General features: G+C 40.0%; 1 protein-coding gene across 2 annotated transcripts; it reads right to left on the minus strand.

Annotated features, from left to right (window-relative positions):
* Nucleotides 1–15,735: 15,735 nt before the first annotated feature.
* ANO6 (anoctamin 6) lies at nt 15,736–94,821 on the minus strand. 2 transcript variants are annotated; one of them, XM_033056872.2, is made up of 20 exons: nt 94,503–94,821; nt 60,296–60,372; nt 51,674–51,802; nt 43,794–43,859; nt 41,906–42,184; nt 41,434–41,547; nt 39,449–39,564; nt 38,867–39,001; nt 37,450–37,555; nt 36,191–36,251; nt 32,772–32,917; nt 31,250–31,327; nt 29,545–29,770; nt 28,506–28,675; nt 27,860–27,957; nt 27,124–27,254; nt 25,677–25,882; nt 21,388–21,587; nt 20,837–20,942; nt 15,736–19,904 (listed from the first exon to the last, which is right to left on the minus strand). In XM_033056872.2, the coding sequence occupies exons 3-20, from the start codon at nt 51,707–51,709 to the stop codon at nt 19,698–19,700; spliced, it is 2,481 nt and encodes an 826-aa protein (XP_032912763.1). In that variant the 5' UTR covers nt 51,710–51,802; nt 60,296–60,372; nt 94,503–94,821; the 3' UTR covers nt 15,736–19,697. The 2 variants fall into 2 exon arrangements, with proteins under 2 accessions (XP_032912763.1, XP_032912762.1); XM_033056871.2 differs by lacking the exon at nt 94,503–94,821 and adding an exon at nt 85,415–85,568.
* Nucleotides 94,822–128,232: the final 33,411 nt, after the last annotated feature.

Genomic DNA, 128,232 nt, shown 5'->3' on the forward strand with positions numbered 1-128,232 from the left:
TTTTTTCTGCATTCCCATAAACTGTTGGATGAAAAAGGCCTTAGGAGCTGAGAATGTCTGGAAGAACTACTGTCAGCTGCCACAGATTAGGCTACAAAGCTCTGCAAGGGCTATAGGGTGGTAAGGAAGATGGTACCAACCAAGATACTGGTCTGAATTTTTTGCTTGATTGAAAGTCACTAAAGCCTAAGAACATACACAAAGATAACTCATTATTGTACTTAATGGGCAGTTACTTGTATTGCATCAGGTTTCCTTTATGTTACAGAGTAATTGGACAAAGCAAAGTCTTTGACCAACAGGCATCATCTAAAAGCCAGTAAATATTTCTGTATAGAGAGATGGAGGGACCACAGCTGCTTGATTCAGAAAGAGAATAAAAAAAGTATGAATGTATGAATAGAGTCAATATTGAGTGGAAAATGAACAAAATAATAAATGTTATAGAAAATCAAGGTCTCCTATTTATTTTTGAGCATAATGGCAAAACAAGGCAATTTGAAATGGAAGTGAAAAGCAGCGTATCCTGAGTGGTATATTATTAATTTACGGTATTGATTGGCACATCAAAATGAAGGATTTAGTAAAAATAAAAGCAAGGAAAGGTCTGTGTATGGATAATGAGAAGATCTAAAACCTGTCAGACAGCACTGGATGGCACAAGCCACGGGAACAAAAGGCAGGGCCTTAATTAATTGGCAGTAGATTTCTTGTCCCTTCATTTTGGCAGTAATCTGATCAGGAGTTTCAGACAGCCAGATCATTTCTCTAGTCATGTGTTGCAATGCTGTACAGACAAGCTTAGGCATGATTTTGCTAAAATGCTCAGAAAGGCTTCTGTGTATCCACATTTCCAGCTATAATATGTTTAATGTGACTTCAGTTGCATGTGCTGTTGTGTCAGCCACAGTTGTTTTTCACAGCCTAAGCAGTATTAAGGAACATGAATTTGACAAGGAACAACTGAAGAGGAGTACACTCATTCCTAAGGTAGCTCCACTGACCTTGCTAGAGCTGATCCAAAGTTCAGTTTAGCCTTGACCTGTTTTTCTGTAGTTCACAAGTTGTGTGTCTGGAGAGCTGCTTCTGCTTCTGCTGTTCTATCCATCTCTGTTCAAGGTGATAACAAAAGAAATAAAAAAGGGTTCAGGGAATGGTGACAATCATAACTGCAGCACAGCAAAACTCTCATATTAAGAGAAATTAATAAGGTTTGAGTTGTTTCTCAGAGATGAGACAAATAAAAAGGAGACAAAATAAAAAGAAATCTGGAAGGACTCATCCACATACCCCTTATGACCCAATAAAAGGCCTTTTGAGGGCTACAGCCCTGGAATTGAACTAAGCTGCTTCTACCTGCTGCTCTCTGCCAGCTGAGTGTGCAGTTGGGCCCTCTGCCCTGTGCCTTTTGGGGTGTAAAGGCTAAAAATCATTCCTAAAGGGGAGGAGCTGCTGTTGTCCCTTTTTCCCACCCAAGAGAAAATAGGAAGAGTCACAGATAATGAGAATATTCCAAGTAAAAGGAAACGGAGATACCTTGCCACATAATACCAAACACCCATGGAACTAGGCAATAAACAGTGTTTGTAGATATTATGGTTTGTAACAAGACTTTTCTAGGTTATAAGAGGTGCTTATCACTTGGTGCTTATCACAGTCATTTGGCTGTCATTTGGAAAATGAGAGGGATCAAGATCGTTCCTGGGACATTGCAGGAACCAAGCCCCGGAGATGACAGCAGATCCCTGCCTCCAAGCCTGGTCAGAGACCTGAGTCTCTGGGGCTTTATTTCTAACTTCTCTTTCCTCCTTAGAGAGTCTTTGAATTCCAGTTTATTCTTCACATAATATGAAGGGATTTACACTGATCACTCTTGTTAGTAGCTGATAGTGGAAATTTTATTCTTGAATCTCCTGTGTTTGGAAGTATCATTTTGTTTTCAGAGCCAATTTAAATTTGTGAGTGTTCATGGGAAGAAAAAGTTACCAGACCACCCTCTGCACTTCCTAGATGATGCTATACAGCCCACTCTGATTAGCTTTTAAAAACTATTTTTAGCTTAAATATGTAACATAGAGGCCTAGACACAAAGCTTGATGGTATTTATCACTTCAAATACACTATCAACAACCTCCTCCCAAAAGGAGCAGATTGTAGGTGTGTAAAGGACTCCCTTTTAACTCCTGCAGAGAGTCTTCGTTTTTGATATCAAAAGGCTTGGCAAGTCCCTCAGCTGCTTCAGCCTGGCTCCAGAGATGGCTGAGGCTGCAGGTGAGGTCCCTGCAAAAACTGGGGCAACTCCAAGTTCAAAGTGACGCAGCTGGAGCTGGACGGGATGCATTCCACAGACACTTCTCCTTTTAAAAAAAAAAATTCCCTTTGCTATATTATATAATTATCTTTCTCTTTTACTTCTCATTTTTTTTTCTGACCCAATTAATGTCTTTTCACTTGAAATGGTTTGCACAGTCGTTAGGATTTGGAGACACAGCAGCTGTAATGCTATAAAAGGTGGGAGACTTTACCCTGTAGCCCTCTGTGAGTGCCCCTCTGTGCTCTCAGAGGCCTTTGTACGTGGTAACCTTACTTAGGGGAGTTTATCTTAGGAATTTAGGCTGTTCTACAGGTCTTGTTTTATAGGGATGGTTAGGTGGACTTGGGATGCTTATGTGAAATTCAGTATATATATGAGGGTAAAAATAATAGCAGAATATGAAAAAAAGAATATGTAAAGTAATAGCCTTTCTAACACCCAGGGAAAAATAACAGGTTCATGTATCCTAAAGCACATAGGATGAGCTTTCTGATTATTAAATATAGGAATGCTTACTTATGTCCCAAATATCACACTGCCTTTTGCTTTTTCTTTTTTCTTTTAACGCATGTGAAAATCATTTGCAAAGTCAACTCTAAAAATAATAGTGTTGTGCCACAGCTGCAATATTTTTTCAGGTGAGCTTTGAAATTTAGTGTTTGTGTATATAGTTAAGAACATATAAGTTTTTCCATCCCAGCCTCTATCTCACATCTGTTGAGCTGATGTCTTGTATATTTGCTCTTTTCTGGAATGAAAGTCACTTGCTTTTAGCTGAGCAAAAGTTTCTCAAGGACCTTAAGTAGGAAAATGGTAGGAAATATGGTATAATCATCTTTGTTTCTTGTGAGATTTTCCCAATTTGAAGGTTCTTAAACCACTTTTCAGAATATGGATGCAAAGGTTAAGTTATAAAAGTATCTGGCAAATTATTTTTATGTTGGATTTTAAAAAACTGCCCTGCATTGCTGCAAGTGGGGAGGGATAGGTATTTACCATTTCTGCCATACCAGCCAGTCCCTGGAAAGGAGTCTGGCCATTTAATCTTCCCTATTCTGACAGAAGAAGGAAGACAAGTGTAACAATCTGTATTTTATTAACATTCAAAGTTGGTTGGGTTTTCATGTTAATAGGCTTTTAATGATTTTGCATGGAAGAATGTCCTATTTAAAGAAAGAGGAAACAGCTGTTAAGTTCAAATATAGGAAAAATAATTTAATATAACTCATGTAGCATGGCAGCATATTGAAATTTTTATTGTAACTTATGCTTCCTCAGTCATGAATTGCTCTCATCTTTACTCCATTCCATACAGTTTAATACTGAGCTGAAAGACTGTTTTTAGCGACTGTTTATCTTTAAACCCTTCATTAACAGCAGTATTTTGCAGCCCATTTTGAAACTAGGGTACATTTTAAAAATCGACCCTTTATTAGATCACATCATACTGATTTCTATTCCAGAGAGCAAAAATAAGGTGCTTAAATAACTTAATTGTTGCCTCTGTGGGTGCTTGTACAGGCCAGTGTGAGACTGGGTGTGGATGGTGTGGTGGGCAGGTGGTTGTGTCTGTTCCCTCTGAGCAGCCACTGCTGAGCTGTGCTGGGGAGGTGTGGGAAATGGATTTCTAGAGACTTGGAGGAATTGCTCACACACCCCTGCAGCCACCAGAAACAGTTGTCCTTAGCTCTGCATCACTTGGGAATGCACTGATGGATGACAGCACATTTTCTTCTGATCTAGAGACATTTCTGAGCCTTACTAAAGCTGCCTTTTGCTTCAGCTAAGGGGCAGCTAAATTCACTAAAAAGAAAGCACCTAATATCAGAAGTGCAATAGATAAATGAGTACAGAAAAAATAATTCAGGTGCTGCCTTGCTCTTGTTCACCCTGTCTTTTGAAATTGTAGTGAAACTCCACACTGCACTTTCAGGTGAAGAGCAGAGCAGAGCATCCTGTGACTTAGGGGCTTTACACAAGGAGGGATTGCTCTCCTAATCCATCAGACATGTGAAGTGCGTTGCATTTAGCCAGTAAAAGGTGGATATTGGAGGAAATAGCCCATTAAATTACCATTACCTAGTCCTAGAGAGATACTCCTGAAGAAACAGATCACAAAGGTGTGAAAGAGCAACCGAGTCCCTCCTCAGCTCCTAGTATTTTGCGTTTAGAAAACTGTCTGCAGCAGTGCCTGTCCCTGGGTGAGTCATGCAGCTTAGAGCAAGGACTTCTAAAATCTTCTTATCCATTAGAGAGAGACACGTGTGTTACACCTGCTGTGTTTTACATGTAAGTTGTAAATCAGACACTGTAGAGGACTTTTCCACAATTGAAATCCAAAATGCCTCATGTCAGACCCAGGGACAGAGGAGAGGCAGCCTCTGCCCTGGGACAGCAAGTGCATCTGCCCTCAGCCACCCCTTCCCCAGACCTGGAAGTGAAGTTGTCCCCTTTCTCCTCCTATTTTTGGTTTTGTGAAGTTCCCAGTCCCACCGCAGGCCAGGTGGGGCTGGTGCACGGCTCAGTGAAGGCTTTGGGTGGGAGAGCAGAGCCAGCATGGGGCTGCCTTCCAACCTCACGCATTTTTGGTTCTGGGATCACCTCAGACCAGCTCAGCCTCACCTGGGTCCCCTCAGGGACCTCTTACCTCAATATCCTAGCAGAAGATGAATAAAGAAGTTGCACTGCTTTCTTTTCTATCTGTAGGAAAAAAAAAACAACCCAAAACTAATTCGGTTTGGAGACTGGCTTTACGATGAAGAAAATAGGTTTTAATATAAATTCAACCTTTGCAAAGCTAACCAGTACCTCATTTTGTGCGGTATCTGTACATCTCATTTTATTTGTAAGCTAGACTATAATTCACAAATGTAAGCTACAGATCAGAAAATATTGCATACATTTCTAAGTGGCACAAATAACCAAGTCAATTGGTTTTTTCAATTTGCAAGATTCTTTGTGAATTGTGCTTTTTCCCAATTTAAAATCCTCAAAATTTGTTCAGCTAAATTTGGTACATTCCTAAGATCCAGATCCAAAAACACTCAAATTTCTCAACTGAAAATTCCTCTAACACTTAAGTTGACAATTGTGAATCTTAAAATCCAACTAGCATCTATGTAGCATTTTTTACTAAGCAGTTCAAGAGTGATAGAATTTAACCACCTTCTACAAGTATACTACCCATGTAAGGCACTGCTCAGGTTTTCACCAAACCTCTCAGGAAGGATAAAACACATTTCTTGACAGATAGAGATCACTGAAAATCAGCCTAAAAGTGAAATGGAAACAATAATCAAATCGACTTTTTTGACAACTAAAATCTTTAGTCCTAGCCAGGATCAGCTTTTGGATTGCAAATGGTATCAATGTCACTAAGTGGACAGGGTCACATAAAAACTGGATTTAAAAAAAAATTTCCATCAAATTTAGGTCTCAGCTGTTATCTGCTCTATATTATGGACTTAGATGTGTCTTAACAGCAATATTTCAGTCTTAGGGCTCTGTAGAATTATGTTGATATTCACACTGTGAGATCTATAGATTAGTATATTTTTTTCCTCATTGACACACTTTCTAAGGAGTTAATATCTTTCACTTCCTTTTTTTTTTTATTTTTTTTGGGTTTTTTTGTGTGTGTGTTTCTGATCCAAGCTAGGAGGAAGAGGGAGGAGGAGGGGAAAGAGGAGAGCTGCGGGGAACATTTCTCTTCTTCCTTTCACCATGGGGGAGTGTCCCAGGCCCCTCCCTGGGATTATGAAATCTTTGACTGAAGTCAAGCTTCCCTAGTTTCAAACTTGGCAGGAGTGTGCCCAGATGCTGGATGGTAGCTGGGATAAGAATTAACTGGGAAGGACTCACTGAGTTACTTCTAATGAAGTAATTTTGTACTGTCATTTTAGATAATTAGACATTGGCATAGAACCTCAGTCTGCTTTCCCCAAACTCCTGGTGGAAAAGCTTTTCTCCAGCCCTTTCCAGACTTTTAAATATGTTTGTGGAAAACTTCCCAAGGTCTTGGGTTTTCCACTGATTGCAAAATAAGTTTGGACTCTTATCTGGGGAGGGAAAGTATTTCCTATTAAGTTCTTGTAACAAAACAAAACTAAACGAAACACTTTTTTTTGTTTTTACTTAATATAAAGGTTGCTAAGAGATAATACTTCATTCCTTAAAATTGCTTTTTCATGGAACAGTACAAATGTTAGCAGATCTTGCTGTATTATAAGGTGCTACAGAGAACAGGCCAATAAATAGATTGAAAATAAAAAATGCTGGGAAATCCTTGCTATGAAATTAATTAGATATTTAAAGAGGAGGAGCTGATTTCTGTAAAAGCAAGAGGATTTCTGTAAAATCTTTTTAATCTTTCATAGTGGTTTAGAGATTCAGTCCTCTGGTGGAGAAATCCTAGAGGGCAGCTGTAATGTGCGGTAAGCAAAAAACATGGACCAGTGAATAAGAAGGCAATATCTGCTTTATAAATACACAGAGACAGCTTCACCTCTATAATGTGTTCATCATGAAGCATTAAAAGCACTTTGGCCCTATGATGTTCTTGAGGAACATTAAAGTGTTACTGCAGTGCATTGCCTGTCCTGCTTAGTGTTACTGCACGCTCAATATATCTTTTGGGCTTGTAGTTGTGGTATGTAGCAGGGAATTTCTTTATATTTAAATAATCATGGGCTTAATTTTCAGAGTGTCAACATGTCTAGCTGAAATTGAATCAATGGTACCAAACTCCTTTATACTAGCTAAGGAGCTGGTCCTGCGTGCTTAAAAATAGCCTAATGAGGGAAGGATGGGTGTATGTACTGAGAGATTTTGTGACCTACTTCTGCAGCTCTCCTGCTCTTTTGGGAAAGCTCAGCTGGGCTTCTCATTCTTCATCTCCTTGGTCTCCCCCAAGTCACTCACAAAAGCAAATTCCACCAGAGAGAGAGCGAGAGACAGCTGCTTCTGCATATATTAATAATACACAGCTCTATAAATGATTAATAAAAGACACCACTGACTTTGAATTATGGTGTAGTAATTCACACTTTGCTGTTTGGATGGCTCTCAGCCTTCATCCTGGCAGTGCACGAGGCACCCGGGATGAGTGATTATCCTGTCATGCAGACTGTTGTTTCTAGCTCCTTAAATTGAGCACTGCACATATCGGACAGGATCATGCAGCTGATTATGGCCCACCACATGGATGGTCATAATCAGACTGATCAACTTTTAAAATTTCTTAAAGATGCATCTGTGGGAATGGTGTCAGCCACAGACTGTGAGGGCTTCATCCTTTGACATGCTAGAACCTAGAGCTGGTCCAAAGAAGTCTCCTAACTTGTGATCATATTTAATTTAATCACATGTACAGATATTCTGGTGAATCCTATGGAGTGCCTAGTACAGAGCAAAGTCCTGCTGCTCCTCTGGTGGTGGATATGCTCATGATATCATTCTCCAGCTGTTCCCTCCATGGGAAGCCATTGCACTCTCTGCTGTGCCTCTCTGAGTTCTCCATGATGATTATGTTTGTGTGAGATCTAGCCCTAAAAAGGGAATATTAATTTTAAAAAAGCCGTGCAAAAATGAGATTGTATTGAAAACAAACAAACAAAAATACACACCCCAAACTGAGAAGCTGGGCATTAACTGAGTAGCTGGGAGCTGAGTAAAAGAAGCTGTCCATGGGAAATAGAGAACAGGAGCAGAAATACAGCCCTGTTTAGTCACCTGCAGACATCTCAGACAGTTCTCCTTTACTTCCAGGTGATTCACCACATCCTAATGTCAGTCAAAATGGATCAGAAGGATGACACCTGAAGAATGCCAGTTTTTCTCTGCTAATTTCAAAGGGATCCTGAAGTGACTTGCTCAGATACAGATATTTACCCTCCAGAGCCCTGAAACTTGGGGAGTTGAGGCTTGCCTTTCAAAGCCCTGTATTCCCTGTTCTCTGTAGCATTCTGTTAGGCTGCCAGTACTCAGAAGAGTGAAAGGCCAGAGCATCACTGACAGCCTGTTCATCAAATAAATGTGTTAAAATGCTGTAGTGGAGAAGTGACTACTCATAGAGCTTGCAGGGGTGTAAAATCCCACAGAAACCTTGTCTCTGACTATGGCCTACAGAGGAGAGGTGGAAAACCTGGTTGGGTTGGATAGAAGGAAAAACACCAAAGTATTCAGATCCACAAGTGAGGCCTCCCTCCTCTTCAGGGGAAAAAACGGGGCCCCAGAAGGAGTTTGGTGCCTTTGTGCTGATTTCTGAGTGAAGCAAACCTTTGAGGGGAAACAATGCTAATAGAGTCATCGCTTTGGCACATGAGCCCTGCTAGGAAGAAAGCCTGTTAATCCCCTCTATAGTCTCTCTATTTATACCCTTAGGCTGCACATAAACTGGCCAAGTACAAGAACAAAAGCTGACTAGAAAAATCACTCCTGTGATTGTTGTTCTCATGAGCTATTATCCCCTTTATTAAGGAGCAGGCTCAGAACAACCTCTTTTAAGGACAATGTTCTGTGAAGAAATGTGATTATCATGCTGATTTGGGTGAAACTTGGCCCTGTGGCTCCCCTCTCCCTCTACCCTCCCTGCCCATTTTCCTTACTGTGCTTTTAAGTGGTGGTGCCATCAGCCAAGCTGGGGAGGAGTGCCCCGACCCCAGCCCTGCCCATTGCTTCTTCGGGAGATCAGTAACCTACAAGTTATGTTTGTCTTCCCAGACATTACTGTACTGCAGCTTACATTCCTGCAATGAAAATTGTGAAAAAGATCAGTTAGACTACCTGTAAGAATTTTACAAATTTTGACAAACTGTAACATTTCCATTAATGTATTGCCAGTATGATTGAGGATAATTCACTAGGTAACACGGACTTAAGGGACCTATGAACTGAATAATGGAGATTCTTGAAGTAAAGTAGTAAATATCTTTTTCAGACTATGTGTTTACAGTTTTCTAACCCTTCTAGTGTTGGACAATCAAAAACTTTATCTACATTTTACCCTTACTTTTCAAGTCATAATCCTTTTTAAGGCCAGACAACAGGAATAAATGAAATCAATGTAAATAGCCACACATTAATTTGTGGGATTTTTTTTTTGTACTCTATAAACTATTTTGAAATTAAATTAAATTACTCTAATAATGGTTTAACTATAGGTAGGCCAGATGAGATAGGGGATGTGTATATTTGAAGAGATGAAACTCCTGTCACACTTGAAAGATAAAGCAAAAAAAGGATGATAAGATAGTGTGGTGTTTAGGCTTATGTCTGAGGCTGTCTGGAGCCAGGTGTTGGATTTAGATGTGGTGTTTGCTGGATTCTTATGAGCTTTCTGCTGCTGAGAGCACACTGGAGTGAGGCAGAGAAGAACTGCCCTGATGCCATTGTGGCCATAAGCTACAAAGTACAAGTATAGTCAGTCCTCCTTCTTTTGAAGACCAAGTAAAAACCAAAAGCAACAAGAGAAAGCAAAGGTTTGGGAATTTTTGCACAAATGAGATTCATTATGGGATATCTAAGTGGGCAAATTGAGTGTTTCTAATTTTTGCAAAAGCTAGACAAATAAGAGGATGTTTATTAGGTAATATGTACAAATCAGGCACCTCTGAAGCTGGAGGGAAGGAAAACCTTGCCAGTTCAGAATCGAGGTTTGGGCATGCTTATATCTTATTTCAGGGTGAAGAAGAGGAAATTTGGAGACCCTCTGGGCCACCATGCTGAATATAGTCTCTGAGTTTGGCTGCCTGAACCTACAGATCATCTCTTGCACATTTACTCAGGAATAATCTAGGAAGGTGTTGCACAAAGCTGCTAGCACCCATGTAAGGACCTATGGTAGAAAATATGAGAGAATAACCCCTGGGAATGTCCTGGCTCATTATTCTAAGAATTTCTTTGTCTGTTAAAATATCTATTTAAATATTTTGTAAGTTTTTATTTTCCTGAGAATTTGTCTTTAATTGAAGAGGGATATATGGAAAATGGAGATGGTGTACTTGAGCCAGATGTTTGCTAGCGTTATTAGTGGCTTTTTGAGAAACAAGTTGTGAGAACAAGCCTTGCTCTGTCACAGTTCCTTCAACATTCTCCTGGCCAAGCCTTGGTAGATGTTCAGCTTCCTCAGGGGGCTTGTTCCACTTCCACTTTCCTTCTGGCCTCACTGATGCATTTTGAAGATGCTTATTCACAAGTTAAGAAGACATCAGATATTGCTTTCTCCTGCTCTAGCACAAACAAGATTTAATATTAATCTTCGTTTACCCAACAGTGTGAGTTCTATTTAATCTAAGATCTGTTAGATTTAATACCGATAAATTGAGCACTTTTTTAATGTATGTTCACGTTCTGTCTTAGCCTATTATATATGTGCTGTATACATGTGATGCATTAACTTCATAAATAAAAAAAGAAAGACAACAATGAAAAAAGCATTTGCAAACCACGTAACTATTCTGTGAAGTAATGGAACTTTGAGAGATGCAGTTCATTCCATAGACTCAGTTGATCTAATACATCATAAACCCTGACAGGGCAGGTTTGGTCCTCCAACTTTTGACTGTGCTCTGGTTCTGGTGGTGTTTGGGTCTGTAATGAACAAGACTGACTCACCTACCCAGAATAAAATTGAATAGATAAAAATGGGGGAATTTTGTCTTGAGTTAATGAGTTGAATCATCTTTACAAAGGGCCTGAGGAATGTTGTGCAGAGTAAAGGTTCATGGAGAGGGAAAATTATGACTCTTAGGTAGTAGAGATCTGTAAGACTCACTTAGCTGCCTCTTCCACCTCCCCGGCCAAGACACCTGGACATGGATCTACAAGACTTTAAAGCACTCCAAGTGGGTCTTGCTGTCCTACCCTGCTGTGCCATGACATGGTGGCCTGCTCTTTCTGTGCACCAGCAGTTGTGGCCCTGTGATGTGCTGGTTGAAAAATACTCAGTATTTGTATGATTTTAGTTAGGTCTCTCCCAGTTTTGCATCTTGAGCTGATTCTTCAGGATGCCAAATAAACATAAGTGATAGGGGAAAAATGTACAGGAAAGCTTGGGGGGATAGGATGTGCTTGACCTCTGACAGGGGTAGTTTAGATTACTTGAAGCTGTAGGCTTCAGTCCTACAACAACTGGTTTTCTGCATTTTTCTTTCCCCTTTCCTTGGGTGAATTTGAGGGGCACAGTTACATTTTCTGCAACTGAACAATTTTTCATCTGTACAAAAGCATATGTATACAATGGACCTGGGTTGCAAAACTCTCTTTGTACCCACAAGATACTGAGAGCGGGCTACAAGAAGGAGAATCTACCTAAAGAACAAAGGTACATTAATAATTTTAATACAATCATACACATACATGACAACCAAAACCCAAATCAGCAACTCATGTTTGCTCATCAAAAAAATCTGCAGCTGATCTAAAAAATTTGATGAGGTACAGAAATCAGCAAATAATTTGTCATAGACTCTGACAAGACTAAATCAGATTGTAAGAAATTGATGGACCTGTATTTCCAGGCTAATCTATGTGTCAAGTACAGTGTTGTGGAAAAGTTCCAGCACTGTTCCCATATGTACCATAGATCATACTTTAACTGCTTGCTACTTTGGGCATACTTCTTGTAGTAAAGGTCTCTGTACTTGACTGAGTTTGTGGTGCAGGTGATACCTTGGTGAACTGTGCACACCTTCTGTGTGCCTGGGACTGCTAAAGGCCATTGGAGAGCTAGAGCAGACATTGTCTCAGATTTAGCAGTAAAACCTGTTTTGTTTTCATTACTAGGTCTCAGGTCCTGAAGACAGCCCAAATCCTCCAGCACTGGAGCTTTCAATAAGACATTGTTTGTTCTGCCTCACTGTCAATAAGATGTCATTACTTTAACAACGAGATAAGAAAGGATTTGTTAATGGCTGCTCTTGGGGGATGGTGACATTTTTTCCCCCTTATAGATCACTGGGGAAAAAATACAGGAGCAGGCTGACAAGAAAAGAAAATAATATGGGCCCTTTTTTTTTTTTTTTTAATTTATTTAGGCTTCTCAGTAAAAGCTTTCAGTCATGGAAAACACAAATTGAGCCTTTTTAAAATTTGTAGTCATGTGCAAAACCAGTGATATAATGTTCATGTGCATCTTGTTTTTCAAGAGAGAAAAAGAAATGCTTTAGTGTCTTTTAAAAGGAAAGCTACTGTGAGCAGTAACAGGTCTATAACCTATCATTAATCTGGAGGTACAGTACTGCAGGAGAGGCAGATCAGTTTTTGCCTTTCCCAGGTCTAAGTAAGTGGTTACTAATTAACAGCAGATATGGCACGAAGTTTTCAGTCCTGGCCTTGGCGTAGCTGTAACCCGGGGGCTGCCTGGCTCTGCATGGCTGCTGCCCTTGCCCTGCGACCTCTGTCTCTGGCAAAACCTCCTGCAAATACCCTTGTCTGGTGTCACCTCTGTCCCAGGCTGCACAGCTGGCTCCTGCAGGTTGCTATCATCAAACTACCACATTGTCCTGGGGCTTTCAGAGTCCAGATTACATTTTGGCAATCTCTGATAGAACAATGCTGTAGTTTTTGCAAAACCACGTTTAGGACAATGATAAAGGGCCTGATCCTGTGAGTTTTTAGCCATTTATGTAATCTTCTATATAGTTAAAGATATGAGCACACACAGACAGCATGTCTGAACTTGGAAAATTCACTTGGCTTCAGGTGAAGCCTGAGCTCAAAGCACAATAGCTACACCTGAATAGGGATATTCAGAGGACACAGAGCAGGTGCCAAGACCAGACCTGCTTGTTCACAGTCATGCAGGGGATTCTTAAAGGCACAGCCCTGCCCATTCATCTGTGTAACCAGCTTAGGCAGCAGGCAAGTTCCTCTTACAAACTCTTTAAAATAGCTATGGGATGAGGAGCCCGTTTGGCTGTGTTTTGGCACATTTTTTGGGCCAGACCTGGGCTACCTTTCCCATCTCATCTCAACTTCCCACCCTGCATGACCCTCTGTCAGGCTGCCCATGTGGCCACAGCCACGCATGCCAGCACAGCCACCCGTGCCAGCACATCCATCCGTGCGGCTGCATTCCCCTGCCCAGTGGACAGCTGCACAAACACGGGGCTTGGCAGGAGGCAGCTCCAGGGTGGCAGGGAGAAGGCAGAGCCCCTGCCTCCTTATGCTGGCAAGGCTGCCAAAATATTCCCACAGGACAAGTAATCTTAACCCCTGGCAGCCTGGGTGCTCTGAGCTCTATAAAACCCCAAGCACCCTCAATCCTCAGTGGAGGGGATGGATATTCAGGGCTGAATGCCAGCCTGGGGGTGTCAGTCGCATTTTCCATCAGCTTGCCTGGCTCCAGCAAGCAAAGATCCTGCAGTGCCCATCCAGAGAGGCTCACAAGTTCCTGCTCACTCTGAGCAGCCAGACCGGTTTAGAACATGACTGCATGAATGAGCACAGTACGGCTGTAACAGGAGACCAAGTGGGATCCCAGAGAATGGGAGGTAAGGCGATAGCTGCAGGTGGCTGTGGCTCCTAGCACGGCTTATTTAGGCACTTATGGACATCACAATTTCTCAAAAAGCTGAGAAATTATGTGAGAGGCTTACATGGTTACTATACAAATACATTGCCTGCCCTGATATTGCATTAATGCTATCAGAGTTGGTTGTAATTTCTATTGTGTTGCACAATTTAGGATGTGAGTTTCAGCCTCCACCTTGTCCTCCCCCCAACTCTCTCTTCATATGCTAGAGGTGGCTTTTTGGTGTCCTGGCCTGTGCATGCTACACTGTGGAATGCAATGGGATTTTCTCCTTGATTTTGTGTAGAGTACTTTTTCTACTTTTTCGCCCTCTTCAGCATTTAGGATATTACCATAGCCTAAATATTTTTAGAACATAGTATATCTTGATACAATTGATATAATTCCTGATTGATTAACTGTAACTTTAATCTCAGCAATTAGCATTGCTTTTACAGAATGTATCAAGAATGCAACAGAAATTGTAGAATGCAATTTTAAAAAACTCTTGTTTTGGGGCCCTTCCAGCTTGAAAATAAAAACCACTTCCTTCAACTTTCCTAAAAGTAATATTTTACTATTATCAGGCTATTAGAACACATTATTTTTTATGGGGAAAATATTTCTCCAAGCTATGTTGAGGTTATTTATGACAAACTACATCCGTATCTTTTTAGTGTTTTCCATACCTGCTACTGATCCATGCTTGAGGCCTACAAAAATACAAATAAAAATAAAACTTGCAGCCACCATCATTTGCTCCCCTGTCTTGGAAAAGCAGCCTTATGTAATAGACTGGAAATGACAGGCATACCAGAGAAAAATCTAGACTTGGTGTGAATTGCTCATACCTTTGCTGACATCTCTGGTGATGTGCAGGCAGAACACATTAACAGGTTGGGTGTTCCAGGTGGGGCAGAACACACTGTACTTTCATCTGGTATACACTGGCTATTCAAAATAAGTGCACTTCATCTGCTCTGTGACAGAAAGAATTACATTCTAGCATCGCCAGAAATAAAATGCTATGCTTTGACTATTTGTATATTAAGTAGAAAAATAACTAAAGCCTGTTGTTTGAACAGTTTTAAATGTATAAGTCAATTTAAAACTGCACAATCCTCATATGGATTTGGGCTGTGATGATATTGTGTCTTTCTGCTTGTAGGACAATAATCCTTATTATGCTTTATTCTAAATTTTCTTCTGTTCTTGCTCTGACAAAGCCAAATTGAAGCAAGAGTGGCAAGGCAATGTGGGTACTGACATTGGGGAGACACATAGCCCTTAGTCAGCAGAAAATAGGTGAGAAGTGGTAGTGCTTTTGCTTCTACAGCTGTCATAAAGCTGCTGAAAGCAGATCCTGAGAATCCCCATGTGAAATAAAACTAACACACCACAGTGCAAAGAAAGTCTCTATTTAAAACTACTCTCTAAATTTCTCTAAGTCTTAGGAAAGGATTTCCCTGCAGCAGAGAGCAGGACCCAGAGCAGAAGCAGAGGAGAACTGATGGTTGGATGGCAGGGAGAGACAGAGTGGACTGCCTGGAGGTGGGAGCATCCCAGACTCGATCCAGATGAAGAAATAAATGATGACTCTGAAACATAACAGAGGGTTTATCATGACAGGAGTGAAAGGTTATAAAGACCTAAACTGTTTATTTGTATGAGAACATAATGGTCCTTGTCATCAACATGATGTTGAAAGGAATGACTTCCATCTAGAGGATGCAGAAAAACACAGGAGATAAATTTCAGCACTAGTAACAGTTTAATGGAATAAGATTGAAAAAGAGGATGAATATGAAAATTAGACAGTGATGACATTGTAATAATTTAAGTGAAGCATTTGGCAGCAGCAGTATCAGTTCAAGGAAAAACAAACAACACTAATCCACAGCAGAGGTACTGATATTTTAAAATAGACTTTATTTACTGACAATAAATATAAAGAAATCTTAATATTCAGAAACCAATTGCAAACATTCGTAGAAAAAATACAAAAAATACACTCTTACATTCTGAATTTTGTTGACATACACAGAGTCTAGAACAGTGGTGCTAGTCTGTAATTTATGGTGCTTGTTAAGGCAATGAAACGTTCACCGGTCCAAATTCACCCTGACTTCAACAAATCTGTACAAAGTAAGAGTTTGGCCTACATATCAAGTGCAGAAAAAAGGTAAAATGGATTCAGAGTTTAAAACAAATGCTGATTTTCCCTTCATGCAGATCTTTAATTATAGTGACCAAGCCTTAAAAAAAAAAAAAAGTACAAATACTCATATCTTGGCAACTGGCCCCCCGCATTTTGTTCTTATGCTTCCGCAGAGCTTCCTGCATGCAAGCAGAGCACATTTCAGCAGCTGGAGGTAGAGGCTTCAGAAACTGCACAGCTTAAATCAAACTATTAAAATGCAATTATTAGGCACTGTGTTGGTTTCCATCTTCTTTCTCTGATTCAGAACTCTGCTGTGAATAACACTGAGCACATGGCAAACCTAATTGAATTCCTGGTGCAATGTCTTCTGAAATGAAATGTTGCAGCTACATTAGCAAGGGGCATGGCATTTCAGAACCAAATCACTGGAGCAAAAAGTTAATGTTGGCTAGGTGATGCCCATGCAGAGCTCACCACTCTCTTCAGCCCAGCTCTGGTTTCAGCTCTGCAGACTAAGTGCCTGAAGTGCTTATCTAAAAGCCTCCTTCTGGGTCAGTTTGAACCAAAAGGAACCCAGTCCATGTGTGCCCAGCCTAGTCTGTGGTGTCTCCCAGAAAACGGAGACAAGCGGAAGACAGACATTTGTCGTCTGAACAAAAAAGGTTACATAGAAACACACTCAGGGCTGATTGGGATTTTATTATGGGAGGAGTCCAAGCCATAGGCACATAGGCTTTGCTGATGTAGCAGGTTTCTTAATTGTTATTTTAAAGGCAGGAATATAAACTCTTTAGGACACTGAGGGCTAACTCCCCCTTCACGTAATTATGCCAACTGATGTAGGAAGAAACAACTTGGAGAGTCCCCAGGTATCAAACAGGGAGGAAAAGTCTAGGTACTCCTGAAAATCAGCCTTAAGCTCCGCCACTGCTCACAGTATGACAATTAGTTTGTTTCCTAGTCTATTTAACTCTCAAAGAGCTTCCTTAAGACCAAATAATTACCTGAAATGGTCGATTTTGTGCTGCATTTCCCCCCCTTTATCACAGGATGCCTCCTTACCTGCCCCAGCTCTCTAACACCACACCTGGAAAAGTATTTAAGGCACACTGTGCTGTGCTCACTGATGAGGGAATAAAAATTGCATCTCTCATCTGAACACAACTGCAAATGAGAAAGGGCCAGTTGAAAGCTAAAATCAAAAGCTCCAAGTATGAAAGGAGCTGGCTGTCCTTTCTAACCCAACTCATTTTGCACAGGGAAATCCTGAGTACTTCACTAAAATTGTTCCTTGAAACAGTTTTGTGTTAACTGAAAGTCTGGTATATCATTCAGTGACAGGACCAGAGGCAGTGGGCATGAACAGAAACACTTTTCACTTTCAGGATAACTGAGCAGTGGCACAGGTGGCTCAGAGAGGTTGCAGAGTCTCCATCCCTGGAAATATTCAAAAGAAGAGAAGACCAGCCTTGCTGAACAGAGAGCTTCGGCTGGAACTCAGGTAAAAAAGGAGAGCTGATGACTTTTGGAAGAAGTAGCAGACAGCTCAGGAAGACTAATGCCATGAGGCTATGCAGGGAGAAAATTAGAAGGGCCAAAGCCCAACTAGAACTTAATCTGGCTACAAAAGATAATAATAATGTTTCTATAAACATATTAGAGACAAAAGGAGGGCTAAGGAGACTCTCGATCCTTTACTGGATATGGTGGAAAACACAGTAACAAAAATGAGGAAAACACTGAGGTAATCAGTGTCTTCTTTGACTCAGTCTTAAGTAGTAAGACCAGTTGTTCTCTGAGTACCCAGCCCCCTGAGGTGGGAGACAGGGGCAGGGAGCAGAATGAGGCCCTCATAATCCAAGGGGAAATGGTCAGTGTCCTGCTACACCACTTAGGCAGACACAGCCCCTGGGGGAGAACAGGTGCCGATCTGCTCACAGCTTGGGCAGACCTACTGTTCACTAGATAAAAACTGGCTGGATGGCCAGGCTCAGAGAGTGGCATTTTAAAGACATGTAGATGTGGCACTCGGGGACATGGTTTAGTTGTGGACTTGGCAGTGTCAGGTTAATGGTGTGACTTGATGATCTTAAAGGTCTTTTCCAGTCTGAATGATCTTATGATTCTGTAGGGTTTGCTTCAAAAGACAGGCTTGAGTTACATGGCACTCAGCATTTGAGATTTTTCTGCAAAATTCATATGTTTAATTCCTTCTTATTATTGACTGGATAAAATACATCTTATAAATGTTAGTTTCTGTAAATGGACTGCATACGTAAAAAAGCTATATTAATAATCTGCCTAAAAATTCTGCATCTCTATTGCATTTAAGAAGAGTAAAAAAATTACAAACATAAAATAATCACCACGTTTATAGAGTACGGGTATATTTTGCTTTTTAAAAAAGGTTTTGGCATTCATGATTTATATAAATTGGTCCATTAAAACTTTTAAAAGAGAAAGCAAGTGAATAATCTGCAATATCATTGCTTCAGGCACAAAATAGCCCTCCACATACATGCCTAATCTGTAATTCCCTAATTCCCAGTTTGCAGGTGGAGCCAAAAGAAGCAAGCAGACCTACAGCCTGATTTGAAGAGGACTGGTGGCTGTAGCTCACACCTCCTCACCTCTGACATCCTTCCATATTATTTAAAGCTTCATAGCATGGTTAAGGCCTATTAAATGGTTTATTCCAATCTCTGGTCTCAATAGATTCACAATCTTGTCAGAATTCACTTTATCACACAATGTTGTATCAAAATGTTCAGCTGCACATTTGTCCTATGTCAAAACCTCAGGGAACAGCACATTCTGGTGTGAGAGAAATGCAAAAGACAGCCTTCCACTAATATTGATTTGGTATGAAAAAGACTTTTAACACTTATTGCTTTTACAGGTAAGAGACCTTCAAGGTATGAGCATTTAGCTCAGAATGGGTGAGTGAACTAAGGAAAGTACATTGACTGGGGAAAGATAAAATGCCTGAGTTTTCTACTCCCTTGGAGTGCTGTAAGGTCAGTTTGTATGCATTGATTTCAAAGGCAATTCTCCTGTTTACACAGAGATTGATGAACAGGATGGGCTTACAGTCCTGCTGCTTTTTGTGATCCAAGTCCATGATTAATTGAAATGGCTTGTTATCCATTTAAGTCTCAGTATGCATAGATAATTCAGAGTAGCAAGCAACCAAGCTTAGTATGTCAGTTCAATGACTTAACAGTGGGATTTTAAGTTGTGTTTTCTTTCTTTTTCCTTCATGTTTGGCATTTCCTCTTCATTTTATAGCTGAGGTTTGCATTAGCAAGCAATCAAAATTCCTTCATTCCATGCGATGATATTCTTATAGCAAATTATTCTTGCTCTTCAGGTTTTATTCAAGTCGGACTAGTTATCTAATAGCTGCTGCCTAAAAAAGTAGAAAGCAGCCTAGGTGTTTGGGAATTAATCTGCATCTTCTTAAGAGGATAAATAATTTTCACCTTCATCTTTTTATTTTTTTTTAATATGTCCTAAAAAGCTGTTTAAAAAAAAAAAAGATAACTCTTATCTGTGTTGCAGTGGTTGCATTTGTCCAAGGTAAGCTGGTAAATGAGAATGTAAGAGTTGCAAGAAACAATGTTTAGTAAATCCAAAGTGCTTGATAGCTATTGGTAATATCCGTATAGGTATTAGTTCTCCAAGTGCTGTTATACCACATGAAAAAGTACTTATTCATCTTTAGGTCGGAAAGTGCTGTCTGCTCCTCTGATGATTTTGTTGGCTATTTTGCCCATGTTTTTTGTCACACCTTTGAGATGATTCTCGTGTAATAGTTTCTGTGTGAGGTACTTCTCTCGTTTGACCTTGCTCTTGGTCTTTTGTGATACATCCGGAATTATATATGAAATAATAAACTTCACAAAGTATATGACATGCTGGGAAAGGTGAAAATGAAAAAATGTCAGTCAGGCTGAACAGGACATTATTACAATTATAAATGAAATGTCATTTTCTCTCTTAAGACTCTGAGCTGATTCAGTACCAGTATCTAACATGGTAGAAAAAGATTTTTAAAAGATATGACTAATAGGATGGAATAATTATCTGATAAACAAGAATTTCTGATTTTCCAGCCCTGATTTGAGCGAGGACTTCTCTGTCTGCTTTGGGGAAACCCACTGGTACACAGTGCTTCCCTCCCACATGGAAACACTGTTTATAGTTTCCTGTAAGATTTTTCAGGTTTCTTCAAATTACTCTGGGGCAATTACTTTTCTCTGATACAGAAAATCTGCTCTAACCAGTTCCTGATTACTTCAGTAGTCCCAGGATCAGGCCCTACATATATTTTATAATTAAATAATACCCAGTCTCTCTCTCTCTTCATCTTGGACTGATTCCCATCTTTCATAAGCCCAGGCTGTAGCTGCAGAGGAAGGAACAATTGCTTTTTGATGATCATCTAGAGACTCACTTCTTACAGTGACTGTCTTTACAGAGTTCACTCTGCCATGTATTGTACCTGTATTATGTACATGTATTATGTACAGGTATCATGTATATGCACTCAGGATGCTGTGCGCAAACTTCCTCCTAATTGCACATATTCTATTTCTGCTATTAAAAATTATTCTGCAGTTCTTGAGAAAAGAGGCTGCAGATATGTGGGGCAATCTTCAGCTGATGTCACGATTTGAGGGAAAGCTTTTCCTAATGTTGCTACTCTTAATTTACATCTCCCAAGTTCTTGCTTAGGCTAGCACACATCACCAGCTCTGATAGCTGTGCCTGGACCAAATGTCTCCGAAGGATTTTCTGCAGGGAGGGAAGAGACTAAACAACAATGCTCAAATCCCCATACACTGACCTCCATGACGATGATGAAAGCCAGCTTGGCTGCAATGACATGCCAGTAGTAAATGTTGTGCTCATATTGGTGCTGGTGACCAGGAGGGTAGCGGAGATCCCGGTATCTGAAAGCAATTCAGGAAAGTCAGGAGCTGCTCCCTGGCATCTCTGCAGTACGGCACTGTGGCCAGAGGATGGAGCACGACATGGCCCTGCTTAATGTGTCCCAGAACAGTTAGCTCGGGGAGCTGCTGTGATGGGTAAAATCATATCTGCAAGATAAGCCATATTTGGCTGAAATGTCGTATTTTTGCCATTTTAGCTGATAAAAATTTTAAGGTGCTTTTTTTGAAAACTACCAGCTAGGAGAAAGCCAAATTAAAATCAGAATTTTATGAGTAGCTCTAACTTATGGGTGAATATTTCCACTCCATTCTGCCATTCAAAATACGCTGGGTTTTCCTGTGTTTTAATATTTCTTATGGGACATTGTTAACTGAACTAGATGGCTTAGATATAAAACCCATTACTTTTGTAATTGCAAATGACAAATGCTTATTTGACACTTGCCTGCATGTTGTTTGGTTCCCAAACCGAGAGGAAAAAGGCTTGCTTGCATTCTTGAAGTCTGATATATTGAAGACAGAAAGTGTGCTGTTTATATAGCCCTTCATAGTGGGACTGCTGTGACTCCCGTAAGGAGGGACCGAAAAGGACCAGTAATAAACCAGACGAGGAATCATGTCAGATGTAAAAGCAATGATCATAGCCTGCATTTCAGGAAGAGAAGACAAAAAGGCAGAGCAGTGTTAAAGAAATAAGCTTTAATATGCATTCCTTTGCCATATACTTGTCATCTCAAAAGTTAGCATATGAGCAAAAAATAGAAAATATGTTCTTTTCTTGTCAGTGGTTGTTCATTCTGTAAATGAGCATGTAGTCTCTCATGGGCACAAAACAATCCCTTTCTGGCATGTAGACTGTACAGTTTCTAAATTATGCCAGCTCTGCTGAATGCCTTAAAACAATTATAGTATAAAATACTTTTTTTCATGTGCATGCAGAGGAGATCAGCAAATGTGCTTTTATGAGTACTTATGCGATGCTTAAGGAAATTCTGGCTGATGAAACTAATGGAAACAACAGAAGAGTTCTTCAGTAATAGAAAATTAAATGTCATCAGGTTCTCCGATGTCTGAGTAAAGGAATTAAATAAATTAGATATATAACTGATCCATCTCTGGTCCTAGAAACATCCCACCCTTTCTGAGGTGCTAGCCAGCTCAAGTTCATCTTGGTGCTTGCTGCCTCCTACTATAGCGTAGTACATGTGGAAACTGCTCTTGATGCCAAGATAATTTTTTTAGTAGCAGCTGCATAGTGCTGTTTTATATGACGTGACCATTTGTTTTTATCTTACTCCCAAGAGAGTCCCTGTCCTACTCAGTCTGCTAGTCACAAACTGAGTAGGAAATATGATCTGTGGGTTTGTTGTGGGAAGTCTTTTCTAAACTCATGAACTTCCCAAAACATCCTATTCTGGAGGACAGGTTAACTATGTTTAATCCAATTTCCTCCCCTGCTACTGCAAGTTCAAAAGGTTTCCCTGTGAGGAAGACTTTCCACTGGCAAGATCTGCAGCTGAGTATTTAGCAAGTGGCTGCCCAGCCAACTTACAACAACAGGCGTCTCTGGTGCCCAGCACCTGGGAAGGAGTGACCAGCTGCACTCCAGGACTGACAGAGGTGTTTTGTCCCATACTAGGATAAAAATACTCTCTTAACAACATAGACGGAAAGAACCAGGGCAGAAACATGCAGGAGAAAGGTGTGAAGTAGGGATATGATGAGATCAGGGGGAAGGAGGCAGAGATGTATAAAAGAGGCAGAAAAAACTACAGGAAAATCGTGGGACAGAGTTAGGGGCAAAGTCGAGCAGTAATGGATAACAGAGGAACATAAAAACTGGTTAATATCTGTATTTTATTCCCCATCATGCCAGTCTGCAATTCATGAGGTCTGGATTTCCTTATTTTGATGACATGGGACAAAAAATTTCCATTTTTGTGCATCATTCCCAGCCAGTCGGTCCTAGCCTGAGGAGGTATTTGTAGAAAAAGGGAAAGAGAGAGAGGAGAAAGGGTGAAAAAAAGAGAGGATACCTCTTCTACAGTTCCTTGAGCAATGCTTTGGTGGCAGTGCTAGCTAAAACAACCTCATGGCTCTGCCTCTAGCAGTTGACTCGTGCTCTGTGCTGGCATGGCCATTCCTGGCTCCATGCAGCAGATCAGATGACAATGCTGATCTGACTGGGAATCACCACTGGAGCCTTTCCCTGGTCTGATTCATCATGTGTTCATACAGTGCTGGTGCCAGACACACCAAGACATGCAAGAGACAGCACTGGGCAGGGGAAGACAGCAAAGGGAAAGAGCAGGGAGTTGAAAAGGGGGCAAGACCCACCCTACTTCAAGTGGCATCTCTGCCAAATAATGAATGATATCCTAGTGTCTTAACTTTTGAGTTGGCCTACTCTGAAGAAGAAGAACCTGAGAAGCTAAACTGTAGTTAAGATAAAAGTTGCAGAAACAATCCTTTTGAGACCGTGATCCAAGATCTGTGTTTAGTTCTCCTAAATATTGCTGCAAGTGAATTCAGCTGAGAGAAAGTTTGGCTGATGAGAAATAAAAGGGAGGCACCCTAGATCTAACTCTTTGAAAACTTTCAAGGATAAGGTGTTTTTCTTGTACTGCACTTTGGCTTAAATCAAATGTAGCTGGCATGGACTTTTAAATACTGTTTTTAAGCATTACATGCCAGTGTGAAATGAAGTGAAAATTATGTGTTGTTTATATTTACATGCTGAGTAGGTGTTCTTGACTGACAAGAAGTATATATTACTGTGTCTTGCAGTTGCAGGGAGACGACCTCACAGCTAAATTACTCTGTTTTTAACTCTGAAGTAGAGTTAAAAGTAGAGTACAAGCTCAGTATTTGTAGTCTGAATTACAAGCATAGAAAATTTCTGTTAAATAAACTTTCTTTCTGTTCATTAACTCATCTAGTCAGACCATAAATGAATTAATATCAACTTAACAGCAAGACAAAAAAATTGTTTCTCCCTTTGGACCAAATGAGTTTGATGCTGCTTCTTTGTATCAGAAAGATGCTGGAATATGGTATTTACAGAGCTTAATACTTGATCTTACAGAATCATTTTTGCAAGGTCCCAGGTCTCTCATCATCCTAAATCTGAACCCTGTCTCACTCTCCTCCCTCTCTCAGAATGATCTCCAGATGTGCTCCGGAGAACTTCAAGGACAGAAATACGAGAGCTAATCCTACGGCATCCTCTCAAAGGAAAGACTTTTTTTCCTCTTGAATTATGGGCTGCATTTCAGAGTATTGCACTGGAGAGCTACAAACAAACAGCACATTCTTCGCTTCCCAAGCTTTACTGAACACAGTTTTCCATTTATACCATAACTAATTAAAATCAGTCTTCAAATCAACAACAGATGCAATAGCAAGTCCAGCACCTCACGGCAACTCTCAAAACTGGTAGCTTTGTGCAAAAGTTGCTTACAAGTACTAGCAGCTGCTATGAAGGTAACATGCAGGAAGGAGAAGATGCATGAAGGAGAAGATGATATACTACCGAGGTATAATCAGCTGTAACAAATCATGTAGAAGAGAAAAAACACTTTCTGTGTACTAAGGTAAAAATCAAGGCAGGGTTGGTAAAGGAAAGACTGATGACTTGGATCAGTTCCTGGATGTCAAACAAGAAAAGAAACACACTTAAAGGAGGAAAACAACTTCTAGCATTTGCTGAAGCATATGGCTTTATGGCCCACACTTCATTAGCAATAAATACCAATCTCTTTGAGGTCATGTGCAGCAGGGCTGTTTGAACGTGACAGTCTCTGGAGCTGAGCCCCTGGCATGCCAACAGCCCCACGGAGGTGAGTGGCTGATGCCCTGTTTGCAATGACATCAAGTGCAGAAGGAAGGGGACAAACACATCTCTAACAGAAGGCTACACATGGCCAAGTAAACATAAGGTCACCAGAGCCACTTTAACTCTGCCCTGAATACCACGAGAACTGTGATAAAATACAGTATTTTAAAGTAATCTAAAAATACATGTTCAGCTTCTAGTTTCATACTGGTATTACAAGATCCAGCTAGATTGACTAGGAAATACAGATATCTTATCCAATAGCATAACATATTTGGATCTCTCTGATAACAAAAGAAAACCTTCTTGAAGTGACCTTGTTGAGAAAGGCTATTCCCCATGGATAATCTGTGGCATTATTGTCCCTGCAGAAGAAACCAGTGGTCATTGCTCCTTTTAAAAAAGGCCAGTAGCAAGAATTTTCTGTAAGTTAATACATAATAGCTACTGTTTAAGGATAAGCAATCAAATAGTCCACAATGATAAATAACAATGGCTTATTTTTCTTCCCACAATGCAGCCTACAAATAAAATATTGGTGAATTGATACAAAATGTGAAAGGTCTAAATTTCATTGTTAGAAGTATTATTAATCAGAATTGTTGCTTTATTTTCAGGAAAGTCTCTTAAAATTCAGTTTCTTTGTTGTGTACTTACAAAAATTAGGTACAACTGAAGAACAGATCAGCATCTAAATTCTTGGAAAATTAATTCTGATCTGCAATTTTGAGCACACATTGTATTTTTAAGTACACAAGAAAGAAGCTGAATTTCTGTTTTGAGAAGGTGTGCCTCGAGGATCATTTCAGTTGCATTGCCACACAAAGCATTCCCACATTTGTATGCAGCACCTGCAGTGAAGGCATTTTATCTTTTGCCACTGTTGGCACCGTACTTACATTGGTGACCACGGCCAAAATGGCAATGCCCTGCAGGATGGGCTGCCAGGCACCAATGTCTTGTGCCTTCTGTGGAACCACACGCCTGAATTGGGTTGTCAGCTTCCACGCATCCAACCGGATCTCCAACATGTTGTTAATAAGAGCCAGAAGAGGAGCCAGGGGGAACGACGCCACAAACAGGGTCACAAAGCCAAACTGTATCACTGTGAAAGGGAGAGGTTGCACTCATTGATGAACCTTCACTTACTGGAGATAAGCAAGTGTAGGTATGCATAGTTTATATACTCCAAATTCACATGGGAGAAACAAGAAAGAGTAGCTGGGTTCCTAGTGAATCTTCTGGATGAGAAAATAGTAGCACAACAGTACTGGAAAAACCTGCTAGGTGAAGGGGACAGGAAAACATTACAAAAATTACACAGCATGAGGAACTATTCTGGGTATTCAAATATCCATTTTTTTCTGACATCTTTATCATGAAGACCTGGAAATCTCATGATTATCTGTGTCCATAATGAAGATCCAAACCAACAATCATCTTATTGGGGTAATGCCTTAAGTACACCAGCAATGTTGTCACAGAATGGATGGTGGCATCAAACCAGCCACGGCCCACCAGCTCTCAAGTTACCAGCCATGAGTACTGGTGACTGCAGATCTCCAGCAGAGCAGTGTGACACAGAGCTCTGCTATGACACCTAAGGGACGGAAATGATGCCTTGGGTTTTAGCTTTTATATTTTTCAGATTCTCTGCTGCTTGGTGTGTAACTCTGAAACTTCATATTATGCATCAGTAAGTTCTCTTCACAGGGTAGTTAGACAAAACAATCCCTTCCCAGCTAGAGAATCAAGGACAGCAGGTACCCAAAAAGCATAAACAATGGCAAGGGAAAGGGGGCAAGCCAGGGGGCTGAGACTTCACAGCCTGGGGCTGTGGTTGGACAATTGACCCCAATATGTAGATGAATCAAAGCTTATAAAAGTGTAAAACTCGTGACTGGGATGCATCTTGGATTTGATTTGGGTATAGCCCTGGCCAGGCTCTTGAACTGCCCAAGCTGGATCCTTTCAATAAATATCTATTTTATTCCTTTTACTCTGTCTAGTCTCTGTTCCAGGTCAGCCTTTCCAGACATTGCCTATGCAACACCAGAACATGACAGGGGTCTGCCTTCGGAATGCATTTCTCACAGGATTAGGCAAGGAAGCAGTAGCACTCCTCCTTGAACAATCACATGCTGTCTCTTAGTTATAAAATGGATTAAGGCTTAGCTGCTTAATAAAAGCTTGTAAAACCATCTCCAATGGCTCAGTCAAAACTTGTCTCAGAAAACATGATTGTCTCCTCTGTCCACCATATTAAGCATTGCTTGTATGAAGATTTTCTTTAGAACTTGTCTGTATCTGACAACAGTAGTGAATCCAGACTAAACTGTTCCTTACCCATTTCAAGATACTCGTAAAATAGCCCAAGTTTTCCAATGGGTTGGAGCTGGTAGTCATGTTCCCAACGTGGAACAACTTTTTCTGATCTAGAAGCCGCAGAGTATCTTCTAATTAGATTCTTGACCAAACTATAAGACAGAGAGAAAACTAACATTGGTAAAAGAACCTAAAAAGTTCAGTAAATTAAAAAAAAAGGGCATTTCTGCTGTTGCAGAAATGGATTTATTTATTTATCTCTGAATTATCCAAAACTTCCTTCCTTCCTTTTGTTGCCTTATCCTAAAAATGTTTTTTTACAAACCATAAATAAGAGTGTAAAGGGGCAATATATCAGAATCATAGTGATTTATATTTACTAAATGAGTTAAAGTAGTAACTTATACATGCCTTTTAAAAGCCCAATGTATAACAACAAATCATTCCAATCAGTACTAAGTAAGTCTTCAGTTTAATATTCTCATAGCTTCACTACCTCAGTTTTGAATATTCGACCTGAAACACATTGAGTTTGACTTGCAGAGGAAGGAAGAATTTCTGATTAGAATTAAAATCAGTTAAAACAGCAGAGACAGGACACCAGACCACCAGACCAAAAAAGACTCTGAGGAAAAGTCTTATTTTTTCAGAATACAATATTCACTTAGCAAACTCAGTGACCAAGTACCTGACAGCTTCAAGCAAAGCAGTATTTTTCAAATATGAAAGAGCAGATTACTTAATAGTTTGAACTTACGGAAGAAGCACTTCTTGGATATTGTTCCAGATAGCTTTCCCTCCTACTATGATGGCAAGCTGGGTTGTGAGCTCGAGGAGACATCCACCTGGATCACACTGAAGGTCAGGAGAGACAGGAAAATTTTTTTAAGCTGGGTAACTTTTCCGGCATGAATAAAGCATTTAAGATGATGCATTCCTGGTTTATTATAATAACATTACTGAAAGCAATTGAAGAAGACTGTCTAGGCAAACCTCTCCAGTAAGGGATGCAAAAGCCAATTCCAGGCCACATGTGGTAGGTTGACAGAATACCAGCGAAAGAGTGAAACACCAGGTGAAGTCATGCAGCTCTGTGCTATCACCAGGTGAGGGTCACCCAGCAAAATAGGAATGTTTTTACTGATATTTTCTCCTTTCTGTGTGCACAGACACAGATTGCAGGACCATGGTAAAATACACTTTTTTGGGTATGTGTAATATATTTCTAAGCCCAGCTGGTCTTGTGCTGTGTTCTTTTATGCTGGGGTTTAATGAGGAGGCAATTAGCTTAGGGGGTGATCACTTTTTAAGCCCTAATGTTAAATGTGTACAACTCTGTTTTACTTTATACACTCCTAACTGCAGCACAATACCTGGACTAATTCCACATTCTACATTCTTACCTCTTCATTGCGATACTTTCCTAGCCAATAAACTGGACTTCCAGGGTGACCTACAAATTTACCCTTAAAGAAGGCTATGTAGAAGCATGAAGAATAGTAGTTTACAAACTGGAACAAGAACATCTTTGTGGTCAGACTGTTTTCATAATCAGTCTGTGTCCTTGGAAGTTCTGCAATGAAAGAAAAGTAAATAAATTTAAACCCCCCCAACCCAACCTACAAGTAACCTACAAGGTGTTCTAGAGCCTCAGCTGGAAAGTACCTTTATACCTCATATTCCTTTATAAACTGAGAGCATTATCATTTAGATTGTACATAATCCCCACATATACTGTAACCATCATATAATTCTAAAGCTGTATGGGTTGTAAAAATAAAAGAACTTGTTCCCTGACAATAAAGAATGAGAAGAAGCAAAAATTCTAATAACTCAGGGAAAGAAAAAGCACCTAAATCCAGCAGACTCAGGAAAGATGCAAATGTAACACTTTGAACTGATGAAATAGTATTAATGAAAACACCACACTACATCATGCATCTAAAGTAAAAGAGCTACTTTAATGTTGATGGCCTGGATATAGAGAATAATATTATTTGTGATTGTTTATCTGTTTAAACACATCATGTAGCTTTGGAATGTGACCTTAGTTCATTTATTTACAAGAAAATAGCTCTTTTCTCCATAAACAAAAGCTAATATAATTGAATGTGTTATGCCTTGCTGATCTGTTTTCATAAAGCTTGGTGTTGTAGTAATTTTCTTTGCTTTGTATGTTTCACAGGCACAAAACTGCAAACAATTGATCTTTCATGCTGCCTATGTAAGGACTTTTCAGGCAAGGAGCTGAATATCATATTTCTCTGATATTGAGAAAATCTATATTGGAAAATTTCTAGGTGGTATTGTGTGATTTTGTGGGAAAATTCTGAAAGATGTGGTACAGGTGCTCATTTACTGTAATACCTACAATACGTATAAATGCTAATTTTTCTAGCTATTTTACGCCACGTTTCCATCTGAGGTACAGCAGCAGCATACCGAAGTCAGTGATCACGATTGCCACTTTTTCATAGATGGTGTTGAGAATCATAATGACAACAAAGCTGATGATTGAAGCAGTTACTGACGTGGCTGTCTGTGGAGTCAGGTACTTGCGGATCGCCTCCGTTCCGCTGATGTGCTGTGACAGCTTTGCAGAGAACACCAGGAAAACTGAGAGCCTGTAGACAATGATTCCAACAACTGAAGCAATAATCAAAAGGATCTGCCAAGGGAATGCAAGAAAGATGTTCATGTTCAACCACTGGCATTTAGGAAAAAGTGAGTTCAAAGCACTTTTTATGATAGGCAAAAGGAAAGCAATTTTGTGCCTGTCATTCCATTGCAAGAGGATGATCAAATAAGATGCAAAGCAATAAATAGCAAATCCATAAAAGAAGCCTTTTTTCATGTAGCATAGTAAAACTGCAGGAAAAAAAAAGAGATGGTCTGTTTTACGACTAATAACAAGGTTTGTACTGATATAAGCCAATATAACAAGAAGTGTAATCCAATCTTGCACCTCAAGGCACGTGATGGGAGAAAACTCTTCATATTGGACAGTTGACAGGATGGAAAATGTAGTAGAGAGTCAACACTGATTATGGAGGGGGTTGCACCTTGTCTTCCACATGATACTATTACTGACTACAGACCCCTCAAAGGAATAGAAAAATTTTAAGCCAAGTCATGTAGTCTGCAGATGCAATAATGATCCAGGTACCCCATCTTGCTCGCCATCTCCTCTTTCTGTTTGTCTTCCTGCTTTTGTTTCTTGCTAGTTCTCTAGCTATTACTCAGCTTAAGGTCCACAGGCTGTGTATCTTATTTTCACTGTCTCAGCAAACTGCCATGAACTACCTTCCCTGACCCCCACACACAGTATCTGTGCAGTAACACAAGTGACAAACCCAGAACTCAGAAATCTCTTCCCTCCAACATGAAGTCTGACCTATTTAAATCCAACTACAAATCAGTATTCTTTCCTTTGTGTTTCAAATGTGTCAATGCTGAGGCTCTCCTGGGCTGCCAGATACCACTCTATCTCCTATCTGCATCCTATCACTGAGAGAACAAGGTCTTTTCCAGCTGCTTTTTGTGCTACAGATGAGCAGGACTTGCAGCATGCTAAAACACAGAGCTTTTCAAGGCAATCTCTCTGAGCCTGCTCATTGTGTTATATATTGTGTCATGGTTGACTGGACTGCTTTCAATGTTTAGTTTTAATTAAAGTAGCAGCTCTGGAAGATTAAAGAGCACCCAGCTTTGCTCTGTTAAGTGAAACACAAAACCTGAAAGAGGTCAGGGACTATGAGACACAATATGGAGGAACACAGCTGGAACAAATCAGACAGAAACTAGCAGGGAGGAAAGCATATAAACCAAAGTCTTCCCCTTACTGCCCCTCTAAAAGCAAAGACATTTGTCTTAAAATGAGAAATGAGGGGAAAACCAATGGACCACCTTCACAAGCACAACTCACAAGCTACAGCCACAGGATATTTTGATACTGTATGCTAATGAGTACTGGGTGACCACAGCTACCTTCTCCATGTGGGTCCATACCTTGTGGGCTTGATTTATGCATGAGATGGAAATCCAACTGAACCTGCTTCATTCTCAATTTTTGTTCAGGAGGATCATTTTTTAGACACTTACTAGAAAAGTGAATTTATGACGGGAAAGAATGAGAGAAGAACTTTACCCAGAAGAAGATGGCACTTGTACAGAAAGTCATCCGTACGCACTTCCCACATGCAGTGTATGGCATGTATTCTTCTTGCTGTAAAAGATTAAGAAACAGATCAAGGATGCACACAATCTTCTTCCATATTTTTTGTGTGCTCCAATTAAACTCTTTATTACACTGAGGTCAGAGAAAAAAGAAAAAAGTTACCTTGTTTTGTTTCCTGAAAACTCAACATTTATTCATGATTTCAGAAGTCTTGTCTGATTACAGGTGTCTTTTTTGCTGCCTCTTCTAAGATAAAAACGACTTCCATAGAGATAGAGGGTCCTCAGCTCTTATTGACTTCAGCCATGACAGGGTGCATAGTCCTTTTGAATGGACCCATCCTTCTTGGCTGATCATGGTATCCAAGGTCATTATCTTTCAAACTTCAATGGCTAAATTTAGCAGGCACTAAAATTTTCGTCCTTCATGTCTGTATTTCTCAATGTATTCCATATGGACTTGGGAAGGCTTCCCCAAGGAAAACGACTACCTCAATATGGTACTGTGAAAATTCACTGAGTCTTTAAAGAATCTCTGAGGATCAAAATAAATTTTTTTTAGCATATTCTTCATTCTTTGAACTGTCTGAAAGGAACTTTCTAGCTATAACTTTTTATATTCAAAGTGGCATAGGTTTATAAGCTTTTAAACAGGAGTAGTTTTTTTATAGTACAAGATATAAAAAGATCTACATAGGATAGTTTCAACTATGGCAGGTAATTTTGAAACCTTTCAAGTGCCCTCTAATAAACATTAGTATAATGTGGATGGAATGTGAAAGCAATGCAAATGATTAAATAAAAGACAGAGTAATCTATTGACAGAGAATAATAAAAAGTGAAACTGAACTTCAGTAAGCCGCTGAAGCTAAAGATACTCAAATGTATAATAAATAGAAATCTAAACTAAGATTCTCATAAATATGAATCCCTTGTCATTGAAATGAGGTTTATTCTTGTCTCTGCAAATTTGTTGTTATTAATCATATTTTCATCCATACACACTTAGCAACAATAGCAATTCATACGTTTCAAACAGAAACATGTTGTGTTAAAAAACCCATATATAATAATACAATGTTTCCCTTTATTCACCTTTTTTTTCCTGATGCCCTGATGCATTCCTAGGCATAGATAGCAAATGCTATGTGATCTTGGCGTCTGGCAGCAACAATTAATAATTTCTTGGGTGATTTAATAAAGTAGACTTAGTCTTCTAAGCTGGGGGCAATGCCTACTTCTATTTATTTAAGAAAAAGGAACCTCAGCAGTGCAAGGTCCTCAAACTTGCAACTACTTTAAAGTGCTTTTGGTTGGATATCAGTTCCCTCTCCCTGCATCTGTACTTTATCAAGTCACTGTTTCCAGGCCAGCTTATCAATTTGAGGCACTGCTGGTTTAAAAAGCTCCAGTCCCAATTCACCATTTCCATAGTGTCTGCTCACAGCATGTCTATAGCAGTAACCATCACCAGTTACCAAAATATTTCTCACCTGTGTGATCTCATTCATCACTACGTGAGTGCAGCGAGCTTCGTATTCTGGGCGAACTTGCTCTTCTTGCTCCAAGTACTCAACTGTGTCCCATTCATACTCCAGCTCAGCCTGCCGTCGCTTCCAGAACTCCAAGAAAAAAGTAACTATCCAAATGATAGACAAAATGAGCAATACTATGTGAGTACTGGATACGGCTTGACCCCTCTGGGCTATAATACATGGCTCAGTATTCCATACAGCTTTTCACAGACATGGAATAAAACCTTTATTGGCTAATGCAATGGATCTATTGCTTTATGCAATTATGCTTTTGGATGTATGTGTACTTTAGTATGAGAAACTTTAGGTAAATGGTGGTGTAACTATATGCTGAAGAATGTATATACTTCATCTATGTATTTTCTGTCTGCCTAAGGCCAAAATATAAACACTTTGGATTTCATATTGCAGACTGCTTTGAAAAAGTTTAACATGGGATGCTTAAGACACAAAGTTGTTTGGATAGGTGAAGACAAAATGCTGTAAAGTGCAGGACTTCTAGAAAAATTAAACTCAGTATGCTAGAAACTGTCAGAGGGAAGAGCTCGTGCTCATTCACACTGCAATTTTTGTGTAGACAAGTTATAATTTGCAGACTACAAAAAAACAGTTTGTTCAGGTAAAACTGCTAAAATACAGCTGCCTTTCCTGCTCTGCTAGCACAAACCTGAAGAGATTGCAGCTCTTTTGTATGGCATGAAGTTCAGAAACTCCCTGGGCTGGACCAGTTGTTTCCCTGGACTGTGCTCCTGCAGCTGGAAGCATTGAGGGATCAGGTACACAGATGCCTAAGTGGTTAAACATGAATCTAGCCAAACTCATTCCCTTGTCCCAAGACATTACACAAGCACATCTGGCAGCACAGGCAAAGGCAAACCCAGATGGGAAGGCTGGGAGGAACTCAGGATGCTGGATGTCATTACCATGCTCCCTGGCACACCTGGATACTTCATTCTTGAAAAGGGTGCAGTCTCAGATTAAATGAGTGGTGTGGCTCTGCAGCACTGTTTCCAAGAGGAGTAGTATCCGATCACTTATTCTCATTTCTCTCATTGTCTAGGAGTAATTAACTCTAACTTTTTTTTATTATTATTAGTTTGGCCTCTCATTCTGAATGATGGAACCTCAGCAGCATGCAGTTACAAGTCCAAGTATTAATGGTTATGTCTAAAATCAGGTGTGGTTGAAAAATCCCAAACTGAAACATTTCAAACCCAAGAAACTCCATGGGCTGGGCTGCAAGATGACCTTGGCATCTGAAAACAGGTAAAACTCCAGAAAACCCTGCTCCTCTGATTATTCAGGAGCCTCTTTCACACAGACTTCTCCACTTCTTCATGCTTAGAAGCAGCAAGGACCAGAGGGTCTCATCTGCTTTCTCCTGCAGAGCAAGGACATTAGTCTTGCATAAATCTCGGATTGCTGCCCAGCCCAAATAACAGGTACAGGCTATACTGATTTGTTCCAGCTTCAAATTCAGCTGCTGCTAGAGGCCAGAAGTGCAGGGACTCCTTCTGTGATGACAGCCTCACGTGCTAACTGTGACAGAAGAGCACATAACACAGGGACAGCTCTCCCAGTCCCCTTTCAGCCAAGTTGTGTCTTTCAGAGCAGGAAAGGAGCTCCTGCTGGATTTGCCATTTTCCTTTTATTTTGAAGTGAGATTGTTTCAACAGTGGAAACAAATGACATTTTAGAATCAGGAGATCAAAGCAGTCATTTCATGTCATATTGAATGGTGCCCTCTTCATGCGTCTCCCAACACTGCCCTTCAGGTTGGCCCAGGTATTCTGCCTCTGGAGCTGTCACCAAGGTCTGAGAAGTGCCCCCATTGAAGAACATTTCTTGGTTTAACTGATCTTACTCAGGGAAGGGATCCAGGAATGGCAGCAAGTGAAGTGGAAGCTGCCTCTTGTTCATGATCTTTGCCAATCTAGTCTTACCATCAGAGGAAGAATTGGCAGAGCATTAATCTATAAAAAAGGCTAACTCCTGAGACCAAATTCCCTGGTGTTTTATAGAGTTTTAAGATTTTTGAAGGGAATACACACAAGAAAATATGCACTTATTAGAATTGTATTGATGATAATGATGCAATAATGTAACTAAGAGTCTAACATTAATTTTAATTGTTTTGGACAAGGAGGTCTAAAAAAGTAATAGAGCAAGGTGAAAATTACAGCTGGAATTAAACCAGGACCATGGGTCATTTGGATTCAGTACAATTTTTGAATTTCTGTAATACAACTCACCTCTTTATATAGTGGAGTTACAAGAAAAATACTAATAGACCTTGCAGCCACCTCTGTAGCCATGAAGCTTAACTTTGTAAGTATTGCTCCTGGAACCATTCTTCAAAACAGGAAGCACAATTTTAATTCAAAACCAAATAGCCAATAAATTAACTCTTGACATGATGGTAGGAGATTACATTAGTATCAATCTTCTAATAACTTCTAATTTAGTGAATTCTCTGCTGGTATTTTGACTTCAGCACGTTTTGGAAGAAAACTTCTTTTTGAAATCATAAATTTCATCCTACATTTCTTCAAAGCAAGAGTTATTTTGAAGCACTTTTGGTCATCATAGGGAAATAAAAATACAATATATTTCGCAAAGAAAGCAAATTTTGCATTCTTATTAGCTTGTATATTAATTCAAAATATTACATGAGATACATTCTCTATAGCACCCTGCATACAGACCTAACATGGAACTTACTTCTGTAATTACTTGATAAGACAATGAAATAAAAGCCAGCTAACAAAACTGTTAATGTGAATAAAATAAATTATTTCTAGGAAAATAAACCTTGTATAATCTCTTAAATATAGCACCAAGTGTTTTCACCTATGGGAAACATCCTGGTTTCACATACATTTTCCTTGCTAAAATCTAGTGCTTGTAACCTACAACACTTTTTACAATCAGCTTCTTAAATAAAGACAGCAGGAAAAAACTCCTGGGAAATATGACAAATTACTGTTTTTCAATTGCATTGTGCAGTTACACAGCTGTTAATAGCACAAGCATCTCCACAAGACTTTGGGAAAAACCCCAGCTCCTCTGACAGATATACTTAAGCATGTGGCTGGCTACTGCTGGATGCACATGTGGCAGCCTTAACCACTTCCCTCAGACATTTCTTCAAGTCATCAAAACAGAACAGATCCTGAAGACTAATTTTTAAGACTACAATTTTTTGTTTGCTTATGATGAGTTTCTGTGAGTGTGCTTGTTTTCTATAGAACTACTTTCCAGTGAATTCCTAAGTGCTAGCAAATGAAGTCAGTGCAAATTTATCTGTGTTTTCTTGGCTAATGCTGGAGGTTTGGCCAAAATTAGATAACAAACCACAGTTGTTGAAATTAACTTACCCCATATTCCCATGAATACTGCAAACACCAGTGTTCCATAGCTATCAAATATACAGAGCTTCTGGAAAAGTGGAAAAGAAAAAAAGTCTTAAAATATAATCAACCACTTTTATTCTTCTTCACCAACCCAGAAGAGAACCCAGAATCTGCTTACTGAAAGTGCTGATTTACAGTTTTTATGTAGTTTTATAAACAACCCTTGTGGACAGTTGTTTCCTCAATTTCTGTCTATGCACACCCCTCTCCAGTAAATCAAGGAAATTAAATGAAAAGTTTAAAATTAAAAATAAAAGCCATACATGCATTATGAGGGGTAGTAAAATGGCGCGCTATCAAACTTCCATCTGTTACATACTAAGAGGAAAAACAGTGCTTCTGGTCTGGGAACTCAGTATAGAATTATGGATTTTTAGTACAGCCACTAAGGCCATGAATGCATCTGGTTCTCATAAGCAGGATAACAAATAAGTTAGTAAAACCACACTGATGAAATACCTCTGTGGTCACTATCTCCCTTTTTTTTCCACCATACCCTTTTCCCTGCATTCTCATTTCTTTTACCATGGAAGTGTGCTAATGCAACACATTCAAGTTGGGCAAAATATTTTTTGATGAATAGCTGAAAAAATCACAGTTTTGGGACTGAATCTACGGAGAGGAATGATGAAAGGTTAACATTAGCTTAATGAGACAAGGCAATGGGGAAAGAAAGTGAGGTTCCTTTTGACAGGAATAAAGAGCAGACAACAGGACACGGCTGTGTCACAGCTTCTGTCATGGCCAATGCCAGCCTCTCCTTCTCCTTGGCAACATGGATCAAATTCAAGGCATAGATCCAGATAACTTCTTCATGCAGGGAGGAGGCAAAAATTAGAAATGTCAAAACAAGCTTTAAATGTTTCCTTAGAAAAATTGATTTTGAGCTACTGAGTCAAGGCTTTAACTGAATCTTCTCTTCCCTCAAAATGAAGTCCCCCAAAATGAAACCAATTTTCAATTAAAATAACATTTTATTCTCACACCAAATATCAGCAGCTACATGAAATTAAAAAAATAAATTTTTCATCTTAGATCAAATTGGAGCAATTAATGCTGGTTTAACTTTTTGAAGTGGAGTCACTGTATCAAAAGAAACACATTTGCACATTTTTAGCAGTTCTGCAGGACATTAATGGAGGACCAACATTGTTTTATATGTAGTACTTGAGAAAGTGCAACTAAAGTTCAAAAGTGTGTCTACAAGCTCTAAATGTAGTTACCTTGGATGATTCACAAGTGATGGTGAGGTTCCAGTAGGTACATACTTTATCACACTGAGGGCACATTATGATATTACCTCCTATGTTGGGGTCACATACTTCTTGGCTAAAAACAAAACTAGTCAGTCACTCATCAACACTAAATTCTTTAGTCCTTTTTCACACATGAAGATAGTGTAATAATCTCAGAGAATTAAGGAATAATTTACCAGTGATCTGCACTCTAGAATTCCACCCCCACCCCTTGCTGTGGCAACATATCCCCGTTTCCACTCATAGTCCTCATCTCAAAAACAGATGACACATGATACAGTAATAAATAATTTCCATCCCTTGTACACGACGGTAATTCTCAAAACTGCCCACACTAAAAATAAAACATCTCTTAAAAGATCTCACAGTTTTCAGTAGGAAACCCACAGCTGCATGCTCGCACATGCTACGGTAGCAGGTCCGAAGAGAGAAGGAAGAGCAGCACTGCCTAGCAGAGCAAGGAATAGCTGCAGAGCCCAAAGGACTGCCTGGTCCCTGTGGTCTTCTAAACAGGATCAGACTGGAAATTGTGCAGAGAGGAGCTGCTGTTCATGACTCATGGGTTTGCAGGTCTATCTCCTAAGAGATGGCATTGGATCTGCCATCTCACAGGCACTAACCCAGTGTGGTGGAGGCTGAAAGGTGACAGAATTACTTTCTATGTGTACATCGGGGGGGAAACACCAGGGAGGGAGCTGAGCTGTTTAACTAAATTATAATACTGGCAAAAAAGCTAAATGAGTATAAAGTGGGCACAGGAGTGGAGCTGTGGAATGGATTCAGCATGGATTATGAACACCCTTCCAGGAGGGAGTATACAACTGCATGGCATTGACACAATGCCATAATATTTTTTTCCTTGGGTCATTTGGCCATGATTGAATTTTGTTGTGTTCTGATGAGAGAATCTGTGTCATGGCTATGCCTTGCCTTCCAATGAATCCTAAGCAGCTGAAGGCCCTTGTGCTGTTGTTTTTTCTATATTCTCCCAAAATATTCTAGAGGAAATATTTTTTTAACATCTTTGGATATCTAGTTTAAGAATTATCACGGTGAAAATTATGTCTTATGGCAGTTTGTATTGACTTCTGATTGTCATTCTTTTCTTTGTGTTTCTACACTAGGTATGTTGAACTTCATGGAAAATATAAATAAAGTTATGAAATAGCAAACTACCTGATGTCTATCACTGTAATGGTCCATGGATATCTATTATTTATCTAATATTTTATGCCTTTCCCTTCAAATCCACCATGGCAGTTGTTCTCAGGCCCTTTGATTTTGTCTCCTTCATCAAGCAGTGTCATGCAAATCCTGCACTGTCCCCCTGTGTCCAGACAAAATCAAAATTGCACGTGATATTAAACCAGGGCTGATCAGGTACCTCCACGTGCAGTTGTCCTTTGTCAGGCATCCGTACAGGAAACAGCCAACTCCTACAACAGCAGCCACAGTCAGCATATTTGTGTAAAAGCCCAGCCAAGCAAAGTAGATGCCAATTTTCTCTCCATAGTATTTCCTGTGGAGGAGAAAGGTGGGTTTTTTTTGTTGTTGTTGTTTGTTTGTTTGTTTTGGATTTTTGTTTTTTTTTTTGTTTTTTTTTTTCTGAAATGCAAGTAAATTTGCATTTCTGTTTCAAATGGCTCTTCACACATTTTATGCCAACCCATATTGTAATATTCCTCTGGTTTCAACTTTGGGATTGCAATAGTATTGCAAGCTTTGGTAAAAGGATAAAAATGGGTGAAAAAAAGGAAAAAGAGAAAAGATCATAACTCTCAAAGAAAAATTTTCAGTGGTTGGCTTTTCATAAATCATTAAACCAATCTCAAATTATGCTCCTGTGCATGAGCTGATCTGGGTGTATGCATCTTCCCTCAGAGTGTCTCTTTGACCTCCCCAAAACCAGACCTATTATGTGGATTTCTCATTCTCCCTGCATTAGTCCAGTGCCAGTTACACCAACCTGATGAAATCCAGGGGCTGCAGTTTGAAAATGTTTTTAGGATGAGCCCATTCTCTGTAGAGGAGATACCGTTCACTTGGGCTGTTGGGATCCATTGACAGGTGCCTAAAACTTGACTGCAAAACAGCAGGAGCATGAGAAGATACCACTAAAATGTAAGCAGTGCAGCTCATGTCTCATCTCTACAGATGATCTCTATGCCATGAAGCTCGAGTCTGGAGCAGCCTTTTAGACAGTCCTGCTGCGAGCCAGGAAAAGGAGCAGCAGCTCTGAGAGCACACCAGGATTCAGGACAGAAGATTGTCAGAAAGGCACTGAATGCTAAAGTAAATGTTGTACATATGTGAGCTGAAAATAACAGAGACTCACCATGAACTCAATCTAAGCACATGTCAGCATCTTGGCACTCAGGAATAGGAAATAAAAAAAGGATCCATTCTAATTAGAGAACACGACTGAACTAAAATGGATTTTAAGTAGCTTTAACACATTACACATGCTTTGCTTCAAAATAATACTGTACTAGAATACAGGCTGGAAAGACTGAAGAAAAAATCCAAGACCTCTAGCCTCTGTTTTAAATTTATAAGAGAGTTCATATGGAGATAATCTTTGTATTCCTTAGTAGGCTATTTTAAAAGCTATTTCAATAAAACCTGTTTTATTTGAGACATTTTTCCCATTCTATATCTGTGATGCAACAAGATAACTGGTGTTGGTAGAAATCTATCTGCTACTTTTCATTTTCAGCTGTGATGCATAATTTCAGCTGTATCAAAAGACAGTCATTCATTACTAGTCATACTGAGTCCAAATTCCCCATGCCACGATAGAAATAGCCTACTAGGCAGGTTTTAAATCTTTAAAAGGAAACTCTAAAAATGGCTAGTCACAAATTATATGAATTCTACTCTGTAAAGCTTTGATTACTTACAAGAAACATGGTTTGTCTTGATTCTGCCTTAAAAATTTCTTTGAAAACCTTGGAGGCCTCCTAAATATTTTAAGCCAAGTCCATGCAGCTGAAGCAGTTATCATTCCTGACCTCCCATGTTCTCAATGTCTCCTTGACAGAACACACCTTGGGCACAGAATGGTGGCTCTGAGGGGGACAAGTTGGGATGCTGTGGTTATGCAATAGACAGAATACAGAAAATCAGCCCTCAGTCTTTGCTCACTTTGCATTCACAGCCTCACATGGAGTTTTTTCTTTGTCAAATATTCTGAAATCTGATTTTTTTTGTCCATGATTTTATTTTTGTTTGTGCTATTGCTAGCTGTGGTATACAAAACAATTTTCAGTATAACTTTTTAATTCAAATTATATAATTTAAAGACTTTCAGAAGTGTAGCTGCAAAAGCTGGATTTGTTATTATTGGGAGGTGAAATTGGAACAAGTGATGCTTTTCTCTGCAAGATTCTGACAGCACCTGTGAAGCATTGGACTGGCTGGGCAGAGTCTTCCTGTAGAAACCTGAGTCTCAAGCCTGTATGCTGCAATGTCTGGAAACCAAGGGAATGTTTCTCACTCTGTAAGATTTTCACACATCCTAAAATGAAATTTATAGTCTAAGTCTTTATCAACAATGTTGATAGGAATTTTAATATTGGAAAGTTGCATACTAATGGAACATTGATTTAGGACTGATAATGCAGTGTGTCATGGGAACTATCTCTCAATCCAGGCACTTTACTGAAATACATCTAGAGAATACAAGTTAAAGAACTCTCAAGTGAAATATACTGTTCTCCATTTTTAACATTCTTAACCCACAGTGCTTTGGAAGAATATCTCTTTAGCAAATCCATGCCCTATTCTTCTATGTGGCTATAATACCAGTCCAGGTAATAAAGCAATGAATAGTGCTTGTATCCTTTGATATTTCTGGAAGATATATATACACCTAGATATAGTTCAGACCTCTAGATGTAGCATAGTTACCTCTATTTCAAAGTGTAGTTTAGTTACAAGCACTGGACTTACATCATGAAGCGGAAATGCTGCTTTGTAGATTCCAGTGTCCAGTAATTTGTTAATGCCAAACTTTTTCACATTATTTTTTGTTGCATATTCCACACGGGACAGGATAAAATGAACCTGAAATTTAAAAAAAAATATTTTTGTGTCTTTGCAACCTGAAAGAAATCATATATACTTATGCCTGTCTGAGCATAAAATCAATTTAGGAAAGAGTAAGTAGCGTAGACAAAATTAATTGCACAGGGTATACAAACCATTCAATCCCTCTTTTAAATTCAGGTGAAAAAGAAATAGGACAAATGTAAGTAAAGTTTTCCATCTGGATTGCCCAGGCTGTTTCATAAATTACACAGGACTATTGCATCCCAAACATTTTTAATTTCTTGGGATATTTTAGTGAAGGTAATTACACTGATTTGATAAAAGCAATAGTTTCTTTTTAAGAGTAAATGCTAGAAATACTCCGTGGACTTACAATTCGGCTTCTAGTTGCAGGATTGAAAAACGTGTCTTTGTCTTGGATATAGAAATTGGACAAATGTTCCTTTTGAAAAGGGGCAGTGAAAAACTCCTGCTCAGGTTTGATGATATTTTCATCCACCCTGAAGAGTCTACTGAACCAGTTGAAAGCTGAGTCTCGGGTTTTCAGGTCATTGTGTTGCAGAGGTAATTTGATGTGCATAACCTCGGCGTACGTGCACAGCACTTCCCAAGGTGCATGCACTTTCACAAAAATCAGTTTCTCATCCAAAACCTGAGATGAAAGAATATTGAAAATAAGTATGCAAGCAAAGAACTTCTCATTTATTTTAACAATTCTTGAACTATCTAGAATTTTCTTTCTCCTTACAGCTCAGAGATGACCTACTCAAAGTGGCATTCATTGTCCATCTCAGCAAATATACCATTGGCTTCTGTAAGAGGAAACACTCAGGCAGATGAAGGCATATAAAGGTATATAAAAGAAGACAGTTATATGTTCCCTTAATTCTTAATGTTTACATCTCTGCAAAGTATTTTACAAAGCCATTTAAGGGTAACACTTTCCCTATATGGGGTCATTAGGACTCTGTAGTTTGACAGGGCAAGCATGGCTCTGGAGCAGCTCAGTTACAGCCCCAGGCTGATGGGAGCAGGCTAGGCACTCATGGGTGCTCCTGGGCAACAAGAATTCCAAGCTTCCTAGAGAGAATGGGAAGAGGGAAAGGGAAATTAGATGGAGCTGCAGTAAAAGACAGTATGGGGCACATTTGTTCCCAGTGGAATGCCCAAACCAGCAGCAGTGTGCAGTGGGAACCCTGACAGCCCCTCCTGCCTCCTGTTTACACATAGCCTGTACACCTAATATTGCCCTGCATTAGTGTCAGCCACATGAAATTTCCTTATGTAGCTCAATGGCTCAGGAACACTGGTCAGATATCTGATCTGGGTCTGGGGAAATGTCCGGTTTCAAATGTTTTCCAGTCATAATCACAGCAAAACTAGTGAAAACTGAAATATTTAAGTATTGCGCCAGGTATGCAGCAGCCTTCCAGACATTTACTTTCTTATGAATGTGAAGAACCAGACTGCATTCTTGGACATGCAGCAGGAACCCTCACTGCAGACAAATAAATGCTGTGATGCCATAGATTGTGAGTCTAATTTGGGAGGAAGGGGTAAAAGCAACCATTTCTGGAGCTTACTATAGACTACCAAACCACAACAGATTTAGACTGGAAGTGATTGTCCTACAGAGGGAGACACAGATGGAGCACTGAAGCCCTGCAGGGTAGGAAGAAAGAGAAGGGATTTGGAGGGGCTCTAACCCTCCCTGCCAGAGACAGCAGCTTGGGCAGCTGCTGTGCATTGCCACAGAGCTCTTGAGCTGCCTGCAGGTAACATTGCAGCCCAAAATACACAAAGTGTGACAGAACCACTTGTACAGTGCCAGGCCCTGCAAGAAGCAGGGTCATGAGCAGGAGCCCTGCACTGCTCTTCTGGCAGGGGCATTCTGCATGCCCCAGACACACACTGACTTCCCACCTGTACTGCACAGCCAGGGCATGGGAAGTACCTCTCTGCAGGGTACAGACAGTAATTTTTATCTTGCAAACTCTGAGCACACATGACCTTTGCAATCTCCCAGCTTAATGATGTAATCTTCCAGCTTCCCATCTTTTATTTTGCACAGTAAGGAGCAGACATAAAGTTTAAAAAGATTTTGCATCAGATCACAAGGATATTGCTAACAGAAGAAAGGTGTGCTTTTTTTTTCTTGAGGGGAGAGAAATCTTACAGTGAGTTCATATATCCAGTTTCCTTAATCCCACAGGGGCAGCTCTGCTCTCAGAACAGCCATTCACACAGAGAACAGCACTCACCGACCTCGTAGCTTCCAGCTGCAAGCCATTGTTTATCAGGTTTGATTCATACACTTGTCTCTTCCTCTGTTAAAATATATTGAACACTGTAAACATCTGTTCCAAATTTCGCAAATATGAATGCATAGAAAAATGGAATTGCCTCCCAAAACCTTCATTATGTTATCTCTATACCCCACTTGATAGCTACTGTGGTGATACGTACAGTCCTACCTACTAATTAATCCTGATCAGTTTTTTGTCTGATATGCAATACTGCTCTCAAATGCAATTGTGGAGAACTTATCCTCTCAGTTTCTGGTACACTACAGAGGTGTAAGTGTGACTCAGATTTTGAAAATTTTGAAATCTACCCCTGAAATTGTGATCTCTTTCGCCTTTAGTCACTAAGTGAATTACATTAATCCTCCTTTAGAAAATCCTAATCTCAAGTGCTTTCCATCCCACTGTCCTTCCAGAAACCTGTAACTTTATGCTTCTTTCACAGTAATCATATGACTTCACAGTGGTTCAAACTGTAATATCCCAACATATTTTAGTCCATGGATTACATCCCCAAAGGAAGAACCTGAGAGCTGTAGCACTTGAAGTGTCGGTGGTGCTATTCCAGGAGCATTTAATGTCCCTGGAAAACAACAACTTTTCCTCAGTAAAGATCAAATTTGTGGATTATTTTCATTTTATTTCATAGTTACCAGCACTTGGCAGATAGTGAGTTACAAAAAACCTGAAATGTCTTTCCAATCTTGAATCTGCTTCTCCATACAGATGACCTCTTCCCAAGAAACACAGAAACATCACCTTTCCCCTCATATACAAAACATATAACTCCATAAGGGATTTATAAGAAATTTTGAAACTTCATGTGAAGCAATCAAAATTAAAAGCTGTCTGCACCAACTGGGTAGTTCCTCAATGATTTATTTGTTTATGTGAGTCAAGGGTAGCCAGCTCTCCCTGAACTACAGAACTATAGACTGCATGTCAAAACATCAGCATGGGTAATGGGAGCACCTGTAGGCAGCTGGGGCTGGGGGCTCTTAAGTGAGCAGTTTGCTGGAAGAAGATGACTTCAATGCACTGGGGCCTGAGAGCTTTATTCCTGTACCAGGTTAGGCTAGGAGTGCAGCAGGGTTCTTGGAGTGACTTGGGGATACTACTTTTTTACTCCCTGGTTCCTTCCATGCCACTGGCCACATTCTTTGTTGATTAACATGTGCTTAAAGGATTTGGCATCTCCCACTACAGGGACTCAAAGAAGGATGCAGGGTTTTGTGTCATGTGGTTCTCTATAGTGATTCCAGCTGCTTTAAGATCTGTGCACAAGATCCAGTCCTGTTGCTACCATGAATGGACCTCTGGATAAAGTCTTGGGAACTTTGACAGGTACACAGAAAGTGGTACTCAAGGATAAAGTCAAGGCTCATCCACTCTAGGGGCAAAAAGATGCTTCATCAAAAGAATAAAATTTTTCAGAAGTTAAACAGGAATGTGTCAGTTGTATACCCTAATAAGTTTAATCCAGTTCTTGAAGATGGTTTTAAGATGGTTTTAAGTCTCCAAACAAGAAAATGCTATTTTCCCAAAACTCTAGCAAGTCGTGATATTAATAACTATAGAACTGAATAACAATAGAACAGCCTACCCCATTTATAGTTTGTTAGTTCTCAGCTGCAGCAGCTGCATGTGGCAATGATCTCAATGGACTAATTTCATATTTTGTGAAAATGTATTTTTCTTTTCTGTTTTGGGTTTTCTGCCATTTTATTTTAGTGAATATTACCTTCTACTTGAGCTAGGCACAAGAAGAGCCAAATATTTCAATTTTTTTTTTTCTCTCATCAATACTGTTCACCTTTCTCCTTATTCCTTGCTTTTCTCAGGATAAAACCACAAACCCAGACTTTGCTAGTATTCTCCATAGAGGGATCTCTCCATGCCTCAGTAATTCACTTTGCTATTAGTGATGATAAAATGCTGTCTATATTTTCCCCTGTATATGGGTGTGTAATATGGACATTTATGATGTGCACATCTAATTACCTTTGTTGTACTGAAAGCTTTAACTTAAAATCACAAATGTAAATGAGTGTTTTTTCTTGCAGTAATATATTTTCTTGCATTATCAATATTTCATAGATAATAGTGTTCTCCAGTCTCCATTAAATCTAAAGGTTTTCAGCCACCTTGGCTTCTAAGTAAACTATACAATGATTTCCTCTGCAATTTTTGTTTTATCAAAACTCAACTCTCTTAGCAGTTCATTAGTATATGTAGTACACCACACACAGGAGTTTGTCACTCTAGTAGTAACTCCTCTGCCATTTCATCCCACCTCTTTGCTTCTTCCATATTCATGTGGTTGTTTCTAAAGTGAATACTACTCAATCATGAAAATATTTCAACCCAAGTTCTGCTTTGTTCCAGCAAATAAAACAGGCAAGGGGCTAAATACCTGTTTTCATTTTCTTTCTAAATAGCAGAGCAATTCTCATTTGTAGAAGACTAATACTATTTTTTAAAATCTTGTAATCAGATTTCTTTAATAATTTATTACGGGAAGGAGTTCCCAAAATTAATTTTGCCCTCAAAATCTTAGATGAACTTATTGACAATATTACGTTTTCTAATAATGCATGGATTCAAGTAGTGAGAAACAAAGCCTCTGGGAGGCTTTGCTAATTAGGGGCTTTGCTATTTTATACAAATGATCAAATTATGCATATAATGATCTATGGAGGAGCTAGACTTTTACCCAGAGGAGTCTATAGTGGTTTTGCATTGACTGGGGAATACAGTATATAGATATAACAGTTTATTAGGCTGGAAGGAGGAGACCATCCAAAGTTTATTTTAGTATCTGGCATTTTGCTCAGCTACCTGCAAGGCTAAGTTGCAATAATAAAGTAATCATGGTAATGCTGCTGATCTAAATCTGACATAGATTTTGATGATTGAATGGCTAGGCAATAGACTAAGACACCATAGGATGCATAATCATACACAGTCTTAGGAAAATGAAAGCAGAATGTAAGTAAATGCTCTGTAAATGTATTACAGGCATGTGGAAGGACCAGCTTTTGTGAGCTGCTTTTTCACCATGGTGCTTTCAATTTCTGGTGATTGTCTTGCCAAGTTGAGAAGATTAACGAGATTGTGGGTCTGGAAATTGGTAGCAGACCAGTAGCACTTTTCCCCCTGTGTGTTGTAAATGGTAGGGAAGACTTGCTTTGATTACAGTGGCAGAAGAACAACAACTCATATCTTTGCTAAGTTTCTTTTGTGCAAAGAGAAAAGTTCCCTACCACAGTATCCATTTGGGTTCTGGGGAAAAATCCTAGCAGGAGAAGAGAGCTTGAACTGCCTCCTCTGCCTTACCTGACAGGCAACAGATAAATCACAGTCAATAGGAGAAAGAACATGGGGCCAAAGCCTCCCCCATGGAAATCAGCTGAAGGGAGTGAAGAGGATTATTGTATCAATAACAGCTGCCTCACAGTTTCTTTGATGGTATTTGGAATCTTTCCTCAAAGTCCCAGCTGTAGGCATCAGAAAATTAATTCATTGAGAAGCTCTGCTCTGTAAGTTTCTTTCCCTTATGTTTGAAGACAATCATAAAAATGTGAAGGAGGACATGCTATAGATGATAAGCCCCCAAAAATGCAAACCCAAAGAACTCCAAATACATATTTTCTGATATACCCTTCGATTTTAAGCCAGCTTCATGGTTTTCTGGAACCTGATCTGTGACCACACAGAACTGCACAGAATACTGCAGTCTACCCCTGCCCTCAATAAGGGCAGCCACCCTGTTTGGAAAGACCCATCTCTGTCCTCTAAATGTATGTAGTAACTGCAGAGTAACTCCCTCCTTCTATCTGTCTTCATATTTTTCTGTCATCCTTCCTTCCAATGTAATAAAATTTGGGTTTGTGGTTGCCTCAGGAACAGACGTTTTATTTCAGTGAGTTTCTACTTCAAAACCAAACCACCCAGCAGAGATGAAGGCAGGTGTGGCCACCCTCCTCCCAGTGCCAAAGGTCCCTTCCATACTTGTTATCAGACTTCCTGAGTAGGTTGGCTGAGCACACCACAGGCTTGCAGAGCCTGTCATTCTCTTCTGCCTCAAATCACTGCATACATTGGCAAAGAGACCCTTTTACCTGTAAACCCTAGTGCTGCTCTCTCACTGTAGGCATGACACACGCTGAACAGTGGGATAAGTATTATTCTTGTTTGAAATGTTACATAAACTTATTTTTGGACCTATTTTTTAATTGTTGCGGCTTTGTTGTTGTTGGTTATGTGAACTAGTCAAGTATAGAGGAGGGAACTCTTCATTGTTTGCTTATGAAAACAAAATTCTCCGGCTCTGCTGAAGTTCTCAGTAACGCTGTACTTAAAAAACCCCAATGAGGTGTGTGTAATGTTCTTCATGAATGATAGTTTCATTCAATTTTGAAAAAGAAAACTCATCTTTTTCTGAGAAGAACATATTCCTTCATGGCTGGAAAGGAAGATTTTGCCCACATTCCAATTTAAATTAGTGACAGTCTTCCTGCTTATTTCTGTTGGGGGGAAATAGATGGACTAAAATAACAATCTGCATTGCTTTATTTTGAATTTACCTTTCTGGCCCTGATCCTTTGACTTGGGAGCTCCTTGAGAACCTCAACAGATCAAACTAGTATCTGGGAACATTCCTGAAAAGACTGGTGATATTTAAATTCTATTCTGATGGAAAGCTACCCTGACAAATAGGGTACATAAATCACAGGTTTTAAAGATACGCTTTGAGCAAGAATTTCAATTGCTTGCAAGGCACAGTTTCTGGAATCTTCTCCTGGTAGTCTCATTTTTGCTAGTGCTTGCAAAATTAATTGTGTATTAACTTTAAAATGTTTGGAGTTTGAATTGAGTTGCACATTTGAAACTTACCTTCTAGCTTTTGGATCTATAAATTATGTTAGAAACTTCCCTGGGGTTGTCATTTCATTAGTTTGACTTTGCCTCCCCTAGACCAGATTTCAGAAACAGATGAAAATAAGAGAAGCCCTGTGGATCTCCAAGAGCTTCAGAATCCCGTATTTTTATTTCCTTCTATCAGATCACATCCATATTTTATTTCCTACTGTCCTCTGAGATATTTTCCCAAGAATATTGCTTATAACTATAAACTAATGCTGGACCATTCAGTTACGTTTATCCAATTCTTTGGAAAAAGAACAGAAAGTCATTCAAATCCAACACAATGATAATCCCAGGATCTGAATATTCTCTTGCTGCAGAAGAACATGTGGATCTGTGCCCTGTTTCTCTGAATCCAGCAAACTGGATACCTAAGTTGTGGCCTGATTTTCAAATCCTTCTAAATCCAGTAAGAATTTGGGGACTCCTCCACATTCAGTATCATAAAAAAAAATACCCACTGCAGCGCAAAAAACATTTAACTTCAGAAATCTACAGACATCCACTAATAATTTGAATTCTGAAGTGACTTCCACATCATGCAATTGGGTGGGGTGGTGTGTGTGTCAGACAGAATTTTTCCCAGTGACCAATCTCTAGATTTCACAGACCTGTAACACTGCACACAACCAGTGCAAAACTTCCTCCTGATTCCAGAGAGATGAGGATGTCACCCTATGAGAACAGACTTCACTGAACCACCTATTTTCCAGTAAGCTGGAGTTTCCAAATTCTGTGCACAATAAAGCTCTGGATAATAGCTCTGTGAAACTGTCAGGGAAGTCAAAGAAAGAGTAGCATGGGCAAGGAACTTATCCATGCTTAAAACATGGAATTACACGAGATACTATTTATAAAATTTGGCATTTTCTGTTCATGATTGATCAGACAGTGATGTAGCAATATTTAAAACTGATTGTACATAGCAAGGCTCCTGATTTTCATTGCATTTCATCACAAGAGTAGAAGTAATTTGTCTTAGAAAAAATTACAACCAAATAAACAACAGGGTCAGTAAAGATAAGCTATCAAGTAGGTTTTATGCCAAGATTGATAGAACCTGAGTGTATCTTGGGCATCACTAACCCCACACCATTTGGAGAACTGTGATAGGGCAAAATGTTAATTTCCTTCCTGGAATTCTAAAGATGTAAAGCTTCACCATAAAAGTCATCTTAATTTCAATCTCAGATATAAGGTGTATGTGTACAGTCCCTTGTTGCTTCAGCTTCTACTTTTCTGTGGAAATACTGGCTCTAGCTTCCTTCTGGCATATCCATGTCACCCTACTCTCGTGTGTCACCCTCCTGGCTGTACTTCTGTCCATAAAGGCTTTCTTGGCCACTTTGCTGTCAGGCTGCACAGTAGCTCTTGCTCAGCTTGCTCTCCACAAAAACCACCAGGGCCTCTTCCACAGAACTGCTCCCCAGGCCCTCGTTCTTCCCTTTATCTGGTCATTTGTCTAATATGGTCTTGCCCTCGCATTTGTTGCGTGTAGGTAGATTGCTTCCTCCTCCTCAGCACACCACTGAGCCAACGTGGCTGCAGACCTTTGAAAGTAAAGTTTTTATGCAAGCACCTACCCACAATCTCCTGGTCTAATTATTAATAGTTTCATTCTGGCTAATGTCTTAACATTAATGCTGCACTGAAAATACTACTCCACTGCTCACATTTAATTTCCATCACTACTTAGAAAAGATGCTCATTATATTTTTAATATATTTGGGCAATGGCCAAGTATTACAAACATAAATGTAAAATACTAATTGATAAAAACAATTCTTTCCAAAGGGGCAGCTTTTTTGTCTAATTACCTCTTTCAATTAATTTATATTGCTGATCCTGTGATCATGTGTAGTACAACATCCACCCACGGCAGGCCTCCCTCAAACCCTGCTAATGACATTCCTTATGGCTGTCCTGTTAATGCCAACAACAACACTGTGTAATGAGTATTAACCAACTTAGCTACAGGCTTTTTCACTCCTACTCCTCTATTTCCCAACTGCAAATTATTATTTGTATATGAGCTTCTTTCAGTGATATCTTTGTCCCTGCCTGTCTCTACCAGAGGCAGCTGCTGGAACATGGATTATTACTAAATCTGGGGTGGATGTGGGTGGGTGGGTGGGAGAGTGCAGATGCCAAGGGAACTACAATCTCATGGATGCATATTTCTCAGACAGTTCAGTGGCATAGCTGAGCTCGTTTTTGTGACACTGCATGTCATAATGAATATACTTCTCTGATGGAACTGATGAAATTATTAAAGAATAATGGTTAATCTATTATTGTGCTTCATTGCTAAAGAGCTATGGAGCTGTGAATGCGAAAGAGCATCAGGAAGTCACTGACTTGAGTCAGAAACTTTGCAAGGTCTCTAGCAAGGGCAAAGCTGCTGAGGTGCCAAGGGAAATAATTGTACAGGGAGAAATTCTGGTGGCAGATGTACAATTATTTCCCTTAAACAATTTAGCTACATTATCAGAAGTCAGCAGAATATCAGCAGCTGTGATCTGGAGCAACAGGTCAGCCCCAAAGGAGGCATCCTTTGGGTTCCTCTGAATATTCTGATTTTATTTCCAAAGCCCATTAGGTGCATAATCGAATCACTGTAGGTACAGAAAATTGTCCCAGTGTGAAGATCTTGGTGTCTAACTCTAACCTGACACCGGCATTTTCCTGCTCACACCTTCTGAAGGGTGGCCTCCCAGGAGGATGCTCTGAGGTCACCAAGCAGACACTGACAGACACGATGTGCAGGGCTCTGCCCTCTTACACAGCAATCTACAGGCTCGAGCCCTGCTCCCTGCTCAGCTTGATGGGCTTCAGTCTCCCAGCTCGTTCTGGGTGAGGCTCTGTCCTTTCTGCCCACAGCTCTAACACCCAATATATGAAAAATAACTTACCTTTTGGTTTTTACGGTCACTCCTCTTATGAGTCATTTTTTTACCCTCATCTTCATACACCAAAACAAAGTCAATTCTTCTCTGCCCATCTTTGAAGAACAAGGAGTCAGGCTTATCATCAAAATCCACCTGAAAGGCAGGTGGCATAGGTTGATATGAAGATCTTTACTTGCTAGTTCCTTACTTGCTTCCCTTTACACAGTATTTCAGCAAACTTGTAAATTCAACATATATCAGCCTTATGCAAGAGGAAGCTCAAAATGGCAAAGTTGCACAGAGTAGAATGAAGAAAAGGAAATTATCCAGAGGAATTTGTCAGGCCTCTTCATGACATTAAATCAAGACAACTTTGACCTAACTTTCTTCTTTAAAAATGGTACATTATGTTTTCATAATTTGAGAAGCACTGAGATGTAGCACCAGCACCAAATAATGCATTTGTCTAGTAATTTGTACACCATCATGGACATATCATTAGATGGTTTGTCTACAAGACAGTTGTTGCCTGATGGGAGTCTCAGAATTAGTCCATTCCTATCTGTTCCCTTACCTGAACAACTTTAAGTATCTCTGCAATTACAAAAACAAAAACAAACAAACAAACATAAAGCAGTAGTTTTGTGCACGCTTATACTTAAACCCACCCACCACTGCCAAGAGAGCAAAGAACAGAGTCAGAGCAGAGATGAAATCTCCAAACAGACACATATTATGTGGATTTATTTCTCATTTTATCTGCAACAACCCAGCAAGCAAAAACACATTGTTGTGTGCCACACATCCATCATGCTATAACAGATGCCAAAATCAAAAATTTTAATATATCCATAAGCCATTATCTAGTCCCTGGAGGAAAGTAGATAGATTATCATATCCACTAATAACATCTTAATGTGTTATTTCATGCGTGAAACGATACAGACACATTGGTGACAGGGAAACCTGAACGCTTGAATAATGATTTTGTAGATTTTTAGAGCACTCTGAGGGCAGTATCACACATTACCAACCCCCTCCCTTCAGGTAATATACAGCTGTAATGCTGTCTGAATAATGCTATGTAATGTGCACCAACTTCTCAGGTGCTTGGCCAAATCCATCCCTGCTGTTAGAGGAGGTGGTGCCACTGCAATTGATAAATACCAAAAGCCTGAAGTGGGGCTCAGCACAGCATTGGACACAGGAACATCTCCAAAGCTGGCAAAGCTCCCACACACAAATGCAGAACAGCCTTGGCCTCCTGCCGAGTGGGCATGGAGGGTGGGCCAAGCCAGGATCAGGTCAGGCAAAATGACACAGAATAATCTCTTGCATTTGCTGTGGACATGGCAATGATCCCCAGATGTCCCATCCCTGGAATTTCCCTCTCAGTTCAGACCAAATTTTGTGCGACATGCCAAGTCAGATTTTGGAGCTCTAGGATGTCTGGTCCACAGAAAGGCCAAGGAAATGTGGTTGTGGTGCCAGAAACCCCAGAAGTGCAGCCTGAAATTCTTGTTCTTCAACTGTGAAGAACCGGGAAGAACGTCAGCCTCGAGTGCCCAAGCTCCAGGGAGCATATAGTGTTTTAGGAACCACGTATCAGTTTTTCCAAAACAAATCTTTTCCCTTTTTTTTTTCCCCAAGACCTCTCCCTGTAGATTATTTTGTAACTGTTTATTGGCTGAACCAAAACAGGCGACCATGATGTGTCACCTCCCCGTAATTATGACAACATTTCCATATTTTAAATAAACTCAGGGGAGTTTAAACTCACAACTTTTTTACATTGTATATGCAAAGACTAGGACCTGCTGCAAAGAGGTCCTGTTGACTTAGCTACCTCAAAAGTCTGAGCAGATTCTTGAATAGAACAGTTTTGTTTGAATGCCACCTGCGTGTTGGGATTTGTGACAAACCTGACAGCAAGCAGCTGCTGGCACACATACACATATGGCCAGTATACACACATTCTGCATGCTAGTTTCACAGCCTGGGATAGGATTTAGAGACTACCTAGGCAGTCACCAAGTCAACATAGAATTGCATACTGTGAAAAAAGTTTTAGGAAAAAGAAGGCATTAAATTTCCAGATGACGTCACCAGACCACAATGACACTGAGTATCAGCCAACAAAAGTCACAGGTGTGAATTTCTAAATTCCTGAGAGATGAAGTTGGCATAGTTATATTAAGAAATCAGAAGTGACCATGACAAGCTTTCCTCCTGCTGAGTACCAGTCACAGGTGTAAAACACAGCCTTGCTTCTTTCATTCCCAATCTCATTTAAAACATAACCATGATGATTTAACACTGACAAGATCCACTACTGGGAGGAAATACCAACAACAGCCCATGTTGGGAGGCAGTCTGGGAGGTGCCTGAGCAGCCTGGGAGCTGCTGCTCTCCCCTGGGACTCCAGCAGGCTCTGGCATGTCATGGGCTACCATGGCTCTGTGTTGCAGTGCTAGAAACACAGCCCAGATCCTGTAGTAATGAATAACAAGGGGAAGGGTTGCCACTACATAAAGCATGAGGTCTTTTAATTAGGCTTTTTCCTCTTTGGAATCTTAGAAACGTCATTATAATAACTTTTGTTTAAAGACACACAGTTTAGTTGTGAAAGTCAAGCACTTGAAAGCATAGAAGCAGTAATAACTTTAACTTTTTTTTCACTGCAGCTTTTAGCATTTTTTCTGATATTGACCTGTCCTCAGGAGAGAGAAGAAAGACATGGAAAAGAACAAAGAGCAAATCACGTTTTGATAGAAGAAGATTTGATCATAATTTGTGTTTGCATAATTTTACTGAATAATTTTCCTTTAAATGTAGACCTTTTTAAGATTAAAAAAACAGTGATAACTGGATTACCAATAATAATTTATTGTAATTTCCAACACTAATTTATTTTAAAACCCATATAATAGTTATAAAAAACCTATTTATAAAATAAAATATGCCTGTTAACCACCATTCTGACTGATAAATTTACTTACATAAGTGTTGTCATTCACATGTGTGTATAACTGTTATTGTATACATACACCTTTATCTCTCTCTTTCCCACACTAAGCACATATAAGTTGAATATAGTTGAAAGATTTATAAATATTGGACTGCATGAATACAGATATACAGAAGTTCATCCTTATGCAGCTAACTTCTTATATGTAATCTCCATTGCTTTAATCACAAGGGCATTGCTCAGTTGACCTTTCCATAGGCACTTTATATATATCAATAAAGTAATAAAGAATTGACTCATTAAACCTGAATACCTAAGAGATCAAGATTAAGACCCACAAAAATAGATTGCTATGTAGCTCATATTAAATAAATTAAATATTGCTCAATTAAAATTAAGAAGTAAAATGTAAAAGAGATGGTAATAGCCAAGTTTCCAACCACATTAACTTACATGTGTGGTGTATTTTGTAATCCCTACTGGATAGCTGGTAATGAAAAATCAAATATTATTCAACGTAACTACTCAGGGAAAAACAGCACTGGAAACCAAAAAGATGTGGTGTACTTTGAAGTTGCATTTCCTTTGAGACAATGTTTGTTTTGGGTTTTTTTTAATATGTAATGCTATTTGACAGTTTTACAAATGATACTATCATACTAATGCACACAAGCTTGCATGCGTAGAGAAATTAATGGGGCTGAAATTTCAACGTATAGTTTTTTAAACTATCAGAAGCAAATTACAGCCCCAAATAATGAACAGGCCCGTTGACACTTCTTTGTTTTGGAAGAAACAAACATATTTACTGCACTATTTAATTTTTTTAGCCTTGGCATAGACACGGTTTTAAGTACTGGTGGAGGCAATCAGTTATGCACTCTAATATTTTAATAACATCCTAATGGACAGCAGGTTAATATTGATTAACACCACCAATAAAACCAAATATATATATATATATATCTGTGAAATACTAACTATACTTAGCAGACAATCTGCAGCCTTTAATAACTGCCCAAGTGCTGTACAACCAACTGCTTTCCTACCAGGGAATTATCAGCTGCTTTATTAACAGAAGGAATCTGAGGGACCGAAGGACCTGGCCATGAAAAAAGTTTTTTGTAACACTGAGGTTACAGTTATATGGGCTAGCCTAGAGGCAGCATGGCCACGTGTACCTCTGTGTTTCATTTGGAACAGGTCAGATCAGCTGAGCATCAGAGGCTCTTCACTCCAGGGAACGACACCAGAATTGTCTTTTTTGTGGTAACAAAAAGTCCAGAAATATGTGTAATGCAGACACCACCTCCTCAGCACCAAATGCCTTTTCCACAGACCCCCTGCTCAGGCCCTCAGTGCCAGCAGATGCTCACACAGGTTGTGGAATCCTGCTGGAGCTGGGAAGTGCTGCACTGATGCACTGAAGGAGCTGGTCACAAGCAGTGCTCTGCCCTGCACTCCCCTTCCCTTACACACCTTCCTGTTCCCTGAGTGTGTTCCCCTACAGCCACCTCATCAGAGGAATAAGGAGCTTCCTGCACTCTGGTGATCCAGCACAGTCCATCAACACTGGCTCTCCCAGACCCTGGGACACAGCCACACTTGGAAAAGGGGCAAGTGGGACACGAAAATAAGTTTGCCCCAGCACACAAGGCTGAGGGAACAGTTTTGGCTTCAAATACTCACACCATGGAAGGTCCCCTCAGCCCCTTGACTCAGAGTTTGTCAGGAGGGAGATTTCTGTGTGCCCCTCCACATGAATAACCAGGCGTGCTGTGTCTCACTCTTGAGAGCTGCTCCTGTAGCCATGGCTACGTGTGATGCCTGCAGGGGATGGAAGGAGAACATGCAGGTGGAAAACTCCCTCCAGCAACAGCCGTGTTCCAGGGAGGAAAAATGTGTGCTCTACCAAGAAACCTGCCTCACTTTTCCAGGCTTCTCTAGGCATGATACAGTTAAATATTCAGTGGGGATAATGGTGGGATGGGGCAGCACAGAGACAAGCATGAAGAAAAATATGTGTACAGGAATTGCAGCTATTTATTGTTTACTATACCCTGAACAAGCACAGTATTGTAAGCTGGATTTTTTAAATAACACGAGGTTCTGCAGGAATGATTTATCTAACTGGAAAGATGAAAGAAGTGCTTTATTTTGCCTGCAAGAGCCTTTGGTGTGACTGTCAATAGCACCAAATGTAATCATTACTGAAGGGATAAACTACTTGTCTGCAACCTCACATAATTTTCAGATATGCTTCAAAATAGCTTCCTGAAGCATGCCAGTGAATAAATCAGTACTGGGAAAGAAGAGAGCAGAGCAGAGCCTGTGTAACACTGCCTCAGCTGATAGGCACCTGCAAAAACTCCTCCCATGGGGGCACAGAGACAGGCACAGGGGGATCTGCAGTTGCACTTCAGCTGTGGGCTTTATGGAGGGGAAAATTTCAGAGTGCCTAATTAGGAGCACAGTTATTTCTCTCTGCCTGCTTCAGGAAACTTTAAAACAAATAAATAAAAAGAAAACAAACTAAATTACCATGGCATCAGGAAACATAATTATTTATAAAGGACTTAGAGATCATCTGAAGAAAATGATACAGAAATACAAAGTTCTTCTACCACAACCGTATAAAACAATTTTTTTTTTAGGTTCTGAGCAACCAATAGAGACAACTTTCTGACATTAAGACCAACACAAGCATTTATTTCTGGATTATATTGATATATATAATCTATAAAATAGTAGTGGAAGATATAAATTTATTTGCATATTGCATAATATTGTTGGTGTGTCTCCGGAGGGCCATAAAACTATTGTGCCTTTAACATTTTCCTTTATTATTCAGATTTTTTAATAACAACAGAGCACTGTCTTAGTTCTCTTTTTAGTAATAATGTGAATATTAGCAAGCACTTCATCAGAAGAAAGTTGTTTTATTTTTCATTTCCTCAACACACAAAAGAATTCCAGCTATGTAACAAACTGAAATAAACTGAGACTAAAGACAAGTAGAAAAAATATGGGGTGCCACTACAGTCATGCATTTCTGCCAGCAGAAAGCAGCTGGTAACTGGCCAGGCATTGGGATGCCTTGTCCCCTGAGCTAAGTTTGGACCAGACACCCACTTGACTTCCTGTCTGAGCGTCAGGTTGCTGCTGGCTGCAGGAGGAATTCCAGTCACTCCTGATTAGAGACAGACCAAATGGCCTTACTTTTAAAGAAAATGAAGAATGGACTCACTGAAAACCTGCTTTTCAGCAACTCCCATCTTTCCTGGGATGCAAGAGCTGGGAAATTCACTCTTTTGAAGTTCCCAGAAGCCTTCTTGCTTCAAGAATACAAGAATTTGTATGTGAGGGACAGCAGTAATAGAAAGTTTGAAGAAGTTAAACTTCTCTCTGTAGATATACATTCACCAAAAAAAAATAAAAAAAAAAAAAAAAAAAAAATCATTGTTACATGCCAGTTCAGATTATCTACCTACAAAGCAGATAAACTGCAAAATGAAACACGAGGTGGAAAAGGCTTAATTAATGCTGCCCATGCAGTTCTGTATTCCTAGTACTTGTTGTTTATGATGCATGATCAAATTGTAGCATCACATGCCGTATTTCTATGCTCCATGTAGTAGCTATGGAATACTCCTTATTATCTTCCTTATTTAATGTCTGGTGGGGTTTTTTGTGGTTTGTTTGTTTGTTAGGTTTTTGTTTGTAGTTTTTTTTTCTTGTTACATCTCATTAAAATAGCACAAATGCTTAAAATAGGGATTTCCTTCTGACTATGTCTTTGGTATTCTCCTCATAGAATCTCAGTGTTCTGTGAATGTTGTGAAACTTAATTTTAAGACATCCTCACCAGGTGACTGTCTTACAGAAAGCAACAGTATAATTCTCATTTTGATGGTCATCATGTAAGGTATCTAAACATCTATGCCAAAACCTGTTCACTGTCTCCTAAATTTGGAGTGACAGCTTTATACAGCAGGACAGTGACATCTTTCCAGTGAGCTCAGCAATTGTCTCTCTTCAAAGAGCAACACACTCAATTCCAGGTCCATATGTCACTCTCTTGCAAATGCTAACAGGGCCATGGATGTTCTCTTTTGGCACTCAGCAAAAAGAAAAGCTGGCTGCAACTTTACAAGTCTTGCACAAAAATCCTATAGCACGGGTTGTCCAATTATCTAGGACTAAACTCAGTTTTTCTAGTGGTAAGAGCCTTTCATTCCTTCGCTGCAATTTCCTGCCACATTGAAAGCTTTCTGAAGTACCACAAACAATATCCTCACAGATTTTTGGCTTTTTGGAGATAATTGTACTATTGATGTGCCAAATGAGGCAGGGATCTTGTGGTAAACTCAGCATATGATACTGTAATTAAACACCAAAAGAAGAACAGGGCTGTTTTGATTAGCCAATAATTTACGTAGTTTTGGCTCCTCAGAAGAACTTGCAAGATCAAATCAAATTTCCAGAATACTTCTGACTGCAAAGCATGATCTAAGTTTGGACAAAAGGCACTTCCTTTCTATTCAACCATTTCAGGTTCGGCTTCTTCTTCAGTTTCTGTTTCTAGCTACAATTAGCCCGAATTCATTTAGCAGAGGTTCAGCAGATCTCAATTTTAACTTTCTGTCTCCTCCAACCCACTGAAACTGTCTATTGATCAACAGGGAGAACTTGACATGGAAGGAGCAGTGCAGAGATGCTGCTAAAACTGAGAAGAAACTACAATTTCAGGCGAACATGGGTAACCAAAATTAAAATGGATTTTTACTCTTAATTTTCAGTGGAAATTCATTCTATCAAGACTGTTCAGAGGAGACTTTTCCAACAACAAGGTATATGACATTCCAGCTGTTTTGATGTTATTTCACTTCACAAAAATGTATATAAAAAATAAAAAGTCAGTGAACCACAAGGAGACTCTAAGAAGGACTTTTATAACATCCACATCTAGGCACTCAATTGGGAAATGGAAGCTCTTGGTTGCACCTCATGCTTCAAAAGTGTTTAAACAACTTAAAATTAACACCTTGCTGCAAAACACAGGGTCAAGGGAGGTGAGAGTGTCCACCTCCCAGAAGGAAACTAATTTCCAGTTACTTTGGATACTGGTTTCCTATGAGATCTGAGGCAGGGGTTCTTGTGCTATCAGCCTGTTAGCTGCAGAAAATCTTAGGTGAGCTGGGAATCTCTAACTTTGGACAAAGGGAATGGACGCCTCTAGGTCTTTCTTGTCAGTTCAGTCTCTGGAGTAAGGAATTTCTTGGTATCTCCATGCTTTTTTGAGCTTTCTTGGGCATGTGTGTTTATATGTAGGGTGTGTTCAGAACTATTTATTCTTCTATACACACACAGAAAGCCTATACACTTGTGAATAAAACTACTTAGAGTGAGGAGGTGTATGTGCATATATATCAGTTTATAGTGAGTTTATATCGGTCACAATTGAGTCCAGTGCCTGTGTCAACCTGTACTTTCAGAGCTGAGTCAATGACTTCAGGTAACTTCAGGGAAATGGGGATAACAGCAACTCAGATTTAATCACAAAGATGAACTGTATGGAATGCAAATGCAAAGGAACACTAGTCTTCTGGACTGGACTGTTACACACCTACAAGAGAAAATTTTACAGGTATTCACAGTTAAAGTCAACAGGCACCTACCCACTCAGGAGTATGAAGGTTTTGCTGGTCTGGCACTGTTCCGTAAGTGGGAATAACCTCCCGGTTCAGTTCCAAGACTAGAATGAAACATAAAAAATTAAAATGTTTTAGCATTTTTTTGTGGTATGGTTTTTTTAATGGGTTTTTATAGTTTTTAATTTTTTTTAAAGTAATGCTTTGTGGAGAACCAGTTTATTGCCCTTGTTTAGTGTTTCAGAAATGGAACAATTGTCTGTCACACTTCAGTTACAATCAGCAGGTGGCTGAAGAGAGTGAAACACCAGGATGACAACGTAATGCTAGGAGAACATTTTGACAGTGATGCATCCCTACAGTGACGCATCCCTACAGTGATGCAAACAGCATCCCTTTACTAGTATTTTACTAGTCATTTAGTGTTTCAAAAACTCTTTGGACATTGTAGCAGAAGTTTATTTTTCAACGAATAAGGCTACCAGAAGAGGTTCCAGCTGTGCAAATAACCCTAGTTCATGCGGCTGTACCGGTCAGGCAAGAACAAATAACAGTAACAAAGAATTCTTCACAAGGCTTTTAATGGGTGTTATATAGGCTGTGATACTGTAACATTCACTCATACCTAAAAATACACCTACACCTTCAGTGTGCATTAATGCCTCAGCTACTCCTCACCCATTTCATCAATGCCTGTTAAAAACGAACAACCTGGAAACTGAATTGGTTTCCTGAAAATACAACACAAACTAAAAATGACTTTGTCAAATATGCTATTGCATGAAGCCATTATCAAGCACGCTGGGAATACTGACTACCAAATCAAGCACCGCATAACACACAAATTCATCCTAATAAAGCTACTGGAAATAAGTTACAGAAGCTCTATATTTGCTGCAAGGTATTTGCAAAGTTTTGTTTTCCCACAACTATTTTTGTGTCTGAAGGAGAAGTCAGATAACATCCTGAGGCTGAAGATAACATCAAGTAGCTGAAGGGAGAAGGCTGCTTCCTGCCTATGCATGGCAGCAGATGGATCCCATCTGTTATTTTTAGATCCTTAAAGCTCAGAGGTATCTTAGTTAAGCTGTCCTGCACTGAGGAAGGGTCATGGATAATACAGGTACCTAAATTCCAGTGTTGTCTGGAAAGGATAGCCTCAACCTACCAAAAAATACTCTAATACTAAAATAAGATCTCCAAACTCTAAAATAATTAATCTAACCTTTTAGAATAGCTCAACACCCATTAGATACAATGCCAGGAAGAACACAACTGATATGCCTGGTTATATTTTGGTTTAGTTAAGCTTTTTTTTTTTTTTTGGTTGGTTTTAAGAAGCTTTTCTATTTCACTGGTGATGCTCATTTATACCGGCTGAAGATATGTCAAAACACTGAGAAAAAGAGCACGACAAGATTACAGATCAACAGAACTCCCTCAAGGCCTCCAAGCAGAAAATTCTTGTTTAAATACTCTTTCATAGAGTTCGGTAGGGACTTAGTTCCAGGTGGTGTTTTTGGTTTTCAGATCTCTGCTCTGGAGGTAGTAAATGCTCCAGGGAAAAAACTAAAGCAAGTCCATGAATCTTTTGTGAAATATTAGAGCCATAACCCAAAGGTCTGCCCAACTGAATAATCAAGGTTTGTGAGCTCTCAACAGCATTAAGATCTTCAGAAACATTTCCCAGAATTAAAAAAAAAAGAACACTCAAAAATCACATGGTGAGACAGTAACATGAGGACTCAGAAAACACAAGCACCTCTCAGCAGCTACCAAAAAATTGATGAACATATGTATCATTATGGTTTAATCAATTCAGCTTAGACTAGGGGGAGAAGGGGAAATAGAAATACACATTCTCAATGTCAGTGTAATGGACATCTGCCCGCATTTCCTTCATTCTTTATTCTCTGTCTTTATTCACAAAGATATCCAGACACAAAGTATTTCTGAAAACCCACAGAAGAAGCAATGTTTCTGCCCACATGTAATGAGCAGAGGAAAGTAGAAATACAAGCATCTTGCTTTGACGTATAAACAGTTGCTCTGAAACTGTGTGTCACTACACAAAACATGCAGGTGTGGACACAGACATGAAGACTCAGCTACTAAGCTGCAGAATCAGGAGTTAAAGTGGCCTTTTTGCTAAGCAACCACACCCCCATCATTGGTCTAGAAAACCCTTTAGTCAGAACTAAAGGTCGAAATATGGCATTCACAGGAAGAAGAATTCCAATTCTCCCAAACCCCGATGGATCTGGGGCTGGTCAGAAACATCCTTGTGAAATTCATATGTGAGTACAGTTTTTTTCTGCATCAGGGTGTCTGTCCAGAATACCCTCCTCCTGATACGGTGAATGTCATGGAAACTTTATAATTGTGTCTATATTTAACATCTTAACACATTTGTATTTGAAATAATGATCAAGAGAGTCCCTGGGTCATTGTCCCTGTGGAATAACTTACATAAAAGGGACCTGCCACTTTCACCTTTCATAAGACAATAGCCAAGAACTTCTCTCAAGTTAATTACAGATTAATGTTCGTGTGAATCCAAAATTACAAAGCCTTGACACTACCTGAATGGGTACTCAGACAAGATTTGTTCTGAAAGTGATTTGCAAGGGCAGCTGTGTCAATTTGTGCAGTTTTTATCTGGAAGAGACTGTTCTAGTCTCTCAAAAATACAAAAACAGTACTATAAAAAATCAGCTTTATTTTTGCCTGAAAAACCTGCACCCACACAAAGTGCTTTTTATACACCCAAAAACTCTTAATTTATTTCTCCTACCTCCCCTCCAGCATTATGGCAAAACCAGTTTTAAGTATGGAGGGGAAAAAATTGCAACATAAAAGTTTGGCGCTAGACACTAAGAAAAACCTCCTAAACAACAAGAACAGTAGAAGAGAGCTCCTGAGAAGGCAGGTGAGGTCATGGGAGATCTTTAACATCAGATATTATTTAGTATAGATGAATGAAATATCCTGGAACAATTTAGACCATGTTGAATCTGGCATTAACTTTACAAGGTTGGCCTAGCAGAGCTTTTGAGCTCTGGGCCCTTAGACAAAATTTCCTCTGAGTGCAAGACTGATCATAGTGTTCTCATAGTTATGTCTAAAGGCCAGTGTGTTGAGATTTTATATTAAAATAATAGTTCAGTTTACTCATATCTTCTTCAGAAATGTTATCACTCCTGTTAATATTTGAGTCAAGGCTAGATGTTTGTGTTCTATCACCCAGCCAAGTAAAGCAAAGGAGGTGCAAGGGAACAAAGAAATGTACCGGCTTTGTGCCAGCACACTCTGATTTTAATTGACTGATACATCAAATTCTGTGTTCAAGCAATCCAGGCAACACATGCTTTTGTCTTAACAAAAGACAAACACTTAACCTAATTTATTTCTATTGGAGTCATAGTTCTGGGTGTCTGCTCAAGGATACCAATTGGTCTTTGATCTAGTTCTCTCAAAAGATGCTGCTGTAAAAATTTTAAGTACTGAAAATGTGCAAACTACTGTCCAAAAACATATTTGTGGTGTTTGAGCTGCCAACACATCAGTGGTGTTTCCAGCTGCTTGGAGAATGTTCTTCAATGCAGGACACTGAACTGAGCTGTCAACACCTCACACCTTCCTTCAAATATGCCTATACAAAAGTACTAAGAAGCCCATGTTAATCCCACACTACTTCTTCATAACCTATATATATCCCATTCTTTTGGCCAGGCCATGGGAGATGAATCCTGCTGTTTATTCTACCAGTGATTTTTAAAATGAGTTTTCTCTACAGCTTTGCTTTCTCACAGGTGAGCCAGAATTTCTGACTGGATTAAAGACCCCCAAAATTCCTTGATAGCCAACACAAAATGTCCAGTCTTTTCATTCGTGAATTGGTATTGGCAGTGGATGGTTTTGTAAGATCAATGCATAATTCAATTTTAAAGGCTTTAATGAACACTACTACTAGCAATCTCTACCTATTGCTATAGGTGAGAGGCTATGGCCTACTGATTGACATGGAAGCTCTTCCTTTGTAAGAAATATACAGATGAATTAAATATAAAGAATTAAGCCTTTCCTTGGGGTCTGAATAGTGAAATAATGGAAGCTGTCCAAAGCACATGCAGTAGGGATGAACAGGTTTTTTTTAATCTGTAAATTAAGGAGAACTGAGAATGAAAAAAATGCAGTATCCAGAAGTGAAAAAAGATGCTGCCCTGAAAAACATTAATGACAAGAGAACCACAAAAATGTTGGATAAGCTGATATTTGAAAAGACCACTGGGCTTGGTCTTGTAATAAGGACATTGTCAAACATGCCTGAAGATGCCCATGTTTTTGTGACAAAGAAATTCTGTGTATTTGCTATCACTGATTTCCACTCATATAAAAATAGTCAGAGGTGAAAAAGAGCCACAGCATTCTTTTGGCTTGTGAATCGCCTGCACGCAAATTAATAGGCACCAAATTATTCTGAGGAGTCAAGACGATTTTACGACACTGAACTGATAGTACCTGGTATTTAACAAGCCTGTGAGACATTGTTAAGGACAAGATCTTGGCCCTGGCACTGAACATGGCACCTCATGAGCAATCAAGAATGCAAAGCCAGGAGATGACATCTGGAATCCCTGGGCTTTGCTGCTCTGCTATGGGAATCACATCGCCTCTCACTTCCCTCAGAGTTTTGTGAGAGTGCTGACTGTCTCTCACAGAATTTTAAAACACTCTAAGTTCCAAATCCTCTTCTTCCAGGGAGAAAAATAAGTGACTAGAACACTGTGCTCTCCTAAGTACAAAACTGATGTGCTCAAGAACATCTGCTCAGCCCCTCAGTGGGACGTGCCTGCAGCATGGAGTTCCTGTTCCCCAAAGAGGGAAGTTTCCAGCATGGGTACAGAAAATGAGATGTTGCAAAGCCAGACCACAGTGCTGGGGCACAGCCCCTGGTGTGCAGTGCCTGGCTGCACGCACAGTGCAGCAGCTGGGAAGCAGGGCAGGAACGGGCAGCTGGCATCTGCTGAAGGAGAGCACTGATGATATTTCAGACCCCCATTCAAACTTCCTCACAGCCCTGTCCTCACATAGCCGTGCCTGAGGCGACAGCATTCACTGCACACAGAAATGTGCAAACATTATGTACACAATTAGACACGCTCAGGTTGTTTAGACCTCAAATAGATTGCGAAGAAAATTGGTATAATAACAAAATACGTCACTGACTGGAAAATACCAGAAAATGTTTATATGCAGTTTTTATCTGAATTGACACATCTCCTGATACATTTGACAGCACTGTCACCACATTAGAAAAGGGAAAAAAAAGGTGATTAATAAAGTCTACGTATTCTAATGAAAAGCAAATTAAAAGATCACATCATGGTTGCCACAGTGAGGCTCAAAGAACTAGATTGGGTCAGATTTTTCCCATCTGCTGCGATAAACTATAAGATCCAAAGACTATGGTCTTTGTCCAGATGCTGATTTTTCCTGACTAGTTGTTCCCTGGGCTATGGTATTTTCTCCATGCACATATGAGAATAGACATTAAAAAATTATCAATGGCTTCACCTCATTCCACCAGACACTATTGGCTTGCATATAGTAGCATTCATTCTGCTCAGTTCTGTGATTAGAATGTGTTTAAATTAGTTTTATTTTGTACCTGTAAACCTCATTGAAGAATGATTTGATGATTTCTTAGGAAGAAATTATTCAACAACAAATTGACAATCATGTTGCTAAATCTCACTTTCTTTATTTTCAGAAGAAAATATGTGTTTGAAGAGAAATTGAATTATTTTAATATCAAACTATGCTTTATAACTTATCATTTCCAGTTAATAAGCGATCCACACAGCTGCCTTCCATGTGAAAATCTTGTTCTCTTCTTAGGGTCTCCTGCTGTCTTACAGCACGTGAGAAACATGGTGACAACTAGCAATGTTAAAATGTAGTAATGCCAAAATGGCTTTCCAGCTGTCAATAAATTACATACTTTGTGTGCTCACATAGTACAGATCTGCAGGTAACATCAACCCAAAAACCTAATCTATGCCACATAATAAGGAAAACATTGATTTTCATTTCAGAAGCCCAAGGAAACTAATAATGAAGCTATAGATGCTGCTGGAGCACAAAGGAAGTGAAATAGCTGTCTTGGAAGATGATTCTTTCTTGCTTGAAAGACTATTTTTTTCCATTAAGTTATCTTCTTTTACAGCTGTGCAAACAAAGGATGGGAACATGTGGAATGACTTTAAAAAATAAATGCTCTTTCATGGCTAACCCTAAACTGGAAAACATTCAGTTGGATATATAACAGAAGGCATTGCAAGACTGAGTCAGGGTAGCTCAGCAAAAATAATAAAGTAAATAGCAGGAAGTTATAAAAACAAGAAATTTGACTTTGTGGAAATGATTCTGCTGATAGTAGTGCCGAAATATTTAAAAGACAATGAACTAGAATGTTTAGGGGGCTCAATAACTGTAAAACAGTTCTTATGTGTTCTGAACTCAAAGAGGGCAAATTGCCCAAAACCTGTGGCAAAAATCCTAAAACATTTCAATGAGATCTGGACTAGCCCCAACCTCAGTTTCAAAAACAAAGCACTGGGCAAATGATGTTTTAGTTACAATTTTGTGATCTCAGAGTAATCTGCTGAAAAGCCAACGTTGGCTCCTGTTTCTCAGTGCTGCAGCGCACGCCAGAACCAACCTGGCTTCATCCAGTACCCACACTCGAATCCAGCTGCCCGTAAATCACTGCAGACATTCAGTTGTTAATTAGAATATTCCAAATACTTTTTCCTCAAGCTAAACAGTTTACCCACATTCAGCTGAAATGGCTGTCAGAAAGAATTATTTTGGCTCTCATCTGTTAATAGGCAATTTAAAGACAAACAAACTTCGGTTTTAGAATGTATGAATGCATCTACCTGCTATAATTTTAAACAATATTTGGTATGCTTTCCAGTTGTAAACTGATTGTATGCATGGCAAACACATGGCTCACTTTGCCAAAGTATACAGTAATGGAATAAAGTGATTAAGTCAGCAGGCTTCAGACTGATATACTTTTCAGGCATTAATCTCAGTTTGGAGTATGACCTTGAATAATTTTCTCTTCTCTACATGTCTTTTAATAATCTAGTAACTTAAATATATTACATTTATGCAACAAACAAGCCTTCTTAAATTTTTCAATTAAGAGGTGCTTTGGTTTAGTTATATATGGAATCAGGTAGAAAACTACTGTAATGCTGACTGCCAAATGAACCTGCTTCATGATTGATACTGTCACACTCCTCCTAACTGAGGATAGTTACATGCATATATGTATTATTTCTTTCACTTTTAGCAATAATGAAAACATTGTAATTTCTACTGTCAAAAATGCAAGTTCTTAGTTTCTAGAGTTGAGAAAAAGAATTACCTCAGTCACCTTAAGAACGTAAGGTTTAAGGGATCAGCTGGGTCACTGAACCCAGCAGCAGCTTATATACAACTTCGACTTTTAGCTTTGTTAGAAAGTTCTGAGAGAAAAATTTGTTTACTAGGAATAATCTGTTTTAGTCTGAAAAAGGCATCAAGAAGAACAGGCTGCATTTTTTTCCTGTTGCAGTAAATAAAATCCAGGTTGCAAAGGATGAGATAGACTAATTTTAAGAACCCAAAGTGCATTAAGATAGATCTGCAGACCATAGTAGTTACAGACTATATCAAGTTACTATATCAAGTTGCATATCAAGTTACAGACAAATTCTTATTGATGTACTCAAGTGTCCAAGCAGATTGAGTTTTTATGCCAAATTGTATCAACCATAGCATATGGCCCTTAATGACCAGAATGAATCAATTGATTTTATTAATTGATACATCAATTTCATTACTGTAGTTAATGTTTCCCTTGCTTAATCAAATATTTTAAGTGCAAAATGTTTCATAAATGCATTTTCTTAAAAGTACACAGCATGCTTCAGCCAACTAACAAACATGTTTTTCTCTATGGTATATTAACTCTACTTACCAACAAAATGCATCTACAGACAAGTTCAGAATAAATAGGAATTATCTAGTAGATAAGAAAGAAATTATTCAATAACAAATTGAAAAATCAAAGAAAGTGTGAATTTAGCTATATACTTGCTGAAATAAATGTGTGTCTATGAAATTAAAGATGAGATGTAGGCCCCTAAAACAGGATTTGGGAGTAACCAAAACATTCAGCTCCAGAATTGCAAACTGAAATAGTGACTTTGCAAATGTTGGCTAACAGGAATTCCCTGCATTGCTGCCAGGCATTGTGGGTGTATTTCCCTGGAGGTTGCCAGGGTTCAGACTGGGTATAGCCCCTGTGGTGCCCTCAGAAATGTCATTAACACAAGATGATCTTCAAGGTTCCTTCCAACTCAAACTGTTCTATGATGATTCTATGATGAAGTATGGTATGGTATTCAAAATAGCAAAATTGGAAAATGCTCTCATTATTGTCTGAGCTTTTCTTACTGGTAAGCATTTTTAAGACAACTTTGTAAGAAAAGCAGGGAGTTTATCAACTATAAACCCAGAATGGGATTAAGATCTGACTGTACAAGAGTGGTTGAAAATGAATTATTTTCCTGTGGCCCTTCTCATCCAGAAGATGCATTCCTGCCATTGCAATTGCACTGGATTCCTGCCAGTGAAATCTGGATCTCCCTGTTCAGCACCTTGTGTTTGCACAATCCATTCAGAAGTGTCTTACCTACCCCACATCTTAGTAATCACTTCAGCAGCCTGCATTCCTATGGAAAGGGTCTGGGCTCCTAAAACTCCCTAAAAACAGGAGTTAGGCAACCTGACACTCACATCCCTGTTGGATATAGTGTTCAGAAGTGGTAAAAGCACCATAGAAACACAGAGGACAAAAGGAATGAAAATGTTCTGTGGTCTAAACAAGACCTGGAGCCATGCTGTTTATGAGGAAGATTAAAAAGAATTCTGCAATTACTACCAGTTTACTGAATGAGGCGGTGGACTTAAGAGGAAAAAAAGAACAATGATTTTGTGCCTAAACACTGTAACTTGTATTTAAAGAAATGGCAGGGAAATGGAAGTTGCCTGAGCAATATCAATGTTGACACTGCCTAACTTCTAAGTGCTTGACTTCATAACCTTAATGTCAACATTTTTTAGTCATAATAGATTATTAGCTGCAACCAATTAGGGATGCTACGGCTCCTGCTGGTAACTGGTAAAATTTGCATTTAAATATGGAGAAAGATTACTGCTGGCTATACTGTATTATTTAATTATACAGTCAGTTTAGAAATGAAATTATAGCTGAAGCATTTGAGTGATTCCCTTGAGCAGAAATGATGTAACAATTATTACTGCAATTGGCATGAGGAAACTTTGTTGAAAGTCTAGAATTTCACCTAATCAGGCAATTTGATTAGTGGACCATATGTAGCAGTACTCTGTGCTACTGCAGAGTAATCTCAAAATGCACTGCAAGAAAAGCAATAATAGTAATTGTAGACACTTTTTCTCATGGATCAAATTTATTAAGTTTTAAAAGTCAGTTCAGAATAATGTAATTAGTATAAATTCAGTACCATGATGGAAAAAACCACAACCAGTGTGGTTGTTTTAGCTTATTACAATCACTATGAATAAAAATTCTAGTTTCTGCTGAAAATTCAACTCATGATGCCCAGTAACTACAGCTGGGTAAGGCCTGACAGCTTCATGCCAGACAAGATGTGGCTTTGAAGACACAAAGTTTTCTAAATTCCTTCTGGGAAAAGAGGCATTTACAAGAAGCATGCATGCGGGCACGCAGCTTTCTAATAATATTACTGTGGGCAGGCTGATGGAAAATAAGAATATGCTCCCTCTGCCTGGAATTGAAAAGTCCACTATACAACTAAAGTTAAAAAATAAATGCAAATGAAAATACCAACTCAACAAATTTATACACAAATACATTTGGAAAATGTGAAGGCAATAAAAGCAAGTTCCAGAGAAACACAAATTTTTTCCCTGGACTTTGAGAACACAGTAGTAGAAGGACATAAGATCCCAACAGCCACTACAGTCGTCTAACAAGACAAGGATGCTAAAAATGAAGTAGATTCCTCTGGAGAGAGAAAGACGTGCTGAAGGTCCTGGTCATTTCAGTCACCGGTTAAGAGCCCCCAGGTTTAGGTGACTGAATGGACAGATCAACCATTGCACCTTTACCAGACCAAGCCTTGAGCTTAGGCAGGGCTGACAATTAGCTTTCCAAGGAATGCCACCATCAAGCCGTGCCTCTGGCTGCAATCAACCTCCTGTTGGGATGGGTGGTCTGTCATGTGGTTTGTAAGCCCCACTGGTGAATTGTTCTTTCTGTCAGGTGAGGAGTGAAACACACTACTGCCCCGTGGTCATTCAGCTGCAGGGCTTAGCACTGGTTCCTGGCCTTTGTCCTTGGGCAGAAAGCCTGCTCCCAGTCTCCAGATTTATGTCACAGCAGAGTCATTGGCCTCTACACCTTGCCTCCTGTGCAGGCTCTTACTGCGCCTTTTCACCAGAGAGTGAGCACTAACGCTGTTCACTAGTTTTTAACAAGGTCAATGTGCCCAGCCTCTTGGCCCCAAGAGAATCCAATGGTGCTTTGGGCCAAAATCATCATTCAGTGTTCCAAAGTGCAATATGGGGGCACAGAGGCAGAGAAGCTCCCACCCTGTAAGATCAGACAGAAGTAGGTTTTTTTAGATCATCTTAAATGCTTTTGAGTCTGCAACTACTTCTTATACATCTTGGCTCTGGGATGAGTGAGGAGCAGCAAGTTTTTAATCACCTGTCCATGAGGTAGCACATTAGAAATATTGTCAGATATATGACATAGTACTACAAGCTCTGAGGCAGATGCCAAAGAAATGCCTGAGAAAATGTATGAACAGTGCCGACCATGGGACAGTGAGAGCTTTTTGACTGCTTGATGGGCAACAATGCTAATAAAGTATCAGGTATCTAGCTGAAGTTTTGTGCTTATAAGTAACATATATAGAAGGATTATTCCCTGTGTAGAGCCATACTTCAGATTTCTGTATGGTCACCCACCACCATTGTGGACAAATTTTTCAGAGCAGAAACAGCAGGACAGCTTTAGACCCAGCAGAGCAAGTGCATGATAGTATGGCATAAAGTGCCATTTCCAGATTTCTCTAGCATTTCTTCTAATTTCTTCATAGAAGATTAGCCATCCCAGATTGACTAAATTCTCTCTAAGGCCTTATCAGTAAAGAATAACCATGGATTTAAAAGTACAAGTCTCGTGCTTGGCACAAAGAATGAAAATACTTGTATTTTGATAATGTATTGCAGGAGGGAGCTAACAGAACTCAGGACTATAGTGATCCTGATGACAAATGACTAGCATTGAATCTGAGATACCATTCAGCTATAACAAAACCAAGCAACAAGAATAATGAGGAGGAAAAAGCCACACCCTGGCTTTCCTCCTAACTCACCTACACCACGGTGCAATTCCATGGAATCTTAAAAAAAGCCCACAGAAGAGGAAATGCAAGGTTTGTTTGGGAAAGCATGGAAAGACATTTTACTTTGGTGTCTGTAAAGAGTTCTGCTAAACTGTTTTATGATGCTATGAACATACCAGATGGCAGTAACACAGGAACAACCACAGGGTTTGCTCATTTTGTACAACATTACAGATCTCCATGAGAGTACAAACAGCGCTGAGAGACCCAGTGATAGCCCTCTTCACAAACTCATTTCTACTGAGATTCTAATCCATTTCTTCAAAACTGTGGGAGTGAGAAAATGTAAAAAAGCAGTTTTCCAATGAAATAAAATCAAAACCCAACCAGCAGCCTCTAGAGAGCTGCTTTTTATTTAAGATAAGAATGCTTATGCATCTCGTTATAACAGTAGGGAAAATGCAAGTGAGATGGGTTGTTAGGAGGTTAGTCATTATCCCTTGATATCAGTATGCTGAGATTTGTTCTGTTTTTGAAGAGGACACCACAGTGGCTTTACTGCAGATTCTATTTTTTGTGTCAAAGGTAAGAAAAATGACCTTTTGAAATGTATGAATCCAGCTCCTACATTGTAAGACAGCAAGGTCATCCAGTCTGATCCCTGAACACAAACCAGAGGATTTTACCTCCAGATTTTCCTTTAGTTTAGTATCTGCAAACTGGAGAAATACAGAAACATGAAATAATGGAATAATGACTCCTCTATCCCTGCTTGCTCCAGGTTGGCACTTCAGCTGTGTAGCTTGGACCTGAAGAGCATCTTGTGACCTTGTGAGTAACATTTCTCTTCTGCACGAGCCAGATCTGTTCATATGGACTCCAACTTGGCATTCTGAATGCCAAGAGAATGACTGTCCCTAAAGGTGACACAAGAAAACAGCAAAGAAAATAGTGATAGATATGGAAAAGAACTGAAAGACTCATCATGAAAGCAAACAGGATTTCTCTAATGTTTATTTTTGCACGCAAGGTGTTCCTAAAGAACATTCTTATGAGATGAATGGTTAGTGGGTTTGTTCAGTGAACTATACACGTGAGAGATGCAGAAGCTCTTCTGATGGACACATTTGATCTTAGAGCACAGGATAAACGTCTATCCCCAATGCATTTAATTAAACACTCCTCCATTCTGAGGAAACAAAATAAAATAAAGCAAGAATACACCAAATCACAACTGATAAATGGAGTGTTACCATTTATGCTTTCATCATGAAAAACTTTGGAAAATAAACAACTGGAAAAATCCCCCAGACTGAAAAACACCTACTGAATAGCTACCCCCAAGCTCTGGAGACTAAGATTGCAACATTTACACATTTAGATAACTTCATGGACTCTGCTGGATCCACTTATCTCAAAAGAATCATTCTCATGCTTGTGTTCTCATACTTGGCTTGTAATCCTTCCCAACTTGGACAGGAACAGAAAAAGGAGCAGCAGCCTGTTATCTCAGAAGTTTACACTGTTGTGTGAGAACTATAGGAGCAGGCTGCAGGTAATCCTATAAAAATCAGTATCCCTACCACAGCCTGAGACAAGTACATAAAATGGTGGCAATGTAACAGCTATCAGAAGGCTGAGTCCAAACTTGAGCCTAAACTCCACAAAATATCATTGGCTTTATGTTTTCTTTCCCCGAGTAATTTCAGAGGAGTTAGTGAGATCTGATCTAAATCAGCTGTTAAAACACAGTATTGCTGATATTTTAAGAAGTAGAAAGGATGAAACCAAGAAGCAGCACGAGCTGTTTATTATTTTTGTGTGAACACTCTCCCTCCCCTGCTTAGGTCTCATGCATGCCCAGAACCTGGCCTGATAAACATGCATGTACTCTGAAGGATGACTTGCTGTAGGACTGTGACAGAATGCTTTGGAGAGGACTGTAGAGTTAGGCCTCTGGTCAAAAGTCTGATAAGTTGCTCTTATAGCTCCTCCAGTGTTGAAGGTCCCTGAGGGTGTTCTTGAATCAGAAGGTGTTTTCTTCATTGCTTAAAATTATGTGATTTATTTTTGTTTGTTCGTTTTTTCATCCCGGCTCAACTAAAACAAAACAGCTGTCCCGAAGCAGGAAATACAAAGAAGACAAGCTACTTCTGCTTTTGTCACGAGACAAGTTTGCCAAGATCAACCTCAACCGTACTGTTAAAATTACCACCTGTTTACAGAGGGAACGAGCATACCTTGCCTTCCCCATGCACAGCAGTGGCCCTGAGCTCCAAACATCATTTTTTCAGCAGCCAAGCAGATCTCTTGGTGTTCCTCACCAATGCCAAATCTTCAGGCAGCAGCTACACAGCTTTTTCATTGGGAGCTGACATGATTAACCCAATTGTAATTGCAGATGGCTGTTTGGTCAGCCTTCAATGCCTATGGATCAATGAGCTATCTAATTAGAAATCTTGAGATGTATTTATAAAATTATACCCACTGCTATTAAATTTACATGTCTCAAAGGATATATATTTGAATTTCTGTAATGAGATTCTCAGCATGTTTCCTTTAAAGTATTTCCCACACTCAGATCTCAGACTGTGTGTTTACAGGAAGGTCCTAAAAGGATACTTTTAATTACTTTGAAAACAGTGAAAACATTAAGTTTAAAGTCAAAACCTAGAGGCACTTAATACTTGTGTGTAGGTGCAAAGACTGCCTGTAAGCATTCTTGGTGGTGGACCCAGAGTTTAGAAACAAACTGTACTTTTGTTTCCTTATCAGGAAATACTTTCTAGTTTCAGGAGTTAAAGGACTCTTCAGATTTTACTGTGGTGACCAGTGGCAGGACCCAAGGGAATGGTCTGAAGTTGTGCCTGGAGATGTTTAGGTTGGATGTTAGAAAAAGGTTCTTTACTCAGGGGGCTTGGGCACTGGAAGAGGCTCTGCAGGGAAGTGGTCCCAGGCACATGGTGTGATTTTGGGACTATCCTTTGCAGGGCTGAGAGCTGGACTCAATAACCCTGGTGGTTCCCTTCCAAATCAGCTTATTCTGTGATTCTGTGATAAACAAACTTTGCTTTTCTTGTAGACTCTAATAAAGTTACAAAAACATCTGGAGCTCTGCTTGGCTGGACTGCATTGCCCTTGAAGCTTTCTCTTTCCTCACTTGGTTATCAGCAAGGAGCAAATAAAAAAATATAGTCCAGCATTTACTCTTCTATTCTTCAGGTCTTTTTTTTTTCCAATTTATTACATGTTTAAGTCTTACTAAATATTGTAAGAGCTGTTGCTGGATTGTATCTTAAGCACTGCCATCAGTTTATAGATTAAATTGTGCTTTAGTGTAAAATTCCTTCTTGTATTTTATAGACAGCAGAATAATTAAATGAATTTAATTATTTTTCCTAGAATAAATCAGCATATATGGAGATGATGAAAGATTTAATAGAGATATTCCCTCCATTAGGGACTAATTCTGCTTTTTCTACATTGTTTACAGAAATTATGCTGTTCCCACTCTAGTCAAAGGGGCTGCTCGCAAGGGTAAAGTGTGTCTTACTTGACCTCATCCTTGTTCATAAATGCCTATAAAATCTCCATTAGACTACTTACAGAAAAACACACAGAAAAAGAACACCAATAATCTTACTAATATTGCACATGAACTAATAAAACTCCAGCACTGCTACAGCCATCTGGATTATCATCTCAGCCTCAGTGCCAAATCTACAGAAGTGGAAATTTTTTTTGCAAATATCTAACATAAAGATAACATTTTTTTTCTGGCTGGATAAATTACCAATGAACACATTGCAATTTTTGCTACATATAAAAAAGATGCATGAAAATGCCACAGATTAATTATTTCAATTCACTGCACCCATAGCTATATTATCTTAGTCCCTTCTGTAGTTTATTTTCCTGATGAACTCGACTGGAAGAATTTTTAAGCCGCTGCTTAATGAGTGCCTGACCAGATAAATAGGTGAACAGAATTACAGAATCATAGAATCACAGAATGGCTTGGGTTGGAGGGAACCTTAAAGTTCCCAATCCTCCTGCCATGGACAGGGACACATTACACAAGACAGGTTGCTCAAAGTTCCATCCAGCCTGGCCTTGCACACTCCCAGACATGTGGCATTCACAGCTCCTCTGGGGAACTTGTTCCAGTGCCTCACCACCCCACAGTAAAAAATTGCTTCTTAACAGCTGTACTGGCCAACCCTCCCCTTGTGAATACTGTCAAGGGTTCTTCCTCTTTCACTTTTAGTTACTTTCTTTCTTAGTTTGTACCCAAAAGTTGACATGTTTTGCCTTCACTTCCATTTCCTTACTCTTTTCATTACTTCAACGCTTCTTATTTTATGAGACCCTTCAGTGAAGACCCTGGTTTGTGCTACATGAGTCTCTCCACTGATCTAAGCTCGAGTCTGATGCTTATCTCAGGCCTTCTTGAGTGACCACAGCTTCTCCACAGGCAGTTTGGTCACGCTCTTAACTCCTCCACTGTCTTAGCACACCCTTGGATTACTTATATCAGTTGCCAGCATCTTTAGCAGGGTTGTTACACCACCGATATTTTGTAATCACTTCTCATACTTTCCAACCTGATCTGCAATCCAGATAACATCTTTTAGTTACTATTCCTCCCATAAAGGAAAGAAAGAATCCACAATATTTCATGCACTGGAAAGTCACGAATCTCATCCCCATCTCCTGACACAAGTCCATTAGTATCACCACACCATAGGAGGTTCAGGGTATCTCAACACAAGCACTTCTTGCTCCCACTCTTCCTAGACTGAAAATTCTTTATCTGACTGTAATTTCCCAAAATAGGAATTGTTGAGGGACAGGTCATGAGTCTCTGCTGCAGCTGTGGAAAAAGAACTAAGAGCTTTCAGACTGAAGAAAAGGCTCTGGGAAACCAGAGAAATTGTGTCATTTTAGGACTAACTGGAGACCTATAAGAAAGGGGACAGGTTTTTTAGTAGGGTGTTTAGAGACAGGACAAGGGGTGATGGTTTTAGGCTAAAAGAGGGTAGACTCAGTCAACTTATAAGGAACAAGCTTTTAACAATGAGGTTGGTGACACACTGGAACAGGTTACCCAGAGAGGCGGTCAATGCCCCATCCCTGGAAACATTAAAGGCCAGACTCGATGGGGTCCTGAGCAACCTGATCCAGTTGAAGATGGCACTTGTGGCAGTGGGGTTGGACTAGATAAGCTTTAAAGGTCCTTCCAACCCAAACCATTGTGATTCTGTGATCTATCTCCACCCATGCTGGAAGCCTGCAGGACAGACACACACAAGGGGCACTCCAGTTTTCCAGGCATTGAGCTGCTGCACCAGTTGGTCTCAAACAGCACTGAGCACAAAAGAGGTCATAGCTGTTCCCTACAGCAGGGCACTGCTGCACAGCTCATTCTGATGACTGTGATGTGAGCAGTTTCCTATGCAAATATTTAATGTCCCATAACAAATCATATCTAAAAAATGCTGGAGAACCTGACTAACCAGATTAATGGGGCCAGATGAAATCCATCTACGAAAAAAAATGAAAGTGAAGCAGGAAAAGCAAAGCAAAATCTGCTGTTGGTGGCAGTTATTACAAAACTTTAATTTTCAGTTGTGTCTAAATAATGTTGATGAATTACTGGTTTAGTTGGAAATTATTTAATGCAAAAGCTAAATTGAACAACATTTTCAAACTAAGCTGCTGTTTCTACCACATGAGTCACAACAACAATTAAAACAATGTTTATAGCCTACCAGAGTTGTAACTACATTTCCTTAAAGTTCAGTTTGAAGTTTAATATATTTTAATAATTTTCCAATTTGAATCTGGCACTCATTAAGGATGCTTTAGGAACCCACTTCTCAAGTTCATGCAGGGTCCCATGCCTATATGTCAACTGCTGTTACCAAATACTTAAGAAAGGAGTAGGTAAGAAGAGAGTAATTCCACTGAATTAAGCAAAAATATATTTCAGATGTCTGCATATTCCCTTGGGATACAATCAAGACACTTCTTTCTGTCACAAAGCCTTCAGAGAGTGGGATGCCTGAGTAAATTGTGAGGGGTAGAAAAGACAAAAGATCTATGCTCAGACACTTGCATTCTTAGACTGACTACCAAACACAATCTATTGTTTGGTGACAGGGCGCATGACTGCCAGTTTTCATTTACCACGACCGCAGCAATAAGAACATAAAGTGCACAGTGTCCTTCTCAGCAGCTTTGCATTCCTACCACACTGACACTGAGACTGCCCAATGAAAGATAAGGCCAGAATGCCAAGGAGACTTTGGCTGCTGCTGTGGGGTGGCTGTGGGTGGGAATGCCTCTTTTGGTAGCCAAACCAGTTGGTGCTGCTTCACACGTTTGTGACACCACAGCCCTCAGTTTTCATTTCAACTTCCAGATCCATCAGACTGGAACCAGAAGATCAGATGGTAGCAATGTCCCAGCGGTCTCTCCTCACAGCCAGTGCAGCAGATGAACACACTTTCTTCAGAGGTAAGACTGTTCCACCTACACTCACACTAAGCCTGAATTTGAATCAAATACCCCTAAAAATTGCAAGTAATATTAGGTCCATGCTGTAGTGAATATTTTTAAAATTTCATATTAAAACATATATATCAAATATCAGTTTAATAATAGATATTTTGTACAGCAATATTTCAGACTGTTAGAAAGGACCATGCCAAAGACATGCACTGCAGCACTAGTGACAGGCCGCTAAAAAGAACCTGATTTTTTCCTATTCATCAGGATACAGAGCTCAACACTTGCATATTTCTCCCCTCATCTTTGTTTCCCCAATATAAGAACAGCCCACAAACCAACCCATGGCCCCACTTCAGAGCTTCCTCCTTGACATTCACAGTCTGTTAAATAAATTATCTTGTTAAACACGCAACTGCAGCAGTTCCATATGCTTAAGGCTTGAAGCACCTTTTCTAAAGGTTTTCTCATGTCAAGCACATGATATTTAGTTTTATTATTTGTGCATTATGTAAAAAGTACAGTAATCAATAAACCCTTTTCCTGGCTACACCATTTAATCCCAAACTTAGGCAAATGCCACTTTATTTGACTTTTTAGGAAATAAAGGACTATTTAATTTATGCCATGTAAAACAAAAGCACTCTTGTGGTTTTATTAATTTTTCTAATCACAGCAGAAAACACCTGTTTTAGTATGAGATTCCCCTTGAGGTTTGCTACATATCTGGTGGCAAACTGGACCTTAAGTGCACAGCACACCACCCATCATTCCCAAGGAATTGGCAGGTTTGAGGAAATAGTAGGAGGAGGTGATTTAAAGGATAACTTTATTGAATGACATAAACGATAACTTTATGGACAATAGAAAACTGGGAAGAGTGGCTGACATCCCACAGGTTTGTGCAGCCCTGCAGAAGGACCTCAACAGGCTGGAGAGATGGGCAGAGAGGAACAGTCTGAAATTCAGCAAAGGCAAATGCAAGATCCTGCACCTGGAGAGAAATAACCCTCTGCACCAGGACAGCCTTGGGGCTCACCAGCTGGGAAGCAGTTCTGTGAGAAAAGGACCTGGGGATCCCAGTGGAGAACAGCTCTTCATGAGCCAGCAATGCCCTTGGGACACTGAAGGCCAATGGAATCCTGGGCTGCATTGGGAAGAGCATTGCCAGCAGGTCCAGGGAGCTGATCCTGCCCCTCCACCCAGCCCTGGTGAGGCACATCTGGAGCGTTGTGTCCAGTTCTGGGCTCCTCAGCACCAGAGAGACATGGAGCTCCTGGAGTGGGTCCCACAGAGGCTGACAAGGATAATCAGGGCAATGGAGCATCTCTCTTATGAGGAAAGGCTCAGAGAGCTGTGCCTGTTCAGTCTTGAGAAGAGATGACTGAGGGGTGACCTCATCAGTGTCTATCAGTATCTGAAGGGAAGGTATCAAGAGGATGGAGCCAGGCTCTGCTTGGTGGTGCCAAGCAATAGGACAAGAGGCAAAGGGCAGAAACTGATGCACAGGACATGAAACCTGAATATGAGGAACAGCTTTGTTACTGTGCAGGTCATCAAGCACTGGAACAGATTGCTCAGAGAGGTTGTGGAGTCTCCCTCACTGGAGATATTCAAGAAGCATCTGGATATAACCCTGTGCAATGTGTTCTAGGATGACCCTGCTTCAGCAGGGAGGTTGGAACAACGATCCATCGTGGTCCTTTCTAGTCTTACCCATTCTATGATTCCAGGCATATGGTAACAGATTTTATTAGTAATTCTTCTCTAATTACTCCTGAAAGATCCTTTTGTGTGGAAGCGCAACATCTGTTACAGCATGTGCTCATCTTCCCTTCCATTCCCTTCCCTTCTCTGGCCTCTTCAAATTCAAGTTCTCTATCTGCATTTTCAAATACTGCATAAAGTGCAAAAAAAGTGATATTAGGACAGTTTTTGTGAGCTTTTGATTGCATTACTTTTAGTAACTGTAATATTATAGAACTGCTGGAGTTCTGTATCATGTACCAAAACTCTGGCTTTTTCCTACATATTGAATTTAATGAGTTTTCTTTTTTATGAATGGTAACACTTGAAAAGTAATTTTAAAAAAAGCTTCAGTTGTTGAGCATAAAAATGTAGAGTTTTTTTTCCTCTTAAAGGAACTTGTGACTTGTGTAAATACAGGAAAAATTTCAGGGAATGACTTGTGATAAATATCCACTATAAAATTTACTACTTAATAACCAGGAAAATAAACAGAACTATTACTGCTAAAGTTGTGCAATTTGCACAAGCTAATACAGTGGCAGATAAGTCCCCTTACAGTTTGTAGACTTATCTGTAAAATGCACTCATTTTCAGTAGAGCTAAATTCAAAATACAGGAACAAAGAATACTTTCAAAGTACAGGAAGGTTTTCATGGACAACTGTGAATTCAGGTATGGTAAAAGTCCTTTTAAAATAGATTAAAATTTGATAGATATATATATATGAAGGTTGCATAAGTTTCCTAATTTCCTGCCTGATTCTCTGATCTCCTCCAGAATTTATGAATTATAAATATCTGCAAACTGGTAATTATACTGCAATTAAATATTTATATTCTTACTATTTGGTTTTTAGGAGTTTTGCACAAAAATCGTTAAATCAGCATTAAAAAGTGAGTGGCAACAGCAGTGTACTTTCAAGTGGAATCACACTTAGTGACAAGGTTGATGTCATTGTATGGCTTGGATTGTATACTCATCTGCAGCCTGGATTCTGCAAAAGTGAAGTGGCAGACAATCAGGAGATAAAAATACTGAAGTATGAAGAGACAAAAAAATGCAGGAAAAACATCAGTGTAACAGATATAAGAGAAAGGACACGAAGGCATGAAAAGTAGTTTAGATGTTGACCAGTGTAAAAGGCCAGTGTTTCCTGGACCAGTGCAAGTCCCAGCTCACCAGGAGGAGTCTCTGACTGCCCCAGCAGTAACTCAGAATAAATGAGACCTTATGTCTACATTCCTGCTTGTTTCCGCAGGGACATACATGCACAAGGTGCACATGCACGAGAACAGTGTCACAAACAGAATGCAGGGAGCAGATATTCTTAATCCTCAGCTCACCAGACAACTTATTGCCATCTTCAGGAGAATGGAGAACTGCAACGTGCCCCAATAATTTTAAAGTTGACTGCAAGTAAGAGAAGCAGAAGAGCAGAGAACCAGGTGTGAAAAGACACCACTGGGGCAGTTTTACTCGCTACTGTAGGTAGACTGAAAAGGAAGAAAGTGTCCTTTCAGAAACAGAACTACTTTTTTGAAAGAATCTGCTTATAAAGTCTTGCATGTTAAAAAATTATTAGATCTGGCCCCTTTGAAATGATCCAAAGGTAGCGATTATACTAAACAAATTACAAGACAAAGCCATACTTCTCAAAAAAAAGAATTTAAATGGTCAGGCTTTCCATTGCCTTAAGAAGACTTCTGTAGAGAACTGCCCATTTCACAGCATCATAAAGGCAAACTGGAGTAATTTGAAGGACACTGTTGGTATGGTATGTGTTCATACTGGGATACAGTATATGATATCAACAATATTTGTAGGATCATACAAGAAACATCAAGTTATTGATGCTATTCAAAAGGGAAAAAAAAGCTCTGGGTAGGCAGCATGACTAAATGCAGTATATGACATGAGGAAGCAAACAAAGAACATAACAGTGAGCAAAAGTAAGGAGGTGAAGAATAACTATGCCTACTCTACACCATTTGGATTACAACATCACCCTTCAGAGTACTGTTCCAGTTGTACAGTAGGCTGAACAAAACTAGTTATCTTAGGCTGTGACTCCACAATTAATGTTGTTTGAATAAACCAGTACTTCTGTACATTTTTATTGTAGTTGCTAAAAATGTGTCCTGAACAACAGCATGAAAGCTATTTTAGAAAGAAGAGCTGGAATTCTCCCTGAATCCTCATCAGCGCATTGTGTGAGAAGAGAAGGGCTGTCATATGAACATCCTTTTCTTGGTCATCTATAAAACATGGTCTGGTCATTATTGCAACAGTGTTAAAAGATGACAAGATATAGACTCAAGGCTCAAGGAACAACTAGGATATATATTTGAGTAAAACCAAGACTGCAAAGAATAAGCAAGTTGTTAACATATCCCTATGAAAACAAAAGTACTTCTTCTCAAATGGGTAGTCAGGATGGATGCCTGTGGATATTGTCTGCATAAGTTAATTTTTCTGGAAACCATACTCAAATATTCTGTAAACCCTCAAACACAAGCAAACCAATTTGGATATGGTGTGAGGTTTGCACCAGGGAAAGAATAAATTAATGTTATATGGAAAAAAAATTATGCCACTGGTGTAACAATCCTCTTGAAAACAGCCTGAGTCCAAATAAAAAAGTTGTCAATCTTGCTTAAGCATTGGACAGGAAAAGTTTCAACTTGCCAAAAAGTCTAACCTTAGGACAAGACTTTCTTGCCTAAGCACAACTCTAACCCAAACAATTCATTTCAAATCCCTGTACAATAGGCTGAGCAGCTCTGGTACCTCCCTGTGGACTGGGACTTAAGTACAGCTCTTTCTCTGGATGCCTGCCCAGTACTGCTTCTGACATGTGTGGTTTGCTGGCCATCAGCATGGATAACCAAAACCAGTATGTCAAAATGAGACAGATCACTCCCATTTTGTGCCATGACTACAAACTTCGATATTCCATAATAATGCTTTTCTCATGAGCTTTAAACACTTTGAATCAATCTTGAATAGAACAGGAAAGAGTTCAGAAATCCTGCTTACTTCCTGAACCAAGGGTGGTGTCCTTGGGAAAAATGCAGATGCAAGTGGTACAATAAAACTGGAGGTAAAAGGATGATTTACATGTTTGCAGACTAATGAAATAGTTGTCCTGTAATTATACCTAACATAAAAACCTTAAGACAGTTATATGTGCATTTTGCAAGGCAGAGTAGCAAACATGACAAAGCCAGGTGCTGTGTAACAGCCTTTGCATAACAACTCATGAAATCATCACTGCACAATTTTTAGGCAATTTTGCCACATAGCATGAGTCGTTACAAACTGCCATATACTGTATATGAAGCTCATGATTTGCTGGCTCTGAACTATCCCCAAGCTGGATAAAGAATTATGAGCAGGAAAAAATTCAGTTGTTCTCTAGGGTGAAGAATGGAAAAGACAGCTGCTGATTAATACAATGCAGTGCTGGTCCACCCTTTAAATTCAGGGAGTGGAGTCAAACAATACCTTTGCCTCACTTCATATGGAAAATTGAATTTGTCTTTGGACTATTACTGTAAGTCAAGGGATACTCCCATCTGAAACAAAGGCTAATAATGTTGGAGGAAAGACATTCCTTGATTTCCACAGACATTGGGTGAGGCTCAAACTTAATACACTTTTGGAGTGAGCTAACTGAATAGGCAGGCTGTGTTTGCCATTATTAAAGATTAGTATTTGGAGGCAATGAGAGTATCAGAGAGAGTTAATGTCACTAAAACTTTTTACAAATGCAGAAATTCAGACCAAATACTAAAAAATCATCAAAAATATGTGCTTTTCAGCAAAAACATGCACAATCTTTCGAACAACAATGAGCAGTAACCCTTTATATTTGTTTAAATGTATATATACAGATCCACCTTCTACTTGCTTGTCTAAATGACTTTTGCCTGCATTCCTTATTTGTTAGATTTATTTTAACAAGTTAACTAGAAATAAAAGGCTTTAGACTATTTTGGCTACTGCAGCTGAAAAACAGCTTCTGAACTGAAGTAATTCTGTATTTCTTCAGTGAAATGAACAGGCCCCTTCAGTCTGAACCAGCTGAGAAACAACCCCTTTTGGGCTGTTTTCTGGAAATACTTTAATAGAATTCATTCCCACAGTAAATACAATGTCATTGTCCTGGGCTACTGGCACTGGAACAAGATCAACATACACTTTGAATTTAAAACTCTCTGACCATTTTAATGTCTGCTTTTCTGGCAGACACAATATGCCTTTTTTCCCCCCCCAGCAAAATCGCTGTCTTGCTTTGCTTTGCCAGTTTTCCCCTCACATTTTACTTAGTTTTGTTGTTCTGGGAGGAGGGAGTGGTGTCACTGAAGGAGGGTAGGTTTAGATCAGATATTAGGGGAAAATTCTTTACTGTGAGGATGATGAGGTGCTGGAAGAGGCTGCCTAGAGAAGTTGTGGACGCCTCATCCCTGGTGGTGTTTAAGGCCAGATAGGATGGAGGGGGCTATGATCCACCTGGTCTGCTGGAAGGTGTCCCTGCCCAAGGCAGGAGCGCTGGAACTGGATGATCTTCAAGGTCTCTCCATCCCAAGCCGTGATTACCCCTCTCTTTAGCTCGGTGCCAAGCCAAGGCACGCCAGGCAGGCAGTGCGGGGAGAAGAGGGATGCTGCGAGTGCCGGGGCGTGCGGAGGCGATCACACGTTTGTATTTTCCTACGGAGCGAGGCACGGGGCACGGGGTGTGCATGTGCTGGGAGACTGATCACTGCGACACCAAAGCTCTCCGGCATCGCGCTCACCGCGAAGCGCTGCTTCCGACCCCTCTCACGCGTTTCCCTCCCGGCAGAGGGAAAGGAAGAGGCAAAGTTTTCGGTGCTTCTCGCCCTCTGAGCCTTGCCCATGGTACGGAAGCAGGACCATCGCCGCGGCGCTCCATAAGGCAAACACACCTGGCACACGCCCGCCAGCACGGACAAAGACATCCCGCATCTTCCGCGGAGAATCCTCAGCAGTTTTAGCGGAAGGAGGTGAGGGCGGTGCTGGTTCCCTGTCTGTCTGCCGCTCGCTCCCGGCCCCGGCCGGCCCAGCCAGGTGCGCTCCCCGCCCGGTCCCGGTGCGCTCCCCGCCCAGTCCCGGTGCGCTCCCTGCTCGGTGCCGGTGCGCTCCCTGCTCGGTCCCGGTGCGCTCCCCGCCCGGTCTCGGTGCGCTCCCCGCTCCCCGCCCGGTGTGCTCCCTGCTCGGTCCTGGTGCGTTCCCCGCCCGGTCCCGGTGCGCTCCGTTCTCCCCGCCCGGTCCTGGTGCGTTCCCCGCCCGGTCCCGGTGCGCTCCCCGCTCCTCGCCCGCGGCTGCAGCCCCCGCCCCGGGGTGAGCCCGCTGTCCAGGGGGGACTCTCCTGCACCAGCCTCCTACTCACCGATCTCCCCATCATCATTGTCATCATCCTCCTCCTCGTCCCCCTCCAGATCCAGCAGCACATCTTGGTTCTCCAGGTTCATGCTGCCCAAGTTGCGGTGCCCCGCTCCCCTGGCGCCGGGGAGCGAGCCCGCCCCGAGCCCTGCCAGCGCCGGGGGCGGAGCGGCGGCGGGGGGCGGGCGGGGGGCGGCCACCGACACCTTCCCGGCAGGAGGGGCCGCCCCCGCCCCAGCCACTGCCCGCGGCCAGCGGGAGCGCCACCTCCGTTTAAAGTCGTTTAAAAATGTGTTAAAATAGGCACCCGAGCATTGACGGAGTCAGCACTGCTAAGTACTACTGAAAATGTGAAGCCTATATATGCAAAAAGCTCCAAAGCAACAAGTAGTGGTAGAGTTATTCGGAAAAGGTTACGGAAATTGAAGGGGGAATGCTCAAGACTGAATAAAATTCCCAGCTCCAGAGCTTTAGTAATGTATTCAACTCGTTGTTGACTATTTCACAGGGAAGAGGTTCTCCTCATCTCCATCTTCGCCTCCAGACACAACCTAGGAGAATTTTGCAACGCAGAGAATGCAGAATTGTCACTATGCAGGAATGCTGCGGGGGAAGAAGTACGTACTCATAAAAAGAGATTGGAGTGCTCAGCAATATACTCATCTATTCACGTATGTTGGTTCCAGGGGCAAGTAAAGGGCTCCTAAAACTGCAAGACATCTGGAGGAGCGCTCAGACGGGAACTGGACTGAGGTGGTATAAGTGGGAAGAAATGGAAGTAAGACTGTAAAAATGAATTGAGGAAATGGAGGAGCAATATTTGGGGAAAGGAGAAGCACGAGATACAATTTGAGGGTTTTTTTTTTCCTGCAGAAAGCAGGAAAAACCCTATAAGCAATCTATTTTCACTCTCCAGTCCATTGTTGATACTGAAATGACTCACAGCACCCAGGATGTTTAAACAAGAAACTGGATGAAAAGCCAGATGGAAAGTTAGATAAGCTTATTGCTTGTTAATATGGTTATCTGTTGTCAGTCAGCTGCGGGTTAGAGTCACAGCAGGGCCTGGTGTTACAGCAAGACTAAGTGCAAGCACATTCAGAAAAAAATGAGTTCAGAAATTTAATTGCAGAGTTTTGAAACAGCTCTGCTTGGCAAAGACCTTCTCTCATAGGCTACTTAAAGACAGAAGTGGTCTGCAAAGGCATGAGAGAAACCATCAGAACAGAGGCTACTGCTCTTGCCCTGTTGCTAATGCCTCACTGGTATTGTTGTTATCTGCACCATCTGACTGCGCAGACTTTTCTCACTCAGATTAGGAAAGACTCAGAACTGTACCAGAGAAGGAGGGCAGTATGATAGCAGCATAGCCGGTGGGGGGTAATGATGCATAGCAAGATTAGTTCTTTGTGTCCTAAGCTACAAACCTAGTGTGCTGCCCTGTGACACATCCAATCTGCCTCTGACCATCTCAGAACGTGCCTTACCCACTGCTATGACTGCTTGTCAGGTTTCACACTCCGTGAGGTTATGGGGAGAGAGTGAGTTACGTCGCTCCTAGCCAGGAGTGTTCACCCCAAGCTGACTCATTTGCAGACACATCATGGTTTTTATGTGTCTGGCACACAGCTGCAGTAACATCTTTACGTACCTGTATTGTGTAATATTCAGCTGCCTCCTTGTCTTGTAGGTCCTCCCCAAAATGTGGTCCTGGCTGGTGAGAACTTGTTTCATAAATGATGGGAAGAGGGCAGGGATTGTTACAGACAAGGTACAGCTTGGTTTAGGATGGTGACATGAGATTTGTGTGCTCGGATACTCTCCAGGGACATCATTGTTACCTTGGTTACATACTTCCCGTTTTCACATTTAATGAATGAAAATGTAATCCAATAATAGCAAAGTTAAAAATAAAAAAAAGAGCACTTCAAAACCAGGCTTTAATGAAATGTGGGGTTTCTTTAACTTGATCCTACTAAAAATACAGGTAGAGGATTTGCCACCTCCTGCTCCCAGCATAAAGATTTCTCCCAGCATTTACAGAACATAAAGATTTTGTAAACTTCATTCAGCCTTCAATTCTGGAATGTTCAATTTCATAGATTACAGAGCTGAGTTTTGCAGATACCTTAAAAACCAACTGGAATACTGTGTGTAAAATTCACATAAAATGCATGTATGTTGGAAAATGCATAGCTGTTTGTTTTTTGACTTTGTACCAGATGCAAATATTTCTATGTGTAGCTTTGGTAAAACACCAAAGCTTCAGAAGCTCAGTTTTGTTACTCCTGAAAAACAGATTTAAAAAAAAAAAAGTAAACGAAGACAAAAATGCAACAGCACCACCCTGCTGCCATCTCTTTGTCAGATGGATAATAGCAAAAGATCCACTCAAAGAATTGCAATTGGGTTAACTCTAGCCAAGTTTTTCAAAAGTCATCTGAAATGAAAAAGTTAGGCTAACTAATCCCCACCCCCGCTCAAGCATGACTGTATTCAATTTTATTGAAGAAATAAAACAGTTTTAACATTCCTGGTAGTGAGAAACAGAGACAATCCATGGAGCCAGTGGAAAAATTGCTTCCACGGGTAAAGGTTTCATAGCAACTGTAACAATATATGTCAGGAGGAGAGTACAAGAGATTGTTTAGCCCAGCAGAGGCAAAATTCTGGCATAGGCAACAAATCTTTAACTGGCGTGGATCTGGGCTGGCACCAGGAGCTCTAAGTCACAGGGCTTTTCACAAAGAATCTGGCACTGAGGATCCGAAATTTGCTGTCACTCACTGGTCTGCTCCAGTCCCTAGCAGTAAGGTAGGTTTGAACATATCCAGACACTGGTGATGAATTCTTGCCATCATGTGCTTCACATTCTCTGGTGGATGGAGAGTCCATGAGGCCCCCAGTTTCACTCCTGTTAATACACATCCAAAACAATTTTGCAGCATTAGAAGTTTTCTTCTTGTCCTTCTCCCAGCATCTGTGAGAACGGCTGTTTATTGTTCTCTTGATAATGACGTATTACATGTGAAAAACTATCACCTTAATGCTTTCGAAGCTTTTCTCATCCAGATTACACAAATCCAGGTCTTGCATCCTTCCAGCACAAACCACTGTCTGTGCTTTCCTCTCTGTTACAAGTTAGCGTAAAAAAAGCAGTGTGAGGATCTATGGTAGGAGAAGGTGACATCATTTTACAAAATCTCTGAAGTACATTGGTTTTACCCACTCACAGTCCTTTTCTCAATGCATTCCCTTACACTCTCACATCCACACAATTACAAGAAGCAACAAGTAAGTGTTCAGGTGGTCTGGGCAGGGTCACTTGTGTGCAACACAGAGGACCAGGGGGCCAAGGAGCTCCATCCTTGGAGATACTCAAAAGTCACCTGGACACAGTACAGGTGGTCTTCCTTTAGCAAGGGGCATGGACAAGATTGCCTGCAGAGGTACCTTCCAACCTAAACCATTCAGTGATTCTGCAATTTTGTGATTCTGTGAGGGGATGCCAGGTATCAGGTCCTTATCATCTTCCTTGAGCAATGACAAACTAATTTTTGGACAGGTGTTTTGTACCCAAGAACCAAAAATCACTATGAATTGATTCTTTTGCATTGGAGTTCTGCTTATTTCCACCTCCATAAATTCTGGGCAAGTCTGATCTGAGTTCCTTAAGGCCATAGTCTGTGTAATAATGGGCTAGAAATAAAAGGAATAGTGGATGTGATGTGATGTGTTGTGATGTGATGTGATATGACTTTCTTCTTTTGTCAGAGGTAGAGTCTTCTACTGGCAGGCAATCTGTGGTCTGGTTTGACTGGAATGGCAACTGCAGGAAACAGTCCTAGATTTTTCTTTTGGGGACTATGCCCTTCCTTTTATATGAACATGGTCCATTTTTTAATTGAATAAAGTCCACTGTTAAAATGCTTATGCAATTGTGTCCAGTCACCCTTAATTTCTGCCCTCTTAATATTTCTACTACAAGTCAATACCTCTGTACACTCTGTTTCCTTGCCTAACCCTTTATTTTAATGTACCATGCTCAACAACAAATACTGTATTCCAAGTAAGAACTCACCCACAGTGAATACTACTGCTGTACCATTTTGGATATGATTTTCCTTCTAACATGTGCACAGCAACAATTTTTATTTTTGTCTTTCCACAGTTGTCAACTCATATTTCTCTTTCACTCTGCAATAAGTCTTAGATTAATTTCTGCAGCTGAGCTCTTTGTCAGGCAGTTTCCCATTTTGTATTTCTGTAGTTGATCTTCTCTTCCTAAGTGGACATTTTTACCCTTGTTTTTATAATATTTCCTCATTTGATCAGTTCATTCTTATTTTTCAAGATAATTTTGAATACGAGTGATTTTCTTGGTGTCAACAAAACTGCTGGGGGGACAAAATTCATATGGCCTAAACCATAGGCCTAACAGAAAAAAGTCCATGAGTAGGTAGAAAGCAAACTGTTGTAAGATTTGGAGGACTCACAGGACAAGTGTGCTCAAAAAAAAAAAACAACAAAAAAAAACCCCACAAAAAAACGCCTTGGAGAGAGATTTGTAGGAAAGCTATCAATTACTGAAAGATTAAGGCCACTATGGAAAATTATGTCAGTGCACATGAAATTTGAGAAAAACAGCAGGAGACAAGTATCACTGTGTGAGGATTTCTTAAAGGATACAGGAGTTGGAGTGGTTCATCACTGTGGGATTCATTGCAGAGCAGAGAACACAGCTGTCTTTCAATTCTGCATTCTCAATTGGAATGAAAGAAATAATTATCCCAGGGACCAAACAAAGTCTATTATTTCACATTTCATAAAACATTAGACTTTTTAATAACTGCTGGGATATTGTACCTTTGTGTCTGAAAGCAGTGACTTTTACACCATTACTAAAACTTTGAAACTCAGTAACAGAAAAGAGATCTTTTGAAATGCAAAACCCCTGCTATAATGGAAAAACAAAATCAGAGAGAAGACAAAAACTAATTAAAGAAATAATAAATAATACATATATAAATATTATATATATTTAATAAAATGGTCGTTCCCCACTAGAAATTCCCTTAAGTGCACCAATTATTCACAAATTTGCTCATTAAAAGTCAGTAAAAGAAAATGTAGAAGAAACTTCTTCCAGTTCATGATACCATATATTTTTCCTGGTGGTGTTAAGCTGGTGCTTGCAATCTGTTCAAGCCTAGAGAAAAATTACTCTGAAGAGTTTTGAGATAATTTTGTTTCATCAAACTCTTGTATTTATTTCAGTCTGATTCACAGATAGGGAGAGCAGTGAAGCATTAAGGGAAATTAAATTACCCAAATTCTGTGCCACTCAGGTATTTTTCTTTTACCTTGGTTATGTTTCCAATTGCATGTAATCCTTACAGATTTCTCAATTCTCACTCTTGCATGCAGTCTCTAGTCTGAGATGACAACTTCAGTCTCTTTTGCCCTCTATTGAAGTGAATTGGTAATAACAAGGAGATGTGGGCTACAATGCATAAAGGAGGATATAAATAATGGATCTCAGACCAGTGGCATGTGTAATTACTTGATGCAGAAATTTTGTAAAGACTGCCAAGTCTTCTGCTGACTCCTACCTATGAGTTCCTTTTGCCTTCTTTCCCTAGCTGTCCTTAGTGTGGGAAATAGATGTGATAATCATCTGGCAAACTTTTTGTTTGATATTTCTAACCTGTTTCATACCAAGCTTTTAATTCTTAGGAAAGGTATATACATGGCCAATGTGTATCTTAGAATAATAGACTCAGAGTTCAAGTACTGTTATTTTTCTAACATAAATATCTGAACTCAGATAGTTCAGAATATTTAAACTTCAGGGAGATAATGAGCTTATTTTGAACATGAATTATGAACAATAACATTCAGTCATTTTCTTGGCAGTGTGCTGTTCTAGTTTTATGATATTTTAATTCTACTTGCAAAAAAAATAGTCCCAAATCTATCTGGATATCTCTAAGTCACAGGAAATGACTGCAGCAAATTGCACTCATTCTTCAAGAGAGAGTATGTTCTCATTCATCATGCCTTTCCCTGCAAATGCACACACACTGCAGCATTGCCATAGGTGGCTGGGGAAGGCAAAGCCACCCCTGTGTGTTGTTACTCCAGGTGAGCTGTGTGAATGACATGGCCAGGCCTTTCAAAGCCAGGGCTAGGACCTCTGGGTGTTGCTGGGGACACACTGAGCTGTTCTGAACTAGCTGTGATATCTGGGCATCACATTTGACTGCTGGGGAAGTTATGGCCCACACCTCTAGGGCAGCCAACAGGTTTTGTTTTAGTGTTCAGAAAAAATGCAGAGAGATGCATTTAGCATTGACCTGAATCCCGCTGAAATAATTAAACTAATTTGAATAATGCTGTGCATCATTACCATGTCCAAGTACACACTCTGGTTGGGAAAGTAAAGGATGAATAATTTGCCATACTTGTTGCTGAGTGTTTTTTACTGTGTCACTTTCTCTGTTACTTGGGGAAAAATGTCTGATGTAAGCCAGCATAGAAATGACACAACCATAGCTGAATGTTCAGACTACAAAAAATATTAAATGAAGTCTTTAACAGTTTTTAAAAATTCAAATAAGAGCTTTATGTCCTGGAAAGATAAAATTGTTTGTGAATTTTGGAACACAAGGAGATAAAACTTATGGGAAAAGTTGAAGAGTGACCATAATATTATAGTAATACTACAGTTTTTCTGCAGCTGTCACAAAAATACGCATTAAAAAAAGGAGAATGTTTCCAGAAATTTGCTCAGAGAAACCATGATGCTTTATTTTTAATAAAATACTTTTTTAACCTTTCTATTTCCATGTTGGCTTACTCAGACAATCTTCCCTGAGAAAGCTCCACTCTGTAGAGCCCACTTAGCAATGTGTGTAGCAAACTTACTGTTCCGTTATCAATGGAATAGATATTTTTTCAGGAAAAACCTGATTTTGTCTAGTGAAAAATATGCATATTGGAGTTTATCAATGATAAGGCCAGAAGGGGCTGTCGTGGCAGTTACTCATGCAGGTTACAGCCTCTGCCCTCATTGTCATCATCTCCCCTTACTGTGGTGGCTGATGCATCCAGCACTTCAGCCAATGTTCATTTTCACTGCAATTCCAGTGGGATAAGCAAGTGCTGCTTCTGTGTGCTTTCAGTAAAGCTCTGTACTTGTGGCAAGCAAAGTGCTTTTGGTGGCTGCTGTTGTACATCTCCCACACCACTTGCAAGCACAGATTTTCCATTAAAAGTTGGAGAGGAAGAAAAAGGAATTCTGAAATAAATCCCACAATTAGGTGACTTTATGTCAAAATACTTTCCAGCACTTTTAAAGATATTTTGGTTCTATCCTGTGGCCATGAAACATTCTTAAAATAACTTGTCAATAACTATATCCTGCAGGGATAGAACAGGGCCTTCTGGCATTAATGAAAACCTGGCAATCAAACTTCATAAGGCTTTACTGATAGCTGAAAGCATGAGTGCAATTGACACTTGAATGGCTTTCTTTTATTTCCCAATCAGACTTCTATCAGGATGGGTTGCTCTTCTGCTAGGAATGGTCTTTATTTTAATCTAATCTTCAGTAACATTGCTGTTTCTGGGTTGTTCCACTGTTAAATAGTTGTGTTTCTACTGGCTTGTGGTCATGTAAGTGGTATAAATCAGTAGACTCCACAACTGATGATGTGAAGCATTCTGTGGCAGGCTTTAATGCTTGCACATATATTTCCTGTGTCAACTCCTCTTCTCCTCTGCTGCAAAAGGAAATGATCTTGTCACCAGTCCTTCCTCCTCCTTCACTTTGTTATGTCATGTTACACATCACTGTATTTCATATTTACTCCAAGAAGGAATTACACTGACAGGCAAACAAAGAGAGTTTTGGTCCTCCTGAACAATGTGGAGGAGGGGTTTTGCTGTATGTCGCTTTGGAGGATTACCCACATGGCCTGCAAAGAGCTTTTATTGCACTGAAAGAGAAATGGATCTTTCTTCACATGTCTTCCATGTCTTTCAAATGGCAAGAAAGAAAACCACTCTCGTTTGCTACGAAGCATTAAACATGTACAGTAATTTCACGATTATAAGCCACACCATTTTGACTAGAATTTTAGTCCGAACCCAAAGTGCGGTTTATAATCAGGTGCGGCTTATATATGGACAAAGAGCAAAAAGTTGCTGTTTTAGTTTGGAGGACAGGTGTCTGCTGAGAAAGGCAGGAACTTCTCTTTGAAATGGAGAATGTAAACCCCCTCCCTCCAAATTATTATAATTTTGAAATCAAGGGGCTTTCAGGCAAAGATATGGGAATTAGGAATAACAGTTCTAGGGAAATTAAAAGAGAAATACAGTACTACAAAGAAACAAACTCCAAACCCTGACAAAGTCAGAGTACAACCTGACACCCCGTCAGGCAGGGTGTTGGTAGCAGTCCCATTAAATGGTGGCTGCATCCTCCTGCAGTGACAGATGTGATTCAGTTGAAGCAGTGCTCCTGTACAAGGTGCAGTTTCCCTCCGGAGGTCCAGTGGTAATGTGGAGGAATCCGGTTTTCCTCTGGAGTGCAGTGGAGAAAGGGGCTCCCTTAGTGTCCCAAAACCTCTGTTTTTATCTTGGTAAGAAATGTTGGGCTCTTCCCCCTGGCTGGAGCAACTTCCAATGGGATGCAGTAATTTTATCAGTCCCACAGTGGGATTCAATGGGCCATTAGCAGACAATGACTCCCTGGAGGAAGGATGGGTTGTGAAAAGATAAAGAACAATGCCCTGCCTGGTTTCAATGGATGGCCCATCAGCAGAATATCTGCCGTTGAGATAAGGATCACTGCCCCCACCCTCAACAGATGGTGATAGAACAGATACCTTTTATCACACTCTGTATTGTAACATGCGGCTTATAATCAGGTGCGGCTTATGTATGGACAAAGAATGAAAAGTTGCTGGCACCCAGAAGTGCGACTTATAGTTAGTGTGGCTTATAATCATGAAATTACTTTTATATATACATATACACACACATACATACATATATAGATAGATATACACAGAGTGTGAGAATTTCCTTACCTCAAGGTACGAGTCAGTTTTAAGCATCTTCTTTTTTTCTCTCCTTGTGTTATTTTGCTTTTCTTGCTTTCTATTGAAAGTGAGATTAAACGAACCTTAAGATGTTAGTTGGGGTAGGCTGATCTCATTGACCAGATAGAAGCAGAAAAGGAAACAGTGTGAGGAAACTGGGACCACAGACCCATCCTTTGCCAGGTGTTTGACACGTACAGTGATTTTAAAATGAAGAGTTTTCTGTTTGTCTCTGGGGCTTTGTCCTCCTCAGCACAGGCTGCTGCATTGCCAGGAATGTGGATGCTTTCTGCTGCCCAGGATCCTGTTTTGTTAATGCTTCCTCCTTCAGCCACTTGCCAGAAAATCACCTTGGAAACAAAGGCACCAGTTTCCATGGTCACTTGGAGAAGCATATGTTTCCGTCCATTGCATGGGGTATTAGGAGGAGGAAGCCCACAAGCTTTTTTTGCCAGAATAAATTTGGTGGGATTGGACTCAAGGAGCTGCATCCCGACCTTGTTTCCTCCATCGAATCCCCAGTGAAACCACCAGAACTGCAGAGGATAAACAAGTGCAAAATGTGGCTTTACATGAATGTCCTTACAACTGGGATGTGAAATGACATCTTACAAACAACTTGCCTCTGACTTATTACCCAGAGAAGCTCAAGAGTGAGATAAACAGGAATAAAACAGAACCGTGTTCTCCCCCAAATACACGTACATAAAATTACATCAACAAGGAAAAAAAAGTCTTTAAAAGCACTTGCCTGATGGTTGAGGTGAAAACTAGCAGCAGCAGGTCAATCTCAAGGTGTGACTGTGACACTACCCCATACTCAGACAAGGCCCATGGCTGGTTGTGGAAAAAATACAAGAAATAGCATGAGGATTTTTCCTCACTCCCATGCTAGTTGGATTCAAACACTGTAGGATCAAAGGCTAAAAATGCAGGGGAGGAACATTTTATTTCCTCTAAGGAAAAGCAGAAATGTTCCTCAGGCTGCTGTGTTAAGGCTTCTCTCCATTTTGACCACCATAGGCTGCAGCAGGAGCATTTTCACATCAGGCATTGTATTCAGATCAGAGAAAACACAGCAAATTTTAATGCTCATCCGTTGCTTCAATTTTCTAGGTAAAGGTTGTCACAATTCCCTTTCCTTCTGAAAGGTGCTATACCCATCAAGTTCCTTAGAGAAACAACATACCTAACCACAGGATTCAGAATGATGGTTATCATGAAGTGACTAAATCCATACTGTGATCCTACAAAGTACCAGAAAATCCATTTAACATTTTGCAGCCGTTTTCCAGATCTGCAGTTTGAAGCCATGGTGATTGCTTTGTGAACAGCAACTCTGCTTGTTACTGTTGGAAATTAAAGTTTCAAAACAAGGAATCTTCCTTCCCATTTAGAGATGTGACCATTCTCAAACTTGTCACTACAGCTCCTGTTTCTTGATTCTTACTTTTCTAACCATCCATTCTGAAGGAAAATGAATAAATAAACAGGAAATTAAGAGAATCCAAAGTCAAATACCCTAAGAACATTTTCTGTTATATCTGATGTTTCAGTATGGGGATGTGACAGATCACTGCCAATGCACAGAAGGATGTGAACAGCTTTGCTCTTTTTTAGCTGAAGGTATGAGCTGACTAAATGCCAACCAGCCAGTCCAGGAGCTACATAAAATGGTAGCATTCCTGATTAGTTGCTGCCTCTCAGAGCCAACATGCCCTTGCAACCCAAAATGCCCCTGTATATTATTTTCCACATGATACTGAATTATGCAGAAACTAAATTATATGATTGTTGTGGCCCTTTCAAAATGAACTTAAAGCAAATGAGTTCAGTAAATTCAGGCCTTTTGCGGCACACTGTCAAACCTGGCTAGCCCATTTAATCACATTAACTTGCAGAAATACATTTGTGGGATCCACTGTTCAATGATGAGTTGGTTCCTTGCTATGTGATATCCCCTCAGAGCACCCGGGATGCTTCCACTGTGTTTGTATTGCCATCAGCAACTTTGATTCCCCTGAAAGCAGCTGATGGTTCTCAGTGACTTCAGCTCAAGTGAAGAGTTCACCTCTGCATTGATCAATTTTGTAGGTACCCTGCAGAGCCATGGATAGAGTTATAGCCTTTAACTGCTAACAGGTGAGAAAAAAATCAACACTGCTTAAATTAACTTGAAAATTCACATCAGAAACATGTATCTACACCTTCAATTCCTATTTATTTGCAATTTCATCACCATGGTTTTGTATTCCATCAATTATGATCAGTCTCTAAACAGATACAGTAAATTCTGCAACACAGATTTAATCTCTCTGTGGGCAGGGTGCACTTAAGTATTTTCTGTTGTTGTTGCCCATACACTCCAATTGCCCTGCACATGAACTATTTAAGCAAAGTCTAATATTAGGCCTGGCTCACTAACCTTTATTTACTTTTTGCTAGGAGATTGCTTTCCTTCTAGATTATGCATGCCTAAACTGCAAACATCAGTTTCTCTTAAGCTCTCTCCCTTAACCGGGTATGACTAAATTAATTATTTTAATTATTTTAAAATTGTTTTCAATAATTCATTATTTTCTGTCGCAGATATTTAAGCAGAAGCAACTTGTCTTGGCCATAGGAATGTGGCATGTCAAGCTACTCTATTTGTCACTCTTTCTAAAATGACATTAAAATAATTAAACAACATGAAATGGTTGTGATTTTAATTGAGAAAAATTAGGAAATGCCAAATGCTGTCTACATTTTCTTAGTGGGTTTACACAGTGTATGTAGTTTAGTTTACACTCCATAACACAGCACCATGGGCCTTTTTTCCCACCAGTGTTATGAAAAAAACAACAACAGCAACAATGACGTAGTTACACATCATTATTATATGGACACATAGGTCTACATAATACCTAGTGTTCTCAGGAATGGAGCCTTAGCTAGCTAAAAATAAAATAATATTAGAGCCCTGCCTTGGGAAGCCTTAAGGATAAGTGCTTGTGATAGATTCACTTCAGAGAAGTGTCAGAGCAGAGCCCCACAGGCTAAGTTGAACACAGCCCTGCACATGGACCACAGTAGATGCAGGATAGTGTGGCTAAAGCAAAACACTGAGCAGTTTCTTCTCTGACCAGGTTCCAAGCAAAGGTGCTATGGTGAAATAAAACTTTTTAATGTAACAGCACTTAGTGTCAAAATGCAGAAGTTTTTTCCACAGCAGACTTTGTGCATGTGAAATACAAACAAATCTATACTATTATGTAATATTTACATTATTTACAATAGAGAATTAAACTTCTTTATAATAACTTCCCTGATCACTTCTGTCAGTGATGCATCTCTGCTACTGAATATATTATATCTGATTTTGGTCTCAGACACTGAATATAAATGTTTTGCTCCATGCTGGATTTGGTTGCCTCTGCAGAGCGATTTTTCTCCTTCCAAATGTGACTGGCAACTCTTAAGAACAACATATACATGCTGCAGCTACCTGGGGATGCAACACTGTTAACTTCTCAGGTTCTCCAATGCATGTTTATGTTTTGATTGTTGGCAAGACCTTTGTAAGACAAGGTCACACATGAGACAAGGAGGACAAGAGGAACATGGCATTTTAGCTCACCACATTGACCAGCAGTGCACTGCCTTGGCAGTGACCTACCCTTTGCATTTGCAGCAAGGAGCTCCTGCTGGCATCACCACACCCCCTGCCCTCCAATTTCCAGTCCATCTTACTCTCTGGGCTTGGTTTATGACATAGGAGGTTGTACAAGTGATAAAGAAAAGACCCCATTTCTGTAGTCTGGAGAGCTGTGAAGAGAGCTCCAATATTTCAGATGGAGATGGGAATTCTAAACCTTCCCATCCCATTTCTTAGGACCATGTAAATCCATCCATCTCTGTTAGCAGGGACAGAGGAGGGGGATAGTCCTTGCTGGAGTCCACCTCTATGTTGTTAGGAGGGAAATCTGGTCTCTTTTCATCCCTTCCATGCTTGAGTCTTTATGCAGAATCTGAGAAATCATCCTTCACATATTCCTGATGTTTCTGCCCTTAGAGACAAAATTCCTCTGATCCCACAGACAGTCTTAAACATACTTTTCCTCAGATATTTCTGGGGACGTTCCTCCTGTGTTGCCTTCCAAGGATTAAGGCGCACTGACGCTCTGTGATGTGCAAGAGACATCCAAGCACGCAGATGAGATGCAAAAGGGTCATGGAAACACAATGGAAGGCCAACCACTAGGTCTGACTTTAAGCATTAGATTCTCCTTCTTTGGTGGGTTTCTTGCCTGTGCAGTAGCTTGAGCTTCCTTGAGGAAAGCTTCTTCCTTCATAATCTGCAAAGCTTCCACATAGCATTGTAGGAAAAGAAAATCTTCCTTTCCTGTGAGGTCAAAGGGCCAGCACCCACGGAGTTTGATTAAAACAGTCCAAGTTTAAAGAGACTCCTTACACCACAGTGTGTAAGAAAGGAAAGGGTGGTTGTAGCAGAAAGCCTTTGGAGGTTTGTGCAGACAAAATGAGACACCAAGGGAAACTGTGTATGTACTGAAAGTAGGTAGAAAGCTCAAGCCTGGAAGCACAGACTTGCAGCTCCTAGTGAAGTTTGTGTATTTGTCAGCCTGAGCCTTGTGGGACTAGTTAGTTCTTTAGGGAATTTCCATCTCCTAGAGCTCTTTGAAACTTTCTGTAGTTGCACACAGCCATGAAAATCCAGGCTTGAAATCTTCCTATTTACATTTTGATATAGGTATGGCCATAAAAATATTGTGGGCTTTGAATATCTGAACATCAAGAAGTTGCCTCTTCCTCATCCAGGAAAGGCGCCTGTCAAACTGCTGGGGTCTGTCCAACTTTTGGGAAGGATGCAGAAAAGCAGGGCTATGGGCAGAGGTAAATTGTGTGTTCTGGCTTCCCTTGGGTGCTTGAGACGCTTCAGCTGTGTCTGCCAGCACATAGGAAGTTTAGGCAGTTTTCCTCATTTTCTGCAGCCACACTGGCCACCATCAGATGGTCTCAGCATTCAGTGAAGGAGCCAAGTGTCTACCTGGTATTATGGATGTGGAGTGTTTTAAGATGAAACATACTGCTAATCAGAACTACAGATAAGCCCTTTCCCCAGTCATATCTGGGCTGGCTTTTCATGGAAACAGGTAATCAATCACTAGTGTTCGTGAGGAGCTATGAAATGGTGTGTGGTGATGGTACCAAGATGGTCGGTGTGCAGGTGGCATTTGTAAGCTGCTTCATGCTATAATGTCACTCACCACTGTCAGAAGGAAGATGTTACTAGAAAGCTTCAGCAGATGCTATTGCATTATCCAGCAGAAGAGATGTAATTAGGCTTTTTGGCTAGAAGGAAAGGCCATTATGCTTCAGAACTCCTTTCCAGTCCCACACAGGTTAATAATTCATGACAGTCATTTAGTTGATCTTGATCTAAGAATCACAAGGCATAGCTAGGCTAAGCAGTTCTCAGGACTACAGGACAAATCGTTCATAGACCAAGGAAAAGCAAGAAAGAATAATGGCTCACAGTCTGGCAAAAGTGAATATGCTTAATTTACAGACTGCTTGTCATAATTGCTTGTTTCTGGCTGTAGAAATTGATCTTTATGGAAAAAGTTATCTGAATAGTCCAAGACTGGGTAGTTATTTTCTCCAGGGGGGAAAAAAAAGGCAAGGAAAAAAGAAAGACAACTTCTAACGGCTTTGGATAAAATATTGTCTTAGAATTTAAGTTTTCCCACAAATAACATCAAATAACTTATCAGAGACTGCACGGGCAATGGTAATACTAGCATTTTCTACAGAGGCATTCATAGGAAAGGCTCTTCCATGATTCATACTGAGGTAGCTCCAATGACTCCAATTGCATTAGGTGACTTACACCTCCCCAATACATATATGTGCATCTCTAATTTAGAAATATACTTAAATTGCTATTGAAAGTGGCTGAAAAAAATTCCTAAACCTAATAGACTGTTTTGGTGGTAAGATGAACGATATCAAATTGTTATGATCTTACATGAAAGAGTACAGAGTTATTTCATCTGGGCACTAAATTTCCTGAGTTTTGAAGGTGACTTGTTTTGAGTCACCACCAGCACGGAGTGATTTCCACTGCTGTACTTTGCAGCGTGCAGCAGTCACGTCAGTGCAATTAAATGCACTTTTACTCATGCATACCCAGCGCAGGCACTAACAGCCACTTGACTAAAGCCACTTTTAGCCGCAATTTGTATGCAGCCCTGCGGTGGCTCATGAGGTCTCTCTCAGCGCTGTTTACACACCCACGAGCTTTGTGGAAGAGCCGGGGATGGTTCCAGCTCCCTCTGAAGCAGAAGGGGCAGCGCTGGAGAGGAGCAGGAGGAGTCCGGGCAGCCTCCTGGTGGCAGCAGGGTCCCATGGACCGAGCACACCCATCCTGCGAGGAAAATAGATAGAAAAGAAGAGAGAAGGGGAAAAAAACCCAAAATAAACCAGCCAACCCACCAACCAACACCACCCCCCCCAAAAAAACCAGAACAAACAAAAAAACCACCCCCCCCCCCAAAAAAAACAAACAAACAAGCAAAAAAGGAAAGTAGAGAAGAAAGAAAAGAGAGAAGGAAAGGAAAGAGAGAAAAGAAGGGGGAAAAGAAGAAAAAGAGAAAAGCAAAATAAAGAAGAAAAAGAGCATTAAAAAAAATGAATATAAGAAAAAGGGAAAATAGGGAAAATAGTGGGAAAGGAGAAAAGAAGGGAAAGGAAAAGAGAAAGAAAACAAAACAAAGAGGGAAAAAAGAAAAAAGAAAGGAAAGGAAAAAATGCAAATAAATTTTTTAAAAAGAAAAGAAAAAGGGGATGATGAAAAGATAAAAAAGTAAAGTATATATAGGCTTCTTAGTATGACAGGTTGGGGTTTGGAAATGTACTTAACCAGACAATATTAGGTAGCATGTCTTTAGGGAAGTAACAATGTGTTTGATTATTCCTTTAAACTCCTGGAGACCTGTAAACAATTGAAAAGTATTAGACATTTGTTGACATTTTGATGTAAATTTTATCACACATAATGCAAAGATGAAAACATTTTGTGTGGTTTATGTGCTCTGTATATGAATGTACTAATTTATTTTCCCTGAACATAAATTCCTTTAGTAAATAGGATTTAACTCATAACTTACACTGAATAAGAATGATTTGGTATTTTTAATGCAAAAGATTAATACAAAAGAAAATACACAAGTGCTGCTCAGATTTTATCTCCCAGTGACTTGTTTCAGTCCCTAGTAGATGATTTCTCAGGAGAAAGGCCTTCACTTGCAGAAATGACCTTGTAGCACACTAAAAGTTTAGGTTTGCCAGCCCAGCACAGAGGGTACAACATGGAAAAGCAGTTCTGTGCATCACACAAGAATCTGAGAAACAAATTTGTGGAAAATTGATCCCCAAAATAGACGGTGTTGGTCCTTTCTTAACTTCTGCATACTGGAAGCAAAATTGCAACAATGAGTGTACTAGTGCAGTGTACTAATGGAGCTTCCATCCATTTCTGCTGCAGATCTGCATACCAAGAATTTAAAAAGAGGCTGAATTCAACCAAGAGAGAATAAAGGGTGAAATCATGAATATTTCAGTCAACTGCAACCATTTTTTTTTCTTTTTTAAATTCATCTTCTTCCCTTTCCAAACCTTACCCACTGAATCCACCCCACCAAAAAGTCCCACATTGTCCTGTTGAACTAAGGTCTGTCTGTAGCTCTCGTAGGCAGAACCCCAAAGCTGTGAAGTTCCAGTTGCTCTCAGTGCCTGGAATGCTCCTTCCTTGACCCCACCTCCTATTGCTCACCAAGGAAACCCCAGGCACAGATACCACAGGCACTGGCTTTCACCAGTTGGATCTCAACGCAGGTCGATTTTACAGAGAAGTAAGAACCTCCAGCAATTTAAATTAAAAGTAGAGGAATTCTTGTGCAACTTCCCTTTAGTAGCATATAAGGAAGCAAGACTACACAATAACTTTTAAGGGGTCTGCTCACTGTTTCCTCTTCAAATTAAAAACCTGGTTCTGATTATGAGTTCTGTGTGTTGGATAGTAACATACTTCTGTATTGACTGGCACTTAGAGGTTGGGTGTTCCCCACATTTTCAGTTTAACATATCTTCCTCTCTCTCTGTCTGCAAGGAGCACTATTTTGCCCCCAGAAAATAACAATCCAAATGCAGGTTATTTTTGCCAAACACTTGAGTAGAATCAGCTCCTTTAATTAACAGAATAAATGGTCCTATAGGTCTCTGTAGGACCCCATTTGCCTGTGGAAATAATGTTCTCATGTTCAGTGTGCTGAAATAAAAGAACTTTATTCAGAGTGTTTGTATTTTACAGCTTTTTTTCTCTACTCTCAGGCACTCAAAATGTGTTATCTCTGTTTTCAGTGTGACAGACTAGTACTTAATCTACCTCACAAGACTGCAAATCCTTTTGTAAATAAAAGTAATTCAGACTGGATGCAACCATTATGCAGGAATGATTCATATATTTGATTTTGCCTAGAAGGGAAATGATGCCTCATGGGCTATAAAAAAATGGAGGAAAGTTAGTGGTGCTCTCTCTCTCCAGAGTCCTAGCAAGACTTCCCTCTAACACAACAGAATCCAGAGAAGATATTTAAATGATTCTGCTTCAAGTGGAGAAGTAAGAGATCTTTTTGTACTTTAAGTAAGAGACCTTTTGTAATTTATTGAATGGGAAAATATTTACTGTTACACATTTTGCACCTTCATGCTAGGAAGGGAAGATCCATTATTTTGATCATTTCAGTGTAAAGTTTTGAGGATATGATTAGGTCTGAAATGCAAATATTTATTTTTCACTTTGTCACTGCTTTGTATTCTGTCTAAGCAAATAATTGTCAGTTTACAAATATTGAAGAGACAATCTAAGCCCAGGACACTGAGTATTGAAGACGCAGGCTTTTCTTACAGGTTACCCATCGTCTTGGAATCCTTTTGTGGGCAGAGCTCTTGCTACCATTGATACACAGAAAAATAGTGTGGCTCTTTTTCATGATGAAAAAAACAGATTTCCTACATTTCCAGGAAAGGAATGGTACTGTGCTTCTGGTTTTTGCATTATAACTTTCAGTAGATGCAAGCCTTTTAATTTGGGGTCACACCTGCTTGACTATTATAAGTTGAGTTCAAAGCAAGTTGAATTAGCCTCACCATACCCATTCTTCTCCACCTGGAAACTGCAGTCCAGGATTTTGGTGGCAGCTCTGTGAGAAACCTGCCCACAGCCCTGAATGATTGTTTGCCAGCTGTCTTGTCTGCTGGCATTAGTGTGCAGCCTTATGCAAAAGCTGTTCCTGGAAATGCATTGACGAGTTCCACTGTTGCTAAGGAATGTAACAGGATAACAGGTTATAGCTATATTTTTATTCGGATGTCTTAGGCAGAAGATTGGACTCTGTTTGCTGTCAGACTATTACAAAGTGGTATATGTTACTAATCTAAGTGTATTGATATGAGAACACATATTAGACACTACATCATGCCAAAGGAAAGTGTCCTACAATATTAGAATTCTGTGTGCTTTTGGCTTTTGCATCCCGTTTCTCTTCTCTCCATCACCAGAAATGAGATACATCACCTCTGATAAAGTCTGTTCTGGGCTCTGTGAGCAGTTATTGTGCTCCCTTGACTGCTGACAGTGAGAAATACTTCATCTAAAATTTGAATACATTATTTGAATTAAAATTTATAATGTAAGTAAAGGAGACTTCAAAATCCAAGATATGCAGCAAGCTTTAACCTGGAGAGTTTGCAGAGTTTAATGCTGGAGAGTTGTTCAGAGTATTTAAGCTCTCTTATTTATTTTTAACAGTGTAAACTGAGGAAAAAAATAGGTTGTTTTTTTTTAAAAAATCTATTTACAGGAAAGCAAAGTAGAGCAGCAACTGTCTAAGTGACTATTTTATTAATAAAAGTAGTTATATAAATATTAGAATATAACTCAGAAGCAACACAATCCTTGTTTAAAAATGCAATGTTCTTCTTCTGTTCTGTAAGAAACTATGTGTGTGTTTACACTCCTGCTCTCCAGATCCCTGCATTATATAAAAGATTTTCAAAATAACTAGTTCATTTTGAAGACTTGCACATAGACAAATAGGTCAAGCCCTCATGTCTAGCTGAAAAGAGATACACTGGAATAAAACTTACATGTATAAACTTCCAATTCCTGTACTTTTCCAAGGTTTATTACTTTTTCTAAATATGTTGTATAGTTTTTATATATTTTATATATACATGTGCAGATTGGTCTTATTTCTTAGAAGAGATTTTTGCTGCTCACAGAAAAGCTGAGAGACAGACAAAAAAAATCTGCAGTCACTTATTCTGGAGTGAACTTTTATATTCTGAATGTCAGTCTGCTTCATGCTAGACTGATGTGCAGTCAAATGTGTGCCACTGAATATGGACTGTTCTTTCTCATTGAGGTAGGAAACTTGGCATGTACGGTTTTCTCTGGAAAACACCAATGTCTTCAGGTCAAATGAGAACAACAAGAAGTCACATAACATGCTACCCTGAGGAGCCTTGTGATAAAAGTGAATTGCATGGTATGAACTAGCAAAAAGGAGCAAAATTGACTGATTACAGTTCTAACCCTCGTGCTCCAAAGATCATGCCAGCTGAGCATGTTATCTTTTCCCTTAACTACTGAATCATGTACACCAGATTTCATGAGACGTCTGGTTTGAGGCAGATCATGAAAAATAAGAGCATTCATGCCCCATAAAGCATCACATCTCAAATCCTAACTGAAATTGCTCCTGAAATGGGATCTAGAACACTTAAATTATGATCAGGAAGCTATCTAAGGTTAACTAGTAGAAAAAAAAGACAAAAAAAGCCTAAACTCACTACTTTTCTCTTTTGTTGATGCATATTCCATATATTCATATATACTTATATTTCAATACTTCCTATACCATTTGTTCAAGAACTAAGATCATATTTCAAGCCTTCCTCTGTGTTAGATATATTCATGATTTAAAGCATACAATGTTTACCCACTGCTCAAAGTAATTTGTGACTTTATAACATTTTATTCATACAGCAATTACTTCGATTTTAATTTGAATCATAACTGCATTGTTTCATTGTAGTTAGTTTTCCTACAGTTGGCATAGTTAGGTTCAGGTTTCAACTGACTTTGAATTGCTAGTTTCATAAATTTTCAATAAAAGCCTAAAATCCTGCAGAATTTTTTTTTTTTCAAGGCTGCAATGTATTTTCACCTATCATGGATAGTATGAAGTAACCTTAGATGATAAAATCTCTTTGTTCTCCTTATGATCTGATAGTCTCTGGTCACTTTGCTCACATTGAAGTGGGGAAAAAGACAACTACAATCCTGGATATTTGAAACTGTCCTCACTGAGATTGAGAAAGCTATTTTTTAAGTGCCCAAGTCAAATTTGAAATGGAGCAGAGTTCTGTGTCAGAGGTTACTTTTATTTCACTCAGTACAGATAAAATTTAAGCTCAAAATTAATGCAGACATGCATATTCCTGCACTAGAGCTGCATTGTCATTAAAAATCCTTGACTATAATTTTGGTGTCTTCGGTTTTAAGGTAAGTTGCTAATGGTGCTGCTACTGGAACGTACCAGGTTCAACCATATATGGCTTCTCCATGCAAAGCTTTGAGCTGTACCAAAGTTTGGGAGATTATATTGGAATGCATGAGGAGTTCAATGTGCTTTCCTTCCCTACTCATGAAAATTGAGTTAAAAATTTGAAAACACAGAGAACCATATTTCTCAAAATAACTTGAGAAAAATACAGTAATTTCACAACCATAAGGCGCACCGGACTATAAGGCGCACCCGCCGGGAGTTGGCAAAATTCGCAACTTTGTAGATCAGATAAGGCGCACCGGACTATAAGGTGCACTTTTTTTTTGCAGCGAGGCTCCGCCCCCAGCTCCCTCCGCGCGGTTGCTGGCCGAGGCCCCGCCTCAACCCGGCAGTCATTGGCCCCCGGGCCCGCCTGTACCTGGCAAGGGCGGTGCCGCGGGGCCCCAGGCCCGCCTGCATCCGGCGGGGCCGGGGCATGGCCGCCACCCCTCCGTGCTGCCTCTCCGGGGCCGGGCTATGGCCGCCGCCCCTCCGTGCTGCCTCTCCGGGGCCGGGCTATGGCCGCCGCCCCTCCGTGCTGCCTGCACGGGGCCAGGGGGTGCCTGTGGAGGGGCGGCTCCGCCTCCACGGGGCCAGGGGGTGCCTGTGGAGGGGCGGCTCCGCCTGCACGGGGCCGGGGGGTGCCTCTGGACGCGCGGCTTCGCCTGCACGGGGCCCGGGCGTGCCTCTGGAGGGGCCGTCCCGCTTGCACGGGGCTGGGGGGTGCCTCTGGAGGGACGGCTCCGCCTCCACGGGGCCGGGGGGTGCCTTTGGAGGGGCGGCTCCGCTTGCATGGGGCCGGGGGGTGCCTCTGGACGGGCAGCTTCGCCTGCACGGGGCCGGGGGGTGCTTCTAGAGGGGCCATCCCGCCTGCACCGGGCCGGGGGGTGCCTCTGGAGGGACGGCTCCGCCTGCCCGCGGCCGGGGCGTGCCTCTGGAGGGGCGGCTCCGCCTCCACAGGGCCGGGGCGTGCCCGCCCCTGCTCCGCCCCACCTCCACCTGGCAGCCATGGCCCTGCCGGCTCCCCCCGTGGCTCGCAGCTCTCACTTCCGGGTAGGCAATTTTTTTGAACTTTGTAGATCAGATAAGGCGCACTGGACTATAAGGCGCACTTCTGGGTTCCAGGGAAAATTTTAGTCAAAAGGGTGCGCCTTATAGTCGTGAAATTACTGTAATTTAAATTTAAAGGATTATTGTGTTTTACTATGTTTTAATTATTACATGAAATGTTGAACCACTAACTTTCAAAAATGGAGGATGAACACCTAATATTACTGTGAGAGGCAGCAAATGGTGAAATTAGTAATAACCTTGGCAATTGCCTTGGCTTGCCATCTTTCTCTAGCAGTCACAACAGAGATGTCAGTGAAGCAATTTGTCTCTTTGCTTTTCATGGCCACCTCCTCCATTGTGCAGCCTGGCTTGCTGTCCAGGCTTGAGTGGTCTGGAAACATGGATGAGATAATCAGCTGGCTTTAGCAGCACCACTGCTGTGGGCTCAGCTTTCAGGCTGGGCAGGGAGGTCTCCACCTGAGTCCTGCAGTGAGACAGCCACAGTTTAGTGCAGTTTCTGCTGCCGGCTGTGGATGTTGGACCAAGCCAGACCAGTTCCATATCCCTCATCATCTCCCTGGCCAATAGGGAAGGTTCAGCTACATATCAGTTTCTACACAAAGTCTCTGTGGGAAGAAAGGCACTTTGGGAAGAGGGCTGTTCTACATCTACCCATCAATCTTTCATTAACCTCAGAAGGAGAAAGAAAAATGTAATTTAGGTAACCTGTTTGCAACTGTCCTTGTCTGCAACTGGCAGAAAAGCAGGCAGTGCTGCTCCTTTGTTGTTGTTTGCTCACCAAGAGCAGAGACCAGCCCTTCTTGTCCCTCTGGAGTCCCCAGGCAGGTCAGGGCCATTCTTTGCTCCCATCACCTGCAAGCACGTACTGGTAAATACCAGGTCTGAATGATTTCACACATCACATATGGGAAATTTTTCATTTTTTCCAAAGTAAAAATTTTTTTTTATTTCTGCAAAATTAAATAAAATTAGTAACTTTACCAGTATTTCTTTTGCTTAATTTTTCTGTTTCCCATTTCAAAGGGACAACACACACTTCTTGCAGAGTAGCTTCTCTTCGAATTATTTTGTTGGAAAGCATTTTGTTTAGTCATTAAAAGAGAAGTAAACTCTGCCCATTGGAAAAAAAAGAGGTTATTTTTAGAAATGTGCTTTTGTGACTTTCAGAAAGCTCATCAAATCGCTATTTATATCTACATTTTATTCTTCTAGCAACACAAAATAGAGACAATAATAAAAGCTCCTTACCCAAAAAAAAAATTTGTATAGAGATATTTCAAATGCAGTGTTCTGGGCTTACAACTGTAAGCCTATGAAAAGAAATTAAACAATTATTAAATAAGCTGTTGAGCTGCTGATACCTAACCCCATATTGATTCATAATTTATCATGAATTATGAATTAACTTCATTAGTCAGATGAAACATTAATTACACAAATAAGTATTTCAGAGCTAAACTGAAAGTGAGAAATCTCTTCACTTTCCAATAAAATTGTTTATCTGTCAGTACTGGAATCTCAGCCATGGAATGAATAAACTCTTTGCTTCTCATATGCAAATATTCTCTTACTGTGATCTAATAGATTAAAGAGGTTTTCTTACACATAGGTTTTTCAAGGTCAAAGATTAATGAGAAGTTATGATAAATATTATTAGCTAGATATGACATTTAATACACATTAATGCAATTAATCTTTTAGGACATGTAGGTAAATTGTGGTGTTTATTACACAAGGTTGCATTGCAAAGCTATTTCATACATGGGGGATTTTCAAAGTCCCGCATGATGACATTGATATAGTGCTACTACTCTGTTATAATCTTTGTATATTATTTAAGTGTAACAAATACTTCATTCACTGCCTGCCCTAAACTTTGCATTTGATGACATTCTTGCTGCTGTGTTAATATCGGGTCTATTAAGCTGGACCTCATGGTCCATTACCCTTTCTTTAGGCCTGACCCCATGAAGTTTAAGGGTCTTGAGCACAGTGTGAAAAAGCAAAGGGTTTCACTCTCACCCAAGGAGCTCATTAGGACTTTATAGAAACACAAAAAATACTCACACAGTACCAACATTTGCACTGAGGGATACTCACCAGACAAACAGCCTGGTGTCAGGAGGTGTTCATTGTTCCCTTTTTCCAGGCTTGCACACCAATTTAGCAGGCTAACTAAAGGGATCACTCATTTGTAATCCCCCATTTCAGCCTTTGTAGTAGAGATTCATTTGCCAGCATCTTTTAACTCTGCTTCCTTGAAATTCCCATTTCACTTAGGACAGTGTATTTGAAATCAACTGGCTATTTGAAATACACTGGCTAGGATTACACTTGCCAAATGCTACAGTGGGATTTAGAGGTTGTCTTTGTTTGCTGCCTCAAGGCAAGCAAACAGTCATTCACAATACATCTTTAACAGACCTTTTCGAAAATCATTTACTGACAGAGGGCCAGGTTCTGCTTTGTTTACCTGCCTTGAATAATGCTTCTTTTCTCCTAGATTGTAGGCTGATTTACTGAAAGAGTAAGGAACTACAAAAGCGGCAGAAGGCTGTCAGAGTCCAACCTTAACCAAGATAAGAATAAGGAACTGCTCTCTCTTCTGCCACTAATGAAACAAGTTTGTGCTTTTTGGGCTGGAGACCATCTGTGCACCTGTCTCCACAAAGTGTCAGCATCTACGCTGTGGTGCATATGGAACATCTCCCTCTATCATCAATAGATCATTAAGGCTTTTGCAGCATTCAGTCTCTGAGCATAACAACATAGGTTGTGTCTCAACCATATTTTCAATGTTTTTTCTTTTATATTTAAGACTCTTACATGAAATCCCAAAGTACTGATTTTAAATTAATTCTTGTTTTTTGAAAATTGATGTTCATTGTCTTGGGCAGCAGCAGCCAGCTGTCTGGGTAGCAACCTTTGCTATACTTTTCAGAATTGCCACACTTCCCATAAACACGGGAACAACAGATTTTCAGACCAAAGGGACTCACTTTACACCAAATCCAAAGAGCTTTTTTTTTTTGTCTTTCAGGCAAACGGAAAAATTGTGTAGATAATTTTTTTCTGGCAAAGATTCCTTTTAACGTTTCTCAATAAGGTATCTTTACATCAGGAGAAGCTACTTAGCATCCTAGACATTTCTCACATTCTCTGTGAGATGTTTTGCCCTAAGAAAGGGCAACTGACATTAAAATAACTAGAGCTTTGGGTTTGGCCACGTGTGAAATCTGAACTAAGGAAACTGTTTCTTGCACATAAATGGCATTAGGTGGGCATTCCTACTCTACTCTTATGCTGATATACATTGCATTATGAAATCAGTGGAGAAACATATAGCAGTAATTTACTAATTAGTTTTAATATAACAGTAACAGAAAAGTAGTACTGCATGGTATCTGTATATTTTGGTTATAAGCTAAACTAGTTTTTTTAGTCCTTGTGTAATTTTTCTACTTCAGAAAGAGCTACCATGAAAATCAATTAGGTGCCATCAGTAGATATGATGTAAAATAATTACAAGCCAAACAGTCTGCTAAGGAAATATCATATCCCTTCAGAATCACCAGAATGGATTTTGGTCACTGTTACAGTTCAGGAATGCTGTATGTTTGCTGACAAATATGTTCATGGTTAATTGTTGGTCAATGAGCCCTGCCTGGAGTATTAGGCAGGATTTATTCACTACTAGAGCCTAGTATAGAAAAGCTTGTGTACTGCTTGTTTATCAGTCATTTCAGAGCTAAGTCCTCCAATCTCCATGGCCACAGTTTGTTTACTTTTTAGTTGTTATGCTGTCTCTGTGTCATTTTCTCGACTCACAAATTTACGTCTCTGACAGTTTCTTAGCCCCAGCCCACAACTGTTTCATCTCAGTTTAGCCTTAAGTAAAATATTGAATATAATTTTGAAAGGGATTAGAGGAGGAGATGAAAAGGCCAATGAAAAATTCTGCACCTCATTCAAACGCAATCCAAAAGTCAATTGGAAATGTTTAAAAGGAAGCAATTAGATGAGGTAGAAAGGGGAAGGAATCACCGGTTATTTGGGTCACATGCAGTGTAAATGGTGATTTTTTGAAGATATCAGCCACCTACACCTTTTCAGTACCTCCAACAAGTGGCAGGGCCAAAGGACAAAACATGAAACCAGTTAACAGCAATTTCAGCATAGCCTCTAACAACAGTGCGCCCAAAATGGCTCGTGTGAAGACTCATACTGTCCCCATTGTGAAGTCACTGAGTTTATCCCAACAGCTTTTCACAGACAATTAAATTGCTGGTATTTGGATTCAGGAAGTTGCAGAGCCGTTACACAATCATTTTTGGCACCTCTGCTTTGGGGATGCAGAGATGGGGGCTTGAAGGGGCAGTGGCATTTAAACAGTGTCATTTCTGCAGTGAATGTCTGATTGTGGCCTAGGACTTTGGCCTTTAGCCTCCAAATTTATTTAATCTGAGACACGGTCAAGACACTGTAAACAGGAAGGCTCCTGAAGCTATAACATCAATAATCTGTAAATTTCACTTTGTTCTCTCACAAGTAAAAACAAACAAGCAAATGTAGAGGCCATTCTTCCAGCTGCTGTTGTTCTTAATTACAATGCAGAGGAAGAGTTGAGTCAGCAGTTAATTGAATGGAGTCCAGTAAAAGTCATTCTTTTTAATAGCAAATGTATACTGCTTGAAAACTTGTTAGATAAAGTGTAGCATAAAAATCAACTAGAGGTCATTGGCAATTTTAATATTTCCTGTATGGATTTGTTTGCATTCTTAAAAAGCTGAGGCTGTGTGTAATCCCCTTTGTCTTGCATTATCTTTCAATATTTTTCAGGGTAGTATTTATATCTTAGATGAAATAATTTCTTGAAATGAGTGGCATCTTTCCTTCAGGTTCTGTTGTGCTCACCAGGACTTCATGCCCAGGTGCCTGGGGCCCAGTCCTTGGTGAGATGGGAGAAGTTAAAAATAGTTCTATGTGATAGAACTGCTCAACTTGGAAGTTTTCTTCAGACTTACTTGAAAGTAAGTAGAAATGAGACGAGTAAGGCCAAGGTCCACCTGAAATTAAATCTGGCCGAAGATGTCAAGGACAACAAGAATGGCTTCTTCAAATACATCAATAACAAAAGGAAAACCAAGGGTAATGTGGGTCTATTACTAAGTGGAGGGGAGGGCCTGGTAACAGAGGACACAGAAGGCCAATGGAATCCTGGGCTGCATTGGGAAGAGCATTGCCAGCAGGTCCAGGGAGGTGATCCTGCCCCTCCACCCAGCCCTGGTGAGGCACATCTGGAGCGCTGTGTCCAGTTCTGGGCTCCTCAGCACCAGAGAGACATGGAGCTCCTGGAGTCGGTCCCACAGAGGCTGACAAGGATGATCAGGGCAATGGAGCATCTCTCTTATGGGGAAAGGCTCAGAGAGCTGTGCCTGTTCAGTCTTGACAGGAGATGACTGAGGGGTGACCTCACCAATGCCTATCAGTATCTGAAGGGAAGGTGTAGAGAGCATCTTTCTACGCTGTTCTTGGCAGTGCCAAGAAATACGACAGGAGGCAAGGTGAGGAAGAACTTTACTGTGCAGGTGGCTGAGCGCTAGAACAGATTATCCATTGAGGTTGTGGAGTCTCCCTGCAGATATTCAAGATACTGCCTGGATGCTGCTCTGTTTAATATGTTCCAGGATGACCCTGCTTGAGCGGGAAGTTGAATTAATGACCCACTGTGGCCCCTTCTAATCTTTCCCATTCTGTGATTCTGTGAAATTGAGGTTTCTAAGCACTCTCAATGAATAGCTATAATGTACCTATGGTTAAATATAACTCATACCGACTTTTGTGTCTGCATATACAGGTCTTTGTACAATGGACTGTGATTAGCCTAGACCTTTCAATTCCAATTGCTAGATCTCTAGACCTTCCAATTATATTAACACCAAAAATGTAAAAGTAATACAGTATAGTAAGAATAATATAACAGCAGTACTTAGGATAACTCACAAGAGGTGTAAAATAAACTAATGCTTTCCAGTGTAAATTTTGTAAAAAATAAACCAGATGTGCAGCACCTATAAAAGATCATACATGAAATTCAACAGAACCTCAAAAAAATGGTATGGTCTCAGTCAATTATATAAGAGTAGTAGATATTCTAGTGTGGCATCAAATGGCAAAAAAATCATGAAGGCCAGTTTAGATAAGAACAAAGAAAAGGATGATTACATGAAATTTGAAGTGAAGGCATTAATGCATGAGGTGCAAATACTGTGTTAAAGTCTAATAAGGGCAAATGATGCTGGGATATTACAAATGAATCTTCAAGATGAGTTACTATGCTAAAACACAGCTACAAGTTTGATACCTGGGAAAAAATCAGAGAGGTAACTGGATATTGAATCAAAACAGTGTAATATTTTTTAGTTGGACACAATAACAAAACCCCCCATATTGTCAGCAGCTGATAAATGTCAAAGAAAAAACTGTAAGTGACAAAGAGAAGATCCTGTTGCAGTGACTGGCAATAATATATTTCAAGTAGCTTGAGAATAAAAATGACCTCCCGTTAAAGATGGCATGAGGACATGAGTCAGAATAACACACAGTCATAAATCCTGAAAGTTCATGACCACTTCTGACCTTCAGAAATTGCATTCCCAACCTGGGACATTATCAGTTCCTACACAGAGAAATTTCAGGTAAGTGTTGACCCTGGAATGTGTAGATGATTTAATATTTCACACCAATTAGTGTGAAACTTGGTATTTTAGCATCAAATTGAGTGATGATGGCAACATAATACAAGTTTTCAGTTTTGCTAAAGAACTTTTAGGCAAAAATGATCATGGTATTTTCAAGAGAGTGTTTTTCAACTAAAACCATTTTGTCAGCAACTGGTTCACCAGCCGTAATGATTCTTACATGGCACCATTAAGATGTTATTTTCTTCTTCAGAGTATAAACTAAGACATTTAAATGGCATGAATATGTGACAAAGAAAGAAGTGAAGAAGTAATTGTATACAAAGGAGTAGGTGCTATGCAAATACCTGGCTAGATTACAATCTCACTTGAGTAATTGATCACATCCTTTTGACTTCTGTTACAATGAGCTGAGAAGAGAGTTTAAAGAGAGGTTACTCAGTGCAGTAATGTTCTTATAAGGGGCTAATGCAGAATCAAAGTTTATGTACATGGGACTGACAGAATGACCAACAGTGATAGGTTAAATAACAAAGGGTAAAGATGTCAGAGTGCCTTTCCCTAGCAACTACACTTCTTTGTAACATTAATGTAGCTCCTAAATAATTTCTTCCCGTTGGTCCAGAGTTCCAGTTAACTGATCTCCCAAATACGTTCTATCTAGGTATAATTTGTTTATTAAAGAAAAACCCAGCAAACCACAAAAAATGTTTCAGTAGTTACTTGGGAAGATAACTGGCAAACATATGAACAGATACACACTAGTCAGTGTGGATATAAACGAAAATTGTGTTTAATTAACATGATTAACTTCTCAATGGGAAAGACAATGACAACTGACAGGTGTGAAGCAGAAGACATCCTAAGTTGACTATGAAGAGGCTTTTTGATTCAGCATCACATAAAAGATTAATATGTATCATCATTAAACGTGGTATTGATGGTGGCATCTTGCACTGGGGAAAAATGGTTCCCTAAATGAGATAAGAGAACTGTATTAAATGGATATAAATTTAGGGATGTCATAAGAATTGTAATGAGAATTAGGTTTAGAATTTCCTCCAGTAGGAAATTTCCTCCACTCTTTAAGAAATGTACACATGTGCAAAGCAGAAAAAAAATCCATAGTCTTGAATTCTAGTGAAAAGAATGTTTGAAATACAGATATTTTAAAATAATGAATCTTAGACCATATATATTGTCAAAATTTATTCTTGCATTTCTGCAAAAATTAGAGAAAAGATTTTTAGAGTAATAACAGGAACTCAAATACAATACTTGATACCTATAAAAATTTGGGAAAGGAAAATCTACTTTGCTATTTGTTTTCTTGGAGACTTCAAAAGCAGACAGGCAAAGAATGCGCAACACACAGAGCACAGGTAGCAAAACAGTGTATCTCATATATGAGGACCTTCTAATCTACAGAAAAGGTAATTCTTTCCATGGCAGCCTGCAAGGAATATAAAGAAGAAAAACAGGATTTCTTATATACAGTCTTACATTTTCACCATAGCATAGTTTATGCTTACAGCTTTGCACATCACGACATTCTGAATCTCATCACACTTTAAATATTTAAGGTATAATCTTAATCTTAAGTGAAATATTATCAGTATTAACACATGCTTGAAATAAGGGTGCATGTCAAGAAAAAAGACATAAGTACACCAATACAATGAACACTATTCTTATTTGAAAAGTATTCCTAAAATAGATAATGATCTTTTTACGAATTTTGACTTAAGAATTTTCTAAGTGAAATTCCCAAATTGGGCATAAGACCTATAACAGAGGTTAGACAGAGCTTCCATTTCTATATCTGTCTTCATATACCCTGTATAACCCTATGGTGGTTCACATGGCTCATAAAATAGTTAATTTCCAAAGATATAAGTACCCTCCTACTGACTATATTAGTTTTTGTCATTATTAGCTCCAGCAGAAACCCTTGGAAGTTTTAATCATACAGTTTCAGCCAGATCCTTACCAGATAACCTTTGAAGCATGATAATACACCCCTGTGTGTATAGCATTGACCCAAACAAACCTCTCACCAGCTTCTGGGCAACTACAAAATGTGAATTTTCACAAGTTAAACACCTCATGGGCTCTGAGTTCTCTTACACTATGGGGATCTGTCACCCCAAGGCAGAGGTTGGCACCCCCATGTCCATCACAGCCTAAGCCTTGACTGGAGCACACATACAGGATTTGCTTCACCAAAATTTCTGTAACCATCTTTTTTGTTCAACAGAATCCAGGTGTGTATAATGGATGGAAAACCAGATCAAACATAGTAGTTAGGGCCTCCTTTAGCCAAGAGACATTCAGTTACAAGATGATACCCATTTTTATGCCTTAGCCAGGTGTACAGCTGGTCATCTCAGGTCAGCTAATGTTAAGCCCAGAAGCAATCCCACAGCACAATGTGAGGAGTCATCCCCGGGTCACAGAGTGGGGTTTTCCTTAATGCCTTCTCTCCTGCCCCACAGACCTCCTAATCCTCACTGTGCTCATCTTAAGGACCACAGCATGTGACACACAAAATATACAAAAAACCAAAACAAAACAGTATTCTGGTTTAAAAAGGGTTATCTGCAAAAATAGGGATTAATATTTTTTTACCTAGAAGATGCCCAAATACACCAGGACTTGTGGTTTTGTGGATCTTTGTCTTATCACAGCACAAGGACCCATAAATAAAGGTGGTATAGAAAGATCTAGAAATGTTGTTTCTTCACCACCTTCTCTCAGCTCAGGGAGCTTCCTCTTGAGGTCTGATACATACTGTAGAACCTATTATAAGGAATACTCACAATTATAAAATGATTAAAAATTGGTTTGATGCTGCAGCCCAGTTTACACAGACCTGTCATTGGGAACTTTGTTCCTGAATACTAGAATAAACTCATAGGATAATTCAGTTTGGAAAGACCTCATGATAGTCTAATAGTCAATAGTCCAATTTCCTGTTCATAGCAGGGTGACTTCTGAGTTCAGACCAGATTGCTCACTGTTTTATCCAGTTAGGTCTTAAAAATCCCTGGGGATGGAGACTGCACAGCCTCTCTAGGGAGTTTCTACCACTGCCTGATTGTCCTCATGGGAAACTCTTTTCTTTCTATCCAGTCTGAATTCCTTGTTTCAATTTACGCCTGTTGCCTCCTGCTCTCTCTCCATGCTGTGCTGTACCTCTCCCCAGAGGTACTGAGGGGCTCTTGGTTGCCCCCTGAGGCTGTGTGTTTGTTCCAAGCTGAATAAGCCCAGTTCCTTCTGTTTCTGCTCACTGGGCAAGTGCTTCAGACCTCAATCAGCTTCAGGACAATGCTGAACTCACCCCAGTTTATCAATCTTTTTCTTGCATTGGTGTTCTCAAAACTGGATGGATGTAGTCTAACAAGTATGGAGGAATGGCGAGCAAATCCCTTCCCACAGCCCAAAGGCTCATCCCTAATCACACCTGAGGCTGCTCACTGGGCCCCCAGGGGGAGCCTTTCCTGAGGAGCTGTTCCCCAGCCTGGGCTGCTGCAGGGCTGCTTCACTCTTGGGGACAGCACTTCAGCTTTTCACTTGCTGAATCTCACAAGGTCCTGTTAGCTGTTGTAGTTTCCCAGACTGTCCTTTTGGGGAATGGTTGCAAGATTGCCTTTCTTGACCTTCTCCAGTTGTTAGGGGCCTTTAAGTCTCTAGGACCTTCCAAAGACAACAGATAATAGAGAATCATGTTTTAAACATGAGGACATAGTTAAATGTAACTTGCTCCTATTTGCTCCAGAAGAAAAAAAAAAAAAAGTTTAACAATGTTAGGAAGACATCATTTTGTTCAAAGACCTTAAATGCAGTGGGTGAAATCTAGGCTCTCTGGAAGCCTCTGACAAAGATCTTGCTGCCCCCAGAGGGAAATGTAATGGCATTTATAGTTTGGTTAGGGCTTGGTTTTCCTTGCTCTGAAGCTCAAACTAATTGAAAGGAATTTTTTTTGAAAGGTACTTCTGTTTGCTTCAGGCATAACACAAAGTCCCTGACAATGGAAAGACTACTTTATTTAGGTTAGATTAGATCAGATATTTAATGTGAAAATTTCTGTATTTAATTAACTATGTTAATTAAGGGAAAAAGAAAAAAAATCTACAGGGAGTTTCTTGCTGCTGTACAAAGTTAGGAGGGTTTGTACTGTGTACTGTGTCTGCTATTAGGTATTATTTTAATGGCAAGAACAGAGGAAATTTTCAGGAGAGATTAAAATGATGCAATGAGTCCTTTTTTCTAATTAATCTCAGAAAACTATGCAGATTTTACTGCTGCAGGAATGCTCGAGCAAAGCGTATTTATTTTACTTAGTCTAAATCTAAAATTTACTTTTATCTAAAATTGTCTTTCTACCTGACAATCAAAGATTTTGTGTGTTCCTGTAGGGATTAAGTCAGGAAGCAGTTTTCAACAACAACAAATTGAAACATTTACACAAGGAAGTGTTGCTTTTATAAGTGATGGGAAACTTCAAATTTGATTACAAGCAACCTTTGGCTTCCTATCTGTTCAACAATAGGCCATGTTGTTAAGGGCAATTTCCATGCACAGCATGTGGGTCCCATTTTTTCATCCTTAGACATGGTTGTTTACTGTTCAGAACTGTTTATGCATTTTAATCAGGCTTATTCAGCAGCCCTTAATAAATCACCACTAAGTGAATGTACCAAAACAAGAACTATTATACAGGATTTGTTCCCCTTATGCAGTATTTGTTGCCCTCAGGTTCCACTGGATATAAAAATAAAGAGTAAATGGGTAATTGAGTCAAAAGAATAATTACAAGACATATGATTTTAATGCCTTTTGCTGAGAAGTTGCCTCCAGCAACTTCCGTTAGCTACAGGAGCCTGCCTTTAAATTCAGCTCGGGCCAGAATGACTTAACAATTGGAACCTGCCTTCAGCTCATGGCACTGGAAGGCTTTTTGACGGGATGAAGCTGACAGCCCAGTTCCTTCCTGGCAGACGTTTACGTGAGACAAGGCAAAAGTCACAGAGATAAGTGCTTAAACATTCAGGTATCTGGGGGTCTGCAAACAACAGAGGAAAGCACTGTTAGTAAGAAACTGTAACGAAGACGTAAATAGATGATTTTAGTTACTCATATAAGAAACAACCAGAGAATTCTTCTTTTTGCATAGTCTGGTAAACAAAAACTTTCCAAAAGAGTTTCAAATAGTAATGGTTGCATTAATCAATGCTTTCTGTGATAGCTCTACTACATAAATAGAAAAATTTCCAGGAAAGAAGGAGTATTTAATCTTGGAAGATTTTTCCAGTCCGGCTTTAACTGGATTTCACTGGATCCCTTCCTGTGACAAACAGGGGAATTTTACAGACATATAGATCATGTGCAGGAAAGATGTGACACGCATGGCATGGTGCCCTACATATGTCAAAGAGTAATGTCTGGGAAAAACAAAGCAAAATACAAGGACAAAAAAGGTTTGTACTGCATAGGGCAGAGTTAACCAGAAACTACTGTTGAAAAGCAAAATATAGTTCTGGAGATTATTTTTCAGGTTCCTTGCCTTGATCTGTCAGTTTGCCCTACTGAGGAGAAATGAGGGTGGGTAAATTTGGCCTCTATTTCTCTTACTTGGAGAAATCCTGCTTTTCTTTGGGTCAGAGTTCTTGGTCAGGCTGGCCAGTTCTGATGCTGCTTGTAGCTATAAAAGCTTTGTCCAGCAGTCAGCAGCTATGCAAGACTCCCCACCTACTCACCTGCTGGATCATAACCCCTGCTGCAGCTTTGCAGACTGTTTTTCCTCTTCCCCAGCCTCCCAAATTTTTTGGGTAGCACTCATGCTGGTTCTTAAGAAGCAGAATACTTGGGACTTTTGCTTCAATCTGTTACTGTTACCACGATAATGAATGTTTGTGAGCAGAAAAATTGCCCAACATAACAAAACTCAGATAGCTAAATAATGAGATTTCCTTTGGGAAATTATATGGCTCACTGTTCCATAAGCCTAAGCATTATAAATTATCATCTTGACTTTAGTGGTGCTCAGTTATCATGATCAGCATGGAATCTAACTTTTCATCTAGCTGGATCAAGAAGGCTCAAACCTTTCAAGTATACCACACTGAAATACTGTTTTCTTCAGCAACGCTTTGGCTAGACCTACACAAAAGATGACCCCTAAACTGTGCAGGCTAAGTGCTCAGTTACTAATATCAAACTGGTAACTGTGCCATTCTTCCTTTGAAAATAGGTTACAATCATTTCACGTGCAGAAAAAGAAAAGATCTTGTCCTTTGATAAGTGAATAACTACTCAACAATAATGCTGTTTTATTAAATTGTTTTTTCTTAGGCAAAATGTGGCCAAACCTGTTTCTTCTGCATCATTTGCAAACCATGCCCAGCTCAGACCGTATTGGGCTCTTTGCCCTGAATTCAGATTTTTTTTTGTTGTTGTTATTCTAGTAACAACCTTGCTTCCCTCAGTGAAATAAACACTATCTCCATGACTCTATGCCAGCGTGCAGTAAAGAGAAACTGTCAGAGGAAACCAGTCCACCACGTTTCATGCAGTGCTACCTGAGTGGGACTTTTACTTAACTAATGGACCTTGTAATTGTATTGCAATTGTCAGGTTGAAACCTAGCTGTCAAGATTTCACTTTTTTCACAACTGCAAAAACTTTATGTGTTTTTCTTTGCCTTGAAATTTCATTATATTACCTAACACTTCAGTTAGGAAGTGCCAGAGTCATCTAAGTCAGCCATTTGGGACCTAACCAAATTGTGAACCTTCCCCTCTGTAAAATATTTATGAATGAAGTAACTCACCTCCCATGCTCCCCTGCAATATGCTACAAAGTGTAAAAGAATTTAATTATGTCAATAAGTGGGCAAATATTCTTTTTTTCATACATAGAACTTCACTTGAAACTCCGCTATTTTTCGGGAAACAATTAATTTCTAATGTTTAAGGACAATGTTTTAAAAAATCACTGAAATTTCTCTTTTCAAAGGAAGCATGAAGAGAGTATGCACTCTCTGATAATATGATGATTACTGACTTGTATCGTAGCAGATTTATCTTCATGTATCTTATTGAAGGGCCCTTCTAGGTGCAGTCAAGAAATTAGTACAGTAATTGAAACATATATAGAGAATAGAAAAGAATGTTCATCTGTCCCAGTTACTTTGAGACAGACTCATCTGTGATGGAGCAGTGTAGCAGCATGCTGTGCCCCTTGACCTGAAGATGTTAAAGCTTTGGAAACCATGTCAGCAGCTGTAAAATAGGAAATATGGGGTAGGTAGGCCACATGAGAGAATGGACAGAGGAAGGTGGTGGGAAAGAGAGGAGAAATAGAGAAAACTGTTATCCTCTCACATTCTTTAAACTATTAAAATACATAAATTGTTAGAAGAACATTTAATAATTAAGTCTTTTGTAAAAATATAGCTTGAAACTATGATATGTAAGAGGACCACATTGCACTGATCACAGAAGTAGCTGAACTTTTCACCACTACGTGGATTGCAGTGGTTAATCCAAAATTGAAAAACATTCCCTAAAACCATCACTATCCCCAGAGGACCAAAGTACAAAATAGAAGCTGTGTGAAATACCCAAGATACTCAGCAAACACTTTGCTCTGATTTTTATATCACCAGATGCCTGGAGTATCAACACTGCTGTAAGTCATGCTAAAGTGTATGAAACAGTACTGGACAGACTATTGGATAAGCTCTGCATTTCATATCAGCAGAGTGGTAAATATGACTTATTCTTAGGAATATAAATCATCTTCTGAGAAATCATTGTATGTTTTAGGTACTTTTTTTCCTGAATCCTTTGTACCAAAGTGGGAACAATAGATCATGCTACTGTCTAATTTAATATGAATTACAAGTTCCTTTGCATAAGCTTTCTCACATGCTTTGTGCTATTCTTGATATGTCACAAAAGTGAAAATAAAAATAAAAAACTAAACTATAAAATGAAATTTCCAAATAAAGTCCTGTAGGACTGAAGCATTCCATGTGTGGTTTCTGCAGGAAGAAGCATAGCTTAAAAAGTTAAGTCACATCCATATATCTAGCTTTCAACATTTGTTAAAATCATGCACAAAAGTCAGGGTGCATGCTGCAGTAAGATTTTGTGCACATCTGCAACATAACTTGACAGGGAATCAATTTCTTTTCACACTTCAATATTTCACTTCTGTGTATTTTTTGGCAACTTGCTGAGCTCTAATGCCAAGCCAGATTTGACGGAAATTACTTCAGTCATTTGAAACTGAGCTCTTGAAGCTTTTTATGGAACTGGATTGAAAGAATGCTAATTCCATCTGTGTTTGTTCAGAATGATGGTGACTCCTAAGCACAGCAGTTTCCTGGTGAATGGTTGAGTTCAGCCGGGAGTGCTGCGAAATTCTTCAGCTAAATCTAGATTTCTCAAAAGCCTGACTAACCTGGCAAAGTTTATACTCCTTTCAGGATGTCAGGACTGCAAAAAAAGAAACAGCGGGAGGTAGGAAGAGAAGTAAGTGTCAAGGCAAACTGCCTCCTCAGAAATTAAAATGGCAACAACAGGGTGCCCCAAATCTTCTAATGTTGTGGGCTGGATGCCAGTTTTGCTCCTCCCTCATAAGGCAGCTGTGGCTTGCAAGGACTGAGAGGCTTGCAAGTGGCTTGTGTGGGCAGCTACAGCGGAAGCCAATATCCAACACGAGCCCACCCAGGCTCTCCTTGAGGCTGCCCCTTGCTGCTGCACACAGAGCAAAACAGCACCGTAGTTTCCTACTCTGTTTTCTGAACATGGACCATGACTCCCAATGCACAGAAAATATTTACAAGACAAATGGAGAAAACACTGAGCTGTGACAGGACTTGAGCCTGGTCAGAGCGCACAGATCTAATTTTCCTCTCCTTTCACATACTTCCTTTTCCTTGAAAGACAGACCAAAGGTTTCCTCAGGCCACCTGTGGTACACCCAATCTTAAAGTGGTGCAGGTAACACACAGATACAAAAAGTCTGCACAGTGCAAGTCACCACAACATTTTTTGGTGCCAGTTATGCTTAAGAAGTCAGCTTATAATGGGTTCATGCCCCACATCAGGTAGGTGTCATACCTTTTATTTGAACTGCGTCCTAAGCTTCATGGTAAACAAAGCAGCAGGTGTAAAAGCCAGATTACTTTGGGGATGGTACAAGAATGTAGAAATTAAACATGTAGTCAAAACTTAAATCCCTCCTGCACAGCTGGAGTTTTGCTCCTAGTTTGCAGAGTGTTATTTTTACTATTGGTGTTCTGAGGTATCTCTGAGTTGGAGCTAACCTGAGTGGTCTGCATCCAGGTTAGCATAACCTGACAGTGAGTTACTTTTTTGGACCAGGACACCCCCCAAATGATCATCACCAAAATGTCAAGGGAGCATTTTTGAATGGGGAAATTTAGGGCAGAATCTGCCTAAAAGTCGGCAGCAGCTATGTAGTGATGACATAACCCCGGCTCAGATTGCCAAACTTGGTAATACTTTGAAGAACATACTTTAAAGACTGCTGTATAACATGCTCAAGTTAGACAAAACAGTGTGAAACAATTATCTCCAAGAGTGTGGAAAATCCATCTAACTTGGAAAACAGCAGATAGCTAGGTTATTACAAATACATTTCAATGTGTAAGTCCAAAGCATTTTTTGCCAGAGAAATTCAGGATCAATGTAAAAAATGCTTTGATAGGATTTATGGATAATTCCTTTGGTTAGAATATGTCACTCTAAAGCTTACAAGCAGCAATGTAGAGAGCATGGTATTATTTTTACTGGAAAAGTGAAGTTGGAAATAACTAATGAATTCAAATAGAAGTTTCCAAAGTGCCGTACATAGAGTCCAGTAAAATTATGACTGCCTTTAGTACATCTAAGCAAAGACAGCCTTAGAAAAGACCTGCATTCAATTACCTCATCTCTGTCTCCTGCAAGTGTGCATCTGTTTCTATATCAAGATCCTTGTTCTTGGCTTTAGGGAAGCTATATGGTTTCCACAAAGTTTGAGCATCTCAGGCTGCCGAAGAGGAATATGGTGTGGATGCATGGAAGCAGATGGCTCACACCATGTCAAGTTTTCTCAACAGAAATGGTAGGTGTGCCAAAGTTTTTGCATATCTGATTTTAATAGAAGATAAAGGGTATTTAAATTATCAATTCCTCTTCTTAAATCAATTTTATGCATTTTATTCATGATGATGGGAGGAGTCTTTGGGAAAACTTATAGTCAGGAAAAACAGTGTGAATTTGCCCTGGGCTAGGTAGGACTTCCCCTGTATTTATATGCTTCTTTTGAATTACAAAGCTTTACAGCTGCTGCTGTCACGAGGTCCTGGAAATACATCTTCTGAGATACCTATGCTATTAGTTTCCAACAGATCTTATGCAGTAAAACAAAGAAGCCTCTCCATTATCCTTTGGATACCTTGAAGTAATGTCATTGAATCACAGAATCATCTAGGTAGCAAAAATATCTATATGATCATTGAGTTCAGCTATTAACCCAGCACTGCCCACTTCACCACTAAACCATGTCCCTCAGCACCATATGTGCATGTGTTTTAAATACCTTCAGGGTTGGTTGACTCAACCACTTCCCTGGGCAGCCTGTTACAATGCTCAACAACCCTTTCACTGAAAAACTTTTTTCTAATATCCAAACTAAACCTCCCCTGGCACAACTTCAGGCCAATTTCTCTTGTCCTCCTGCTTGCTTCTTGGAAGAAGAGACTGATCCACACCTTACTACAACCTCCTTTCAGGCAGTGCAGAGAGTGATAAGGTCTCCTTTAAGCCTCCTTCTGTCTAGGATAAACAACTCCAGCTCCCTCAGCCACTCCTCATAAGAATTGAGTTTCAGCCCCTTTACCAGCTCTGTTGCCCTTCTCTGGATATGTTCCAGCACCTCAATCTTGTTGTTGCACGAGGGGCCCAGAACTGGACACAGCAGTCGAGGTGTGGCCTGATCAGTCCCAAGTACAGGGGACAATCACTGCCCTGGCCCTGCTGGTCACACTCTTGCTGATACTGGGCAGGATGCCACCGGCCTTGTTGGCCACCAACTGCTGGGTCATGTTTATCAGGGTATTGAACAGCACCTCCAGGTCCTTTTCTGTCAGACACCTTCCCAGCTACTCCTCACCCAAGTGTGTAGTGCTGCATGTGCTTGTTGTGACCCAAATGAATGACCCAGTAATTTGTACCTTGTTGAACTTCTTACAACTGACTTTGGCCCTTTTCAGAGCCTTCTTGCCCTCCACCAGACCAACACTTCCACCCAACTTGGCGTCACCCAGCATATGACTGAGAGTGCACTTGATTTCCGTGTACAGATCATTTATAGAGATATTAAACACGGCTGGCCCCAATACTGGGAAAGCCCCCCCCAGTGACTGGCCACAAGTTGACCTCCACTAAACACCACTCTCTGGGTCTGATCATCCAGCCAGCACTTCACCCTGCAAACAGTGCACCTGTCCAAGCCACGAGTAGCTCAGCACCTTTGGGTGGATCCCATACAGCCCCAGGGGCTGTGTCTGCCTAAGTGGTGTAGCAGGACACTGACCATTTCCCCTTGGATTATGAGGGCTTCATTCTCCTCCCTGCCCCTGTCTCCCACCTCAGGGGGCTGGGTACTCAGAGAACAACTGGTCTTACTACTTAAGACTGAGGCAAAGAAGGCACTGATTACCTCAGCCTTTTCCTCATTCTTTGTTACTGTGTTTCCCCTCCCATCCAACAAAAGATCTCCACGACCCTTCCCTCATTTGACACAAAGGTATTTATTGAAACATTGTCGTTTATGCAGTAGGCAGGTTAAGTTCTAGTTAGGCTTTGGTCCTTCCAATTCCCTCCCTGCAAAACCTCATGATGCCCTTGTAGTCCTGCTGAACTGCCTGGCCCTTCCTCCAACGGTCATCAACTCTCCTTTTTTTTTTTTTTCCTGAGTTCCAGACACAACTCTCTGTTCAGCCATGCCAGTCTTTTGGCACATGGGGACAACCTGCTCCAGTGTCTTTAGAAGTCCCTTCTTGAAGAATATCCAGCTTTCCTGGAATCCTTTGCTCTTCAGGTATGCCTCTCAAGCAACTCCACTGAGGTTCCTAAAAAGGACAAAGCCTGACTTTTGGAAGTCCCAGCCAGTAATTCTGCTGAGCCCCCCTCCTTAGTTTTCCAAGAATAGAAAACTCTGTCACTTAATGATTGCTGTGCTCAAGACTGCTGCTGACCATCACATCACCCACATCACTCTGTTCACAAACAGCAGGTCCAGCAGGGCAGCTTCCCCAGCTGGTGCGCTCACCAGTTGTGTAGGGAAGTTATCTTCCACGCACTCCAGGAAGCTCCTCCACTATTTCCTGTACACTGTTTTGCATTTCCAGCAGACATCTGATAAGCTGAAGCCTGCCACGAGGACAAAGGCAAGAGATGGGGATATACTGGAGTGCAGACCTAAATGTTAACTGTTCAAACATTAAAAAAAAATTAAATTAAATTAAAAAAAAAAAAAAGCTCACAGAAAAATCACATGTATGTGGCAGGATTCAGTTTAATGTGAATTGCTCCAGGGAAAGAGTTGCATGGGAGAAAGTCCCTGGCTCAAGGATGGAAATGCCATCTGAGAAAGGGCAGAGCTGATGTAGAAGAAGGATCATTAGGGAGACTTTGATGTACTTGCACAGATCTTGTGCTTGGTATGCTACATAAATTGTGTGCCCTGTCAGTAAGACTATACTCTGGACTCTGAATAGGGAAGGCTTAACTGAGTGCTGACAATTTCGTGTATGTTTCAAGTTTCCCATTTTTTAAATTTTGCAACCTGAGAAGTGTATCTTCATATTTTCCAAATACCTGATACAAGCCAAGATACCCAGTGAAGGCAAACTTTCTTCTTCTTTAGTCTGATTAAGGTAAATTAATAAATTGATAAAATCCAAATGCAGAGCAAGTAATTTCCAAGTTTGCATAATTATATGAAAATAAATGAGAGCTACTCACCATGTGAATACCATGTGAATGTCATCTCTACCTTCTGAATGTAGATAATACACATCCCACAACTTTTCAGGTCCATGGCTAAGGATCCATTTGTCATGCAATTCCAGGTTGCATTCACCAGAAAGGATCTGGTGATTTTACTCTAAAATCATTGCATACTCCAGATCTGAACAAGCAATCTATATTTTCTTGTGCTGTGCTCTTCATCTTTTGACATGTAGTAACTCTTGGGCCTGACTGTACTCAATTCTCACATGCCCAGAGGATGTGGGAATGCCCAGAGGATAGACAGAATTTGGTAGTTACTCCTCAGCAGAGCTGCAGATGTGTGTCCCAGAGACCAAGTGGTCAGAGGCTGCCCTGGTTTAATGAGTCCATTTGGCTGTTCTGCTCTACCACCCTGGCCTAACATCACACAACCAGTTTGAGGTCTCCACTGGGAATCTCTTGAAAAGTAGTATTTCCTGTCTTATTTAAAATCTGAGTCCTGTGATCTGGTTCACAGTGGATTTTTAGTACAGCTAAGACAGCAGAGTCAGAACAAGGGTGAGAGGCCACTGATAGATGAAAACCAGAGAGAAGAAAGGGACTGCTTAAACACACATTGTAAGGCATGGGTTAAACCCTGGAACTAGAGATGCAACCTGACATGAATTGTTAACTCATCATGCGGTTGATCACTGTCTTCCACCCAGTCAAATGCTACATTTGGGGATCCCTTCCAACTCAGAAGTGTGTTGTGTTATATTTATGTGTGTTGTGCTTATATTTCACAGAAACATGCAACTTGCTAATCATACTTTACCAAAATACATAGCTGAGATTAACACATTAATAGCCACTCTGGAATCAAAAGTAGCCTTCGAGGAAACCAAACCCCAAGCCTGTCTTTGAAGGCTACAGTCTTTGACAACCACCATTTCCTTGGTGAATACCTTTTATTCATGCAGCACAGCTGGATGGACTAACTGCACTTCCCAAGTGTTGAATTATGGTTTTCAGTGTCTCAGGCCCTTGAGAATTCTCTGAGAATTTGATGAGTGAAATGAAAGACAAAATAAATCCTTAAGTGTGAATAAATTTATGAGGGGTAATTGGAAAGGCAGCTACTCGCAATACTCAGAAGCGGGTGCCCTCCTGGGAAGACTTGTTTTTTTCCTTATGAACATAATTTCTGCACCTTATACTACAACAATGCACAGCAGCTTCAGATGTAGTCTGGGAT

The sequence above is a fragment of the Catharus ustulatus genome, chromosome 4, assembly GCF_009819885.2.
Source record: "Catharus ustulatus isolate bCatUst1 chromosome 4, bCatUst1.pri.v2, whole genome shotgun sequence".
NCBI classification, from domain to species: domain Eukaryota; kingdom Metazoa; phylum Chordata; class Aves; order Passeriformes; family Turdidae; genus Catharus; species Catharus ustulatus.

Bases quoted from the DNA above. Each gene is read 5' to 3' on its own strand.
- ANO6 (XM_033056871.2), bottom strand. From the start codon at position 85,496: ATGAACCTGGAGAACCAAGATGTGCTGCTGGATCTGGAGGGGGACGAG. The intron at 32,918-36,190 runs GTAAGTTAATTT...TCATTTGGATAG, and splicing joins AGTATTCATGGGAATATGGG to TTACTTTTTTCTTGGAGTTC. The intron at 19,905-20,836 runs GTCAGTGTATGG...CACCTTTCCCAG, and splicing joins CTTTCATCATCGTCATGGAG to CATGTCATATACTTTGTGAA.